Source organism: Emydura macquarii, unplaced genomic scaffold (genome assembly GCF_026122565.2).
Source record: "Emydura macquarii macquarii isolate MOO-44397 ecotype Brisbane River unplaced genomic scaffold, CSIRO-AGI_Emac_v2 contig_295, whole genome shotgun sequence".
NCBI classification, from domain to species: Eukaryota; Metazoa; Chordata; order Testudines; family Chelidae; genus Emydura; species Emydura macquarii.
In genome coordinates this window covers 3,974,030-4,118,208 of record NW_027130432.1, presented here as the reverse complement: position 1 = coordinate 4,118,208, position 144,179 = coordinate 3,974,030, and the positions used below count along the sequence as shown (strand labels likewise).

The 144,179-nt window shown below is 39.3% G+C and overlaps 2 protein-coding genes across 4 annotated transcripts; one reads left to right on the top strand and one right to left on the bottom strand.

Moving 5' to 3' along the window:
• Nucleotides 1-85,847: 85,847 nt before the first annotated feature.
• On the bottom strand, nucleotides 85,848-126,722 carry CYLD (CYLD lysine 63 deubiquitinase). 3 transcript variants are annotated; one of them, XM_067550791.1, is made up of 18 exons: nucleotides 126,500-126,722; nucleotides 125,735-125,793; nucleotides 117,760-118,419; nucleotides 116,994-117,296; nucleotides 115,624-115,729; nucleotides 113,883-113,978; nucleotides 113,079-113,195; nucleotides 110,494-110,870; nucleotides 108,767-108,932; nucleotides 107,326-107,467; nucleotides 106,727-106,849; nucleotides 105,015-105,106; nucleotides 104,414-104,480; nucleotides 101,996-102,128; nucleotides 101,128-101,236; nucleotides 94,009-94,127; nucleotides 92,990-93,206; nucleotides 85,848-86,740 (listed from the first exon to the last, which is right to left on the bottom strand). In XM_067550791.1, exons 3-18 carry the CDS (start codon nucleotides 118,264-118,266, stop codon nucleotides 86,556-86,558), a joined length of 2,859 nt encoding a protein of 952 aa, XP_067406892.1. In that variant the 5' UTR covers nucleotides 118,267-118,419; nucleotides 125,735-125,793; nucleotides 126,500-126,722; the 3' UTR covers nucleotides 85,848-86,555. The 3 variants fall into 3 exon arrangements, with proteins under 3 accessions (XP_067406892.1, XP_067406906.1, XP_067406897.1); XM_067550805.1 differs by having other exon boundaries at nucleotides 117,129-117,296; XM_067550796.1 differs by having other exon boundaries at nucleotides 126,535-126,722.
• A 7,751-nt stretch (nucleotides 126,723-134,473) lies between these two features.
• On the top strand, nucleotides 134,474-143,977 carry SNX20 (sorting nexin 20). The gene is made up of 4 exons (XM_067549757.1): nucleotides 134,474-134,580; nucleotides 137,265-137,443; nucleotides 139,533-139,684; nucleotides 142,920-143,977. Exons 2-4 carry the CDS (start codon nucleotides 137,278-137,280, stop codon nucleotides 143,586-143,588), a joined length of 987 nt encoding a protein of 328 aa, XP_067405858.1. The 5' UTR covers nucleotides 134,474-134,580; nucleotides 137,265-137,277; the 3' UTR covers nucleotides 143,589-143,977.
• The last annotated feature ends 202 nt before the right edge of the window (nucleotides 143,978-144,179 follow it).

Genomic DNA, 144,179 nt, shown 5'->3' with positions numbered 1-144,179 from the left:
CTTAGTTAAAGATTGTAATATTCTCTTGTCAAAACAGCTAACACAAAACAGATTTATTGTGGCTAACTGATTTGTTTAACCTGATGTTCAACCCACACATTCACATAGAGGAGACGCTTCTTTCTCACTGTGGCCCACCAGCTTCACGCAGAGCATAAAAAGAGGCTTCCTCTCTGGAATGACTCCTCTCTTTCAAGAGGGACTTGGTTTGAGGGCTTGAACTCTAGGTGGACCCTTTGTAATAAACCCACACAAGCACTCCCGCATGCTAGAGTGTCTCACCTTCCAGGGCCATTCTTGGGCCTCAGACCATCCTTGCTAAGCACACGGCAGTGGTTTCAGACATCTCAAGTTGGGGTGCTCCACTTTCTTACGAGAGGCTAAGCAAGCCATGGGATTTGCAAGAGGTGTCTTTGAGCATAAACTGGTTACATCTACCTCCATTTGGGGCAGCGCTAAAAGAATATAAATAACTAGGGACTACCCTTGTCTGAGTCTGTCAGACAACAGCACTGGAGTGTCTTGTCTTACCAAATGAGTGAGAGCAGAATGGATTACCAGAGCAGAAATGGGTTGCCCAATTCAGGCTCACCGACCGAAATCCCGGGCCCCAGGAAAGAACAGTCAATGGCCTCCCCAGGAAGGGATGACTGAATAGCAGATACCACCTCCTCAGTCACACAGGAATGTGCATGGCGCATAACAAATAAGCCCAGCTCAGGGGAGGGGCAGAAAGCACGAGCGGCAAGGGCCTTAGGGGAAGGGAGTGTGTGGAGGAGAGGGGGATGTGCATCTATCCTCCTGTCGACCTGGGCCCTTTTAAATTGCCAGGCCCCTGGGCAGTTGCCCACCTTGTTTCCCCCTCCATTGGTGGGCCTGGCCCAATTTGCCATAAACAGCTGGATGTTTTTCCAGAGCAGGAAGCTGTCTCAGTGCATTCCAGGCAAAAAGAATGCAGTGCCTAGACTCCAAGTGTCCCTAGACCCTTCTCAAAAGAGGTCCTCTACTCTTCTTAAAAGAAGATTCCATTGCTGAATCCATTTGCCAGCTTTCACAGTCGCAAAACTCTGAAATTCTTCTCAAGAGTCTCGTGCAAAGCTGAAGTGAGAAAAGATGCATTTTAATTCCTTAGGTAGGAGCTAGTTTATTAGGCAAATACAAATAATGTGGAAACATGCAGGCCAAAAGCATGCACTATTTTCAGCTATTGCCTCCCTTGACTGTTATGCCCTGGAAGGGCTTCATGTGTAAAAGAGCCTGGTTTTGCAGCAGCTCAGACAGAATGTGCAGCCCATTTTGGTGGAATTCCACCCTGAATGTGCTTGAATGACTCTGGCCAGCAGAAAGCAACATAAGTGGAAGCAACCAAAATATCATGTCCGCCAAGCACATATAATAATGTGCATGATTCTCAGTTAGGCACGTGAAAGGCAGTCTGTCCCTGAAGACACCAATACAATAGAAAGGATGTTCTATCAATTGTCCATTTCTAATCTTCAGAAATAATAAAAAGCTGCTTTGACCATAGAAGCTCAAGTAAGCCTTACCTAAATGAGACAAAATGGTCCAAGAGGGTAGAGAAAAAGACATTCGTCTGAAGTTTTTATTAAAACTCAAAAGTAAAAACAAATATCTTGATACCCAATAGGTTTTTGGGCTCCAGTTAATACATTAGAAGAAACTAGAAACATTGATGTAAAAACAAGTAGATGTTTTCTGTGCTGATGGTTTTTAGTATCTGTTTTTAGTTTACTAGTGATCACATCTAGTTTGTTGAGCTGTCAGATAAAATTTCAGTTGAGCCAAAGGGTTGCTCTGATGAGCTTCACAATGCTGGTGTTCCTTTGAATAACCACACGTTCTTTCCTCAGGAGGAGAATGATAAATAGTCATACATTTAAAAAAATGAACTAACTAAAAATATGTATTTTTTTCCTGCCAGTGACTTCAGTTATAGTCATATTAGGGGACTACTCATCTCTAGAGTAAGTACAACATTTTTGTTTTATTATAACTTACTTAGAGAAACTACCACCTCCTACAAGAACCAGTATTTCTAGCTAGTATTTTATTTTCTTCTTCCCACTGTGTTGACTTCCTCTACCAGCATGAGAAGCTGAAATGGACCCTTGTAACCATAAATCTAGAAAATATTGACATTCAAACTAACCTCAGTTTTAGGCTCACCAAAAATGTGGATTTTTGCTCACAACATTTCACATACAGTTGTATTTGCATGTGCTAAGCAGAGACTTAGGTACCTCCACTACTGCATATGCTTCTTCGCATTATTCAGCTTCCTACGTAGCATTTGTTTTTGGGGCCAGTGTGAAAGTCTTTAAACCCCCTGATTGCTGTGGATGTTAGAGTGAGATGGAGAAATGTCAGAATTTATTAATAGTCGTGCAGGTGTTTCAGGCCCTAATTCAGCAAGTTACTTAGGAACATATGTGTATGTGCAAATGTAGACATTTTCAGTATAGTATTTCTTCAATTATCTCTTGTCTAAAGATGTCAAAGTTTTCTTCTGTAAATAGACTGTAAACAAACTGACGTTTAACACATTGGCAAGGAGCAGGCACAAGCCCCAAACATTTGTTTCTGTTTATTCTAATATACATTTTAAAGTAGGAGGGGCAAACAAACTGACAGTGCAGATGGGGAGAAAAATGTGAACTGTCTCTCATCAACAATAATTTATAACTACCAGAAATAAAATGTAATACAGATCTAGCCAATATTTGTTATTTCATATACTTTACCATTGTGATTAAATTTTATGTATAAGAATTGATCAGGCACAGTACCTAAAACTCTTAAAGTGTGTTTGTAAATTATTATTATTGGTTTTGAAAATGTAGGTTATGTTTATATAGTGAGATATGAAATAATCCTCTCAGACCTGGGGTCATGATAAAATCCATTTATTTTCTGATTATATTTGAATATAGATATCTGCAGGAATCCAGATTAATTTGGAAATATCTTTTTGGAGGGCAGATTTGGGGGGGGGGGGAGGGGGGAATTATGTTTAAATCCATACAGAATCAGAAATTAAAGATTTGAAAGTCTTACTGCAAAATAATAATAATTGGTTCTCATAGATGGACTATTATAGTTTAAGAAATCTGATAAAACCCATCTTTAGTCTGAGCCACTCATTTTCTAGAGTTAATGCTAGTTACTATTGCATACTGCTCAATAGATAATTAATTTTATCAATCTGATTTAGATCAAGAGTAGATTACAAAGATACAGAAGCTTCTTTACATTCTTCAGCTTCATAAGTAGCATTTGGTTTTAAGGCCAGTGAGCAAGTCCTTAAACCCCTGGTTGCTGTCGATGATAGAGTGAGATGAGAGATGTCAGATTTATAAATGGTCATACAGTTATACAGGTGTTTCAGGCCCCAATTCAGCAAGTTACTCCCGGACACCAGCAGCTTTAAGAACATAAGTGATCCCATTCATAGATTCCAAGGCCAAAAGGGACCATTGAGATCACCTAGTCTGACCTCTTGTATGACACATGCCATAGAACTTCCCCAAAATAATTCCTAGAGCAGATCTTTTAGTAAGTCATCCAATCTTGATTTAAAAATTGCAACTGATTCAGAATCCACCACGACCCTTGGTAAATTGATTCAATAGTTAATTACTCTCACCCTTAAAAATGTACACCTTATTTTCACTCTGCATTTATCTAGCTTCAACTTCCAGCCATTGGATCATGTTGTACCTTTCTCTGCTAAATTGAAGAGCCCATTATTAAATATTTGTTTTCTTATAGCTATACTGAAGTCACCTCTTAAACTTCTCTTTCTGTTAAGTTTAGGCGTGTTTTCTAATCCCTTAATTATTCTCATAGCTCTTCTCTGAATCCTCTCCAGTTTACCAGCATCATTTTTTAATTGTGGGCACTAGAACTGGACATAATATTCTGGCAGTAGTTGCACCAGAGCCAAATATAGAGATAAAACAATGTCTCTACTCCTCCTTGAGATTTCCCTGTTTATGCAGCTCAGGATCACTTTAATTCTTTTGGCCATAGCGTCACACTGGGAGCTGATGTTCAGCTAGAAAAAGTACAGAGAAGGACAACAAAATGATTAGGGGTTTGGAACAACTGGGACTGTTCATCTTAGAACGAGATAAGTGAGGGGGTTATGATAGAGGTCTATACAATCGTGAATGGTGTGGAGAAACTGGATAAAGAAATGTTATTTTTTTCCTTCACATAAAACAAGAACCAGGGGTCAGCCAATGAAATCAATAGGCAGCAAGTTTAAAACAAACATAAGGAAGTACTTCTTCACACAACACACCACCAACCTGTGAACTCATTGCCATTTGCTCCAAGCAGCTTTGGTATGATACTGAGCATCACTCAGAAGGACACCATTGTCAGCAGCCATTGATCCTCTGTATTTAAATTCTTTCACACTTCTCAGCTCTTTGTCTATAATATGCTTGATGGTTGGTACTCCTTTCTCAGTTATCAAGGCCTCAGTCTTACCAACATTCACTATAAACCCAGCCTGCTCAGTTGGTTTGCAGGGATTCACAGTCTTCTGCACATATTACTACGTCATCAGTGAATAGCATATTCCAAGGTGGCTCCCTTTGTATAGTCTCACTTATCACATTCACAACAACCGCAAACAAAAAGGCCTAATACAGGTCAATGTTTCCTGGAAATTCTCTGCTGTAGCTCCATTTGTGTAGTCATTCCATCATACATATCCTGGATAAGATAGACAAATCCTTCTGGCATACCTCTTTGTCACAAGCTAATTCTCCTAAATTCTCGTTGTACGTGACTGCATGTCTTCTCCATGTCCACAAAGATCATACCCAGTGTCAATCTCTGAACATGAGGATTCATAGAGCAAATATGGCATCAATTGTACTCCTTCTTGGCATAAAGCCATATTGAACCTTCCAAATGTCAATTGTTCCATGCAGACACTTTTCAGTACTTTTTGTAACCTTCCACCAGCATCTTACCTTTACATCTTTTCTATTTAGTTTGTTTTACACATGCCACATTTACCCTTCTCCTCTTTAAGACCTCACACAGCTCCAAGCTTCTTCCAGTCAGTGCGCCTATGTTCCGACATTGTATCGCAGCTTACCTGGCTTACTCATTCACTTCTTCAACTTTAGCGGCCTTTGTCAAGAACAACTCTCAGGCAAAGCTGTTGTATGTTGCTTGCAGGGAACACCCTAGCCCTTTGAGGTACTCTCAACATGGACATCAGTTCACATGAGTATATCTATTGGATGAGCTTTACTGGTCGGTTGCGCAAGCCTGACACCTTTGGTTCCATATTACACATATATCAATTTTATCCATGTTAGCACTTCTCCCGCATAATAGAACTACAGCTGCTGTTCACACTGAATTCATTCTCTTAATCAAACATTGCACATACATCCTTGATGTGCAATTACATTATTTTAAAATTAGCGTAACTTCATAGAAGAGAACATCAATAACATGTGGAACATCAGATAACTAAATATCTAAGTGCTACTCTTAAACTCATGGATACTATTCTTTTCAGTGTTCCAGAGGGGTAGCCTGAATACAGCAAAAACAATGAGAGTTCTGTGGCACTTTAAAGACTAACAAATTTAATTTTAGTAGGCACAAGCTTTCGTGAGGCTCAGCTCACTTCATCAGATGCAGAGGTAGAAATGAGAAACATAGGATCATCATATAAATATACAATATATATAAATATAAAATAAAACATATACATATAAAATATGTATGATGATGATCCTATGTTTCTCATTTCTACCTCTGCATCTGATGAAGTGAGCTGAGCCTCACGAAAGCTTGTGCCTACTAAAATTAAATTTGTTAGTCTTTAAAGTGCCACAGAACTCTCGTTGTTCTTTTCAGGATACATATATCAGGCCTAAAACCATACTGGATCTTTACGCATGGTGATGTAATGTTGGATTTAGCAAACCAATTGTAAGCAGAGTAGCTAATGCACAGAACTTGTGCATTCCAGATTCCATTCACTTCGTTGGAGAGGAAACGCCATTTGGGAGAGTTAAACTAAAATTCAACTCAGCAAACAAACAAACAAAAACCTTCTAAAAGGAATATTTAATTCTGGTCATTGAGAGCCATATCTTGCTTGGCTCTGGGTGTGCAAAGCAAAGGGAAATCATAAGGAAACTTAACACAGAACGTGCGATGGGTGGTGGTGGTAACGGCGAGGCAGAATTGCAGCCCTACCATCTGGGAGTACAGGAAGTGCTCTCTCCCTACTCCGCAGGGATGTCTGGCATCCTAGAAAGAGCAGGGAAAAGCCAAAGCCCTATCTCCACCAAGTTATGCACTCCTCATGGAGGCAAGTTTTGAATTTAGTTAGTTTTGAATGCCTGGGGGGCTCCTGGAGGTATTCTGCTTTCTCAAAGCGGAACACCTCTCACTCTTCCCCCTGAGGTGAGGCAGCTCTGCACAGCCCCTCATTACAGGCTTGGCCTAAACAGCCCAATCTAGCCATTACTGACGAACTGTGAACAGCCTCAGCAGCTGAAACAGCCGCTTAGTGGTTATAGCAGGATTTGAATGCTGAACAAGGACGTGAAAGCCTATTTCAAACAAACAAGAATCAGTTACATTTGTTTTTTAAAAAGAAGTTTCAGCATTGTGCTGCAGCCTGTCCTGAGCGTACAAATGGTTCCACTGTGCTGACAAGCTGAGTTTTTTCAATGAAGCAACAACCTTCTCCCCGCAGCTAGAATAATCTGAGGCCAGGTTACTAAAACTGCTGAAAATATTTAGATCAATTAAATAGTGTGTGTATGTTAGCGGGAGAGAGCAAGAGAGCGAGAAAGACATTTAGGAAATGTATAGATTGGGGCCATCTCTCATATTGTGTGTGAATTATATATAAATAAACTCACACACACAGAGGTGGACCCAATCCAAACACCCCTAAAGTTTAAGAGGTCCTTCTGTATCCTTCCAGGGATCTGAATTTCCGATTGCTACAATCCAACCCACAGTTTCAAACCTTTCTGGATTTTGCTGTTCATGGTCACCCCAGATGTTTTATCAACCTAGCTTATTTATAAAAACCTAAATATGACTTTACCCCAAATTCTGCTTCTTTACTCACCTGTGTAATCCTATTGAAGTCCATTGCCTGAGTAAAACAGTTAGGATTTGGGCCCTTCTATGGGCCTGATGTTTCCACTCTTACTCACATTGAGTAGGAATTTCACTCTTAATCCCCACTGACCCACTCGATGATCCATTTACAAAGTGTGTGCTGAAGTAGTTTTGTTATTTTTGGAGTATGAATTGGTAAAGGTCCAATCCTGTTTTCCTTGCACACCCAACACTTCTACTGAAGTCAATGGAAGATTAAGGTGGGTGAGGAATGATCTGACTCTAAAGAAAATAAAAAGAGGAGGATGTGCTGACTCTCAAAGCTGAAAATATTATTGGTATCACTGAAAACTTTGTGGTGTCTGGTCTGAAATGTAACATTGGTGTTCTGTGAAAGTTACATGTCTGTGTTATTAGACTATAATATTCTTTAATGCATGGAGTTTACTAAAGTAAAATTGCTGATAAAATAGTGCACACACTACTCCATTTTACAATAGATATGATAATGCACCACTGTGCTCTTCAGGGCATAAATGTGCATAAATGTTGTTTGCATGTCAAATGTGTGCTGAAAGCATATGTTTTATGGATATAGTACAGTCATTGATAGATATGAGGTAGCAATCAAAATGTAAATAGAATTTGGCTTAATTTACTGTACTGATGTATTGCATACCATTTTAGGAAGCTGGACTCAATTTCTAAACATAACTTTAATTCATTAATTTTTAATTCCATTTGTAGTTTTAAAAATATTGTGATTAAAAAATTATGCCTTCTCTGAGTTGGAAGTGACTTCATAATTTTACATTTCCCCTCCTCTCCCCCCCCTCCTCCCCTCCCGGTGAAAGCTGTACCAAGAAGGAGACCTCTTATTTGTTCCAAAAAGCATTGCTGCTTTTTCTCTTATTGTATTATAATATTAAGTTGATTTGTTTACTTTCAATATGACAGTGGCATCTTGTAGTAGATTCTAATAAAACCCAACTTGGGTTAAAGGCCATATTTCATTTCATTATTGTTATTGGTGCCTGCCTCACATATTTAAAGGACCATATGCTGGGGCATATGTTGAAATGCACTGTTTCTAGTTATGCATTTATGGCATGTATATGATAGTTATAAAGAGGAATAAAACTTTTATTCTAAAGCTACTTAGCCTTATGCCAATGGCAGACTCAGACAGGGAAAAATCTACCCTTGGGGCTGATTCTTTTAACCCTACCCATGTGTGGAACTCCTAATGACTTCCTTGTGGGGGCCATGCATTAAGGGGTTGCAGAACAAAGCCATTTATCTGAAGTGTGGGTGCATTTGACACTCCCTATGCCATTTTTAGATCACATAATACTGCACCATTGTACACAATGACATTTCATACAAAAACACTCATCCATTCTCAAGATGTTAATTTAACTTGTCCAATATTTTGTCTCAAATTCAAATATATTGATTTGTGTGGATTTTTATAATTCTCCCCAAAAACGTATCTGAACTACATCCAAATCTATTACCATTCCCACCCTAAAAAGGTTGGCTAGTTCCCTTCAAACACATCCCAGCCTATCTCCAACCACTCCCTAATGTCTTAATGCTTGGTTTTTCCTCATTGGACTCAGCAGGTCCCGTTAGAGGTGAATAATTATGTGGTCAGCTCCAACGTTGGATAGAAAGTCCTCATAAGAATGGCCTGCTGCCCTCAGCCGATGTCTTTCCTTACATGGTGGCCCACAGACCTCCAATACAGGAGGCAATCAGATGGCCTATCCGTTCTGTGGCAGAACGATTCAACAACCTATCCATTATGTCCTACTGATCTCAGCCTTCTCAAATGTGGTGGTGCTCCACTGAACTATACATTCCAGGGTGCACCAAATACTTGTAAATCCCAGAACTTGTCAATTCTTCCTATTCTGCTGACCAGTACCATTCCTTTTCTACCTGAAATGTGTCTATATCACAGTTTTGATTTTATTGATAGGATTTGAGATTTGCAGCAGGAAACATCTGTAGTATGGCAAAGAATGACCGCCAATGGGTATGTCTGGATAAAATTCACCCTCCCTCCAGAAAGCCTGAGTACACTGGGTTTGTGTAAGAAACTCAGCAGGAATTTAAGGGGTGGAATTCACACACATCCCACTTCTAGCCCCTGACCCACTGCCACTGTTCCAGTCTTTAGTTTGGAAGGTCAGCCTCACCTCATATTGGGAAATTCCCGAACACAGAGCCTGCAAAATCATGGATCCAGTATCCTTTCATCATCTCACTGCCTTTAATGGCCCCTTCCCAACCAGCCTGTCTAGGACCAGCATGGAGCACCCCACCCCTATGGACTCTGGAGGGCTTTCTTCCACTCTCTCATCCTTACTATGAGGCTTAAGTGGTACAGGGTCTTTATTGGGCTGTCTGGATGTAGGTGACACTTTAAAAATAAATATATAAATAACAAACAAACATGCACCTCCCCACTCACTTGCAGCTTTGGATTTACATCTATGCCGTCCAAAAACTGATATATTTAATTTCAAATCAATACACTATTAAATATGCCAATGGAAATATATGACTGGATGGTTTTTGTCTCCTTTGTGGCGCCTCATAGATCCCTATCAGAATATATTAAGAATTTATAAACACTCAAATTTCATTTGAAAAATATTTACAAATAATTATGAATTTTCTCCACATTGTTGCTAACAGCATTTATTAATGGCACTATATATTGTAAATTGTACTGGTTTTTCCCATTGCCTCGCAAACTGCAATAGGGTATCTGACAGTACACTTTGACCTCTCTAAAGAAGGCATGGTGAGAAGCATTTGCAGATATTATGCTTGATTAGTCTCTCTCTCTATTTTGTCTGGGTTAGGAAGATAATTGAAAACACAATGGGCTTTGGAAGTGGAAGGTTCTGAAATATGCTTTGCAAACACATGCAGTTTTAAATCTATAACATATCACTTTTATCAGCAGTGGACATTGTCTTCATTACATAAATGCAATTCTTTTCCTAATACACTGCAAACAGGGGTTAGGCATTATCTGTAGCTATTGTAATCTTCACTTCAAAGGGCTGTCTTTGCTTCAGATTTTTCATATAGTCAGAATTTAAAAGAAACTTTGAAAACAGAAGAACGGATTGCCTGGTCAGCGTCACATTCTCTGATTTGTAGCATTCACTCAATGAAGTACAGTTTTGGCCACTAAATGTTTTTTATAGAGAAGTTACTGATCTGTTTTATACTTGGAGCTATGGGGGTGGGTGGGGGGAATCCAGTTTAGCTATTTTAATACACAGCTGCTGTAAACGGGTACCAAGACTATTATTCTGGATGTTTTCTGGTCTGTTGAGTCCTAATGTAGCTAATCTCTGACAGATAGTGCTGCCCAGGGTTCCTGTAAAATAATCATCTGCAAACATATTTATTAACCTTTGTTGTTTAGTTTTCTGCAAAGTGCAGGCCACCCTGCTGAACACTTTACAGCATTTATTTGCAATGCTGCTTCCTATTAGATATCATTAGGTACACAATAATTATAATAATTATGTGCATTGCTTAGGCTACCCTGCTAAATAACAACCACTTTATTCAGAAGTCATAATTGCTGCATCTAAACTTCACATGAAATCTAATTAGATGTCAGTTTACTACCACCACCCCGCACACACAATCTATATCCACAGTATAGCTATGAAACCTGTCCAGCTAGGACGAATTCAGTTAACCTTAAATAAATAAAGTAAATACTGTTTGTAGGGTTTGTCAGGTAAAATTTATACATTGGCTAAATTTTTCAAAAATAAACCTGATTGTGTATCTGTGTACCTTTATGATTCTGTGTGACCTTAAAAAGGAAACTATTGTGTTAGGGACATAAAACACTTTCCTCTCTCACAGGGATGTTTTGAGGGTCAGTTCATTGTTTGTGAGATGCTCTGGTAATACAGTGGTGGCAGTCTTATAAGTATATAGCTGGATAGCAACGTTTATTTTTAAATGTAAACTATTCCTTATTTCGGAGTCTTAGAGAGATGCATGACCCAATCTTGAAGATTATAATTCACTATCATACTTTTCCATATGTGCAGTTAAGGGAGACTTCAAGGTTTTGAGACAGTGATTGGACACAGGAGTGGAGGAGAAAGGGAGTTGATCATGTTTTTTAAACTACACAATGACTCATCCACCAGACTAGTATGATTCTTAGAGAGAAAAGAGAGCCTCTGAGTTTCCTGAGGCACTGTCATATAAATGTAAGCCATGTTTTCCTGACACAAGCACACACGTTCTCTCTAGACTCTGCACTTTTTTGGTAGGCATAGTAAAAGTCATTCTAGCCGTAGTGTGCTTCATACTTCTACATGTATCACTGCAGAATATGACCAGAAACAGTAACTAGCTCCTTTTATTTTTTCATCAAAGCTGATACAATGCAAATGTGCTTATTTATTTGGAAACTTCATCTTCCAGTGTTAAACTGACTCTGTTATTTAGTAGAGAGGAAAGATGATCTACTGATTAAGGCATCGGCCTGTCACCCAGGAAACCTAGGTTCAATTCCCTGTTCTACCACAGACTTCCTTTGTGACATTGGGCAAGTCACTTAGGGCTTTACACAGTGGTAGTAAAGCACACCAAAGAGGTTGATTTGTAAACTGCTCCAATGGGCTACACCCCATCTGCTCCACGTAGTCCCTGCTGGCACGCTCTCTAGAAGGTACCTGGTTCGCATTACCTGGCTACATTAATGTGACCCTGGTACCTTTTAGAGTATGTCAGCAGAGTTTACATGGGGCAGTTAGAGCGCGGGCAGTTAGAGCGTAGCCCGTTAGAGCACTTTACAAATCACATCCCTCTGGCAGGCTTAGCCAACACCATGTAGACAGCCCCTTAGTTTCTCTGAGGCTCAGCTCCCCATCTATAATAGTACACCCTAGCTCATAGGAGTGTGGTGAGGAGACTGTGAGGAGTTCAGATACTACAGTTATGGGGCCATATCGAAACCTAGATAGGTTAGATTATTTGTGCGAACGTAGGGCATACGCCTCGGATTAATGTAGATTCCCTTGTCAGAGATTGTTTCTGAAGATTTTCACCTAGGATTTGGACCCTGTCCCTTTGTAGTAGTATTGAAACAAAGAAAGCATTAGCTTTTCATGTAGGATTCCCATTTCTATATTTTATTCTGGTCAGTCAATTCCTACATCCTTTTGCGATTCAAAGCATGCACGGCTGTTTAATGCATGTGAATATCCACAGGCACTTCGTTTATCTTAGGTTGTAGTGATAGAGACATATTCATCCAGGAACTGATGGGTGACAAGTATTGACAGACACAAGATATTAGAAAGTGTGCAAAAGTAAATCAGCTGTAGGTGTTCTGGTGTGTATATAACCAATAAGCCTGAAATTCCTTAAAAGCTCCAGCTTCCCTGTAGCTTTTTTTAATCAGCAATGAAATATCGATATTCAGACTGGTGAACCTGGATTTAGTGTGCATTTGATAATACCTTAACAGTAAAAGACATGAACATTGCAGACTGAATGGACCATTGGACTGAATTCTGACACTTATACCATAAATCCAGAGGTACTCCATTGTTTGCCAAAATTTCACCATACATTTTCCTCTAAAGGAGGTGGGGCACCCAGCTCCTCAAGGCCTTTGTGAAAATCTCAGTCCAAATATTTAGTATGTGCTGTTCTGAACTTCCAGTCATGTCACTGGAATTTACTATGTTCTCTGTTGGAGATGGGTGCCTATCGCCCTTAGGCTGAATTGAAAATCTCAGCAAGAGAGGTATATGGCTAATAAAAAAGCGTTAAACAAATCTCAGTATATACAACACATTTGAACACTCAATGGTTTTTATTATGGACATATATAATGTCTCTTGGCCTTTATAAGATGGTCACTTGGGGGCCAGACTATCAGAAGAGACGTTGTCCAAGAGTGTCATAATGGGAGCTGCTGGATGCTGAGTACTTTGGAAAATCAGGCTCGAATTTTGGTGGTGAGTTCTTTTGAAAATGTAGAGGGAGATTTTCAAAGGCAGAAATGACAGCTAGGTGCCTAACTCTTATTGGCTTTCAACTTCATTTAACCGGTGCTGCTGTTGCAGATACATTTAAAAATACCTCATTGGACTACTCAGTGATCCGGTTTTGTTTTGGTTTTGGACCATGCCAAAACAACTCTGCAGGGCAACTTCGCACAGATTGGGGGAATAGTAAATAATGAAATGGCCAAGTTACTGATACAGAGAAATCTGCATTGCGTGGTGAAGGATGCTGCCCACTCTTTGACATTTTTATCTTTTATCTGTTTGTGGTAGAAGGCTTCTTTTTGTGATTCTGGGTTAATACTGGAATGGGGGGCAGTGCGTGCGTGTGTGTGTAGCAGAGTGAATTTGATGTACCTACAGGGCTAAAGTCAACTTGAGGAGACAGTGACAAGCTATGAAGAGAATCACAATATTAGGCAATGTCATCTAGAAAGCTTTAAAAAAAAAAAAAAAAAAAAAAAGGATGAAACAATCATCTTAAAATAAAGGGCCTGATTTGGTCTCAATTGATGCTGGTGTGAGTCAGGCTGCTGAAGTTAAACAATGATAACACTAGTATAAATTAGATCAGAATTGGATTCAGTATATTTTAGCAGCTCAGTTTATACACATCTGCAGTTGATTTACACTTTTTTCACAATATTTACAATTTAAGGTAAATTTTGTAATCATAGAAATGTAGGGCTGGAAGGGACCTTGCAAATCTGGTCCAGTATGTGGAGGAAGGGCCAAGTAATCCTAGATCATCCCTGACAGATGTTTGTCCAACCTGTTCTTAAAAGCTTCCAGTGATGGGGATTCCACAATCTCCATTGGAAGTCTAATTCAGCGCTTAACTATTCTTACAGTTACAAAGTTTTTCCTAATATCTAACCTAAATTTCCCTTACTGAAGATTAAACCAAACTTATTCTACCTTCAGTTGACATGAAGAACAGTTGTTGCAAAGTCCATGTATAATTCTTAAAGGAAAAACTGTCTGAGTAATCAGAGTGTTTGCAGATGATTTTCTGTATGGATGCAGAAGAAGCAGGAAGCTATGTCTTTATTTACCTTAGCCACATTCTGGTAGCCTTATTTATAGGGGTACTGAGGTGTTACTTGACCTGAGTAAAGGTTGATACTTTACTTTAAATTGGCCCTTTCTAAACAGCAGCACACATCAAGTGTCATATTCTTCTCTTGTGACAAATGTTGACACAATGTTAGAAGGAAACTATGTAACTGGATATTTAACATCTTTTTGTATAAATTGATTTTAGACCATAAGTTTATGAACAATGTCAGGATGCTTATCAAAAGAATGCAGTGTCAACAAAAAAGTAGAGGTGTCAAGCTATTTCAAGATTGCAACATTCCATTAGAAGGATATCCATAAATTAAAAGATTGAAAAGTTCTAGGGCTACAATTTCAAACATTTATTTTTTATTTTGTTTGTATAAAATGTTTACTATTAGAAAAGAGGATTTTTTTAAAAAAAGTAAAAAGATTTTAAGAATAGAAAAATAACGTTAATTTTTTTTTTTTTGTAATACTGTAGATAACAAATGAACATAAATATATGGCGGTTAATTCAACGTAAGTTCATGTAATGCACAGACTTATGCAGAGTGACACAGACTATATATATTGTTTTTAGGAAACATAGGGTCTGATCCTGCCACTGTGAATTTTGCTTTTGAGTTTAAAGTCAGTAGGCTCAACCCATAGTAAGCAGGAACACCAACAAATCTGCATACCTTGTAGGTTGATAAACTGTATTGCCCTATGGCTCCAGTAAATTTTGTATACTTGTTTCAGCATATGTTTAAAAACTATTGACTACATTTATTTCTGAATGCTCCTTCACTGACTGACACAGTCCTGTCGTAGCTGCGTATGTCTCAGTGGTGCAGAAGGAATGGCAATGCCTTGCAAAAGGGTAGAGCGTTTACAATTTATGATGGTCTGAGTTAAATTTGAAGCTTGAAGATTTGCAGAATTATTTATTTTCAAGTAGGTCTAAACTGCTTTATGCTAAGTGCTAAAAAGGCCAGGAAAATAGATGAGTCGAACATATTGGTTCAAAAAATAGAATTAGTATAATGGTCAAAGCCACAGTGCACAGCTAAATATGAAGCACCAATAGAAGTTCAAAAAGGGAGAATGGGCTTCTTTAAGCAAGTGTGCTAGGGATATAGCTGTTGTAGTGACAAAGATATCCTTGCACGTGTGTATATATACCTACCAAACTGAAGTTTCCATTTCATGCATCCGACGAAGTGGGTTTCTGCCCACGAAAGCTTATGCCGAAATAAATATGTTAGTCTAAAAGGTGCCCCAGAACTCTCGCTGTTTTGCTAAAAGCAGACTAACACGGCTACTCTCCTGGGACTCAAAGATATCAGTGAAGCACAGTTTGTTCAGACATACAAGCTCATCTTATTTTGATATTTATCTTCTAAAAGAGACTGTAAGAGCACTCTGAACAGTAATACATACATGGGGGCATCACTGATGAAACAGGAGTGATAATGATCACTTTTTAGTTCTTTTCTTCCCTTTGTCCAGTTATAAATGTATTAAAGGATCTTTTTAAGATCTCATTTTGCAACTTGGAAATGGGGTTGCATTATGATATAAAATACAAAGCTAATTGTAACCTGAGAAAGACTGGCCAAAATTTTCAAGCTCAGGTGCCTGCATTTAGATAGCTTAAATGCATATTTAGGCACCTAAAAGAGTGGCCTCATTTTCAGAGGTGCTGAGCCAACGAAGGTTAGTGGGAACTGCAGAAGTTCAGCACCTCTGGAAAATCAGGCTGCTTTCACTGAATTGCCTAAATATAAAATTAGGTGCCTGAATTTAGGTACTTAGGCTAGATGTTTCCTTAAGATATAAAGAAGAAACCAGTGTTTCTGAGATATTTGTATTTAATGCAAACTTTCAATGAGCCACAAGCCAGAACACCTACATGCTTTAGAACTGAAAAATTCCAGCAGCTGGGAATTCCAATGCCTTGTCTCTTTTTAAGGTAAGTAATTGATCCGTACAATTGCCTCTTCCAGAGCACTGACTCATACTGGTGTGAAATAGATACATGTTCTTTCCCTTCTAATACACAAAAAGTGTGTCAAGTGTGGAGATATTTTATCTCAGTATTTGCAAGTTTATGCTCTGTTAAGTGGACCATGCTGCCACATAGTGGAAGTCTGACATACTCTGTCTTCACCCATTATGTTAAGCCACACAAATGGAAAGATGAAATAATGGGGTTTGTTCATTTCTGTAATAATTAACAGCACATTTACACTCCTAGCGTACCACTGTTGATGTTTACTGTTTGATCAAGTCTGATGGATGCCTTGTGGTTGCAAATTCAGATTAGCATAATTTCATTACCAAGGGACCCATGAAAAGGTTCAATTATAGAGCAATCTCATTAATACCAGGGCTTGTTAAACTAATAGAAATAGACAACCCCAACAGCGTTGATATGTATACATGTGCTTGGAATATAATTAATGGAAAAGTAACCTGTATCTGAAACAAGCTTGAATGACATGAATACATGACGTATTGGAATGACTGAGCTAACAGATGCTGCAATATAGTCCATGTCTGTAAAATGTTTTATTACAGTTGGTCAAAAAGATTAAAAAATGTTCAACAAAAAATGGAGGGCAAATTTTCTGCAAAAATGTTCAGACAATATCCTCATTTTTTAACAGCTCTGTATTTTATCTAGTCTCACCTTTTTGTTGAAAATATGTAATTGTATAGTACTCCACTCTGGAGATACTGGGCAAATCTGAACGGGGAAAAGAAATAAACTCATTTTAGTTAGTGTTAGCCTCTGATAAACTGATTTCCATGAAGCTGTTTTTTCTTAAATTTGAATCTGAAATAAGTACTTCAGAACATGGATCGTGGCTTTGTGTGTTTTCACAACTCCTACCCCAAAGGGGCCTTGATCTTGAGAGTTACTGCTAAAGAAGAAGAGTCACAAAGCAATTACTGTGGGTGAACAAATTTTAAACTCCCTAGCCAGGAAAACAAATATCCCTTACAGTTCAGTACCTGTTTTTTATAAAATGTGTGTGAGAGGGATGCTCCAGCGTCCGATCAAAGGCATCTGAGTCAGAAGCTCCCAAATTCTAATCTTGGCTCTGACAAGCCACTCAAACCACCTGCCTCAGTTTCCCTCTCATTAATACAGAGTAATAACACAGTGCTATAGGTAATGGTTTCAATGCTGAATGGTCAGTATTGTGCACAGAGGGTTCCTTCTATATGCAGCTCTCATGTTAACTGCATGAAAAGAGTTCAGCCGCTTCCACAGCTCCATCCTCTTCATCTCATGGAATCGTCTCTGTGGGACTGGGAGAGTGGGGGATGTACCTTATCTATGTTGATCCCATGGACTTTGGGTGAAAAAGATAACACAACTTATGGCTACAATTCCTAGTGTCCCCCTTCAGCGAGGGGGTCATCTCAAAGAATTCCTCCATAATCCTGCCAGATCCTGGACAAACCTGACTGAATTAAGTTAAGTATTTTAGGAGTTCATTGTATTAAAAATGCAAATATTTATGTAGTAGTGAATGATTGTATGTATTTCCATGGGGGAGGAGGATCACAGCCTTCCAGGAATTAAGAACAGTGGAGGGTGGTTAGGCAAATTCACTCTAGTTGTAACACCTCCAGAGAAGTACCACGAGCTGGAGAGATGCTCATGGATACTGGTTCAAACTGGATTCTCCAGGGACCAACAGACAAAGAAAGGATTTTTGGTTAAATAGCCTGGGTTAAAACTGACTCAGAAACTTTTTTCGGATCCAGCAAAGGGACAAGAGCTGTGGTCCAAGGTGGGGAGGCCCAATCTTTAGGGAATGATTGGAAGGTCTTTGGTCACTGAGGTCCCCTAAGACTTGGAACTTAGTTCTGAGCAAAAGCTGTTATGAACTGGTGACCACAAAAAAAACAAACCCTTGTGGGGTTTGAGGGACTCATCACCAAACAGACCCTTGGTTGGAGTGAGCGGGGGTGATCTCTGGGAAGTTTATTAGCAGGGGTATAGGTTCTTTTATCGTTTCAATACGTTGTCTCTGTAACGCTTTTATCTTAAGAATAAATTGTGCTTGCTTGGAAAGGGCGGTGTGGTAACTTAACTGTGGCAGTTACACTGTGTACTGTCTCTGATGAAAGAAGCAAAGCAGGCCTGCTTAGACAGTTTGTCTTTTGCTGGAGAGCTTACCACAATAAACTCAGGCAATGTGTTCAATCTGAAAATACTCCGGTCGCAGGGAGAGAAACTTGTGTCTCCACCCAAGAGAGGCACCAACGGGGGAGCCTAGAGTGCATGGCCTTGTTGGATCACAGAGCAGGAAAGACTGGTGCAGTTGCCCTGAAGTGTGACCACCCCCTCACATGTTTTACCGGAGTGGGGGACTAATGGGCATGATGGTCCTTATTTTGCTTCCACCTTTAAGCATTTCAAAATAACCCCAATTAACTCTGCAGGTGCCTAATTAATAATTTTCTACGGCCTAGCCTACCTTGGGAAGTTTTTTCAGTGTAAGCTAGGGTGTGAATTTGAACTGACAATAGTTATACCAGTGTAACTCCTACATGGAAAAACCCCCTTGTTTTCCAGCTTACTTTATGTTGCTTGGGAAAGGGTTTAAGCTAAACCTTAAAAAGCCGCTTTTTATACCTGAATAAGAGAGTCCACGTGAGGTTATGATTATACCCATAGAACTGGTCAAACTTTCCCATGTAGATGAGGCCCAAGAACCATCTCCTGCGGCATAAGAACAGCAGCTGTCACCAACAGAAAAACTGCCTTCTTTCGGCTTGATCTTTCCCAATATCTCTTGGATCCAAATGGTCTAAAGGAATCCCTGTCCTAAAGCTGAAGTCTTTGGCGATGACTATACTTCATTCAGAGGTGTGATTAAAGCAGGGGGTGGCATCCTTGCTGCTATAATCTGACTAGCACAGCTAAATATAGCAGTGAAGCCATGGCAGTCCCACAGGCTTAAGTGTGGACTAGCAACACAGGTAAATCCCGTCCCCAGTATGCTTGTAGAGCTTGTGCTGAAGCCCATGTTGCTGCTGCTGCATCTTGTCTTCACTGCTATTTTTAGCTCTCCTAGCTAGATTAAAGCTAGAGTTGGATATGTTTGCCTGAGCTGCAATCACACCACTGATGGCAGGGTAGGCATACCCAGTGTCTGACAAGCAGAGCCCTTTACCAAATTGTTTTTTCCCTTAGCATGTAGGTTCCCAGGGGAATTGTATGAAAAGTAATGTAGTCAAGAGGTCTGAGCAAAAGGTTGGAAGTCAGAAACTCCTGAGCTCTGCCACTGACTTGCTATGTGGCCTTGGGCACATTCTCGATCTGCTTCAGTTTCCCTAATTTACACTGATGTTGTGAGGATTAAGGGCCTGATTCTGGGACATTTACCATCCTGAGTTAGCCCCGTTGTCATCTTCAGGCATTCCAGACAAAGAAACAATATGCATGTTCATGAAAAGAAAACTTGGTCAAGGACTCTGCAAACTGCACAAATTAACATCGGCTTTATAGCAAGCCTGCATCTGCCTTCCATAGAGCTACTCAAAATAGTAAGCACGATGCGTCTGATCAAAACTCCCATCCGAGTCAGTGAGTTCATTGACTTAAATGGGCTTTGGATCAGGCCCTGTGCATGGCATCCAGCATTTTCAGGATCAGGCCCTAAATTAGTTAATGCTGTTAAAGTGCCTTGAACGTATATAAAGTGCTATTGAAGTGATAAATTGCAATGTGCTGCAGAAATAAGTATTGTGAGCACGGACAACATCTGAAGCAAGAACTTTTTGGCAACCATAACTAGCTTCAGTAAAATGGGTCATGTTCAGAATACAATACCTCCCTAACAATTCATTGTTACATCCTGCAGTTACTTCCTAGACCTAATTTTTGTTTAGATTAATTTTTATGCTCATGTGTATATGCTCTGATTCCGTCATATGATCTTATTAAATCTACAATGCTGCATTTTTTATCACTTCTGCAATTTGATTTTCCTGCAATTTTAAGCAAAATAACACAATTCCAAAAATACTTGAAAGCTGATGAATGACTCATATGTAGATCATTGAACACTATAAAATATTCAGTGACTCAGAGAGTCCTAACATAAACCACAGCGTCCAAAAAAGGCTTCATTGTTTGCAATATAGAGTTAAAAAATCCAAAGATTTCTAATTCAGGTATTAGGAGCTAGTCCTGCTTTTGCTGTTGTCACTTGTCAAATTTCTAGTTAATCCCTATGAGGATTTTGTTAAACAGTGTAATGGAACCCAATAATTTTATAATAAGAGAAAGTCTGTTTGCTAGATTAATTTCAATTTGTAAATGTTGATTAGTTTCATGCAAGGGTGTAATGATTCGGTGTGGAGGAAAATATGACACTGGCAATGGTTTTCAAAGACGAAAGCGGCTGTGTTATATAGCTCTGCTACTTAGAATTACAAAAGCAGCACAGCTCACTTTCTGAATGATTCAGCTTTTAGGGGCCGAACACCAAAAGCTATCAGTGGCTAGGGTGAACTGATCCTGGAATATTTAAAGCCATATTCTTCCCTCAATCTTTGCATTCAATTCCCCGTTTGTACTAATTTGGTTCCCACACAAATGGGGACAGGTTTTTGTACAAAATTTTATGACACTAAACGTGAATTCCCAAAGCTCTGTATTAGTGAATTCCTGTAGGTGACCTTCCTTGGGAGAGCTCGAATACCCATCTTCCAGATGAAAAGTGAAAGTGAGGTCCTATTGCCATTCAAGACTGCATGGCACTCTTCACAGACAATCAGGCCAGATTCCAAATTGGGTGATTCCATTCTGCCTACCTAAACTGCTTCCAGAAATTTCACTTTCTCTTCTGATATTGTCATGTAGTGTTGCTATCTGCTTTTAAACAGGTAGTGTGTCTATCACCCTTGTGATGGATTTCAATGGTAAGTGTTCATCTTTGGAGGGTTGGAGGGAGGTGGGTGGTGTATATTTGTGTGTATAGATTGAGAGAGAGAATATATATCTATTAACTTAGTAGAACACTTTGTGTGCTAATGACATGATAGGCACTATTAGGACTATAGAACCATTATTGTTTTCCATTGAATTAGCTCTGTATTTCAACAAGGATGCAACAACATACACAAATATATGAAAAATAATGGTAATAGTCTCCTTCCCCTTTCTCACTTCTTTCTCCTTTTTCCAATCAGCAGCAGTATAATGTGGGGATATGACACAACCTACCATCTTTTTCTTTCCTTAATTCAGACTCTGCAGATCTGTCCCCCAGTTGATACACTGTTGTCCTTTTACTGTCTGAATCTCAGAGGTCTCATCTGATCTTTCAAAAGGTGATAGGGACTAGGGAGTATTTCATTTTTGGGTACTAAGAACATTTTGTTATCAGTTAATTTGCATTTATAACAAATTTATATTCAGAGCTACCAATGGACTTTCTAGGGGGCTTGGTCTTTGTTTCCCATTTAAAACCATGACTCCAGAAGGCTTTCATGTTCAGATATAAGGAAATTAAAATACTGGCCTGATTCTCCTTTCACTTAGTGTTTTACATCAGAGTAGCTATTAATGTGAATAGTTACTTTTGATTTACACCAGTGTAAGTGAAAGGGAATCAGGCCTGTCAACTTTGGAATGGTAAATTTAGTTTTAAACATGATGATCTTTGGAAGGGTGACCATTTGTGTATGTGACTTTGATGGATAATGTCCTGTTTTGTATAATGGGGTCACTCCACTTACTAAGTGCTGTGCCAATTAAACTGGGGTTTGGATGTTGAGTACATTCAGGTTGGGCTGAGTCTGCAACAGTGAAACAAAACTTGGGTGAGGGGAATGTCAGACAAATGTTTGCCCTTTTGTTAGAGATATCTTTAGAGAAGAACAGGTGCAATATGAGATGTGGAAGCAAAATACCTTTTGCAAAGACCAAACAGATTGGACATTAAGCAGGATTTCAGGATTTGATCTGTGGACGAGGTTTCTGTTTAAATGTAGTCTCTCGAGCAGGTAGACAATGATAAATATGAGGATAAGTAAGTATCATATAGGAAACAGTAAACCTTCAGGGCTACGTAATAACACCCGATAGAATTTGAAGTGTCAGACTAATACAGTGGATGCATTGCTTATGTGCAGATTTTTTTAAAATAAAATATCAGCAATCCTGTGCAGATGCCTTTGAAATGCATCCATCTACATTGATACATTCCCTGCCAAGGTGCAACATCATTGATCACAACCGGGGCTCATTGTTATTAAGGCTTCAACAACATTTGTATTAACAAGTCACCTTTGTATCGTAAAAAGGCAGAGGGCTGATAGGAATTAAAAACCAGCTGCATCATAGCGAGCAGCCAAGAGCACAATGGGTGTCAATAGGAGGTAAAACTACTCCAGCTGAGACAAGCGAAGAAGAAAAATGAAATAGGAGGATTCGTTCCAGCAGCCCCGTCTAATTGTGTATTCCTTTCTAATTCCAGCCTATGCATTTAAGGGCCATGACTTGCGTCATTTAAAAAAATAAAATCAAAGCTTGGGCTTTCTAGGTTTTGCCTCACTGTAAATGAATGGGATTTTTGGGCATGGGGGGCTACAAATAGAGCGATGGGATGGTACTTCTTCCTGATTAGTTACAAGACATTTACTTTAGATAAGTGCTGTTTGACTGTATGACCTCAGAAGTGGCTCCAACCAACACTAATAGTCTGCTTCAGAGAGGAGATTAGGCTCCATTAATGGTGTCACAGCATGAAACAAGATGTAACATGCTAGTTAGGAGTTTGAGGGGAGGTTGGAGAGGGTTTTAAAAAAGCCTACGAAGAAGAGAATAACTTAAAGGTCAAGGATAGCATGCTCAACAACGCAATAGGATATTTGCACATGCTCCGCTGATGCCTATAAAGTGACTGTTCAGGCTTCTTGTGGGTGAAATGATTTTTAGACAGCCTGGGTACCAGCACTGGGCAGCTCCCAAATGTAACTTAGGAATCTGTCTTTGCTGGGAGCAGTTGTACCAATGTAGCATCACAAAATCCTTCCAGTGCAGATGCACATCACTGGTGTAGAGCTGGGTTATACTGGTTTCAAGCTGAGGTAATTTGCACTGATGCAGCTCATCTGTGTTGCAGGTTTGGACCACTGTCACTGTATTGGAGTCTTTATGGTGGTACAAATATGCCCAGTATAGCCAGACTCTTATACTATAAGACGTTTTGTACCTCTAAAAACAAGACAAAGATAAACCAGTGACATGAAAATGTAAAACAACTAATCTTGTGCAGGCTGAAGCAGATCTTTGCTAACTCCCATGCAAATGGATGTAGAGAGAGGCCTTGTCTACAGTAGGAAGTTACCATGTATGTCCTTTTTCACTGCTGTGGCATCTGTCCTTCCTCAGATCAAGATTATATCATGGATTTGAACAGAGTCAGAGGGCAAGATGTAAAAATGCCTGGGTTTGTTCTGCACCAGAGCTTACAACATTGGTAGCACTGATGTAACTGTGCTGTTGCTGAAAAACAGGAAAGATATTTCCTATAACCTATGAAAGGCTCTTTTATGACTGTAAGATGTATTCAAACTCCACTGTAGATGATAACAGGCTTGCCACTAAAGTGACATTATATTTTTCTCTCTGAAATGTATTAACCACTGCTATTTACTCTATTTTTGAGTTTGCCAAACTGGACTAATTTTGTTTAATTTTCAACAACTTTGTGCTAACTTTCTTTTGATGTTAGAATGAGTAAGACTTGGCAGACAATTTTTACACTGCTTTTCTGAATATTTAAGCTGTGTTGGTTGGGACTGGTCACACAAGTCTTACGGTATTTGTCTGATTCCCTAATTGGTTGAGTTTCAATAGTTTGATTGAATATGTGTAAAATATCTGAGCCCTTGTAATTTCACAAAAACTTTATCACACAAAGTGAACTGGTAAACATTAAAAAATCATAAGAAATATAGCACCAAGACCCTGATTACACTCACACTTAAGCAAATGAACACTCCATTGAAATATGCTAGCCATGTACTTGAGTTAAGTGACTTGACGTTTGCAGAAACAGGGCCTACTTTTGCCCAACTCTACCTGACAACTTTGCTAAGTCTTGGTGGGTGAGAATGGTGACTAAAGGAACATTTTATTAATTAGAAAATGGTTTATTTAAAAAAGCAATATTGAGTTGCTTTTAGTAATGATTTTCCCCCAAAAAATGTATATGTACCTTTACAGTGCAGCAACAAGCACAGAAATATTTTAATTTACTAGCATTAGTGATAGTCTTTGAGAGCTACCTACTGATTTTATTGCAGTTTACAAGCTGAAAGAGCGCAACTGAGGAATCCCAGGCCTTGAATATCTGGAAGCTGGCCTTTTTTCTGAGGTTTGTTGCGTTGATTCTTGAAGTTTAATGAGGTATGGGTGCAGTTTCAGTGCTGATTTGGAGAAAGGACTTTCCAGAAAGAGTTGTCCACCCCTTTCCCTAATGATAGCTGAGGAGAAAAGTACTACTTTAAAATAATTCATTAGATTTCTCTGTGTGTTAAAGCACTAGATGGATTTTTTTTTTTTAAATTGTAGTACTGGATTAAAGAATATGTACTGATTCTCCCACCCCCTAGCCAAACATACACACTCTCTGTGGTGTCATGAAGTACAGTAACAGCTAACTAATGGGATAACAAATGTATTTGATTCTTAAATAATTTGAAAACCAGTTGTATTTCCTACCAGGTCAGCCTTCATTGCATCAGGAAAGGATGAAAGGAGCCAGAACTTTAACAGCTGTAGCTCACTCCAGGTGCAGGGTCCTGAGACAGAGCAGATGGTGTAAATGCAGCCCTTGCCAGCATATACCCAGTTGAAAGGATTGAGCTCATCAGAGGGGAACAGTGCTGGTGTTACTTGATTTGCTGCACACAGTAGTATAATTGCAAGATAATAAAGGGATGGCACCTAATTCGATACAAGATCAGTCAGTCTAGGTCCTTGAGATAGAGAATCTGATTTTGATCGCATAGTCTTTAAAGTTTGTTGTTGGCCAGTACGGAATTGTTTCCACAGCAAAACCTAACTGTTGCAGGTTTGTTTCTATCTTATCAACAGTTATAGACTTTGTAATCTTCTGTAGCCACTACTGTTTAAAAGTTGGATAGATGGAATTGTTTCGTAAGAACATAGCACATTTTGGAATGCTCTGTGCTTCTCCGTCTCTTTCTCTGGCTTCATATATTTGTGTATTAAAATTCGGGATTGCTTTTGGATGTGAAGGTGCCTCTTTTGAGTTCTCTGGCTACAAAGCTAAGTGCAGTGAATTTGGTGGCCTTAGACCTAGTGCACTCCTGTCCATAAACAGGGGTATTGGAACAATTCTTATAGTGATGGTGCTGAGAGCCATTAAGCCAGACTGTAAACCCTGTATATAATGGAAACCACTTCAAGTCAGGGGTGTGGCAGGACCCTATGTTCCAGTACCTATGTCCATATACATAGCTTGTCATGATGAGAAATGTTGCCCAATGGTTATAGCAAGGGCCTGGGAATCAGGTTTCCTGGGTACTACTCCTGGCTTTCATTGACTTGATGTGTGATCATGGTCAGCTTCAACACTATGATCCATTCACCCCATCTGTAAATCAGGGATAATATCTGTTACCAACTGAAATACTGTGAAGCATTATTGATGATTATAAAGCACTGGGATCTTTGCATGAAAGACACTGAACTGTAAGTGTAACCTATTCACACGACGAGATACAAAATCACGAGACAGAATTCCACGGAACTGTCACTCTTTGCTCAGAAGGTGTTGCAAGAGCTATGGGAGGACGGCTCCACTTGTTCCTATTATAACTAACCACTGCCATCTGTGCCTCACTTCCAGGAGTACTAAACACTCATTCATATTTAAATAATATTAAGAAAAAAGGAGCGAGTGAGGTGAGAAGGAAAATAAATCACTTTCTCAGGAAAGGAATTAAATATCTAAACATCTAAGAATAGATAAACCTGCAACCCTGTCTCTTTAACTTCATGGGTAGTGACAAATGCAAGAATTCTCAGTCCATTTTTGCAGACTTTATTTACTTCTGTTGTTGTCCTCAAATTCCATTAATAAAAAAGGAGATCAAAGCTTCAGTTCTGTTGGAGGCAACTCACTTCTTTTTTTTTTTTTAATTGAAACTCCATTCAGTAAATCTGCTGCAGGTTAAGAACTGATCACTGGTCCCATGACTATTTGAAACACGCTCTGGCCACTGACCTCAGTTGTTACCACTCTCATTTCCCAATATGCCACAGATTTGTAGTTACATTCTCTCTGGGAGCTCCTGAAGCTGCAGGAGGCTGGACGTGACATTGGCTGTGATCCCAGTGCCCTCACACATGACCCCAATCAGCTTCGCTACAATTCTCATGATACCCACAGGGTTTCCAGCTGGAAAAGAGAAAAATAAATGTTATCAGCACAATCCAAATGGAAAAGGGCTTCTTTTTTACCAAAGATGTGCTCCACTTTGATGCTGATGCACAGGGGTTATTTAATTCTTTTTCATCAAAATATTTCAGTGTATTAAAGCAAGGGTAATGTGGTATGTTCGCTTTTACTGTCAGATTCTTTAAAAAATTAGGAACTGCTGATCTGCAAAACATTCCTTTAAAAGCATACCTCGACCTCTAGATTAATGTTTGGTGTCATACATCACCAGGGCTTGATCCTTTATTTCTCACTCGTCCTACACACCCACTTAAACACTAGATGTTTTGGGTGTGCAAGGAATACAGGATTGGGTTTGAAGTGCACTAGCAAATGTAAGTTTCAACTAAGCTAAAATGACTATAGTAGCAAGTCCTAACTTCTTGAGTCCCATAATAAATAAGCAACAACCTTCTCTTAGAAGAGGCTGGCTGGACCATAAACATTGAGCTTTCCTTGAGCCTTAATACTGAAAGCACACAGCCCAATACATTTCATAGTGGGGGGCGGTTTTAACTGTCCATTTCAAAACTTGAAACTAAAATTTTATACAAAAATCAATTGCAGGCATGAGTCAATGTCTGTATTTACATTTACACATGACTGAAATGTGAAACATGGTCTTAAAAGGTAGAAATGTGTTGTGTGTCCTGTAGTAAGCTGAGATGGAAAGTCCCTTTTCAAACAGTAGAGGTCCTTCTCAAAGTATTCCATCAAAAATTACATCTTTGAATGCCTCTTTCGAAAATACTGCAGTCACTTATTTGTCCTTTATAATGATGGTTGTTTTGAGAAATAGTCTATTTTCTAGCATTTTATTCATGTCATGTTATCTTAGATTAGCAACAAAGAGGCAGATCAGAGCACAAAGTAAATAAAACTAACTTTATTAGTCCCTACAATTCAACTTTACTGTCTTCCTTCAGATGGAATTAATTGCCATTTCCCTTTTAATATAACATGCTTTTTAAACTGGTATTATTGAAGAGATAATATTATTAATTAAATACTTGTGTTGTCCTGAAATAATATCATCACAGGAAATGCTGTGGTAGAGTAACTAACTGCTTATTTTCTGCTTTCCTGATCTTATAGAAAAATATGATTCCATGTTTACATACAAAATGATTTTGCATAGTCATAGAATGTGTGAGGCACAAATGTTTCAACTGCCTTTTTGTCTCTTCCTGGAACATCTCACCTCTTTGATGTCCTAAGAGATGAACACCACCATATAGTGAAAAGACTGGAGACAATAGTAAACAAATGTAATTTCACAAGAACAAGTGAGACTAGCTGAACGTCACACTTTGTCTGCATAAAAGTATCTTTATTTAATGATGGGAAAGTCTGCTGGATAAGAATGGTACTGGATTGCCAGCCCAAAAATCTGAAATCTTCTGTGTACCTACAGAGGATAAAATTCACCTTTGTGCAGGAAATCAGCACAATACCAGTCAGACTCGAGGGATTCACAACCTTGTGTTAGACCTCTTCACAAGGTGAATTTCTCGCAGAATGGTCAATAGCAGGACAGGTTTCTTATCAGTAGAGATCTCATCCCTGATCAGAAGAGACCACTTCTAGGGAGCAAAAGGGCTGTTTTGTTTCCAGACCAATTCAATCTTTGACTTCTCTGCTGGGATTTCCAAGAGTGCTCTGAATTAGTGAACAATTGTAGTATATTGTTAATCCTCAATTAACTACAATTTTTATCAGTTTTGTAAACACACTAATGGCATCTTCAGAACATGTTTGTTTTATGGATAGCAATCTAAATAATAACCATGTCATCTGTCAATCCATAGAGATTAGTTACTATGCAGGATGTGGCTATATTAATTAGCTCAAAGACCAAACAGAGCTGCTTTGGTTAATATGTAATTGAAACCTTACCAACATAAGCTGGTCTGCTCCTTTCTGAGCCTTTTAGTAAACCAAAACTTTATTAACACAATTTGAGAATAGAGCCACAAGTTAATAATGGCAGAGAACTCTCTTGATTCATTCAGTGAAGGTCCATTTTAAAACCATGAATCTTTGGGGCTTTACCAGGGCAAAGCTTCTTGAAAGACACTTTCCATTTTCAGTTTGTTCTGTAAAAACACATGACAATATTCTCCCCTAGAATGAAAGAGCACACAGAAGGGTTCATAATTATAAAGGCCTGTGCATTGGATGATACTTGCAAAATGGATGCACACCCACTGCATCAGAACAGTATTTTTTACCCGTATGTGCAAATAACCATTTACTTGCACTAAGGCAATATTTATATACACACTTTTGTGTAGATCATCTATTGTGTGGGACCTTTAAATTTGGCCCTGTAGCTTTGTTTGAATGAACCTGCTTAAATAATAATCTCTTCTGAATATATGATGCTTTGTTAACATAGAATAATAGAATTCTAGGGCTGAAAGGGGACCTAAAATGGTCATCAAATCTTCTCTCCCCCACCCCCCGGCAGGAATAAGTATACCTAATTGATTTATACTATTTTTATAGTACTTTTTACTACTACTGTATCATTTACCATGTATATCATTAGACCCAGTCATGCAAACAATGAACACATAAGTAACTTTACTCATATTGAGGAGTCCCATTGGAATCATTTTACTTGGATGTGTAAAAGTTTGCAGGATCAGAGCCTTAAAGAAGTGCGCATTCCAAAAAAATGGTGACACTGAAATCAGTAGTGTGCTGAACCAGATGAACCTAGCGTCATCATCTCTCCTTTTTTAATAACAGCCAGGTATTTTTACTGCCAGATACATGCTGGGTTTTTGACAACATTTATATGACATGCAATAGCCAGTGAGATTAATCACAGATCTGTATTCTTTAAAGATACCCAGGAGGATAGACTTCTGTGCCTGCTTTCAACATAAAGATGGTTTTCCAAACTGTGACTCAACACACTGCACGTTCTTGCAAATCTTTCACTTTTAACATGTCTGCTTAATAAAATTGCTCTCCTTGACAGTGAAAAATTGGACCGATCACTGTGTTTCCAGCCCATGTTTGTATTTTTTTTCCCCCCACTGCAACCATCTAGACTTTTGAGAGCCACTACATTCAGCGAGAAGCAATGATGCTATTACAGCCTGACAAGGGCATATTGAACTACTTTACACGTAGCTTTCACAAGTTCTCTTATAATTTTATCTTCTAGAATGGGCCTTGCAATAGAAATAATTAGAAAGTGATGGCTAAAATGACACAAAGGGCTCAGCCTGAGAGAGAGCTGCAATTATGAACAGGAGACCCAGAGAGCAGTTTTTGTGTTTCAATTAGTGCTAAAAGCAGCAACAAGTAAATCCATTCAACAGAGTACATTTCAAGTGGTGCTTTTAAAAGAAAAAATTAAAATCAATCTTTTCTCATATATTTGGCTATTCTGATTAGCCCTATCCGAGACTTCTACGGTGCAAACAATAGTTAAAGTTGCTATACAATAACACCTTTCATCCTGAAGAATCCTAAATGCTTTGCAAACTATGCACTGTACATACAGCGCCCACCACAATGTAGTCACCCCAGAGCCACAGCGAGAACAGGCATGCAGCTCTCTGCATAGCAACGTGGACAAGAGAGAGTGGTGGCCGGCAACACTGGAATCTGAACTCTTGCTTAAAGTGCCATGGGCTCATGTCCATGCAGCACAGATAGTGTTTCAGCCATTAGGGTCTCATTCACGAGACCCACCCATAGGGCTAGTTTGCAATTTTAGGCACTACACACTCCCAAGTAGCCACGGGAGGCACTGTAACTCGGGGACACTGCCATCTATCGTCTCTTGCTCGAGGAAGGCAGCACAGGCCTTGATCAGCAGCGAGTTATGACACTGGCTTAGCTGTCCTGGCCGGTGTCTGCCCACTTCTCACCCTGCTCTGGGGAGGGAGGAAGAGGGTGAGTAGCCCCACTTACTCCTATGCACCTGGACCCAAATTCCAGTAGGCCCCCCATAGATGTTTAAGGGGAATTCTTACTCCCTTGCTCTGGTGCATATGGTGAGTCAGAATCATTCCCATATTAAATTGCAGTATGGCTCCATTGGGAGTATTGGATACAATGTGGCGTCTTAGAATGCTAGTCAGTAGTTAAAGAATACCAAAATACAGTTGAGCCTGCATAAAAATACCATAATCTTGAGTCTGATCACCTAAAGCCGGGCTCTGTAATGTATATTACAGTCCTGTACAACGTACGTCATGGGGTTTAGTGAGGAAACAGTGCTGAGTCAACACAGCATTATAGGGCCATGCTTCCTTTCTCATGTCTCTTTCCTTTGAAGTCAAGCTGCGGCATACTCAGCTGGGCTCAGTGGGAGGTTTGAATATTCAGATTTCATCTCTGTTTATATAGTGCGGTTTTAAGATGCAGGGACTTGTTACAATGTCCAGTTGCTGAGGGCAGGGGGCCTCAGGTGGTTGGTAAGTCTGAGGGCACTACATCCCTTTACTCCTTCATTATGCTAACCAATACAGTCCCTTTTTCCTCAGGTCAGATATTAATGGCCACTTGGAGCTAAAAGCGTGACACCAGACACCTTTAACAAGACTTCTTAATGGATCCTTTGATGCTACCTCGTGTTGCTTCAGCATCGTGGCTGCATAGTGCAGCAGGCAATTTCTAGTCTGTTTGATGTAATGAGTGTTGCTTTAACGTTGATTTTTTTTTTTTTTTACCATTATGTCCTCTCTCAATAACTGGCTTGCTCACATTTGAAGTCTGCATGGTTTGCACAAGAAAATGTGAAATGTAGCAGTATTGTGCAAATGCCATGGATTTCACTGTCACCAGACCCTTCCACGCTATGTGCAGTAGCCGCCCTCTGAGACAATCGCTTAAGGAATGCACGGGATAAGAAAGCAGATGAATCGCTCCCTTCCTCACTAAAAAGAAAGAAATCATAGTTAAAAAGAAAGCAGGAAAAAACCCCAGTATCCCTGCTGCATAAGTGTTTAGATCCAGATTTTGAGAAGAGCAGGTTTAAATTACGTGTTGCTTTCTGTGGCTGAAATTCTACTGTGATTCATAAAAATCTGCACCTAATGTAGTGCCTGGGTAGGCTGTGCCATGGTATATTGGCCTAGAGTGAGACTTTGTGTTGCTCTGGGTAAGGAGTGTAGTGTAGCTGTGCTATCCCAGAAACAGCCCAGGGAAGGAATCATGTCTTAGAGAGAGACAATTCCTCCCCCTTGCTCCAGGGGAAAGTCAAGTAATCTCTGCTATCCTTTTACCAGGTAAAGATTACCTTTTCCTGCTAGCTGACATGTTGAGAGGTTTGGCTCCATAGTTCTGCCCATGCCCCTGGTCGTCTCCTCCCTCTCCCAGCCAACCTGCACAAGGATAGAGAGGAATAGTGGTTTTCTGAGCCCCCTGTCGCCTGCCTGCATGCACAACCTGAGCCAGGCAGGAGCACTGGGTTAGGAGAGTGGCCATGTGCTTCATCACTCCTCTGCGCACATGGAGGGCATGTGACAATCTTGCCTCTAATTATTCATTCCCTAAAAGTAACAGGTCTTGTTTTGTTGGCAGTTTTTGTCTTATTCTTCATCAGGCATCCTGCGAGTAGGAGAGGAGGGAGTGATTAAACTGGTCCGGCAACATTAGCCCTGTGTAATTCCTGGGTCCCTGCTGCATGATTTAGGACTAATGTGCTCCTTACGGCACGAGGCCTGTCTCTAGGCTTAAAGGCAGACCATTGATTTCCCCTGTGGCAATCACTGGAGTACTATAATTTTAGTGAGGGAAGAATGATACTTATTGGAAATCTGAATGTGTTTGCAGGAAATCCACCCACCTATGCCCCTGCATGTACAACTCCTATAGTGGGGGCTCACTATTGTGAAATAATTACTTGATGTACAAGTCTGAGTGAGTACAATTGTGGCACCATAAAAAGCAGAGCAACTTAGTCAGGTAAGACAACATGTACTAAGCCCCAACTCCTTTTGTTAATCTATTTTATCATATGGAAAAGTAAATTAAAAGCCCTACGGTGGAAGGCAAAACACAGGTGTCGTTTACTCAGCCTTACAATACTTTAGTTTCAGTCTCAGTCAGAGGCGACTTGGTATTGATCCAGCTTTGAATCAAAGTGGCTACCATTAAAGCTGATGCATTAGAACTAGATTCTATTGATTGCTGTTTAGGTTTCTTAACATTCATAAAAATACATTTCTTACCCAGCATGGACAGCACTGAAAAGGCTACATCCGTATCTTCTCTATGCAATTAAATTTGCATCACATACTTTATTATGAAGGCTGGAGAACAAGAAAGGCACATTCAGCATCATATGTTATGGCACAATCCCTCCCTGGTGGAGCAAACAATGGGACCATTATACAAGCTGACATATTTTTTGTTTCTAATATATTCTGCCTCTTTGTTTCTGTGTATGCTTAAATAACAAGCACAGATGTACTATTTCCAAAGGTCTTTGACTTGTCATGAGAATACTATCCTTACCAGTAAAATAAATTGATTACTAGTGACAATGTTTACTATTATGCAAAGAACACAGCTCTGGTGGCCTTTGTTACATTTTAAAGGACCGGTGATTATTTCTTCCTTATGACAGTTCGAGAGGTTTGCCATGTGGATATGGAAAGATTTTTACTGATGAATATGCAACAGTGTGACAACAGGCCTGGTAGCTAGATCGTCAAATTGCCCATTGGAAAACAAGAGACAATCACAAGATGTTGAAAAATGGTATCGGAGACAGTGGTTAAAATCCCGTATTTTGAGATTACTATGAAATAACAGTCTACAGAGGGTCTTATCCGACTGGTGATTTGTTTAGGCAGAAAGCAGCTCCAGTAGGGGGACTCAGTGTATGTCATGTTCATGGTAAGGCCACCATCTTCTTTGATAATATTTATGTTCAGGATTTATTATTTGTATTCTAATTTCTCTAAGCCTTTTTAACAGTGACATCATCAGGAAAGAGACTGGTGACTCCTTGATCCAGGGTGGTTTATTTATTTATTTATTTTTGGTTTGGTTTGGGTCTTTTTCCCCTCCCTTCTTCCCCTCCTTTTTTCTGTAGTAACCAGATGTATGTTGTGATTCTCTAGGGAGCAATATACCTAGAGAAGGAACCACAAAGGCGAAAGACACAATATTACAACAGTTCAGGAATAAGGAAAAGAAGAGAGAAGATAAACAGAAAGTGGAATTAAAAATATCTAGTTACTACTGTATTAAAAGTGCCATACTATGTGGTTTTGTTTCTTTGTTTTATCCTATAGGTTATACATCCGGTGCCAGAGTGGTCCTTTACATTTACTAGATCCTTTACATTTTCATATTTCAGAGAAAATATTGTCTTTCCTGGTCTCGCCTGGGTAACTGTCAGATTTATAAAGGAGTGTCCCACTGAGCTCAACAGCTCCTTTGGTAAGTGAAAAATTTGGCTACCAGCTATTCTAATATTGCTGCCTGAAATATAACTAGAGCTTGATTCCTGTATAGGAAAACACTCTGGTTCCTGAAAGCATTCCAGAGTGCACTTCATTCTGCATTATACTGTACCTGCTTGTGCATTTAGATTATAACCTCTTTGACTTATTTGTTTGTAGTTTACCTCCTGTACAATCATGGCACTATATATGTAACACAGCAATGAAAAGTACCCACTGTAAGAGATGAGTCTTTTTCAATATCTGGAAGAATAGCTTGATCATTATCAGTGTACTGTTACATGACATACATAGGGTTTCTGGAGTCCACTCATTATTTTTTCAGCAAATTGGCTGATTTTAAAGGACCAAAAATCAGGTTTAAAAATTGCCTTGATTTATATTTTAAAAGAACCATCTCCTTCATACAATTCTTTGACACTGAGATTAACTCACCAGACCCATTCACAAACAGTTTTCAGAGTTGAAACTATTATAAATTTGGGGTAATTTTGATGTATATTTTATTTAAAAACTGTACTCAAATTATGTGTTTTTAATTGTTTTCAGCTAAAACTAGATGTTGCATTATTCTCAATAGGAACTGGTGGATTATAGTACATGAATCTGGACTTTGGAAAGCCAGGTGAGTGAGAGAGAAATAACATCAGAATCCAGTGTCCTTCTAACTTCATCAATGGAAATGATCATTTGCTCATAATCATGTTCAAAAAAGTTCTCTTCCTCCTGATTATAGACCTCATGTAAAAATAATTTGGGATCTTCTCCAACATAATATAAACTGCTACAAATATTGTGTGTAATGAGATTGGAAACTAGCCATTTGCTCCCCTTAGAAAATCCTCTGGGTTCTCCTTTGATTGCTGTTCAGTTAATGCTGCTAAACATCAATTTAGAACACAAATCAGGCTGCTTGTTGATTGCAGTTCAATTCATGCTGCTAAACACCAGTTCCCTCATCAGCAAGGTGCTGCTCTCCAGGCTATGATCTAGGCCTCACAATGACTTTGTTGAGTTATTTATTATTCAGAGGCTGAAATTACCAGTATTAAATCCACTCCAGCAGATTTAAGTTTGAACCAACACATGCAACATATTTACTTGATCGCGCACCAAACATCAACTCTTTTTATCCAAATGATTTTTATTGCTTCACCTAATATTTATGACAGCTACCCATTTTCTTGGCACATGTAATTTGCCTTCACTTTAAATCATTCCTTCTTGGCCAGAACTGTGATAGTATCATAAACATATTTGATTTCTCTCATTCAGAAAGTACTTTCTTGCAGAATGTTCTCTCAGGCTGGTAAATGTACATTGACTTCAGCTGTTTCCAAAATTGTTTTATCTTGCCAAATTTGTTACCTGGGGTGGGGGCTCTTTCCTAAAACTCACCCTATTTCAGCATCTCAGTCCTACTCAAAAACCATGCTCCTTTCTCCTATTCTTCACCATTAAATCCCTCCTCGTGTTGCACAGTCACATTTATCCTGGTTCACATCTGCACTTAAAGATCTCTGGATTTTTATCATCCCCCCCAAAACAGTTGTCTATGCCTTGTTTAACATACAGTACTTCTTTCTGCAAGGTTTTTGACACTAACTAGCATTCAGTCTTAGAGCTGTGCAAAACTACTGCACTTTGCTTCAAGAGTATTTGCATGTGAAAATGAGTTTGCCATCAGTGGAAACTGCTCCTCCCTCCCCCACAAAATCTTTTCAGATGAGAATGTGGAAGATTTTCCTTTTTCCATAAAGCCACAAAACTGTGCTGTTTTGGCTGATCTTGGAGAATTGTTTTCATACAGCTGTCGATTGATTGGCTGTTGCCTGCAGCTGCCTTATAAACAGACACCAAAGAACAAATGAGAACAGGTCATGTATATTTCACTTTTCACACCCTGTTTTATCTTCACAAATGTAAGGCCATCCAACCTCTTTCCACTGAGCCACTGCTACTTAAGATAGCCACAGCCAACCAGAGAATATTAGGTCTTCTGAGAAATTCAGGATAATTTCAGTAAAACTGCCACTTTTCTAACGTTAGCCTAAGTCCCATGCCACCATTGACCTTAACTGGGCTTGTGTTCCTCAGCATTTGAGTCCCAAAATGACAAGGCCAAATTCTCTGATCAGAAAAACTCTTATGCTTGTGTTCGCAGGTAATAGGTGAACCTCAAAAGCTTTGTATAGATGACCCTCTCTAGCCAAAAAACTAATCAGCAAATCAGGCTGAATTACAACATTGCTGAGGTATCTCAGCACCTCCCATTCCATTCCTGGGGTGATAAGTGAAAATGGGAGTGGGGGAGAGAGGGAAGGAGAGCGGACCCTGAACTTCTTTTATCATCTTCAGGAAAACGTTTGATTCCAGGTTTGTTTTTTTGTTTCTAAGAAGTTTGGGTGAATTCCTCTTATCCTTCCTGCCACTCCCAGGTTGCCTCTAAATCCTTCCCTGGCTCCTTCTGGGTCACAGAGATGTCCCTATACTTTTGAGATCTTGGGTCTTCAATGCTTCCTCCAATTTTTATCATCCTTCTGCAGTATTTCCACAGCTTCCTCTGATATCCCAACACTTCCTTTATGCTTCTTCTGTTAATGCACTTCCCTCAAGCTGCATCTCATCCAGCCTTTCAGCTCTCAGTCAACCCAACCATACTCCTCCCCGTGCTTCTGCCCTCCTGTTAATTGCCCTTCACCATCTGCATCCAACCTATCTCTGCTGAACAATGCTTTTAGTCACATGGGTAAGCTCAGCCAGTCAGGGCCAATAGAGAGCTCCTTTGTGACTTGACCCACCTGATTTAGCCCAGTAAACATGGCACAAATTCCAAATGCACCATGGCTAACAGCTTCCAAAAGTTTAATGGATAGCGAGTCAATGCAAGAAAGTTAAAAATCTAAAAAGACAGATCACGTCTGCCACATGCAGGTGATGAGCAATCCTGTTCAATCTTGGAGAAAGTCCGCCATTGGCATCTTCTCACTTGGTGCCCAGAAAAACCTGGGTATTTTTCATGAACAGAACCTCAAGAGAATGAGAAGCTGGGAGGAAGATGGGACATGATAGAAAGAAGATCGAAAGGGGTGAAGCAAAGCTCACTCGTTCTTCCCCATTGTTACCCTGCGGCGATAGGGGAATGTTGCTTACACATTCACTTTGAATACTGAAAAAGTAGCAAATATTCTTTGAATATTTGATTATTCTCTGAGATCGGGGAAGATGTGAGGCTATCACCTAATAGTATCTACCAGCTTGCATACACTGCATTCTCATAAGGATTGATACAACTAATCAGGATTTCACATCTCGAACTAGTAGGCCTAACAGCTTCTGAGATATAAGTAAATGAAAATCACGATTCAGTATTGTGCCCAAGAGCCAACTTTACTACTATTGCTTTATAATTATTTATAGCTGTAAACTATCAAAGGGAATTGCTTACCACCTCTTTACTCTGTGTGGTAATTGATGTGAAGTGAGGCATTGCATCCCCTGCTGACCCCAGCATACTGAAAGTCAGATGGATTATATCTAACTCAATTATGATTGATATTATCAGAATCCATGATGCACAACATGGTATAACAGGCTTTCTAAGTGTATCTATTGATTGTTTCTCTGTGTGTGTGCCTGCACAATTTCAAGGCAATCGCAATGGAGTTATTTCTAGGGGAAGGAGGAGTAATAGTACTGACAGCTTCCATGTGTAATATATAGCTTTGATAGCATTGCCTTTCTGATGATTCTCTATTTAGGGGTCTGCCAGTATTTCTATTAGAAACCCTGTTTCACTGGTTTATACACTTAAATAAATAGTGTATATGGTAAATATTGTCCTACTCTGAGTGGCACATTTATTGTGCCATCTTGAAATGTTGCTTGCTATTTTGAGTGGGGTTTGGAAACCAGATCTTTAATGTTCTGTACATTCTTAATTAGTGTGGAACAAGTAATATCTATGGGTTTTGGAATTTTCTGTTTCTTGAGATGTGTCAAAGTCTAGCAGATAATCTCTGGGCTGGAAGCTGGATGGGAGTGGTAGATGGGTTTGATTAGTTGCCATTTTTCTGTTTTGAAGTTGCTAATAGGTTCAATGTAAGCCATTAAATACATGATTAAAAATATATTGGGAAGGTCAGTCATACTGTCCTGTATACTGGTTTTGCTACATGGTATTACAAAGATTGAAAAGTCTATCACAACACTGTAAAAAGTTATAGACAAGTGCAATACTGAATGTCAAATAATTACTGCTGTGTATGTGGCAGTTTCTGTTACCACTGCCCCTTACGTATTACATAGATAATAAGAAGCTTTATGAGGTAGTAATTAATAGACTTAAGGAGGAAACCTGGATGAATTCCTAGCCAAATAATAATAATTCTAGTGATTGACATTCTGGGAGATCTGATCTGTTTAAATGAAAGAGTTTTTAATTCCAGAATGGGAAGCCCATGCATCCACTGTCCTTACCGCTTTTCTAAGCTTTCCTTCTCCCTCTCACCCTCTTGCTTTTTATGACCTAGATTCTGACCTCTGCCCTGAATGTTTGGCACTGCCCTGATGGCACAGAGCAGCAAGAAAGCTGACCTAACCATCTACCAGTGTAAAGAAAATCCCAGAGCAGCATAGAACTGGCATAGTAGCTCTATACTATCTCCTCTCTCAATGCACTCCTGGGAGAGAAGGAACATATTTAGAGCTACTGTGCTTTAGGTATTCCTAGCTGTCGGGACAGTCCCCCAAGTGCTGTTCTAAGACAGTTCTAAGTTAGAGCTGTGCCTGGATGACCCTAGGATACAGGGCTGTATTTAGCTGGCTTAAAACCTCTCTTGCTTCCCCCAATCACACAATGTTGGGAGGTATTGCCAATATGGAGGATAACAGGAATATCATACAAGATGATCTGGATGACATTGAAAACTGAAGTAATAATAGAAATAGAATGAAATTTAATAGTGCAAAGTCATGCACTTAGGGACTAACAAGAATTTTTGCTATAAGGGGACAAACAGTTGAAAGAACTGTGAGTACTGGTCAATCACAGGATGACTATGAGTCATCCATATGTGGCTGTGGAAAAGGCTAATGCAGTCCTTCCAAGCATCAGGTGAGTTATTTCCAGTAGGGATAGGGAACTGTTATTACCATTATAGGAAGTCTCATCTGGAATACTGTGTGATGTTCTGATCTCTCGTGTTTAAGAAAGATGAATTCAAAGTTGAAGGGGTGCAGAGAAGGACAACTTGTATAATCAGAGGAACTGGAGAACGCACCTTAGAAGAGGAGACTTAAGGAGCTTGTCTTGGTTAGCCTACTCAAATGAAGGCTGAGGGGACATATGATTGCTCTCTATGAATACATGAGAGGGTTAAACACCACTGAGTGAAAGGAGTTAAGTTGAAGACCAAAGTTGGCATAAGAACCAATGGATATAAACTGGCCATCAACAAGTTTAGGTTTGAAATTTAGATGAAGGTTTCTAACCATCAGAGGAGTGAAGTTCTGGAATGGCCTTCCAAAGGGATCAGTGGGGGCAAAAAAACCTAGCTGGTTTCATGACTGGGTTTGATAAATTGATGAAGGGGGTGGTATGATGAGATTGTCTGCACTGGCATGTGACCCATCTGCAACTACTAGCAGCAAATACATCCAACAGCCAGAGATGGGACACTAGATGGGGAGGGCTCTGAATTACTGCAGTGAATTCTTTCCCAGATGGCTGGCTGGGGCGTCCTGTCAATATGCTCAGGATCTAACAGATCGCCATAATTGGGGTTGGTAAGGAACTTCCCCCCGGTCAGATTGACAGACCCCCTGGGGGGGGTTTCGCCTTCCACTGCAGCGTGGGGCACAGGTCACTTGCTGGTTTGAACTAGAGAAATTTTGTGAATTCTTTGTAACGTAGGGTGTTTAAATCGTGATTTGAGGACTTCAGTAACTCAGCCAGAGATAAGGGGTCTATTACAGGCGGGGGGGGGTGAGGTTCTGTGGCCTGTGATGTGCAGGAGGTCAGACTAGATGATCAGGATGGTTCCCTCTGACCTTAAAGTCTAGGACTCTAATTTGCCAGCCTAGCCAAGTGCTGCTTGGCCAAACAAGAAAATCTGGCCCTATGTCTCCTCCTTTGTTTACAGTATTTATTCTAAGCCATGAGATCAGTTCAGGTTAAATGTCAAAATGTGAGCCCTTTTCTTTCCCTGATACTATTTTTTACAGGATGACATTAATCTTGGTCTTAGGATCATTTAAATATCCCCTGTGGACAACTCAAAGAGGTGGCATTATACAAAATGCCTCCAAGTCATCTCCCATCATATCCATCTCCTTGCAGTGTGTCAAGGAAACATCATTAAAGGAACTCTGGCTCCATATCAACACAAGAAATTCAACGGGCTTAAGAAATAACCTGTTTCCTGTCATTCATCCATAGCTCTAAACTCTCTTGCTAGTTGTAGTACAGACAGTTCTGTTCTATCACACCATTCCAAAATGGTGGTGATGTACTCATTCCACTTATCTACACTAGAAAAGCATACTAAGTGTTTTGCTCTTGATGTTGCTGTTCAGACTATTTCTTTTCATTTGTTCAAGTGCTTATTTCCAATAATAACCTCGGCTCCAAAATACGAAAACTGCTTTACCAACAAAGCTCTGTAGGTTCACTTGATGTTCTCCAACTGTATTTTCCTGTTACTCAACACGTTTCTTTATGTAAAAGACTAAGAGGTTGTCATATATTCGTGGAGTATATTATTTTCACTTAGCAGTTGGCCAACTTGATACCATTAAATGCTGCTATACAGGGCTGCATTGTGTGTCTCAGGATAAGTTGCCAAAAAGTAACAAGTCTTTTAACATATTTAATTTTAAACCAAACTTTCTTCAGCAGGAGAAGTCTCAGCAATTGGTTTTTAACTATATGGTCATAGTATTCTGAGATGGTTCAGCCCAGTAACTTTCATGCATCTGTGACACATGACATGGAGTGCCTGTGCTAGTGATTGACCCAGTGTCTAACAGCGATTCACCATTGGAAATAGTCTTTGAAATTCATAAATTCAAGGCAAGCCTGTTTTACTGGGACTGATAGTGCTGTATTAGTTGCTGGAAGTTAATGAGGTCCTGTGTTTGAGTACAACCAGATTAAAATGAAAAACGAACCACATTATATTCTGTTTCAACAATTATTATCAGTTGGTTGTAATATAAATATGCAAATTTTTCAGCTTGAACTTTAACATCCTCTGTAGAGACCATTCATCTCTTTAAAGTATTAATTTAAGTTGTAAAAGGATCCATACATCACTACGTGTCATTTTGAAAACAAATATTAATCAATTTTACACTCTGAATTGCCACTATGCAAGTGTAATGTCCATTATTTTGGAGCTAGTCAGTGGCAAGAAATTTACATATTCATCTTTGGCTTAAGAAATCATATGATAATACAAGTACAACACAAGAAATTCAACAGACTTAAGACCTTATCATCATCTGTTCAATGGCATAAAGACTATCTTTGCATTCTCAGTGCATTGGTATGCAGATTAGGTATATATGTCTCATTCCTATCTGTATAACCTTGAAAGCCAGTGACAGCTGAAGTGTAATCATAAGTTTTCTCTCCCACAAAATAAATAAATATATAAAAGACAGAGAAAAAGAAACAAAATAAGCTTAAGGGATGTAATCATTTCAAATTTTGTGATTAGCTTTTCTATCTGAATGTTTCTGGCTATTTAGCCATGTTATTCTGTACGACTGGTAACTTGGACGTGTGTTCTTTAGCTAGAAAAATTTCAATTTTACTTTTTCTTTTTCTTTTTCTTTTTCTTTTTACTTTTGTCATTTAACTAGGCTGGAGTCAACCTTAAATGGTGTTCCCCAACTCATTTTTGCAAGGAAAGCATTCTTATGGGTATTACAGTGGCCCCAAATGTGTCTTTTGTTAAGTTTTGTATCATGGTAACAAGGTGTTTTCTTTTTAAAAGACTATGAAACACACTGCAAACAATGCATCCTCTCAATCCAATTGGCTGACTTCCAACTGAAAGCAAACAGAAGCATGCAATCACTGTTCAGAGCATCCAGATTCAGTATGCAGCCCCTGTTACTTAACCTGGCTCCTCTTCTCTTTCTTACTGAGTGAATTAGAGTACATAAGCATGGTTATTGTCTTTCAGTCAATATTAAAGTGATTTGGCATTTGGGACAAAAATAGAAAAAGCTAACCCAGCCTATTATTACTTATCATGTATGTTGTGTCCCACACCAACAGGGAATGGTGGTACGCTGCTGCTCAGGTTCTCTGGTCTATCACTGACAAACGTGCAAAGCCCAGAGGAAGGATCTACAGTGATAACGAGTCTGAAACGCCATTTAAACTAAAAAAGGCAAACAGATTTATTCCAGTTAGAATTGGAGAGAGAGAGAACATTCAAGCACTGAGTTCCAGGAGGAAAGGTTGATGCAACCATAGCCTCACAGGGATCTCACCCATAACTACCCCCCTTTAATTTATTAAGCAAAACCAAACTCTCCAACATAATTGGCTTGCCAATACTTAAGTTCTTCCTGGTGGATCAACAAGCAGGTAATTAAAACACAGAGGCGCTAGCCAGAATTTTTCTACAACCATTAGATCCTGCTTTTCTGTCACTGAATGTAAACATGAGAAAAACATAACCATTACCTTTGCGGTCACTGTACCCAGTACTTATTAGCTAAGTCCTCCCACGTCCCACTGAAAGAATATCTGTGAAAGAATGTTGGCCATAAACTTAATGCTATAAAGTGAGACCATATCAACATTACTTGGGTAGGGTTAGATTTCTTCAGCATCACGTGGCTGGGTCACTGTGGATGCCACTGTAGAATACTGATGTTTCTTAATCGTTGTCTTTTGTTTTCGGATTAAGTGAATGGCTGTATAACTTGTCACACATTCACTCCCCAGCCAATTAAATGTTGCGAAAGAACAATTAAAAACAATACACACACTTATAGTTTCATAAATTTGCCAGTACCACATAATCCGATCATTTCAACTGTATCATACTTTCCCACAAATGTGGCTCTGTTGCTATTGCATTTCAGAATTAAGAGATTTCTTTGCAAGCTTGAGTTTTTTTGTTTTCCAAGCACTCTACCATCCCTGAGCCATTTGGAGCATCAGCTAGAAAAACGTCATGACTGCCATGTGTCAAGCATATGCTGGAGGTGAGCTTTTTCTACATGACATGAGGTTTAAGTGTTATCAGGCATCCAATCCGAAAAGATAATAAAAATCACAAAAAGGGCCATAGAAACACAGTTTAATTTTGACCAAATTGGCAGAAAGCCTTTAAATAAAATTGATAATGCAACTGTGTACTCAAAAATCACACAGTTTTGGAAAGATTGGGAAATATTTAGCCCTAAGAGATATTTTATGTATTTTCCTGTGCCTTTTTTTTACCTTTAGTTAAAGCAACAGTCTGTAATCACACAACAATATGAGCTTATTTTTACCATGTAACACATCAAAATATTTGTCATTGTTTGTAGAATGGAATGATCTGAGAAATGTTTTCTGTCTGCTGTCCTGAAAATATTTCATCATGGTATACACTGCATTAAAATCAGTTGCTGGTTCAGGAATCATTGGAAAGTAGCCAATATTCATAAACTATAAAATAGCGGACAGAAAAATTCTCTCAAATCAGTCCATTCTACAAATAATCATAAATATTTCAATGTATTACATGGTACAAACAAGCTCATATTGTCGTGTGATTACAAATTACAAAGGCAAAAAGGTACAAGAAATTATTTCTCAGACTTTCCAAAACAGCACTATTTTGAGTACATAGTTGCAGAGAGCTAAAAGCCCCGCCTGATTTGCTTTGTCACACACTGCAGCTCATAATACAATACATTTCTAAATTTATTGATGGTCAAGAATTCTGTCAGTCTTCAAGCCTCTTGTGAGGTTGCGCAGGAAGGGAACCAAAGTCGTACATCTCCCGCATGCGGTGGAGGCAGGCTATGCACCAGCTCTGCATCTAGAGCAGGCTGATGTGGAAAGGTCAGGAGCAGGGCTGGGGGTGGGGGAGCCACAAGAGCTGCCTTTACACAGATCCAGTGTTTCTTATGCGCTGTGCAAGAGGTGGAGGGGAGGGCCTTAATTTCAGTTTATAGTGGGCAAGGGGTGGACTATGCTACAGTGATCCAGGCCTTTGCCTCAAACTGGAAGTGGATTTATTTTAACCCCCTCATTTCACCTGCCTAAAAACAGATGGCACAATACAAAATTAACCCCAATTCATTTCCGGGCTTTATGCAAATGAAGTACATTTCAGATTCCCACTGTGCATTTTCTAGTCCAGGTAGATAAAGGACACAGCTCTCATCAATTCCAACAGTTCCAATTCTTTCTCAGGACTAGAATGTAAAAACTGTTGCTGTTTTCACATCCTCCAAATCTCTCTCTTTGTAATCTACAACAAAATTACTACAGTCACGTCAAAAACATGAAAAACCAAAAAAAAAAGTTGCATTTCAACATTTCCATTGTACAGCCATTTCTGCCCAAAACAGAACACATCTTCTTAACCCTCCAATAATTTGTCCTGTCAATTCTTTTCCTGGATCTGGGCTCATTTTTAAGTTCATATGGAAATGTGGAAAAAAATCAACAACCCAAAACAAACCTACAGTTTTCAGGTGGATTTGCTTTTCATTAAGAATAATTTCCCCCAGTTCCTTAGGACCCTTTCGCTTTTCATGTGCAAGAATTCTCTAGTTAGCATTTTTGTACCCCTGTGACAGTCAGCAGTATAACTTAGGCTCCAGTGTTGTGATACTTCCCACCCCACCTCACCCCCTCTCACTGGCAATATCCCTCCTTGAAGATCCTGGTCCCATCACAGGTTATTCCCTCTTTATTGTGGGTTTTCCTTAGACCCTAATATTATTTTAATGGAGAATTTTATAACATATCCGTCTGTAAAATGTTTCCTTTTAAACAGTTCTCTGAAAAGAGGGTCTTGGGTAGACCAATATAATGTTATGTTAAGGCTTTCTATTCAGAGCTGTCTCCAGTTATATATATTTCAGCTACAGCATAACGTTATAAAGAAACAAAAATGATACAAACCGAGGCTTCTTTGGTAGGGCCATTAACAACATAGCATATGGACTGCATTGTATGAAGCATGCAGCTGCTTTTGTATAGTCCTTAAAGGCTACAAATGTGACTTGGGAGGAATGTGTTAATCTTGTTTACAGTTACTGACGCTGCAGCAAATCTTAGGAATGATTTACAAGAGAGCTAATATCAACGTGCAACTGCAATTCTGACTCTTCCTTGTTCTTTAATAAGAACTTTAAGGAAGACCAAATACCCAATGGGCTGGATCCTCTCCTGGTGTTAATCAGCAGCGTTTCATTACTCTTAGTGAAAGTGTGCCAAGTTGTGTTACCGGCGGACCTGGCCCAGTAGTTTTATAACAACAAGGGTCAGGGAATTCCTAACTAATTTGAAATTAAAGATTGCTACCAAATGATCTCTCATAGATATATATATAGAGAAACACTTTTTTCAGGGAATAATCAAATTGACATTTGGTAACTGCTTAAAAAACACGCTAGGTCCAATTCTGATGCTGTTGAAGCCAAGGGCAAAGCTCCCTTGACTTGTATAAGAGCTGCAGCAGGCTGACATTTATAAAATCCGACAAATACACGATTGAGCTGGAGAGGGCCCCTGGGTCTCTCATATAAGCCCTTTGCTGAAGTTTCCAGCCCTTTCTTTCTTCCCCTCCCTCCCCCGGTGGGGTTGAGACAAAGGAGCCACTAGTTCACCTGCTCTTGTGAAGGCTGCCAAAGTTTTTACAACAGGAACCGCACACGAGTAGACCAGCTTCTTCACGCTAGTGACACCGGAGGAGTGGAAGCTGAGCTGCAGATCAGGATGCTTGATCCTTGCCAAAGCCCTGCTCCTCACCTGACCTTCCTCTTCCCCAAGGCAAATCGCTACCTCACCTGACAACACACCTAAGGACCACTGGGGACATGCTACATCTTAAGAGCAAAAGAAGACCTGCTCCATGCATGACCTTTCCCTACAGCCAAAAGCCACAAAACAACCCACCTCCCACCACTGGTGCCAGCAAAAGCTGCAGGCAGGACAACCCCTGCTGCTGCTGCTGAAAAATACAGCTGACAGTCCCAGAAGCCAAAGAAAGTTGCATCTAGCAGATGTTGGAGGGCAGGAAGCATGGTGGACTGCTGGAGAACTGGGTGACATGGTGGAGGCTTCTAGCCACAGCCAGAGGCCAAAAGTGAGTGCATATTACTCTCTGTGCAATATTTCATGGTTGTTGTCAGTTGCCGTTGGAAGCTACCCAGAATACATCACCTGTGTCACCCATTGATGTGGAACCCCTTATTTAAAACACGTTGCCAGTAGCACATAAAAAGAAAACGGAACTGAAATATTAAAAATGATGGTTGTGACTCAGCTCCCCGTGTAACGTCTCCCTCTCCTTGCTCTAGCCTTCCCAGGGTGTTGTAAGAAATTAAACCAAGAAAAACAAACCAAGTTCTTTTAAATGCAGGCCCTCAGTGAGGTACCCACATACTCTCTATGGGCCAAAGCCTCGGTTGGTGTAAAGAGCTGAGCGCCAACAAAGTCCATGGAACTGTGTTGATTTGCACAAGCTGAGATCTGGCCTTCAGGATTCTGTGCAGAGATTTTCAGATGAAAGATTAGAAACCGAGTAAATCTCCGGTCTCATTTTAAACTCGAAAGGGAAGTTTTATACTTATCTGGTTTAGCATAATTTTCCAAAGATTGATACCAACAAGCAAATTAGTGGAATGGATTTTCAGTATTTTAACTGATTTTGTTTCTTCCTTTCCATTGTGCTATTTTATATGTAACCTATTACCGATATTAAGGTAAACTAGATCTATTAGACAATTACCTAAGGGGACCGTGAAACTAGACTCTGCACTATAAAGCCAATGAAGTTATGACAGCTTTGACCCAGGAGGAATCAAGGCTGAATAAAGACTGTCTCGGTAGCAGACAAATGATGATAAAGTGATCCTTTTAGCCAACAGTCAATGGGAATTGACAAGGCCAAACCCTCAACTAATGAACAGCCCAGCCTTTGCTACCAGTGAAATGTACTGAAAAGTTTAATCTCAATAAGGATCAAAATAAATTTGCCCAAACATTTTAACAAAAGAATGGCATGTATCATTAGATGTCCACCAAGCTGGAGGGAGGGCTTTATATTGCTACTAAACAGGTGCACAAAATTGTCTTAACAGAACAATACCTTATTTTTCTTCTGAAATTGAATTTCAGATGGTACCTACGTCACACAAACCTAATGATACAGAAAGCAATTGTCTCGATGATTTCTATTAAATCAGTGCATTTCCAGATTCTTATAGAGTAATGTCAGTTACAGAACAATGTCAAGCTGACGGACTTAGCACAGCATTAAAGAAAAAAATCATGCACACAATGGGCCAGCTGCACATTAATAAATATGTAATGTTTGATTAAAAATATGGATAGTATTTTTCCCCCCCAATTGCTGACTACCCCTAAGGCAGGAGATGTGATCTGGCTTCCTCTGATGGGTTTATTTCTCACTTGCTTTGAAAATACAAACTAAAATGTTTTCCTGTCCCAGCTGTTTCCCATTGTTCATGTTTATCAGCTCAAAGGGCGAACAGAAGAATAAAAAATACGCTTGCATTTCAAATGTGCCAGTCAGTCAATCTATTGTTAAAGAAGAAAGCCTAATTGTCTATGCTGGCAAACTTCTTTTTGGTGAATGTCCAGTTTTTAAGAAAAGCTATTCAGCTGTGCCATTTGTTTAATACATGCATAGAAAAGCACATAAAATCACAAGTTTTCTGTTGGATGGAGAAAAAAAAATCACATCTATAAGTTATAGCCTTGAAACACTCTGGTCATGGCTTGAATAATTACTTTTATATCACTTATTTGATCCTTTATCAGGCTGAATAATGGCTATAGGCAAATGTGTATTGCTGACTGTGCCCCTAAGAAAACTTTAGGAAGCAAAAGGTAATGGTGATCTAAAATTGAAATTGACCTCATTTCTGCAAAGACTTACACACATGCTTGACTTTATGCCTGCAAGTACCTCGGTTGACTTTTTGGGTAAAATCCTGGCCCCACAGGCATCAATGGGAGTTTTTCCAGTGAAGTCAGTGGGACCAGAATTCCACACACACACAGAGTATAATGGCTGTGTATATGTGTCTTTTCTTTCTTTATTGTGAATTTGGCTTTTAGTGATAAAGGGCTGGATCATGAAGTCCTTTGACTTCTATGTGGGGGTCAGATGGGAGTGGGGAAAAGGTGGTGGTGCTCTTTTAAGCTCTTCCCACAAAATAAGCTCTGCCCATGGAAGGTATCAAGATGAGATACCACTCACAGATTGTGCAGATGGTCAAAACATGATCATGCTGCTCCACTAGGCTCCTTCAATGGGGCTTCAGTATATCCCTGGGCTCAGCTCATTGATTGGGGGGAAAGGTAAGTGGCGGTATCTCCCAAATACCACCAACTTGTGGCATCAAAATGTCACTCATAGCAAATAATGCAGGTCTGTGACCCTCTCTCTGCAGTAGTTAACCATCTAAATTACCTTCCCTGAACACCTGAATTAACATCTCAATGAGGCCATTCTCACTTCAGAGCTATTGCTCCATGTTCTCTGCAAATACATATAAACATGTCTGCAGCAGTTATGCTCAAGTCCCATTTTTGAGGGTTTTTTTGGAAGTGTAAGAGCTAGAGACCTTTTTTTACAAAAAAAATTTGAAATCTGAGAATCTGGGAAGTGACATAGCATAGAATGAACACAGAATGGTTTAATAAACCTACAGAAGGGATGTCATTCTATATGGACTTCTGTAGGTGTTCAAAACAATTTCTATAGATCCATATTAAACTTCTATAGAATCGCCATTAAATTCTGTCGGACCTTTCCATCAAGGTACTGGATGTTTCAGAGCCCTGTTTCCATGGGACTATTGGCATAAGTAAAGATATTTCAGATGGGGAAGTCGGGTCAGGCCCAATTTCAGAAATATTGAATACAAAGTTCAGGAATAAAGCCAGTTTAAAATATTGTACTGAGCATGAATATGCAGTTTTCATTGCTCTCTTAGACATTGATCTTGCAAGTGGACCTTGCGGGAATCCTTGTAATGCTATGGATCCACCTGCAGAATCATGGCATAAAATATTGTTTTGTGAAACAATTACATCCAAACGTGATTTTGAAAATACTTTATATGAAGAGTTTGACACAGTGTGCAAGAAGCTTGATAGTTTTTCTTTTTTTCTATTTGTATCTCATTAAGGATACTATAATAAAAATGTATTGTCAAAAAGATCCAATTGTTCCCAAAATGTCTGGCCTGTAGTTAAATGTCAGGAAAGTTAACTTTTGTGTAGAAAAGATTTTAAAATACACATTTTTAACAGCAGTCTGTTGGGTTTTTTGGGGTTCCCCCTCCCTTCTCTAAACAATTTAAGCTACTTTCACCTACTGTTGACATTCTGACAAAACACGTATTTGGCTTTACTTGTATACTTTCTTTGCCTCCGTAGAGCACTTTGGATCTAATGTTAATGCTTGCCCTATTCCAGCAGGTGGTGTTAGACTTTATTGGGTGAACAAATGTAAGATCCAAATCCTGTTCCCTCTAACCAGCTTAAAAGCTTTCCTGGCCAGTAGTTTATTAGTTTTTGGGGGGACATGTATGACAATGATGGTTCTATCAAGTCTTTGCACACACTGGTTTTTGTGGAGCTGGAGGGAGAAGGAAGGGACTTACTAATAGTTTGATTTTTTTTTTAAAACAGTATACATGGCCCTTTACAGCCAAAGGAAAGTCCCTGCCACTACCATCCCAAACACCCCAACCCCGCAAAAAATATTCAAATCAAAACCACATTACAGATAAAGTTAAAACAGTCAGAATGGAGGGGATTATATTGATGAAGTCCAGCGATTGTGAGGGCGGGGGTGATGTCTCCTCACTGCCTTGTGGCCTCTTTGTGTAAAGGGCACACAAGGCAACCAAAACCGTGTCCCAGAAATTTCTCATAAGCAGGGAGATCTTCCTGTGAGGCATGCAGTCAGCAACCAGCAGGAGCCCCCGGATGTGAGAGCTGGCTGAGGGTGGAGACGGTATGGCTGAGATGTTCCCACATCCTGGCTGTCCAGCTGCTGCAGAGCCCAAGAGGCTACAGTTTCTAAGGTGCAGTTAGGGCCACCTTAACCTTCGGTGGGGCACAGACCAGACCCACAGGGGAGACAATCTGCTTCTGCTCAATCCCTGCACTGGACTCATCAGGGCTGACTCATAAGAATGACCGTACTGGGTCAGACCAATGGTCCATCTAGCCCAGTATCCTGTCTTCCGACAATGACCAATGCCAGGTGCTTCAGAGGGAATGAACAAGTGATCCATCCATTTGCCCATTTCCACTTCTGGCAAACAGCAATCCCTGCTCATCTGGCTAATCGCCATTGATGGACCTATCCTCCATGAACTTTTCTAGTTCTTTTTTGAACTCGTTATAGTCCTGGCTTTCAAAACAGCCTCCAGCAAGGAGTTCCACAGATTGACTGTGTGTTGTGTGAAGAAATACTTCCTTTTGTTCATTTTAAGCCTTTTGCCCATTAAGCTGGGTGATTATCATCATCAAGGAGGAGGGGGTTCTTGTTTTTAATTATTCTGTAGAAACTATATCCCTGCTTTAGAATGGTTCAAAAAAACCTATAAAAGGAATATCATTTTATATTGAATACTGTAGGTCTTCAAAGCAATTTCTCTACCTTCCTATTAAACTGCTGTAGAATCCGCATTAAATTCTATAGCGCCTTTCCATCAAACATGGGGGAAAAGGAAGCCTTAAATTCAGTGATTCATAGAATCACAGAAATGTAGGACTGGAAAGGACCTCAATATATGTTATCTAGTCCTGTCCTCTGCACTGAGATAGGACTAAGTATTATGTCCTTTCCTGACAGGTATTTGTCTAACCTGTTCTTAAAAACCTCCAATGATGGAGATTCCACAACCCCCGAGGTAGGTAATTTGTTCCAGTGCTTATCTACTTTGACAGTTAGGAAGTTTTTTCCTAATGTCTACTAACCTAAATCTCCCATAACCAGTTTCAATTAGTCATCTGAGTTGCTCTAACACTACACATTAAATAAAGCATCTGTGCCACAGGATTTGGGCACATTTGCAAATGTAGCTTTCACTTTGGGGAGGAAAGAAAATGAATGTACAAAAAGACCAGTGCTATGACCTTGAATTGGCATTTAGAGCATGGTCAAATGTATTTACCCCCATAATATTTCTACCCACAAACTAGTGATGAAAAATTACCTAAAATGTACCCAGAAGAATGTAATAAGAATTTATCAGGATCTCAAAGGCCCAGCTGAATAACAGACAATTGTTATCTTTAGAAATTCTGCCCCTGCACTTCACCAATTTACACTAATTGATGATCTGGCCTCTAGTAGCTCTCCATGGATGCACATATTTTGGGGCCTTGTGCTCCATCGCCTGGTGTTTGTGTAGTCATTTACACCAGTACAGAGTGAGTGTACAATACTACCAAGTCAGAATTGTAGCATTTTTACCAACTTTGCACTCCATGGCAAGAAAGCAATGGAGAATTAGGCCATAGGTGCCGTGGTTATCAGTTGACCATATTATATATACACATATATATGTAACACACACACACACACACACACACACAACATGAGTTCATAAAAACACAGAGCCATACTTGTTGACCTAAAGGAGCAGTTCAAGAAGCTTAGCAAGTATTGGAACTGCTACTCCTATGAGCTGGTCTGCTATATTCCATCCAGAGAAGGGAAGTTGTCCATGCAAGCCAGGCCATCACAATCTATATAAGAGATTTTAAACATTTCAGAATGGAGTGAGTTTTGAAAAATACTTATGCAGTGGTCGCCATTAGAAGGTCAGCATGTGCCAACACTTACCACCCAAAAAAAGATTTTTGGTCTCAGTCTACTCTAAACAAACAAAATTCAACTCTCAGATGAAGACAGCCCCAATACAACAATTAGATCTACTTGCGTAGACTCCTGCAGATCAGATTACAGGATTAGGGTCTTTGAAAGCATCAAAGATAAGGACAGATCCACAGTATCAGCATCTTCAAAGTCTCCATCTCAGTCAGATAAAATATGTATTTACAGCAGAAGTGGAAACAAAAACAAGGGGAAATTTTAATAGATCCCTTTTCTCTGGTTTATAAGAATATTCTTTCACATTAATTTCCCCCCCTCCCTTTTAATTTTTTGTAGAAGCTAATTTTCTCAGTTTGAGGCTTTTCTCCAGTCTTTGCCCACTGGGATGCAAAGAATAAGTGGCAAGACTTGGCAGAATTAGTGATATTATTGAACCTGTAATTGTCTAGTGTCTCAGCTTACAAGATAGAAAGTCAATACAATATAATGTCCCCCAAGCCAAATTAATACAATGTAAAATGTGCTGGTTCTTTTCCAGAACTATTTGAAATCCTGCATTGTCTATACCTACTGATTCAGAAACTATTAGTTTAATGTAGTTAGGCAAGCAAAAATTGTTGCCTTTTCCCTCCTGGGATAAGGTTACCTCCTCCTGTCTAGTTTGACTTCACTCTGTTGGGTCTAAACGGCAAAAACATTTTACCACCAGGTTCTGATGGATTTACTGACGTTGGCACAAATCATCCCCTGGGGCTCTGAAGGAGGTGCACAACCATGACTTAACGCTACACAAGCAACCTTTACTTTGCATTCCCTGACATTTAAGTGCTTCATGTTGCAACTGTAACTTTATTTTAATGTAGCATTTTGCATGGAGTTCTTTACTCAACTGGTCTTCTAGTAACTTTTATTTTCACATTTTATTGTTGAATGTATCATTACTCCCATGCCTTTTGTAAATTCTCTAGGACAGTGACCATATCTACCTCTGTTTTTGTACCACTCCTAGCACAATAAGACTCCAACCCTACATGAGGTTTTTGGACACTATTGTAAGTAATTCATTAAGCATGCTGTAGTTAAATAGTGAAAGCCCATACAATGGTATCTTTTTTCAAGGATTCCTTGAAAATATGGAGTGGGATTTTCAAAAGCACTGGCCTATTCTGCTCTCTTTGAAATCAACGAGAATTTTACTATTGTTTCAATTGGAATCTGAGTTAGACCAATGTGCTAAGCAGTTCCGGAAGGCAGCGTATAGATTTATTACTAAGAATAGAATGATTACCAATTTTCTATTTTTAACCATTTTCTAAATACCATCAGAGAGAGAACGGGCTTCTTGTAAACCCATTAGTTACATGAAAAATGAACTCAGGAGTTTACTGGGTTTTTTTCTTCATGCACTGATTTCCTGGTAGCCACAATGCAATATGTTGTTTTGTGTGATGTGTTGTCATCTTGCAATAATCAGGACAATTAATTTTATAGGAAATTATGGTCAGCCAAAATGATAACTTCTGACATGGCCTAGTGGTGTTATGTATGATTGGTGTCAACAGTTGTTCTGATAAGCCAGTCATAAGCCAGACTTTTTAAAAGGCATAATTAATTGTTCTGACATGAGGAAGTCCAGTCCATCAGTCTGACATTAAAATGTCATAATCCATTGATCTCATATTATATTCATGGCTTTTGATTACTTTTGAAAAGGCTTTCAGATGAACCGGTTACATGAGCAGTCCTGAAATCATCGTTTCAATTATGTCATTAAAACACTGACTCGGTGACTAAATCCTTTTACTCTTCTCTTGATCTTTATTAATAGCTGCCATCATTTCTAAAATAATTGTTTTGAAACTTCAAACAATCTAATAAAATGTAAAAAATAAACCAAGACACCTGTGCACAAGAAGGAGCTGACTGGATTGAATTCCCTATTGGGGATCATTCTAACTCTGCTCTCATAATTTGTGATGTCAAAGAAGTTACTTCCTAATATCTTACTGCTGCCCATCTATTGTTTTCTGTATCTCCCAATGACATGTCACCATTGGTAGCAACAATTTCTTATCCAAGACTGTCAGAAAAAAAGAGCGTAGTTTAGGAGCTTAGAAACAAATTTCAAGCTATAAGTTTCCTTGAAGTTTGATCTGCCTTTTAGTGAAGCACAAAGTAGAAGAAATGGTAAACATGTTGAAAAAAGGGGGAAGAGCGGATGGAGAATTATGCATGACAGGCACACATTGGATTTACATACACATCCAGTATGTCATTTAGACACTGCCAAGTCTTATGTACATACTTAACCTTAAGCACAAGTAGTCCCATTGAATTCAATGGCAATAGCCATCTGATTTAAGCTAAGCAAACTGCATAAGGATTTGCAAGATCTGGGCCTCAGGGTTTATTGGGAAATACATTGTCCAGCTGGGTTAACTCTTATTGCATGACTTTTTGTAAAATGTGTTACTGTTTTAGTGTATATAACACCTGTCAGGAATGATCTAGTTATTACATAGTCCTGCCTTGAGTGCAGGGGAGAATGAGGGAGGCGACCTAGTGACGGAGGATGTGGAGAAAGCTGAGGTACTCAATGCCTTTTTTGCCTCCGTCTTCACAGACAAGATCAGCTCCCAGACTACTGTACTGGGTGGCACAGAATGGGAAGGAGGCGAACATCCCGCAGTGCTGAAGGAACAGGTCCAAGACTATTTAGAAGGATTAGACATACACAAGTCCATGGGGCCGGATGCGATGCACCCGAGGGTGCTGAGGGAGTTGGCTGAGGTGATTTCAGAGCCATTGGCTATTATCTTTGAAAGCTCATGGCAACAGGGGGAGGTCCCTGAGGACTGGAAAAAAGCAAATATAGTGCCCATCTTCAAAAAAGGGAGGAAAGAAGATCCAGGGAACTACAGATCGGTCAGCCTCACTTCAATCCCTGGAAAAATCATGGAGCAGGTCCTTAAGAAATCCATTTTAAGGCACTTGGAAGAGAGGAGGGTGATCAGGAACAGTCAACATGGATTCACCAAGGGAAAGTCATGCCTGACCAACCTGATTGCTTTCTATGATGAGGTGACTGGCTCTGTGGATGTGGGGAAGGTGGTGGATGTGATATACCTTGACTTTAGCAAAGCTTTTGATACTGTCTCTCACAGTATTCTTATCAGCAAGTTAAAGAAGTATGGGTTGGATGAATGGACTATAAAATGGATAGAGAACTGGCTAGAGCATAGGGCTCAACGAGTAGTGATCAATGGCTCCCTGTCTAGCTGGCAACCGGTCACAAGCGGAGTGCCCCAGGGGTCGGTCCTGGAGCCGGTTTTGTTCAACATCTTTATTAATGATCTGGAGGATGGGGTAGATTGCACTCTCAGCAAGTTTGCGGACGACACTAAGCTGGGGGGAGTGGTAGATACCCTGCAAGGTAGGGATAGGATACAGAGTGACCTAAACAAACTGGAGGATTGGCAAAAAGAAATCTAATGAGGTTCAACAAAGAAAAGTGCAGAGTCCTCCACTTAGGAAGGAAGAATCCCATGCACAGCTATAGACTGGGGACCGACGAGCTGGGCAGCAGCTCTGCAGAAAAGGACCTGGGGGTAACAGTGGATAAAAAACTAGATATGAGTCAGCAGTGTGCCCTGGTTGCCAAGAAGGCTAATGGCATATTGGGCTGCATTAGGAGGGGCATTGCCAGCAGGTCACGGGAAGTGATTATTCCCCTCTATTCAGCATTGGTGAGGCCGCATTTAGAATATTGTGTCCAGTTTTGGGCCCCCCACTACAAAAAGGATGTGGACAAGTTGGAGAGAGTGCAGCGGAGGGCAACAAAAATGTTTAGGGGGCTGGAGCACAGGACTTATGAGGAGAGGCTGAGGGAACTGGGCTTGTTTAGTCTGCAAAAGAGAAGAATGAGGGGGGATTTGATAGTGGCCTTTAACTACCTGAAAGGGGGTGCCAGGGAGGATGGGGCTAGGCTAGGCTGTTCTCGGTGGTGGCAGATGACAGAACAAGGAGCAATGGTCTCAAGTTGCAGGGCGGGAGGTCTAGGTTGGACATTAGGAAAAAGTTTTTCACTAGGAGGGTGGTGAAGCACTGGAATGGGTTACCTAGAGAGGTGGTGGAATCTCCATCTTTAGAGGTTTTTAAGCTGAGGCTTGACAAAGCCCTGGCTGGGATCATATAGCTGAAGTAGTCCTGCTTTGAGCAGGGGGTTGGACTAGATGACCTCCTGAGGTCCCTTCCAACTCTAATATTCTAAGATTCTATGACCTATTGAGGTCCCTTCCAGACCTACACTTCTATGAGTCTATGAGCTGAGAGCTGATTGATTGGAGGATTCTAAATATTCAAATTAATATTCACATTTCATAAAATCTTTGGCACAAATCCTCAGTGCTGGCCAAGCTGCATGTGGTGCAAGATCCTAGGGTGGGGGGCAGAGGTGGCTCTTACATCACATCTCTACCCTTAAGAGCCTGGGGCTGGCCAAGGGCTGATTTGGCTCTGGCATAATTTATTCTATGGGGTGCTGCACTGTCCCCAAATCACTAGAGCAGTGTGCGCACTGGCCTCACCCCTATTCATCTGAGCCTGCCCTGATACACTCATGTTCCCGTGTAGGGGGTGTAAATGGGTGGCATAGAGCTGGCTATTCCAGTTTTGTGCCATCAGGGCATCCCTTATGCAAGGGATGCTCCCTTTGCAGCTGAATGAGGAGCTAAGGCTCTGGCCCATTGAAATCATGTGATAAGTCATTTATGATTAAATATTTTACTGTCTAGTTACAAACAGGTTCTACGGAGAGAGCTGTGGTTTATTGCAAAATTGAAAATTATACACTGCATGCTGAAGATAAACAACTGATATATACAACACAGATATAACTACTGTAGTAAATTGGAGAAACAATTGCCGCATTAGCGGTCTGAAATTCAGGCTTTTACATTTTGGCTGTTGTTTCCAGGCATGTTTTACCACTGAATTAGCTCTCAAAGCTTCCAGCCCAGTTTCACACACTGTGATCTCAGTGTCATCACTTGAAAAAAAGAGCTTGAAACAAAGTCCCCTGAATCCTGTGGAAGTCATTCCTTTGACTTCAATGGGCTTTGGATTGGGTCTAAAGAGAGCTAGATAGAGGCCAACCCATCAGTGCAGTTCCCAAGTTTTCCAGATGTAGACCACCAGAAATACCTGTCCCGAGTCTATGGTCTGAGAACGCTGCATGTCCGCAAGGCTCCCACCCTGTCAACACAGTATCACGTTATTTGCCGGCTATTTCTAGAATTTTAAATTGCTCTGGACCATGAACTTTTTGGTGTCTGTGTTATATTTGTGTATAGTGTCAGCACAATGGGGCCTCAGTCCCAATACAAATAATAATTATATCACTGAGTATTGTACCATGAGTAGCTGGAGTTATTGAACAAATAGAAAACAATAGTCCTTTATTAATATTACTCTTTATATTACAATGGACCCTAGAGATCCAACTGAGACCAGGCCCCATAGCAGTAGGCACTGTACAAACACATAAGAAGAGAGAGTCCCAAAGAGCTTTCAGTCTAAAAAAGAGACATGAAGACAGAGAGAGGGAGTGTTTTATCCATGGTCACACAGAAAATCAGGGGCACAGCTGGTAATATATCCCAGGGTTCTTGACTCCCTAAGCCAGCCCAACCACTGGCCTGTGCTGCCTCTCAAATATCAGAAGATGACATGCAGGAGAGACATCACAAATATAAAGATCCAAAGCCTTAAAAAGGATTAAATACCAGTTTGGGGGGGGTTGTTTTTAATGCACAATGCCATCCATTTAATTCAGCCTCTAATTCAGTTGATCCTCCATAGAATCAGTAGATCTGTATGCAAACTGAAATTTCTGGTTGGTAAAAAAAATTCCAAGATTTTGCCTTTTCTTTTCATTCCTAATGAGAACAAAAAACTGCAAAATTTTTGTGAAACAGAATTTTCAAAAAACGTTTCAAATGGATCGTAGTGTTCCATTTTGACATAATCAAAGCACGTCGTTCTAATTAAGACTTTCAAAATATAAAATTAATGTGAAAAATAAAGTAAAGTTGAAACAAAAATTGGTTTCAAGCTGAAAGAAGTCAAACCATTCCATTCTGATAGTGCTGAAACAGAACATTTCAACAAAGTGCTTCATTCTGGTGGGGGTTTAATGAAATTGTCAAAACACCACATTTAGCATTTTCTGATGGGAAAAATGTTCTTTGGGAAATTTTTCAAACAGATTTAATAATCAGATCAAAGCTTTGGAAGGCAAAACAATTTACATGCTGTGAGTCCAATTCTGCTACCCTATCGCATGTAGAATTCTCACGGACTCCAATGGACATGCAGAATCGAGGCCTTCACTTTGTTCAGTGCTGATCAGGCAGAGTTTATTGGCTCATTCAGTCAGGCTGGCTAATTAATAAAGAAAGCCAAAATTCTTCTAGAGACAGAAGAATAAAGAGTCCAGGAATGACCTGTGATGATGATAATAAAAGATGACTGCAACGAAGAATTTCATTATTCCCCCTTGCTATTGACATAAGCACTGCCATATGCCAGGCAAGCTGTGATATGCACCCTGGTGATCATAGGTATAACGAGAGCCTACTTCTTGCTGTATTTCAGTCAAAATGTGACTTGATCAGACTAAGGGGAAGGCATTGTATATTATTTTATATTGTAAGATGTCACCCAACAAAGGCAATAGTGAAAGAGTTTTATTCATAAATTGGCAGAATGACATTTTTGGATAGGAATGTTCATTTAAAAAGCATGAGAGGTGTGCCTTTCCATTGCAATTGCACAAAGGGCTCCAGGGAAACACCATGCCACACATGCAGAACTGCCTCAGCTGCAGATAGCCAGCTGCTAGGAAATTTGTAGTGGCCTTAACAACATCAGTACGCAGCCAGGAGGCACAAGCTTCTGGGGTCCCCGAAAATTGAGGAACAGCAGGTTCCAGGGGCCTCAAAGGTCACCCTTGGACAATTTTAGCAAGGGATCATGAGTAAACAGAGATCTTTAAAGATAATCAGAGTGAAAAACCTTTTAACTCTCGTGATCACTCAGCATTCATAAGGTTCTCTTCACCAGGAGAAAAGCCTTGAGGCTTCCTTTCTTTTTCAAATGAACACTGAAATGAACCTTTACAGGATTCTAGTATCCAGGAGAGAGACGGGAGGCTCCCAGGCCCGCTCCAGCAGTATCCCAGGAAGGTATGCAAAAGGCAATCTGCTGGGTGAGGAAGTTGAAAATTTTCTGTCAAAACATTCTATGGGAAAAATGACCGTTTTGGTTGAAAATATTCAATGTTTTTGTCCAAAAAATTGAAACAAGAAACATTTGGGTTTTAACTCAAAACGTTTAAAAAAGCATTTCTACAAAAATGAAAAATCATGTTTTGTTGTTTTTTTTAAAAACAGGAGAGAAAAGGTTCCCAATCAGCTCTACATGCTGGGCCCAAATTAATTCTCTTTCTTTCTTTGTCTTGCAGCAGTGTTTAGGAACCTCAGTCATAGGCCCTGTTGTGTTAGTTGCTCCCCTTCATTGCCAAAGAATGGCCATGTAACTGGTGATTACAAATCAACTTTGACCACACCTGGCAATGGACATCAGCTTATCCTTTGCCTTTGAGGAACTGGTTTGTCCCCAGGTTCCTGTTTATGATTTATATATAAATTGAGGTACACCCACATTTATTTGTTTAGGATAAACCTGTTTAACAACTTGGGCCTAGACAAGCTTATGTAGGTTTGAATATGTTACTACATACATTTTGCCATGATATGATTGACCAGGGAGTTGTTAGTTTTCAAATGATACCTCACAAGGCGTATATTCTACAAAAATTACTACAATAGCGTGTAGGGTGTGACTAAAAAGGTGCATATAGTTACAAAGAGGTTGAGGTTTTTATGGTTCTCTCCATATTGAAAACTGACAAACAAACAACAAAAATTGAGCCACCAAATGACAACAAACCAATACCTCTTTGTGAACATCTGGCCATTTTTGTTAATGCAAAATTTGTTTTCTTTTGTACCATCTTTTCATGTAGTTATCCAAGAGGCTTTCCATCAGATCTCCATAGACCTAACAGCCCAGTCATTTAGAAGACTTGCTTATTAGAACTACTGCCTGCAGGAACTTGTACCTAGGCTGAAGTTGAGTCAAAAGGTAAACTTCAGAAAAATGCATGCTGCTTTTAGATGTGCAAGGCTAAATTTACATTGCTTGTATCATACGTATTTCTCCCCCCCAACTCTTTAAGTGCTGCTGGTCTGCGTGCACATTGGCTTATTTTATCTTCTGATCGTTAGTCACTCATTTTTATTTTCTCTGTGCAAATAGTTTGTACTGAGATGTGCAATCCTTAAGAGAGGATAAGCCTATGCGGACAAGAGTTGATGTTGGCTTGAGCAATATTCTCTCTCATAGCTATTACACAGATTTTCTTGAAACATAGAAGAAACAAATATCAGATTCTTAGCTGTTCACCTTCCAGCTCATGTAAGCATGGGACAGAATCGCCATCTCTCTAAATTGCCATTTAGGTGACTTTCTTTGTTTCATATGGAGCCTCTTGCCTTCTGCCTAAACACTCTCCAAAGTACACTAACAAAATATTCCATAGTTTGGCCTAGGATACTAGCAAAAAGCAAGCTTTTCTGTGTCACTCTGCTATGAATCCAGAAGATGCAGAGAAGGGAGTTTGGGCAGGAAGGAATAGTAAGAATATTTTGTATAGAATTTTGTGTTAATATTGAGAAAGAGAGGCTGGTTTTTGATTAAGGCACTGTACTGGGAGTCAACACATCAGGCTTAAATTCCTGTCTCTGCCACAGACTCCTTGTGTGATCTTGGGCAAGTAGTTTAATCTCTGTGCCTCTATTCCCTGTTTGTAAAATAGGGGCGATCATATTTCCTTTTTGCGATCCTTTGTCTTGTTTATTTAGATTGAAAGTTCCTGTGAGCAGGGACTGTCTTAGTCTGTACAGTCCCTCGCACATGTCCCTGATCTCATCTGGGTTCTCTAGATGTTCCAGTAATAAAATAATAATTAATTTTGTAAAATCTTCCCTGATTTGCTAAAGAGCTTCCAGAGTTATATTGATCATTAAAAGCCTGCGTCTGAGAAGCCAATGTATTTGATTTGTAATGAATGTAACCCTTCAGGAAGATCACAGCTGTAATGTTACAACATCATTCATGTAAAGAACAGTCCCTGTAAGAAAACCTGCTTCTCTTTTTTTCTCTTTAACCTCAATAGAGCGGTTCTTTTGTTAATTACAGTTACTGCACACTGTGATATTGAAGTGCTCTGTTCTCAAACATATTCTTATTTATTTTAGTCCTTTTTTTCCCAGGTAATGAAATGTCAGAACCCTACTTTTTCTGGTTTTGTAGTATGTTGATCAAAGTGACCTTTGCTTTGCTGCAGACACAAATCAATATAGCGCTCTGCAGCATTTGACAGATAAAGGTGCAACATATAATAAATGGCAATCACTGATGAGGAGAGCAAGAAAATACCTGCCAACTTCAGTTCATACCAGCAATTTTCAGACAATGCAGCATGTTATGTTCAAAGCAAAATTCATTTGTCCATCTAATAACAGAGATGGGGGATATTAAAGGACTCAGTTTTGTTAAAGAAATGTTTCATCTCACAGTAATAATTCAGAGTCCAGCCAGGGTCTACAGTGGTTGGTTGTGAGTAAAGTTATTACATTTTGAAGAGAGGTTAGAAGAGCAATTTTCCTGACCAGGGTGGGGGGAGGGGATAGGTGGGATTTATTCATGAAGTGAAACAGTAATTTTATATATATATAATATACAAAATGGAACATGGCAAATTTCCAGAGTGCTTCTTAACCCTCCAGTGTGTGTTTCACACCAACATGTGTATGCAAAAGCCCATATTTGCAGAAGCAAAATGGTAAATGTGTGCAAAGGTACCTGTTTCCCACTCTGTGCCAAATAACTACAGGGGCATTGTGGAGTATCTCTCACCTGCTCCAGAAAGAGTCAGATGGCATTCTCATCCTGCCCTGAATAAAGTCTTCCTGGACTATGGAAGGACAGACTTACCTCCTTCCTGGGGTTTGGTTTATTTAGTAACTCAAACAAACAACAACAGAATATTAAAGTTCAGCCTAAGCTCTTTAGCCAAGCCTGACTGTCCTAAGGCAGTAGTTCCCAACCTTTTCAGCCAAGCCTGACTGTTCCTAAGGCAGTAGTTCCCAACCTTTTCAGCCAAGCCTGACTGTCCTAAGGCAGTAGTTCCCAACCTTTTCGGCTCAAGGGCCACAAATATAGTTTTTACAACCCTGAAGGGCCGCCAGTTTCTGCCAGCAGCCCTCCTCCCGCTCCACTGCAGCCAGAGGGAAGGAGTTCAGCGAGGAGGCTCTCCTGTCCCCCTGACTGCAGCAGGGAACCCTGCGCTCCACCTGGGTCCCTAGGCAGTGGCTCCCTTCTGCAGCCAGGGGGACAGAAGATCAGTGTTCCCCTCTCTTTGGCTCCAGCAGTGACCCCAGAGCCTAGGGACCCAGGCGGAGCGCTTTGCTGTGCTCCCTGCTACAACGAGGGGGTGGGGAGTGCTGATCTCCCAGTCCCTTGGCTGCGGCAAGGAGCCAGCACTGGCAATGTGCTCTGCCTGGGTGCTTAGGCAGCAGCTCCCTTCTGCAGCCAGCGGGAGGGGAGCTGCGGGTCACTCTGAAAGACCCCATGGGCCACTTTTGGCCCGCAGGCCACGGGTTGGGAACCACTGTCCTAATAGAAATAGTGATAAATAACTTCCATGGAGATGAACAAATTAAATTGTTGTCATTACAACCCAATCTGTCATTTGACACTGGATGCTCTTCTCTGCCTTACATATGTTCAGCCAAAGCTGCACAGTCATCTTGAGCTGAAGGTTGTTAAACCTCATGCTTTAGACCCTCATACTATTAGAAGTCAGGGTGAGATTTAACATAGGGGTCAGATTATCCCACATCTGGCTACTACCTTCCTCTGAAATTTCTGGTAGTAGCCACTGTCACAGACAGGATACTGGACTAGATGGACCACACATCTGATCCAGTCTGGCAGTTCCTAAACCCTGGCCACCTGTCCAAAGAAGTCAATATTACAGGACAGGATCCTTTCTGAGAAAGGTTGAACCCCTTGGATACTTTCCTGTATTCTGCTCTTTCCATATTAGTTTGTGCTAATTTTACATATTATTCATAAAAGGCCCTTATTCACCTGCTGTTTTTATTGTATTTAAACTCATAACCTGTATTTATGAAGTAGGACCTGGTTCATAACTATTTTAATTTAGGAAAGTATTTAGATACTTAGGAATTATTCCAATGTATGTTTTGATGCAAATACTTTCAAATTTCAAATTCACAACAATAGAATGTACTCAGTAATTGACATCTAAAGTGGACAAGTCTGATTTTAAGGGCATCTCAAATAAGTTTTAGTCTTTAAAGCCTAGTCCAGTGTCTTTTGACTTCACTGGACTTTGGATCAGACCTTTAATCCTTTTTCTTTAAAATTGTCTTTATATGGAAGCATCTGTTGCCTCTAATCATGTTTGTTGGTCCTCACCTCTTCTATTTCTATTCTGACCTGTTTGAGATAAGGTGACCCAAACTGAACCTGGCATGGAATTCAAGATGAGAATTTATCACTAATTTCTACAATGTCATTATGTTTTCTATATTATTTTCTAACCCTCTAAATGCAAACTTACTTTGCATTTTCTTTTTTGACCAAAGCAGAACATAGAGCAGATGTTTCTATTGAACTGTTCACAATGATCTTTTCCTCACCAGTTGAAGCCAATTTAAAACTGATCTGAGTGTATGTGTAGTTTAAATTGTTCCTTCCAATGCTGTACACCTGATGTGTCTGCATAAAATTTTATCTGCCATCAGATAAAGCATCCTGCTGCCCAGTTAGTATTAACCAGTTGTCAAATCCTTCCTGAATTTCTCACAATCCTGCTTAGTTTTAATCAAAACGATCATTTTGCATCATCATAGATTTTTTGCCATTCCACAATCCACCTAATCTTCCAGGTAATGTAATAAGTATGTTTGTTGAACAATATGGATCCTAGTTCCAGCCTTCTCAGGGTCAGCTACTAGGTGTGAAAGACCGAGTGGCTGCTGACCTTGCTTGCACAGAGAAGTGCTATTGCGTAGAAGATCAGCAAATGCTATTTCTTTCAAGATAGTGTCTGGTTCCTTCAGAATGACGAGGTGTCGAAATTACTGGTAAAACAAGCCGAAGACATCAGAACTACCAGTTATGAAAATGCAATGCAACTTCCAGGACCTTCATTCTAAAATTGTATTATTAACTTTGCTATCGTCCTGTTTTGGGGGAAGAAGGTCTACATGCATCATAAATTTGCTGTGGGGATTGTCACCCCAAATCGCAAATGGTTAACTGTGAACAACAGATTTATTACCTGGCATAATTAATTGCCTAGATAGTGACATTTCCCATATTATAGACAATTGTGAATTATGAGCCCAGCTGTTAGCCTTCTCATTCACTGAAATCGGTTGATAAATATGTTTATTCGAGGTCAGCTCAGCCTCATCCATTAGAAATATTGTTTTTCTAAACATTACATTGATTTAATTTAACTCTAATCAATTTAAAATGGTTCTGACAATTAACAAAAGCTTCAAATATGACCTTAAAGTAATAGGATTCATTAGCTATGTTTAGGATTAAACTTATCCTAATAGGGCTATTTTTCTTCTGAGAGCATTCGGTAAGCCTACTGGTGGTCAGTCAAAACCAAATCAATTATTATAAATTATACAGTTTAAGTTGATTATGTAGTGCCTGCTAATTTGTATAAATTAGAACCCCAAACAATAGAAGCAATTTATTAATAACTATCTGTATCCTGAACCTGTATCACACTTTGTTACAGCTGCAGGGTCATCTGTTAACCATGAAGTATTATATTCTCTGCAGCCAGACATGTATGCTAATTAAACCCATAATTAATTGTAATAGTTATAGTTAAAGTCAAAATGCTGACAGCCTTTTTGCCCTATTATTCATGGTAATCAACTGATTCAAAAGGCAATCTAATCAGCAATTCATATGTTAGCCAAGGGATCATAATACAACAGCAGTACAAGTGACAGCTGGCACCCACAGGTCTTTGGATACAATAAGGAATATAAACCTCTAGAATTGCAATGCTTCAACATGAAGTGTCCCTATTGTCTTCCAATACAAATACAAGCATAAGTAATATTTAAGAATTGAAGCCTGACTCCAATAACTAATGGGAATTCAGTAAGAGCCATCTCTCCACAGAATCTGTCCTGAGTCTTTATTATAAATGTACAGTGGCAAACAAGAATTCACGGTAGCTATGGAATATATTCTGGGATACAGTTATAGATCCCCATGAAAATTCTTGGTTACTTCTAGCATTAAATCCTATTGGCATTAGCCAGAGAATGCTAGAGAGAGAGAGTTTTATTTGGGGTACTTTCACTGGAAGGTTTTCTGCTCAGATGAGAACAGTACCAAAATGCATGTGATCTAGCTTCTCAGCAGAATGAGCTGAGCATAAGAATGTAAGGTACAAATCAAGCACCTGCTGTATGAGAGACTTGTCTGTCAGTATATAAATAATTGGTTATGCAAGAAACAAGGCCAAACAAATGTTTAACAGATAATGTCATTCAGAATGTAAAGTACCTCAAAGCCTGAAAACAGCCCCTAATATTTTTAATGACTCTTCAAATACAATAAGTACTTCTGAGGAGATGAAGTGTGGTCCCAGTGATCTGAGCCCAGCACTGAGAACTACTGAATTCTGACACCGACGGCCTCTGTGACCCAGAACAAGTCACTTAATCTTTCTGCCTCCATTTTTCATCTGTGAAATGGTGATACAAAATATTTAGATAGTACGGTGATGGGCCTATAAATATACCTAGCTAAGCACTATCCTTCCATGCTTGAGAGGGTTGTTATGAGGATCGTTTGCTTAATGTTTATAAAGCGCTCTGAATACGCAATATGCTGTATATATATATGTGGCATGTTAGACCTAAATTAAACAGCTAGAGCTCCTGCTTTATGAAACAAAGCCATACTCAATTCTGTGGTATTCTGTAGAGCAGTGTTTCTCAACAACGGGGCCGGGGACCGGCCTGGTCCCTGACAGTTCAGGCAGGCAGCAAGCCCGTCCCGGGTAACCAAAAGGCTGAGAAACACTGCTGTAGTGTGTTAATGTAAGCAACTGGTCAGTGTGTGATACAGGTCCCCATGCAGAGGAGTTAAGTCCGTTACAGCCCTGTCTTTAGCTCAAGCTGTCAGAGACTCATGCATTCAGCTCTGGCAGCTTCTAGTTCACTCCCCAGGGTGTCAGTCAAACGGCAGCTATGCCATGTCATACGAATTGATTGCAAAGTAAGGCTTTTGATAAGTTGCATGGCAGCAGAGCAGGTGTCACACAGAGGCGCTGGTGTGGAGCAGTAGGATCAACCTTCCTTCCACTTGAGGATTTCTAAGCCATGCAGTCAGTATCCAAGAGCCACTGCTGCGTGATTTAGGAACTGTCTAAGTGGGGCGAGCTCTTTAGCCATGCCGAAGTGGAGCTTCATTGCTGCACGAGTTCCAGGATGGCGGCCATCTCTTTCGCCAAGCCTCCTCCTACTGCCAGCAAGACAGTGCTTATGCTTTCATGCTGCTGCATGTCCTCTCCTTGCTTGCCCCCCACTCAGCTACAGCGCCCTCCAGTGGACTGCTGAACAAGTGGAGGAGCAGGAGGGCAGCAGGAAAATGCCTTTAATAAAGATACATGTAGCACAGACAGATTGATGTGGCACTTTGACAAACAGTACATGAAAGAGCGGGTTCCTTGGCCACATAACTGCATGACATATGGGACCCTGTCTACTATGCTTAAAACACATATACACAGCCACAAAGATGAATGGGGGGGGAGGGGCTTGTCAAGTGCAGGTAATATCAGGAGCACTGGGGTTAAAAAAGAACTGTCTAAACAAATGATCAGTGATTAATCTGATCTGCAAGCAAGGAAATCTTTCTTTGTAATTTTTTTTTCTCTCCACTCCCTAGCTCATCCCATGTAGTTTTTGCCCAACATCCTAATTGTTTAACTCTATGGGACCATTCCTCAGCCCCACTTCTTTGCCCTGTTCCAGCAAACTTGAAGCAGCGTGGCGGCTGAGGATTCCCCTACACACGCCACCACATCTTCTAGTCCCCTGGCGGCGGGAACACATAGGGGGCATGAGTGCTGCACTGCCAAACACCAGTGGTCCAGACTCTGAGGGTGTCATTGCACCAGAGCACAGATTAGAGCAGCCTAGAGCTGTGCTGGGGCCTCCCCACTGTCTTCCTGTACAGGAGTGGAGCAGGGTGTGAAGCGTCAGTCCTTCTCCATGCGTTTTTCAGTTGGGCCCCAGGAATGGAGGTGAGCTTTCTGAAGCTATTGCATCCGGTGGGTATATATCTTTGTGCCTGCCCCTTTGTGCTTCATCATTTCAGATACAATCTCACTGTCAGCCAACCAGTGTGGCCTCAAGTCCATTTCCCAGTGTCTCTTCCTGCAGTTACGCAGGGAAAAGCCCTACTTGAGTCTACATACACAAGTGACCTCACATGTGCAGCTTCTTAATCTTGGTTAGGAAGATTTACATTGTCAGCACTAGTTCTACAACCCAAACATCTATGTGCATTACAAGGAAAAGGTTGCTATGTTAAATCTCATGTATAGTGTGTGCCTTTAGTGACCTTTTGTTGACACAAAATATAGCACTTGTTCATGCTTAAAATAAGACAAAATAATCATCAACCTTTAGCTGCAGGTTCCTCCTGGTTATTGAGCTGAAGTTAATGACTGGATAGAAAGTATTTGTCAACACAACAGCTGGAGAGCAACACTTGCTTGTAGCTTTATGTCACAGCATATGCCAGCCACTCAGAACATGTGATAATTCAACTGGAGCTGATACTACAATAGCAGATGGGTTGAAGCATTGTTATTCTCACTCTAGCTCCCAGCCCTTGAGGGATCACTAAATAAAATCAAAGCAGATGGACCATTACAAGCTCATTTGTGTTCACTACAAGCACCTCAACCTCCAGTTGTGATATACTGCACCTGTGTATAAAATGGCACGTATGGTAACATGACCTAATGAAAATAGCATCAGACTTGGCACAGGAAGAAGCAGCCTGGGAAACATCCACAGATGGATTTATCACTGTGTTCTGACCTTGCGGAGAGGGTTTGGTGTTTTTTCCCTTCATGTTATCATTTTATTTCTGTGCACTTGAGGCACTAACTGGAAATTCCAAGACCAATGGATGCTTGGCTCGGGCTCTGTGAACGCTCCTCAGCTATGAGAGAAGTTAGCATCCCCACCCCCTCAGTTCCACAAGCAGGTATTGTATTTAATGTGTATTTCTCAGTGGCCTTTCATTGCTTGCCCCTTCTCAAGCGGAGCGTGTCAGGGCCTGCATGAGACTTTGTTGTTCAACCCCAGCTCATGAAATCACGTGCTTTTCTGCATTGGGGCCTAAATTGGAATAATGCCACTGAGTTCAATGATCACTGACTGGGCAATCAATCAGACTCAGCCCATTCTATCAACCTTATCATATAAACATTGGGCCTTAGGAAGGAATTCATTTTAGCTGTTAGCATTTATTACTAATCAGTCATCCAGTGAGGGATCCTGAAAGGCTGTATGCAAGTTACAGGCATCAGCCAGAGGAAGATAAAAGTGCTGTGTGACTTCTTGATTTTCTTTTTTTTAATTACTTCGCCCCCCCCACCCACCCATGAATAAAAAGTTTCAATTTAGGTAATTTGTCAAACTAACTTCCCCTGTAATTTCAATTGGAAACAGTATGCTCCTGTAACACCTGGCCTTAACGCTCTCTAGTTTTGCTGTATGCTGTTTAAGCCACCAAGAGGTCGCTGCACTTCAATGTACCTCAGAGCTGTATCCCGTACAAATAGGACTTTTTTTACATTGATGGCGGGGCCAGGTGGATTGGGCTCAGTGGCCAGGTGTAGCGTTTTTGTTTTTGTTTTTTTTAAGGAGGTTTTAGATCTAGCTTGATGAAAGCTCCTGTATAAATATATCTAGGGCACAGTTCCAGGCATGACTGTAACAGGCCCACAGTGATTCAGCTGCTGCTGGCGTTTGTGTGCAGCAAGAAATAGCCAAGAAAACTGTTTATATGTGGATTTTCTTCATCAAATCTTTTGCTTCAGCTCAGTGTTATAAATGCATTCAAACTGCTCTGCATGGACAGTGCAAGCTGGAAAAACTCGTCTGAAACTGCTGCCTGCTGTGTGTTTGAACTGTAGAAAAGGCATGCACGAATCCACTAATATTTCTCACTTCAGCAGACAACCCCAACAAAGTAGAACAGCTGCAGAGCGAGAGAGACTTCTGCGGTAGCACCTTAGCGTCCAGGATTTTCCTTGAAGAGGGAACATCACCTAAAGCGGTAGGACCAAAGCCTCAGCTGCTGTAAATTAACATAAAACCATTGACTTCAATAAGATATGCGCTTCAGGCCTCCAAAATGCATGTTATTTACCATCAAGCGTTCCCACCTATCAAACTAATTTGCTACAATAAGTAAGTCTGTTTCTAGCCATCCATTACAATTAATTAAATAAATAGCTCTTGCTCCAATTGCGGGCTATGCCAGCTAATGATCTTATTTTTTTTTTAACTGTATAAAACTTTAAAAAAAAATCCAAACCTTTATTCATCAACTTACTTATGAACGTAAGAGGGTTTTAAACAAACCATTTGACATGCTAGGCTAGCACAGTAGATCTCATACTACTGTGCTGGTATTGCTTGAGTAAGCTGAAACTTGCAACACGTATGTCATTATAAAAATGGTCTCTTGAGGCTGTTTAGGAGGGTGTATACAGTGATGAATGCATTTACGCACGCATTAAAGATATCAATACCAGAGATGGTTTTCCTGAAAACAGAGAAGCAAAACTTTGTGACGTATTTTCCCCCAGGGCAGATTGCCAGATGCCTTGGGGTTTTTTTGCCTTCCTATGGGGCATGGTATCACGTGCTGGTGGCTTTTCTGTACCTTGAAGTCTTTAAACCATGATTTGAGGACGTCAGTAATGCAGTCATAGATTAGGGGTCTATTACAGGAGGAGGTGGGTCTCTGGCCTGCATTGTGCAGGAGATCAGATTATAGTGGTCACTTCTGACCTTAGTCTATGTGGCTGGGGATCCTTTTTGATAGCCTTTAAAACAGGAGGTTAAGGATGGTCTCAGGTGCAGGTTTTACTTCATTCTACTTGGTAATAAAGCTGGCCCATTTTTTTTCTGATGGAACAGTTTTTCATCAGAAACTGCAGTTTTGCTGACATTGAAATGTTTTGTGGGAACAAGTTAATTTTGATGGGCAAAAAGCAAATTAATTGGTTCATCGTTTGCATTTTGGTTTGGCTTTTGAAATGTTTGTTTAAACATTTCTGTTGATTTCAATATTATATTCTGATATTTAAATGTTTCATTTTTTTGACGATCAAATTTTTTAGCCATTTTGCAAGACCTCTCAAAATTTCTGTTGATTTCAATTCAGCATGAAAACAAAATTTCAAAATGTAAGGATTTAGCATTGCATGAAATTTCCATTTTCCAACTAACGCAACTTGGCAGACGAGTGAAGTAGGTGTTGTGATAAGCAATACAGATCCAATGCTGGGTCCCTGAAGCAATCATTGGGTAAATACATGTTTAAAGAAAGATAATTCCACATTCCTCATCTTTAAATATTCAAGGGAAAAGTCACAGAAGAGCTAATAATGTGATGAGGTCGCAGAGGAGTATTGTGGGGCGAATCCATATATCTCTTGGTTTAACAATTGCTTGTTTCTCCATCATATAGAGCTCAACACCTGTTCTGAAAGAAGAGTGGGACGACTGCTCACCTTTGGGCAAATATCTATCTCTGCATTCATTAATAGCTGTTGCCCATCTCATTATACATTTAAATGCTAATCTATTTATTCATTGGTTTATTGTAATAGCTGGCTTCAAATAGAATTATCTTTGCAAATTGCTTTGATAGAGTAAATAACATGCAGTGTGGTGAATCTAAGTGCAATCCATATAGCTCAAACATTGGCATCTTGTTTTATAGCCTCAGCTCCAACAGGTAAACTGAGGACACTGAGAGGGTGAAGGAGACTCATGCCAATTTTTGGACCACTTAAAAGGGAAAGTGCGGTTTGTGCTTATATAATGTATGGGTATTTTCCTTGATTTCTCATTGTGGAAATGGTGAGGCGGGGAGGAATGTCGAAAAGGTGTGATAGAAAGGCAGAAAGAGTTGAGCAGCAGAACCACAAAGGTAGAAAGTTTGCAAAGCATTTGCGTAAGTTAAGGCTGTCCTTCTGTTAGTGCATGTCCAGCCAGCTTTCACACTTACAAGGGCTGCATTTACATAGCTCCTGCCTCCATAATTTACTGGCCGTAACTACTTTGCAGATGGAACTGGGGAGGGATACTGCCTCCCTCTTCAGTGCGCTGCAACAGAGCCCAAATGATTTAACAAAGCTAGGATTGAGTAGAGATGTGTGTACAGTAGAGCCCTGATCCAAAATCCCTTGAAATTAATGGAAAGGCATCATTAACTTCAATGGAGTTTAGATGAGGCCCTAGGAGAACTAAAAGTATAGGATGTGGTAAGGTAGAAGAGCTGCCGCCTAGAGGCAGTTTCTGGTTTTTATGCTGTCTCCCTTTCTTTCGTGACGCCAACTTTGCATCTACATCCTGAAGTTAATGGCAAAATTACTTTTGATTTCAATGGAGCCAGCATTTCACCCATAACTTTCTAACATGAGGTCATCACTCTCAGGGATAATGAACTTTAGCTAAAGATTCTCCAGAAGCATCCTGAGGCCCAAAGTTTATTTTTCTGCCGAGAGACTTACCAAAAGAAACAGACCTGCCAGTGGCCAATTCAGAAACATTCACTTCAAATAAATGACATAACTTGAACCCAGGTTTCTTTTTGTTAACCGATCCTGGTGTCCGTTACAGCATCAGTTAACTATATGTAATTACTGCCTAGCTTGGATGAACAAACTTCAACTTTGTAGTTGTTCATGAACAGTTCAGTTCAGCTGTGTGCTAATCATGGAGGGTGACTAGGTACACGAGGCCGGTTATGCTTCCTAATTTTAGAACAAACTTTAAAAGGAAAATAGTGATGACAAATTTGCACTGCTGTTATCTGTGGCTGTTTAAGAACTTTTTAAAACTTTGCTGGATAATGAACATATTGGTTCAAACATATCTTTGTTGAAAAGCAATGAGAAACACAAACACTGACCAATTAATGATTTTTATATAAGCTATTTAGGCTAAGCAAATCATCGATTATTTATCAGCTAGTAACTGAATGACTGCCCACTAGAATGCTATATATTTGGATCTGAAGGTGTCTGGCTACATTCATCCAACTTCTGTCCTTTCATCAGCCTATGCCCTCCTTCCCTCTCTTCTGGATTACCAGATAAAGTCAGTGCATTTCCTTTGATCCCACTGAGTATTTCATTAGACTTTCCTTCCAGTTTCCACCACCGGAGGTGTTTTGAATATAGTTTCCTTTCTTAAGTAAGCTTACTCCTGGTCCTGTTAAAGTGTGGTCTTGGGTATCTTGAATATATGTATAGCAACAGAGGAACTGAACGCAATAAATTCACTTAAAAGGAAACAATAGCTAGAGCTGTATGGTCAATAGCTAAAGTAATTAGTGCAGCAGCAGGAAGCTCAGTGGACGCAGTTCTACCCTTCTAAACAACAGAATCAGGTATTGAAGCATTTGCTTTGCAAAATTCACAACTCACTCAAATGTTACGGGTAAGTTTCAAACACAACTCTTTATTGTAGTCATACCATAGGCTTCCATTTAATTCCAGGACTGTTATATTTAAATACATTTCTCCTGAAAAATAACAGCTTAAATGAAGGGAAAATGTTTTGTGACAGAAGCATTTACCAAAATTGTATCTCTAAAGTGCAACAGATTTTGTGAAATTTAAATAGCTGCTGGTTTCTCCCATTGCTAATGAGGATAATAGGCTCTGGTTTCTACCTCATCACCAAGATATGTTTAAATGCATTTGAAACTGGGAGGGCATATCTAATAGGGTTCCACAAGGGTCTATCCTGGGTACTAGGATACTAATCAATATTTTGATTAATGATTTGGATAATGGAAGGGAGAGTGTGCTTATAACGGGGGAGGTAATTGTCCCACTCTACATAGCTTGATGACACCTCAGTTGGTGTGCTGTGTCCAATTTTGGATAGACACATTGGAGAGAGGCCAAAGGAAAGCAATAAAATGTATAAGTTTTAGAAAATCTGACCACGGAGGAAAGGTTAAAAAACTGGGCATGTTTAGTCTTGAGAAAAGACGACTGTGGGTGGACCTGGTAACAGTCTTCAAACATGTTATAAAAAGAGGACTGCAATCAATTGTTCACCGAGTGGAATGAAACTGGGACAAGAAGCAATGGGCTGAAGCTGGAGCAAGGAAGATTTAGGTTAGATTTAGGAAAATCTTCCTAACTACAAGGCTAGTTAAGCTTTGGAATAGGCTTCCAAGGGAGGTTGTGTAAGAACAGGTTAGACAAAACACCTGTCCACGGTGGTCTAGGTTTACTTGGTCCTGCACAGGGGACTGGACTTGGTGACATCTCAAGGTCCCTTCCAGCCCTGCATTTCTAGGAGTCTATGAAACAGAAGAGAATGAAAATTCTGTACTTTAAATGATTTCTTTGGCCTTAACAGGTCAAAAGTTGGTTTGCCTCTTGATGCCTGGTCGAGAGCTATACTGGCCTTCTCCTAGCATGTGGATGCTGACACCTCTGTTTTCCTGTATACCAAGTGCCTAATGCACCTGTCCTGCCTCACAGAAGTTCTAAGGGGAAAGAAATGGTAAATTATAAACATGTAAGTACAAATAGATTGCAGTCCTAAAATGTATGCTAATTTGTGTTTAACAAATGATAAATTATAATGGAGTGTCAGTCTACATGAAGGGACTACCACGTGATTTCCCTGTGATCAATATCATTACAATGCATACCAAGTAGATTCCTAATAAATGGACCCTTCGTGTCCCTAGTGAAGCTTTGCTATGGGTTTTTGTTTGTTTCATAATCAATTATGCATAGTCAGGCTTTTCACTAACATTTCAATAAAATGATTTTCCTTTAGGTTGGACTCATATCCTGTAAATGTTAGACTGATTATTAAATGAATTTACATTATTTTGTACATTAAATGAGGATTTAATTAATTTAAGTCTAGGCACTACCAGAATACACATGATAAAATAGTAAGTCTATTGTTCTTATCTAATTTTGTGATTTACTACTATTTTCATAAAGGATACACAGTACAGTGCCAGGATTGTTCTTCAATCCATTAGCTGAGAATCAGTATGTTATAGGCTCTTCAGTACCTCCCCACTTGTCCATGATTGTTAGTTAGTAAGTAGCAGTGATACCCTAAATTCATTTACTATGATATAGCAGCCAGATCACTTGTATGTGTTGCATTTATCAGACATTCTCATCTGTTCCATTAGAAAATTTTAGTATATTCATCCTTTATTAATTGTTCAAATTTCTTTTCTATATTTTCATTTTAGAGTATCCTTAGAAAGACTTCAAAATCATGACCATTTTTGACTCATTAATTTCATCTCTCTTCTTCATTTTGCAATAGACCCATTTTCTCCATAGTATTTGCTCTTATTGTGCATTTTCTCTCCCCATCTTTTTTATTCTGCTTTTGGCTGCTTTAATCAATGTCCCTGAAAGCCTTAACAAGAGGATTCCTGTTTGGTTACCTCTTTGTTCTGTTTCAAGTCATTCCTTTTTAAGAATTGTACAGGCATTCTTCCTGAAGGCAAGTTCACCAATCCTTATTCACTACCTTTTTCTTTTCCACAGGAACTTTAATCTGTACAATAATTATATTGGTCAGATCCAGATACCTATACTGATGTTGAATAGTACTTTACTTGGCCCATAGTCTCTAAAGAACTACTCATGACAAAATCTGGCCTATTGTATTTTAGGATTTATTAGCTTTCTTCCCTTTCAGCTGACTCCATAACTTCTTATGTCCAAGATTTGCTTTCTTGGAATAGAATACATCAGCACAATGATAGTGTAAGATTCCCTAAGAGTCCATTTCTTGTCATGGTGAACTCAAGTCACTCACGGTCACTGGTTGGAAGATGCCTTTCCAGTAAATAAACAGATAGTCAAACCAGAGGAGAAGCTGTCCTCTGCCGGCTTTCTGATTTTACAAACTTCTCTTCTGTATAAGAATCTAGTGTGCATTAAGTGATAGGTTAGTCAACAAATCAACCGTCAATACAGTATCCTGTGTTTCAAAGGGCCTTGAGAGTTAGTCCAGGAATCTGTCATTCTTGTTTTCCTAATGGGCTAGAGCTAGAGGCTGGAGTTACTTTTGTTTTTAATTTTTTGGAGACATTCTCAAGGTACAAGTAAAGCTAGCTGAAAGTTTTCATTTTTTCCCCATCGTGTTCCCATTTGTCAATAAAAAAAGAAAACCTCCGAAACTGTTTGGGTTGAGTTCCATTCTAAAAGATTTGGGATGAGGTGGAGATAAGAGCCACTGTTTTATCCAAATTAAATTTTCATCTGTTTAATTATAGGTCCATTTCACTTAATTTCAGCCTACCTTTAATTTTATTTAAAAAAAAAAAAAAAAAAAACCAGACAAAGGCATTAAGTGACTATTATAAACCTCAGCAATTTCCAACAGTGAAAACTACTATACAGTGTATACTTAAAAATCTTACATCTGTAACCATTTAAAACTGAGACAGACTGTAAGTGGTGTATGTGTGTGTTTTTGTTAAAACACAAAAATTATTTGAGCACCTTGGATAACTAAACAGTACTTTTAACAGACATCAAAGCACAAGACATGCATTCCCCCATTGCTGCAGGACATTGGGACTTCAATCACAGGGGTAGGAGGCCAAAATATTTTCTGGTTCTGACCTCTTCAAATATAATTTTCTGGCTCAACTCCTGATGTTTGGTTGTATTTTCTGAGATCTAAGTCAAACTGTGCCTTCCCTCTGTGGTTATTTTCCCCACCCCCGCTCACTCTTTTTAATTCCCCAGCTGGGTGTATTGACCATTTAGAAAAAGCAGTTCCCTTTGCTTTTGAACAGTCTGATTGTTTAAATAGGCTTGTTTCAAAATGCGTTTGATGTCTTGGACGGAGTCTGAGAGTCAGCCTTGAGTCTGAGTCCAGGATCATTTTTCATTAATATCTTTAGCCAAACTATCTTTTTAAACACTTGTATTTTTCACTAAGAAGTGAAAAATGAAAATGTAACATTACTTTCCAGCTTTCAGGAAACTCTAGTGTGGGCTGTGCATTAAGCATTAGAAGTGAGAGGTCCTTAAACAATTTGTGAAGTCTATGATTAGGGTTTGGTTTTTTTCCCCCCCAATAACTGATTTTTGAGTACTTTTACTTCACATGCAACCTTTGAAAAGCCATATCTTGACCCATCTCCTGTTGCTCATTTCTTAGGTAATTTCTGTAGCAGGAAGCCATGAGGAGGATTTCGTAGTGGAGCTGGTCACTAAAAAGAACAAAAGCCCTTTTTTCTTTGTGAACAAAATTCTTTTGAAATATTTTTGGTTCTCTAGAGGAAATTTTGAAATGAAATAAAAAAATTTCAAATAGACTTGAAAGTTTGTTTTGATTGTTTTTCAATAAAGCCCCATTTTTAGATAAAATGTTTAGGTTGAAAAATGTTGCCCAGCTCTACTTCATAAAACATCGCATTTAGAATGTAAACTATTTTTTTAAAATCACCTTCCCAAGCTTCTCAAACCAATTCAGTCCACTATTTCCCCCTTCAAGAAACCACCAAAATTTCCTTTCAAGCAGAAATTTATCATTAATCTCAGGAAAGAGGAGAATATCTATTGGAAAGTGTGAAGTTTTGAATTATGGGACTTTAAACATGCTCCTCATACATGTCTAGGACTCTTTAGGCAGGCTCTATGCTGTCAACTAGGAACACCTGTCTCTACCCCTCATTTTCAGTGGGTGTTGGCATCCCTACACAGCTTAGCAAGTGCCATCCAGTTCAGACCCTCCTCTACCAGAGCAGCTAAGTATAGTTCTGCTGCTCTTTACTCATGCAGTAAGGATAACAGCATTTCATTACCCCTGCATTAAATACAAAAATGAATTGTAACCCAAAGCCAGGCAAAACTGATCACTTTTGACAATGCAGCTCTGTCTGCTGAATACATAGGCAAAGTAAGCCTGCCAGCGCAAATACGGTCTGCTCCTGAAGTCTTTTCCCACAGTTCATCACCAGATGTCAGGGGAGGGCTTGTTCAGACTCTGCTTATCTAAGTACTAAGAAATTATTATAGTCATGAACAACAGGCTCTGAGTGGTACTAGAACTTTAAATGCAGATATGTTGTACACCAGTCAGACAGGAATAGGGGTTTGGTTTTAGGTTTTTTGGTTTTTTAAACAAAATTTAATTTTTTTTTCTTTTAAAGCAGGCACAAAATATATTCTCTACCTTGACTTTTTTTGGTCTTGAAATAAGACAAAGCTAAACAGAGACTGATGCCAAATTTGAATTCAAATGAAGGTGCTGAAATCAGTGCTCAGTTAGCTGCTTGCGTTTTTGAAGAGGCACACTTGTGAAGCGATCAAAAAGTTAGAAACCAATTATAAAGCTCTAAGCAGATATTCTTTATTATTGTGCATGTTTGTTTAAAAGACCTGGTTCATCTTAATGGTGATGAGTCTTTTTGTTTTGAAACCCAAAATGTTTTCCCACTTAGCTATCTAAGAGTTTAACTTCACAGAAGCGCACACACAGCTCTGTCCAACAGCACGAATACCTCTAGAACATTAAATAAAATGTACAGACCACAGCTGCAAAGGACAGAGAAGAAAAGCTGTTAAAAAATTAAAAGGGATAGGGGAAGAGGGATTTTTGCTTTTCTGCAGCACGTCAGTTATGAGAAGCTGGTAAATATGAATTTAAAAAAAAAGTGTGGCATTTAATTTACAGAGCTGAAATTTTGATTTATCAAGCTATTCCCTCCCCTCCATCCCCAATCTCATCTTTGCAATGTTTGCACAAGGATGTAGACGTGGGACGTAAAATTTCTAAACTGCTAGCTGAAATCTTTTAGTATATTTTTTTTTGAGATTATGCACAAAGTAATTCTTCCTCCCCTCCCCTCTTTTCTTGCTCCTGTCCTCTCAATCTATTACACTGTGAAAAGTAAAACAGGAAAGGAACCTGGCCTCCACTGCTAAGAATTAACTAGTTTTAAATTCTCAGAAAAAAATTCATTTCCACAAATATTTCAAAATTAAAACAATGCAAATGCCCTGCTGCTGAGTGCGAAGTATATAACTGTTCTAATTCTACATCATCAATACATTGTGCTAAGATTCTGAACCTGAGACTATCAAAACTGACAAAGCCCTGGCTGGGATGATTTAGTTGGGGTTGGTATAGATGACCTCCTGAGGTCACTTCCAACCCTAGTCTTCTATGAAATCTATTTAAAGAGGGGAAAAACAGATGAACACGGCTCTGGTGAATGCAGCAATGCCTTTCTGCCACAAGATGGCACTTTATGCATTTAGTTACTTACAGGTAAGCTCACATCCTGATACTAATGATGAACAGTTTTATTATAGCAAGAAGAGTAATTAAAATACATGTGTGTTTAAAGTGAGACGAGTGGAAGAGAGTAGTTGGGGATTGCATCACAAGGAAATATTTTAAATCAAATTTGCAAAGATTTCCTTTCAAATTCTTTGCAAAAGACATGGGGGGAAAAAAGTCAGGGCCAGAAACTCAGCTATTCTATAAACAAACATCAGGTATAAATGAGTTTAGTTTCATTGGGGGCCATGGTGTTTCATCATTTTACACCAATGAGGATCTTGGCCATTACAATGCAACTGTTTAGACACACGTAATCAGATGGTCAAACAAGTAAGCTCTACCTAGCCTTTTCCAGCATTAGTGAAACAGACATACTGTGTCTCCTTGTGTAAACACTGGACAAGGTTGCTGTGGTGGAATAGTACATTACAAAGCAAAGTTTGTACTGGGTGAGCCACTCCACACACTGCAATCTAAGTGGGTTAGCATTGCTTGTATGAACAAGAGCCACATTAATTTGAAAATAGTTTATTTTCAGAGGGGAAGGGGGTAACCCTGGATGTTCATGCTGGGAATCCCTGCACATCTCACCTCAGGGACAGAAGTTTACAAACATAGACCCATAGAAAGAGCTAAAGCCTGAGGCTGAGAGAGGAGTATTAGGGAGTTATTCAGGGTGGTTTAACAATTTTAAGCTACAGCTGAAAGATTTCAAGAAGAAATCTGATCTCCAATCAAATCCAAACACCCCTGATTTTGGTGGGGGAGGAAGGTGGAAGAAGGGCAGAATCCAAATCTATTTCCAAATTTCACAGGTGGTCCATCTCAAATTTGGATGCATACACCTCTGAAGACTGAGGAAATTCAAAACCCATATATTAAGGAAGAGACTCAAAAGTCCACCTAGTTTTGGCTTGTAGATAGAACGGCCAGCTGCAGTTAAGGCACTAGGTTTGAAACCTGCATTCAGTTCCTGGTTATGCCAGCTGACTTCCTGTATGACCTTGAGCAAATTACCCAATTGCTTTGTACCTCACCCATCTCAATGTATGTCTTCACTAATGCAGCAGCAGCAGGGATCACTGCAGCAGGATGGATTGAGCGGGTCATAGAAACCCGCTTAAATCGATCCCGGGAGTGCTTGCCGGTCGACATCATTAATCCATCTCCCTGAAAGGAGTAAGGCTGTGTCAACCGGAAGATGTTTCCCATCAACGCAGTTCAGGGAAGACGCCGCGGAACGGCAATGTAAGTAAGTCGACGAGAGATACATCATGACGGCAGGGTACACCAGCCCTCAGTGTGGTGGGAGAGAAGCGCCTAGAGAATTGATCTTCCACCAGGCTGTTCAAGAGGGCACTGGGATGAACTGGTAAGGGCCATTTTGGCCTAGTCTATAAGTTTTACAGCTGAAACGTGAGGGATTGTTTTGAGTACATTTTCAGTGGTGTTAATTCCTAACCTATAATTGTTTTAGAAAAGTCATGTTCTTACACAAATGAGAGTGGTTCTCTCAGCTAACAGGAATTAGACTGTAAATTCACATTGTAGCAATATTATTATACTTATATGAAGAGGTTACTCACCTTGTATTAACTAAAGTTCTTTGAGATGTGTTATTCCTGTGTCCCCCAATATCAGGTTTTACATGCACTCCATGGCCCTGCTGCCAGATAATTTCTTCCCAGCAGTATCCTTGTGCTCTGCCCCAGAGATACAAGGGGCAGTTTTGGAAGGGATACTAAACCTCATGCTTAAAGGACAAGCCAATCTGTAACTAAGAGGAGTTGGGAAGAAGTTTTCCCTATGGGAAGTTAATTCCACAATCATCTACTGCAGGATTGCTTGCACTTTCCATTGTTACATCAGGTACCCGGCACTGTCCAAGACTAGATGGGACAACTGATAGGATCAGATATAGCAATTTCTCTGTTTCCTGTGCAAAATTCAGTTAGGAGCCCCCTCAAAGAGATTGCAGGAAGTTTGTAAAAAAACAAAACTAGTTTACATAGTGAATTCAACATTTCTAGATAAGTTATAAGCCCCTGAAGAAATGAGAGCCATAAGAATGTTAAGTTTAATAATATTAATACAGAAATAGTATATAGTACATTCCTTTCCATAGAAATTCATTCTTCTCTAAATTTACTGAAAAATATTAAGGCTAAATCAGGGCAGCCTGATATGACTTTTTTCTCTCTAACCACCACTTGGAGACAGTCTTTGTAAATTTAAGAAACTATGTATGCACAAAAATACCAAAAATAGAGCAGACAAATGTAAAACATGCTTCAGAACAATTAACTCAACTTAACTTAAATTTAAACAGGCAGTTTACCTTAGTAAAGGTAAAGCTTAATTCAACCTTCATGCCAGCTCAATCTTCAAACTCTGAGTCAAAACAGAAAACATTTTGTGTTTTAATACTATGAAGCAGACTATCACCAAGGACTGTGGCGACCAAACTCATCCATTCCAAAGAAGTGTAAAGTGCTAATAAGAAAAATGCATTGAACTGAAGTAACTGATTGCTTATGACCATGAATAATTCTTCTGCTACAGTTCCTTAAAAGAAAAATTCTCACCCCATATAATAAAAATCACACAATTACATTTCTAAGAGCACAATATCAGAATAAATGTCAAATAAATTAGAAATTCATTGCACAGAAAAAGACAAGTAAGACCTCAACTGAAAATAGGTCTTCTTACATTTTTCTTCCAACATCACCTCTGACCCCAAAAACCAGAAATAGCTTTGTGTAATGCACGAATCTATGCTGCTTGTGCATTGATGTATGTGCAAAGCAGTTGCTTTAGTGACCTTTCTCTGACCTTACAACCCCAACCTAAGCATATGATCACTGCTGTAATTTGCTCACATTTCCATTGACTCTGATACTTAATTTCCAAGTTTGTTCATTGAACTAAGCTGAATACTTAGGTGTGGTATGTGCTGTTACCAGGCCATCTATTCAATTTAAAAGGTTTTTAGAAGTTAAAATTCATGATGATGAACCATGTTATTTTCATATCAATTTTAGTTGTTTAACGCCTTCCTTAACCACACTTGCAGAAAGAAGGGAAAGCTTAGTTTAAAGAATAAAATCTAATCCTCTAATGAGAAGACACACCATTGTAACAAAATGCCTAAGAACTGAAAGGGGATATTTTCAAAATAATGAAAAGGGTGATAAATGTCCATTTCCCACTAAACATCAGGCAGCTGGGTAACTAATGTCCTTGGGTGCCTATTTAAAAAAAAAAAAAAAAAAAATCTCCCAAATGCTTGTTGGCGTTGTATAAACAGTGGCAACTACTTACAAATTCTGACTTTCTGTGAGCCTCCTCTCCAGGAAATAATAGAGTGCAAAAAGAGCATCTTATCCCCTGCAGAATTTTCAAATTCCTTTTCATTTTTAAATTGTCTGTTCATAAATAAGAAGATTAAATAACTGCCTAGGATTTACATCACAGTGGTAATATCGTGTATTTTGTTTACTAGTTTTTCTTCCTAGTTTAAACCTCTGATCTCATTGAAATCAGTTTTATATATTTGCATAATCCTTTCCAGTAAAGAGAACCAGAATGGTTCTTTAAAACACACAGTACTATGTCAGAGTATGTTATCGGTTTCTCAAATCTGCTGCAAAATTGTCCCATAGATTACAGTAATACCGAGGTTGTGATTAGAAGGAGAGTTTTTCTCCTCAAGAGAGTTTCCAAACTACTATAAATCTCTCCCACCTGTTTTAACTCTTCAATACTACACTATGAACTATAGTGAACCACCATACAATCCCTTTAAGTGATGAATAGTTAGCTCATAATTAACCAACAGAAATGCATACTGCACAACCTGCATATCAACATATATTAGACAATCAGTAAAAATGTGCAAAGCAACAGACTGACATTCCCTCAATTCTTTATACAAATTCTCCAAATATAACAGTGAAAAAATATTTATATTTGAACTCATTCTCTTTGGAAATAAGTCCAATGATTTGAGAGGGAGAAGCCAAGAGGACATTTATACTTGTCCTTATTATAATTCACATTAGCCAGTAGGCATGTGTTATCTCTGAAACATTAGGGTCAATGAAAATAGGCAGCTCTGATAAAAACATATTTCACAGTTTAATAGCTAGAAAATCATTCAGCTAGAATGATTACACAAGCCCACCACTTCTACCCCCCCTCCCCCCGTTTGCTCCTCTCCCCAAAATTGGGCATCAAACTAAATGTTTTTGTGACATGTAACAAAATGTTTCATGAGTTGAATTTTGTTCAGAAAAAAATTAATTTTCTAAAAAGTCAATCTGAATAGAAAAAATCAAGAAGGTTTTTTTTGAAAATGTTGAAACTTTTCCTCTGACAATTCCACACGTTCTGTACATATTTGCAAAATTTTTTGGTCAACCCTAATCTTCATTTTTCAACTGAAAAATTTTCCCCAGCTCTTCCCACGACTGTGGTGGCCATTTGAAGAGCTAAAGCTAGCCTTTTCAGAATCCTGACTGATGATATAATATGAAAAGATAAGATTTTCCTACAACTTTTCAAGGCAGCATGTGGTAATCTATCAGTATATTAAAAAGAAAATAATACTTAAATAGATATTGGGAATGAGTGGGGTGAAGTCAAGTGGAAAGGAGATGCTGAAGGATTCATTCTTCTCACAGCAAAACTTTTTGGGGAAACTTTAGAAAATAGTACTCCAGCTGGAAGGGACATGTACCACGAAAGCTCTTACAAAACCAAAAAAACCCCAACTGCCTCTTCCTTACAGAAGTCAATGACTACACTAACATCAAAACAGGAATATCACCCAAGTTCTCTCACAAGATAAACTATTTTCATAGATTCAGAAAAAGCCACCCAAAATTTCTAAGCCTATTTCTTGCTGGGAAGGGAGAACAAATGTGTGTATCACTACAATCTTAAAATTTATGAGAAACACTCAGATACTAGGCTAATGAAGGCCATAGAAATGAAGGACAATATATATAATCAAAAAAACAAAAACACCCCCGCACACACACCCACCCACCCACCCACCCACACACTTTACAGTTAATGGACTTGGCTATTTCTAAGCACAAGCTTCTTCCTTTTTTTTCTTCAAATGTTCCTGCCTTTTCCCTACATGCACTTCAATTAAGTCTGAGATTCTCAGATGTTAGCAGGCCACTTGTTGCTCATGTTTTCCATGGAGCAGGCTGAACATAAGACTTATTTACAGAACAAATGGAAGAAGTGCCCGAGTCTAGCATGTGGCTTGAAAAATCCACTCCACACTGCTAAGCAGGTGTGGGGGCCTAAACAATTTATGTTAAATTTAACCTTTTGTTTAAAATAAATTGTCACTAGCTTTTGTGCTTAAGATAACTTACTAACTGAACTGAATGCAAGACAATGAAGTGTTGACTTTCTTAGTCTGTAGAAAGACAGCTTTTGTGTGTGCACCTCTGCTTTCTTCAGTAGTTTTGCAGCCACCATAAATGAACAGTTTCAAAGCTGCTACTTAGTTTCAATGCTATTCAGAGTTCTCACCAGGAGACAGGCGCTGGAGTTGTACACGGCAATAACCATCCCACCTACCTGAGGCAGCAAAGGCTATGAAACAAAGACCTGTTTCCTCCTCCCATCTCACAGAAGCCAGGAGGCTCTCAGAGTAGCAGTCTCTTCCCCGTCTCAGCAGCCAGGCAACTCTAGAGAATGAGAAGATTAAGCTTTCTCCCTATATTCCCATTAGCTATGAGCTGGGCTTCATACCAATTTTTCCTGACCATCTCACTAATTCGAACCCTTTTGCTTACCTAACCCTTAACTTTCATATCTACCTTTTACTGGCAGTTTAAGTCCTCCAGCTACTCCAGCACAATTCTCAAATCTTGCCCTGGCACGTGTCTAACAATCAGCTGATTGTTAAAGAGAAATATTCTACATTTTCCATCACAAAAGTACAACATTAGCCAAGTTTTTACAATATCCTGAAGGCAAAGTGTTTTGGTATTGGGGTTTTTTTTATTTGTTTTAAATGATAGTGTGTTTTTTCATCTGTTCTCCATCCTTTCTACACAGGAGTTGATCCCAGATGCAGTTACTCATGTAAAACAGTTCTTAAAATCTGAAAATATGTGCTACAATCCACAATAATGCAGCTTATAACCTATAATTATTTCTACAACCTCCAGATTTTGCTGTACACACAACATTTCTAAAACATTTTTAAAAATAGTTTAGACAGAAGTAGCTAAAACGCAATAAATACAATAGAATTCCATTGCAAATAAGAATCAACTTCCAAATCACAAAATATCAATAACCATTTACAGTGATACATGTTTTGAAACTAGTGTAATTCATTGTTTGTTCTTACGAATCAGGTACCATGTAAAATGTTTAAAATGCTATTTTTAAAATTGTAATGTTATCTCTCCAGATGTTTATATTTTTAACATTAGTTGTTAATCCTAAGCAATGAAAAATTTAGACCTATTACATATTCCCCAGTCAGCAGCTCAGTATGTTGTAGGACAGTCAAAGTATCAACTTCAATTTACTGAGGACTACAGATTCTACTTTTATAATACTCCCTGAGGCAATAAGCCACATTGTTTAGTTTGCCATCCAAACATTTATAGATATTTAGTCTTATGTTCTGCAAAAAAAATAAAAATAAATAAATAAAAGAAGACACTTCCACCTGTTAGTTTATATATCTACTGTTATGCTTGGAGAATACTGCCTCAGTCCCTGAAGAAAAAAATATCAAACATACCAAAGGAAGGTACCCAAGTAAAATAGGAATAAAAACCTCAAGGAATAGAGTAATTTTTAAGATTATGATGGGTTTTGTGAAAACCTAGAAAGCTATAGAAGTAGACATGCATGATATCAATAGACAACTAAGGATTAACAAGACCACAGAAGTCAATTGTAATGACCAGTTTAAAAATCAAACAACTTCATTAAAACCAAAATTATTTCTTCCTGAAGGCAACCGTTAGCTACAAAACAAAACCACAAACCCACTCTCATCCTTGGTCCACAGAAATACACTGACCAAGAACACAGCGTATGTGTTTACATTCTCAATGGACTACGGTGGTTTTTCCTGTTTCAATTCCCATTTCAACTTCTCCCATTTCAAAATTAACATTATATCAATGCACTTAACTTAAAGCTTTAGTTTTTAGCAACTTCATTTAGACTTTGTTTATAAAACAAACACACACGCACACTTCCTAGAGTGCAAAATGCTTATTAAATACCTCAATGACAGAACTCTACATGTAGTTTTTAAAAAAAACATTCATATTTTTGCTCTAGGAGTCAGCTTTTCCCCTATCGTCGCATCCATTGCCGGCAACGGTTGCATCAAAACTGACTAAGGTGTATAGTGAATGCAACAGTAGAAATCTGCACACAGTTTCTTCTCCCTTCCAGAGTAAAATGTTCATTTGTACAAGCTCATGGTTGGACTTTGATACATGCACATGTAAGCATCACAAAGTAATCTTCGTGCACATCCTTGAATTTTTCTGGAGTCCAGTGAATGTAGTTCTTCTAGAGACATTTTTAGGTACTCTCCAACTTCTGGGCATGGGGTAACTTGTGGAATGTTAAAGCCATTCTGACCTCCTTTTGTGGGGAAAGCAAGAAGAGAAACAAGAAGTTACTCACCTTGTGCAGTTACAATGGTTCTTTGAGATGTGTCCCCCTATGGGCGCTCCACTCTAGGTGTGTCTGTATCCCTGCGCTGCTGATCAGAGAACTTTGGTAGCAGTCCATGCTGCCCACACATGCACTGGTCCCCGCCTGTCACGAGGCTAGTCAGCATGCATGGACAATCCCTCCTCAGTTCCTTCTCTACTGCGGAGTCAACTACTAGAACTCCAAGTAGAGGGGAGGAGGGTAAGTCGTGGAGCACCCATAGGGGGACACACCTCAAAGAACCATCGTTACTGCACAAGGTGAGTAACTACTACTACTTCTTCGGGTAGTGTCCCTATGGGTGCTTCATTGTAGGTGACTCCTGAGCAGTACCCACCACTGGAGGCTGGGACTTTGGAGTTGAGTCTGATACGGATGGCAGTACAGTGGCATCGAATTTGGAGTCTGCAGTCGAATCCCCCAGGATGGCCTAGTGTTCTGCGAAGGTGTGCGCAGATGCTCAGCTAGCTGCTCTGCAGATTTCTGATATAGGGATACGCTTGGAGAAGATGACTGACCAGGTAGAATGCATGCATATTGAAGATGGGGGGGTTATGTTATGCATTTGGTAACCGAGTTTAAATACAGCCCAAAGCCCACTTGGAGAGTCTGAGTTGAAATCGTTGTACCTTTTGACTTATCTGCAACAGAGAGGAAGAGTCTCAGATTTCCTGAAGGCTCTCGTCCTGTCCAAATAGAAGGCCAAGGCTCTCCTCACGTCAAGCATATGGAAGCTGAATATGCTGATTTATGTGAAATGCAGAAATCACCTGGGGAGTGAACTTTGGATGCAGTCTAAGCATGACCTTGTCAGGGAAGGACACATGACCGTGCAATCAGAACTGCTATTTCCCCAATACCCCTTGCAGAGGTGATGGTGATGAGGAACACTGTCTTCATTGAGAGGTGAGTTAATGAACAACGGCCATGGGTTTAAATGGGGGCCTAGTCAAACCTTTTAATATTAGGCTCAGGGTCCCACTGAGGAGTGGGAAGTTTGGGTTGTGGAAAGAGGTTTGCTATGCCTTTGAGAAACCTCTTTGCAGTTGGATGTGAAAAGACTGAGCATCCTTCTACTTGCTCATGGAAGGTTGCAGTTGCTACTAGATGAACTTTCAGCAAACTCATAAAAGTCCGAATTTCTTGAGAAATCAACAGGTAGTCTAGGATCACCAGTACGGTATATGTATTAGGGATGACACCAGATCTGAAATCTCTTTTATTTTTGTAGCTAGATATAGCGAGTAACTCCTTTCCTACTGTGCAAGAATACTTCTTGCACCTCTTCAGAGCAAGATGTCTCTATGCGCTGGAATCATGAAGGAACCAGACTCTGAGCCACAGAATCTATAAGATGGGATAAAGAATGTGCCTCTCGTTCTGCGACAGAAAGTAAGGGGTGATTGGAAGAATCATTGGTGGACATAGTGCCAGCTGTGACAGGTAAGAGTACCATGTCTGTCCGGACGAGGTGGGATCAATCAGTATGATGTTTGCTCTTTTTTCACAGGATTTTCAGTAACAAAGGGAATGGGATCATAATTGTTGGAATACATTGTGGAGTACCACTGAATCTCTCCCCCATTCATGGCTGCGTGGGAATTTGCAGCTGAAACTGTCCGCAGTTGTGTTGTGTATTCCCAGCAAGTAGGCCGCTGACCTTGTAGGAGATGCACAGTTCCATAGTTTTAGTGCTTCTATGCACAAGGAGCAACCTGGTGCCTCTCTGAATGTTTATGTAATACATGCAGGCCATATTGTCCATCATTACCCTTGTGTGCATGTGTGTCTTTGATCAGCAGAAGGAAGTGAGCATATTGATGTGGAGGCATGTTTCTCCTGAAGACCATTTATCCTGTATCATGTGACCATTGAGATGTGCACCCCATCCTATGAGGGATGTATTGGTGGTCAGCAGTAGAGATGGGGAAAATTAAACAAACTGGATTACCATACAGACATTTACTGGGTTCTTCCACCAGTTCAAGGATTGTTTGACCCTGGCAGCGTCAATAGTAGTTTACTCATGCTGTCTCTCTTCGGGCTGTAAACCAAACTGAACCATGCCTGGAAGCGTCTCATGCATAGTCTGGCATGAATAATAATCAATGTGCCCCATGGCCATGTGCCCCAGGAGCTGGAGGAAGTCTCTGGCTGAAATTTGGGGGCTGGATTCTACTGTCTATCAACCAGGAGAGACTGAGAAATCTGTGATATAGGAGGAGCACCTTTGCCAGAATGGAGACTAACTTTTGTACCAGTATTCAAGTCTACTTTTGTTGACTGATCTGTAGGCCCAGATTCTGAAACAGGTCCAGTGTAGTCTGAGTGACTCGTTGGGCCTCTGAATGACTGAGCCCTGAGAAGGCAGTCATCTAAGTAAAGATAAATCATGACGCCTTGAGAGCGTAAGTGGGCCACCACTACTGATAGGATCCTGGAGAATACTCTGGTAGCCAATGAGAGGCTAAAAGGGAGTACTGTGTATTGGTAGTGGTCTTGGCCTAGCGTGAACCTGAGGTAATGGCTGTGCTCGGTATGCTCGAGATGTGAAAATATGTATCTTGAAGGCCGAGAACGAGTCTCCTTTTTCTAATACTGGAATGATCGTTGATAATGTGACCATCATGAATTTCTGAGCCTTGACAAACTTGTTGAGTGCTCCAAGGTCCAGTATGGATCTTCAACCTCCTTTTTTGTTCGGTATCAGAAAGTAATGAGAGTAGAAGCCTCTGCCCCTTAGATGTGTGGGCACTGGCTCTATGGCTCCTACGCTGAGGAGGTGGTTTATCTCCTGATGCAAAAGGCTCTCGGGAGAAAAGTCCCTGAAGAAGGATGGGGAAGGATGTTTGGGAAGGGGGAGGAATGAATGGATAGAATATCCACATCAGGTGATCTCCAGCACCCATTTGTTGGAGATTATCTGTTCCCAGGTGCTGCAGAACGGGGTGAGAGAGTCTCCGAAGGGATGGGTGGAGTTTTCCAGCATGAATTGAGGAGTTCTATGGACACCTCAATCAACCCGTCAAAACTGTCTCTGAGATGGGTGGCTGAGAGGAGGTTCACTGAGTTCCCGACATCTTCCGCCTGGGGAGCCTCAGTTTCTTCCTCTGAGATTCATATGATCTCTGTGCATATTGAGATGGATATTGGGATGAGTGTTGTGAGCAAGGCTTGAAGGTGGGTGAAGGCTGTACTTTTTGATCCCTTCGGATCTATACATGTGGTTATAAAATAGAGTGGCACTTGAATCTTTTAACATGTGGAGAGTTATCAGTCTTTTCAGCAAATAATTTCATCCCCTCAAAGGGGAGGTCCTCCACCATCATTTGGAACTCCTTGAGGAAGCCAGAGAGATGAGGCCAGGAGTCTCATCTCTTCACAATGGCAAACAAGAACGTGCCACAGTGTCAGTTGCATCAAGTGCAGACTGGAGAGCCTTTTTGCCACCAGCTGGCCCTCCTTAACCAAGGCTTTAAATTGTTCCTTGTGAGAATCGTGAAGGTTGTCGGTGCAGAGAGGCTTGTACCAACAGCATCAGAGACATGGACCTGATAGGCATTGACGGATACTGCTGACATATTGTCAGCAGTACCTATATTGAAGACCGTACCGACAGACTCTTCCCCAGGGCGGATCTTCTATGCTTCTCACACCCCTGCAGTGCCGATGCTTCTTTGCCTGCACCCATCAAGTCCTTAGACATTCTGACTTGCTCTGTAGGTTCAGTACTGCGCATGCCCTGGATACCAGATTTAGACGGCGTCAGCACTGTCGGTACCAATGATACTGATCAAGCCAGGGATCATTTTCTGCTTGACTGGTGCTCGCTATGGTGACTCACCAATCTTTTCTTAAAGGCCTTACTTGAGTGGCTCACAGGCATCTCTCTAAGCTCACCTCCTTCCGAAATGGAGGGTTGCAGTGAGGGCTCCTGCTAGGATTCTACAGGATGAAGTGCTGACCCATGAGTAGGAGTTTGAGCCTCAGTTCTCTGCCTTTCCTGGGCTTCAGTTGCTGACACAAGCCACACGTCTGTGGAATGTGCTTCTCTCCCAGGCAGCAAATGCATTGTGAGTGTCCATCAATCACTGGGATAGATTCCTTGCAACTGAGGCACTTTTGGAAATCCTGAGAGCTGGGTATACCCTTATCCAGGATCCACGCACACATGGGGTCAAAGGAAGACCAAAGAAAATAACTTTTGTGGGGGGTGGGGGGAAGGGACGAGTAACAGGCAAAATAAAATGTAAATGAAGCAAAGAAGGAAAAATGAGCTTCAAAGGAAGCTAAAATCAGCAATTCTAAGAGACTTAATGATCCATGAATGGACAGCTCTAGCTCCATCTCTAGCCAGAGGCGGCTGAGAAGGAACTGAGGAGGGATTGCCCACGCATGCTGGCTGGCCTCATGGCAGGCAGGGAGCAGCACATGTGCAGGTGAGGCAGACTGCTACCAAAGTTCTCCAGTCAGTAGTGCAGGACACAGACACACCTAAAGTGGAGCACCCACAGGGACACTACTCGAAGAATATTAAGTTAGCATCTTAAACATCCATACTTCCTCTTTAATGCTGTACATCTTTGAAACATCTTGGAGATGTCTCAAATCTAAGGCTGTCACTCTGGGCTACATGATGAACTTCTGTAGTAAGTCTAAGTATAAACACCCCAATGATTACCACAGCAGGCTTTTGTAACTCTATGGGAACCTTTGTATGCTTATAGGAACCTTGTAAACAAATTTAAATTATTTTGGTCTTAATTGTTTAAATGAAACATATTACTGAATTAATTTCCCTAGCTAGCATGAGGATTTGACAATATGTCAGTCAAATAGCACCACTGTACCATACAAAGCCATTATCACTCCAATCTTAATGATTTGCCTAGCTAATGGGGTGCTATCAGAAGCTGATAGCATTCAATGGAAAAATGCAGTAACAGTCATTAAAATTAGTGGGCAAAAAAAATTACATCATCATCGGAGGTCTGCTGTGTGAATCCAGTAAGATTTGTGTATTTTACTGGACTTTTATTTTAGCCTCTTTTTATTCCTGCTAGCACTGCAAAACTAATACAGCTATAGGAGAGAGATCTGGATTCTACTGTGGCTTGCATGTCATCATCGGAGTTAACATTGTCAGTTGCAGAATGTTTATAAACCATGATGATATGCAAACCACAAAAAAGTTGTGCTTTACTTCCAAGTCCCAGACTGAGTTTGCAATGCTTCTTGTCATAGGAGGTATTTTTCCTTTTAAAATGAGCAAATTCAATTAGGAGAAACATGGAACTCCATGATGCTGTTTTCAGGGTGTCACTTTTCCACAGCGCAGCACCATATAGCAGAGAATGACGTTTTCTATTTACACACAACTATGACCAACAGAGAGTAGAGTTACTAAACAGCTAACATTTGCGCAGAATTCTTGAAGAAAGCCTTTGAAAAAAAGTGATTCACAATTTTTAAATGGACTTAAGACAAGTCACACCGAGTCCGATTTGAAGCATTTGCTAGATGTAAGAGGATGAAAGAATATTTGATTTCTGGCAGCATCTAATTCCCAGCCTGAATCAGAATTCTTCTCCCCAGCTCCTGAGATGTTCTCTACCCCACAAAAGTCAAACCAAAAAGTACAAGGGCTCCAGATGAAGATTTCTACATGCAAATACAACTGGTTCCCTGAGTCGAACACCTGTTGTGCCTATTATCTCTTTTCTAAGGTACTAGCCACAAGTACTGAATGCACTGTCCTCCTCAGTTCACCAGCGTTAATGCAACAATAATTCAGAGAATGTCAATTAAACAAACTGTTATCACAGGATAGTGGTCTCCCACTGCTATCTAACCAAAGGGTACTGATTTTACCATATGAAGATTTTATTTCTATTATGCCAAAGACAGCTAGTTTAAATTGTTTAAGCCTGAGATTTTGGAGAAGTGAGAATGACAGCTGCATACCGTATAGTTATTAAATAGCTATATTCAAGTGGACTTAATCTAAACAAAAACAGATTTCTGCATCTTAACATCTAAGAAATTTCCCTTCAAACCTCACCATATATAAAAAGGCATGTGTTCTGGTAATGGAAAACTTTTATAGTCTCAGTATTTAAGAGCTAACTTGTGTTTAAATTTGACAGTCTAAACAGAAAAAAATAATTAAAGATATACCATCCCGATCTGCCATGCTGTCGAAGAAGAGCCAGGCAGAGTCATCCTTCCCATATTTAACAAAAGCTACATAATGGCTTGTTTCTATGCAGAGAACAGCAAATAACTCCATCTTCTGGCAAGGGATACATCCATGTCTCCAATCCCAGTCTGGTAAATCTTTAGGAAGTGACACTGGATTGAATTTATGACTCTGTCTCTTGGGATGTAGGTGAACCTAAAAGAACATCATATTTCAGAAAGAAAAAAACCAAACACTCACATACTCTGGGAGGAAAGGAAAGGCCCTCTTTTTAAAGGCTGTGTGAATTTTCATACCGGTGAAAGGGCAGATTGATGGCACTAGAGAATGAAGTCTTACTTAACCAAAGAACAGGTTTGCCATGCACAAAAGCAGTGCAAGTTTCCCTACGCTGTCTCACCAAATGTAGCTCAACTTTGCCATGGAGAAACCCACTTTAGAGATAGGAGGGGAGTTCAGTCTCCAAACATATTCAGTCTTTGCCCCACCCTACTCAGTCTTACAAAAATCATCATCACTATTGACACCTTTACTGGAAATGGACACCTGCCCACTGGGAACTAGATCAAGACCATAATAATTTAATGCACATCAAACAGAAACCAGATAGTACTTTCAGTCACTACTACCCGCAGCTGAATTTGAACCACTAACACAGGAGATGAGAAGTACTGCTTTTAATACTCTCCAGTTGACCAAAGTCAACTGCAGCCTGGAATTACTTCTTTCTCCTCACTGATTCACAAAGTTGGATTGTGTAGTTGCCAAAGGCTATAGTAAATGCTGCTTAATAGATGTAGTCATCAAGGGTGTTTTAATGAATTAAATCAAGAGTCTCATCTTGTTAATGAAGTCTGCACTCTTCATCTTGTGCCCAATTGCCAATAGCCCCGCTTCCACATGTCAGTCAGTGCCTTCTGAAACTACTATACTACACCTAGCTGTGAGTATGCACTAGTTAAAGGACCACAGAATTTTTTTAAAAAAGTACACTTACTTGTGTGTTGCAGGTTTTACAAAACTGCTTGATTTTTCCAGCAGAAATGTCAGTATCTTCATAACATTCTCTGCACTCATACATTGCAAGTCCTCCACATATACGGCACTGCCTAGGAGCTACATTTTAGTAAAAAAAAAAAAATACTTTGCCTCAGATTTTTGTACGTGGGGAAAAAAAACATCACTTTAAACAGAGACAATCTATTTTGATCCAAAACTGTAACCTACATTAATCCAGTTAAGATCAACATCACAAATTAAAAGAGACACAAAACCAAAAGAACCCCCCATCATTAATTTTACTGGGCTTAACTTTTGCTCTCCTGCTATTCTCCAGCAGACGAGAGAGAGCATAAGTAGTAAACCATAATTTCAGAAATACAGCTGATGTAGAAAGTGTTTTGATACTTGTTTCCTGGATGTAACAGCGCACATGCTTTTTTTTTTTTTGTTTGCTTTATTTTAAAAGTTATTTCTGCTCTCTATTAAAAATGTATTTTCTTAGTCTAGTGAGTGTTACACTAGTTAAAATTTAAGCCTAACCTAAGTCAGGAACCATGAACAAACCTGTAACCCAACTAACTGAAAAGCCAAGCTGGGATATCTAAAGCCACATCCCAGAAAATTAGATTTAAATAAAAAATTATTTAAATATTTACCAAATGATTTTAAACTGGAGATTTTCCTACAGGTATTGAAACAGAGTAGGTATTACATGTGTTTTTGTTCAAGAGGTGACTAGCAATCCCAGAAATTAAGGTCATCCCTGCCTTTCCAATATAAACACTATATCACAAATTACAGCTAAAAATACTACAATTCCCAGTTTTTTCCTTTCCACTATTCAATAGATCATACTTTTCAATTACATAAAAATGTACAATATTTTTATATTTTTATTAGGCAAAAAGTAACTAATTTTAGGCCCAGTTTGGTGAGCAGACATCAACAAGGCAAGCTACAGAAAGAGATTAAGTGTGTAATGAACTTTAGGGTTTTAGTCACTATTCTGGTGGAGCCCAAGCACATCAAGAAAGTGACAAAACTGGAGCATGGTCTGGTGAAACTTGACTTTCATTGGCTGTTCTAAGTCTTCTACTTAACTGATCTCAGAACTACTGCTTGCCTCTAAGACAACCACTTATTCACCCACAATTCTGATACAGCACAAGTATGATAGTGACACCTGTTACATTTGCTGACATTTAAATTATTCCTTAGAACTAGAAAAACCAAAACAAAATTCTAATGCAATACTAGGCACACTTGACCTGACAATGACTTGAAAGATTTAATTCTATCCCCAAAATATAAAATAGAAGAAAGGGGTATCCATACACGAATCTACAGTCTACAAATTCTTCAATATGGAGCTTTGAATTACTTTGAAGAGAAGGAGAGTTTACTCAGCTTGTGCAGTAATGGAGTTCTTCAAGATGTATGTCCCTGTGGGTGCTCCACTTCTGGTGCACCTGCATCCTACACTTTTGAGCAGATATTTTTGGTGGTAGTGCTCCCTTTGCCATGCAAGTGACCGACACATCCTTGTGCTCCACACAAAGACTATATGGGGCTACTCAGGCAAACTGCCCTCAGTTCCTTCTCCACCAAAGTCCCACTAGGGAGACTCTAAAGCAGAGATGAAGGAAGGTGAATAGTGGAGCACGCACAGGGTCACACACCTTGAAGAAATCCAGTTACTGTACAAGATGAGTAACCTCTCCTCCTTCAAGAAGTGTCCCTGTGCGGGCTCCATTTCAGATAACTCCTTAGCATTACCCACCTAAGGAGATGGGAGGTTTTCAGCAGAGTGCAATACAGAGGAGAGAATTGGGTTGCCTAGAGCAGCATCTAATCTTGTTGCAGGCACCAATACAGAATGATTAGAAAATGTACAAACAGAGGACTAAGTTGCCACTCTACAGACGTCTGCAACTGGTACATTCTTAAGGATGTAGATCATACTCTTGTGGAATGTGCTATCACCCTTGAAAGGGGTCACACATGAGTTTGGTCATAACAGATCTTAATACATCCTGATAGACACTTTGACAATGTTTGCTAAACCTTTGTTTGCTTCCATCTCCAGTACATACAGTCTAGTAGATTACTAAATGGTTTGGTCCTCTCTAGCTAAAAAGCTAATGCCCTCCTGATATCTAAAGTTTAGAATATAATTGCTTGATAGTTCAGTGTGGCTTTGGGAAAAAATCAGATGATGAATGGTTAATATGAAATTCTGAGGACACCTTTGGTAAAAATCTTGGATGGGACTGTAGCAATACTTTCTTTCTGGTGAATACCATAAATGGGGAATCTGCAATTAAAGCCCCCCATTCTCCAACATCTTGAGCAGAAGTGATAGCTACCAGGAAGGCTGTCTTCATAGACAAATTTATGGCAATTAAGGCATAGGTTGTGAACCCATTTGTGGGGAGTGATATGAGAAACCTCTTAAGACTCCTATTGTGGTTGAGTGAGCGAAGAGCGAAAAATGGTGTGTGCGTTCGTCTCTCTCTGTTATTGCCAGTAAGTATACCCTAATGAAATTCATAGAGCAATCTGATTCCAATTTCAATACATAATCCAATATCCTGGGAAAAGCTGATCGAGTCAGCAAAAGTCTGATGACTGTTGATAAAGATGATAACTTTCCATTTCCAGAAATGTGTCTGTCTCGTAGAGTTCTTTTCTATTATTTAATAATGTGTATTGTACCTCTGATGAACAGGATACCTCTCTTCCTGAGAAGAATTGAGGAATCTTGCTTGGAGACTCAGAATCTGAAGGCTGGGGTGAAGAGTTTGACCGGCATCTTCATTCATTAGTCAAGGAATGAAAGGAAACTGCTAAGGAAAGCAAAAGGTGAGTCTGATTAGACAGGGATACCAAAACTTGCCTTGATCATGTCGGTGCAATCAATATAACTTTGGCCTGATCTTGCTGAGAAGCATTAACGTTAATGTCATCGGTGGACATGCAGAGAGAAGTCCCTTCGTCCAGGAGATGAGTAAAGCGTCTCTTAGAAATTGGGCACTGAGACCCCCTTCTAGAGGAATACCAGTACATTCTGTGTTGACTGCCATAAAAAACAGATCAACCTCCAGGAATGCCCAAGTTAAGAAGAGGATTGGAGAATCCAGTTCCCATTCATAATTTAGAAATAAATGTCTGCTGACATAGTCTGCCATAGCATACTGAATACCAGGGAAGTAAGAAGCTGAGATGACTATATGGTTGGCTATGCACCAATTCCTGAGTTTTATCACCTCAGCAGAGAGATGGGGAAAGTGCTTCTCCCTGACAATTGATATGAATACATGCATGCCATGTTGTCTGTCATTATCTTTATTGACTTGGATCTGATTAGATGTTGAAAGTGTAGACAAACATTTCAGACTGCTCAATTCTAGAAGGTTGATGTAGAGAAGCTGCTCTTATAGTGACCATTTTGCCATTGACATTTTGTGAGGTTCCAAATGTGCCCCTCAACCCAAAAGCCAAGTGTCTGATGTTATCACTACAATAGGGGGATTCTGAAAGAATGAACACCTGCACAGGTCTTGGTTGGGTCCTTCCACCAGTTGAGTGACTGCAGAATCCATTGGGGGGACAGACAGTAACTTGCCTAGGCTGTGCCTGCTTGGGTTGTAAACTATTTGAAGCTACCCCTGTAGACCTCGGAGATGTGCTCTGGCAGGTTGCAGTACAAAGATGCAAGCTGACGTGTGCCCCAGCAGTTGAAGACAGTCTCCTACTGGCTCTTGAGGATTGCCCTTAATCCTTGAGTGGTTAATGTGAGAAGTCTGCTGGAAGAAAGGTACACTTGGCCTGTCACTGCAGCTAGGCAAATTCCTATGAAGTATAGACACTATATTCATGTCCTAACACTTTTTGAGGTTGATTTGAAGTCCCATGCTGTGAAACAGAGAACACATTATATCTTTACTATCAAGACTTCCTGATATGATCTTCCCCTGAATCATCCAGATATGGGAAAATGATTATAACCAGACAATGTAGGTGGGCAGCAACTACTGCCAGAATCTTTGATAATACACTTGGAGCAGCAGATGGACTGAAAAGGAACATCCTATATCGTTAGTGCTTGTTGATTAGCAAACAAAGAAACCTCATGTGAAGGGTACATAACATGAAACTATGCATCTAGTTGGTTCATAACTTTCGACCACCTCCTAAGTCTAATGAGGAAATTATTGCTGTTTTACATATCTGTTTAGAGATTTGAGGTCTAAAATTGATTTTTATTCACCATTCTTTTGGGGGATCAGAAAGTTTAATAGAACCCCCTTCCCCTGTGCTGTACTGAAGTTGGTTCTATTGTTCCTAAAAACAGAAATAAGGTAACTTCTTGTACCAGCAATTGATCGTGATGGGGGGGGGGGGGGGGGGCCCTGAATAGAGACAGGGATGACAAGTGGGTAGGAGGGATGGATTTGAAATGGAAAGTGTAACCATATGTCATGACTTCCGAAACCCATTTGTTCAATGTTATATTCTCCCATGCAGTCTGAAAATGAGAGAAGTGACCTTTGAAGGGAGTGAGTGGTGTAGGATGTTGCAGATGAAAACCCCTGTTGGTTGAATGAATGAGACTCTTGACTACACCATCAAAATTGTCACTTCGAGGATGTAGCAGTGAAAGAGGTGTCTTCTTAGAATATCTTGGTCTCTTCGCTGGGGCTCACATGGTCTACAATAAGTAGAATACAGGGCTAAGCATGCTCTTTGTGCTGTCTGAGATTTAGTAAATCTCCTCTTATTTACAGGAGCATAAATCCCTACAGATCGCACATAGCTCTCAAGTCCTTTAAAGTGTGGAGAGATGTATTTGTCAAGTCTGCAAAGCACTTGCAACCATGAAAAGGTCTTCAACGGCACTCTGGACATCGCTCTTGGAAAGCCTAGCAGCTGCAGCCAAGATGCTCTTCTCACGTCCACTGAAGTGGATATAGACCGTGCAGCTCTATCAGCAACATCCAAAGGAGGCCTTGAGTGATGCCTTTGCCAGCAGTTGACCTTCTTGTACAATGGTCTTAAATTGTTCATGATATTTCTCTGGAAAGTGCTCAATAAACTAATTAAATCTGTTGAAATTCAAATATGACTATTTAGCCACAAGTGCCTGATGGTTTGCTATTCTGAACTGAAGTGTGGTTGAAGAAAAAGATTTATGACAAAAAAGATCTAGTTTCTTGTGGTTTTTACAGTACAGGGCAGACTTTGATCTATGCTGTCTGCCTTGTTCATTAACAGCCTCCACTACTAGGGAATGCAGAGCTGGGTAAGAAAAGAGAAACGGATTCCCTGGCAGGGACATAATATTTTTTATCTGCCCTATGCAGGTAGGTGGTGCGGTAACTAGAGTTTCCCAAACAGTCTTAGCAGTCTCCATAACAGTTTCATTGTCCAGAATGGCAATCCTCATTGACATCAAAGTATTCAAAATATCTAAGAGTTTATGGTGGGATCCTGAACCTCTTTAAGGGAATCCAAAGCGTGTCCATGATTTATTTTAGCATTTCTTGAAATTGCCTGACGCCATATGCCATAGGAGACAGTGGAGGCATCCATCAAAGCTTCATCAGGTGACGAGGAAGAAATTTTAGTAAGAGGAGTCACCTTCTTATCCACCTTTGCTTCCTGCTCCTCTAAGGTCTCTTCCAAGCATAGGAGGTTTAGGAAAATGGGCCCCTTCCTGTGGTGTCACAATTTTATTGTAAATTGCTGACAAAAGAATGCACACAAGTCCCAGTAAGGCCACTGGGGGGGGGAGCCAAACAGCATAGTGGAGGCATACATCTGTGTTCTGCCATGTGGGTGTCACTTGAGGTCTATCCTCCCATATTATGTCAGTGTCAGAGGGAGAGCAGTATGCCCCAGAATAGATAGGGGAATCCTGCACTGCTATTTGAGAATCTGAAGAATCCTCTTCCATACACTCCAACAGGGGGAATAGTTGTTCAGCTTGTTCAAATAGACAAAGGGCAGTATGGTACTGTAGATGATAAAAGGGTCAGTGACCAAAGTCTTGATGCTGACAACCCCGCTCCCCCACAACTTGTTAAACAGAGAAGACTCTGGTTCCAAAGATATTAGCAAGTCCTTAGGGTATCTACCTTCTTGCAGTATTGATGGTATCAAAGAAGGGATTGAGCAAGAACCCTTGAAGGATGGCTTCAGTACCAATGCAGCAGCAGCGGGTGGGTGAGGTTCTGTGGCCTGCATTGTTCAGGAGATCAGACTAGATGTTCATATTGGTCCCTTCTGACCTTAGACTATGAGTACTGAACATTTAGCATAGGAGTGAGTCAACGCCACTTCCATTGGTGCTATAAGTACCACGCAGTCTTTGGTACTGTTGACGTTCATGCTAACCACCCCTAGCTTTTCAGGGATAGGCTTAGAACTTTTTTCACCACTGTCTCTGCCATTCTGGGTATGCGTACCTAATCTCAATACCGAGTCTGCCTTATATGACTAACTCCACTTTGCCTTTGCAGTATCAGCATCACTCAGAACTTGCCTGGAACAACCCTTATGACTGGAGGTCGCTGTACACTTCTGCATCAGTGACTGAGATTTTCTTGGAGATTTACTCCTTTACTTCCTGCTGCTTAAAGGCAGATGTTGAGGCTACCAATGTAGAGGACTTTGATATCCTAGATGTACTCAGTACCAAGGTACCTCTACCTCTCTAGTGGTCTCTGGTGACCAAGATGTTGATGTGGACAGGGCACTAGCAGTACTAGGAGGTCTCTATACAGCAGAGTCCTCAGCCCCTTGAGCTGAAGCTGGTCAGAGCCTTGGCAGAGGGCATGACGATTCGTAGGGCATATGCATGGGCCAGATGGGCCCTGCTACCAAAAATCTCCACTCAAAGGCACAGGCACACCTTAAGTGGAGCACCCAAAGGGACACTGTTCAAAGAAGAAGGGAAAGTTTATTGGTTACTATAGTTTAATACTTATGGAAACTATCAAAAGTTCATTCCAAGCTCAGTCTATTTTGCAGACTACTATGTTTTTCATATAATTTTGTGTCTCACTACCAGGGCTACTTACTTTTACCATACCTAGTAATAGTTTATACTTACTGTCTTCAAGTAAGTCTGTTATATTTAATTCCAGAGATGGAAAAATTTTGTTGAACATTTTGAAGTCTTTTCCAAATCGAGGCATCTGAATAATCAAACATGAGGGTGCCTACCAAACATCCCAAAATACAATACAATTTAGATCTTCAAAATATATATCTATTTTATAATTTTCACCAAATGCTATATTGGTTTATAGCTGCTAAATCATATTAATGTTTTAACGCTAATAGGCCACATACATATAGATCATTATTAACCAAATAAAAATGAAACAAATTTAATGTTTACAATATCTCAAAAATTCTAAAAACATAAGGAGAAAAGGACTGTAACATAATTTCATTCATCGTCACATGTAGTAGGCACCAGCCTGTTTAAATGGTATTAAACCATATACTAACTCCCCTCCCCTGAACAGCCAGACTCCGCACAATTTTAACACATGTAGAGATCACAAGTCTTACTCCTTTGTAAAATTAAATGATTCACAAAAGAAAAACTAACTTTTTTTAAAATATCATAAACTTTGTTTTTAAATATACTAAAAACAAAAGCCTGAAGGTTCAAATTACTTTGGTCTATTTGGTCAAATGATAGATACACATTAATCCATCTCAAAGAGATTTTATAAAAGATAATCTCTAGCATCATGTTAATCTTTTGACACCAGTGACCCAAGACTCTGACCCCCAAGCATTAACACATTTGCTACCAGTATTAGTAGATCCTTCTTCTCATAACCACTGGGTGAACATTCAATACTTTAGTATACCACAAAATATACATTTCTCTTTTTTATAAGCAGACTAGTTTCCACTGTGTATAAGGTCACATCTCTTCAAACAAACCAACAATTGTCACCGACCTCTGCAAACTTCAAGCTGCTGTTGATGAAAGACCATTCCAGTAACTGTTGAATTGTTGGGACTCCGACTTTCTCATTTTTGTCCATAAAAATTTGATAGAAGTAACAGTCTTGTACCTTTTGACCTGCTGATCTAAGAATAATACAGACAAAATATATCTTCAAAATAAATGGATTTTTTTTTAAACAAGGGTTAACCCATATTTACAGTTATATATAGCCAGTGGGCTAAATGAAACAAACAACTATAAAAAAAACTACAGTAAACACAAAGTAAAAAATTATCTAACATTAAGCAGGAGAGTCAGTGAGCCCCCTTGGCAGAAAGTCAGGAGGAACTGACTGGCAGTTGAGGTCACACTGCTTTTTATGCCCTTCGGAGAGGTAGTGCGTGAGGCATGCAGGACGCACGAATGATTCCTAATAGACACTACAGGAAAAAAACCTTCTGAATTCTTGCACATATACAGTGCATGTAGACCACATGGGATCCACATGTACATATACTTGAACAGGAAAACCATTTCACAGCATTCCCTTTACTTTTAAGTGTATTTTCATTTTTATACCTTTATAATGCTAGGCATTTTTCAGGTTGCCACAAATAAAAGCTTACAGGGACATGGTCAAGTACTGCATAAACCCAGGTTGAATTGAGGAAAAGGGTTTTTAATCATTTAAAGGAATAGAAATATTTTGATTAAATGTTTTAAAAAATGCATCCGTATGCATTGTTGGAAACGGCAGCACTTTCAAATGCAAGAGAATCAGAAAACGAGACTCACCAAGGCAATTTTCACTCTGAGTGAAGGTGCAAGTCGTAAGATAGCAAAAAGACCGAAAATTACATGAGTCATATCATACCCTCCTGCAGTAAGTCTGCAAAAGGACCTTAGAGGAAACTAAATGCTCATGTTCGAGAGATTGACTAACACTCTCACCAGCAGAAAGGAATATGTGAGGGTTCATCATTGGTCTTTAACCCCATAGAACACAGGGAAAGGAAGTTATAAATAATACGTAGTCCTGCCTTGAGTGCAGGGGACTGGACTAGAAGACCTCTTGAGGTCCCTTCCAACAATTCTATGATTCTACTGCACCACACTGCTGGACAATAGGTCTTTCTACCAAGTCAGCATGGCTCCCTGAGAACACACAGTCTTTAAACTTCTTGGTCTGTGCAATAACTAACACTCTAGAGCACAGATCAATGCTGTAATAAGCAGCATTAACTTCTGTCTAGATATAAGCAGAATTCTCAGAGCAGAAAACCTGAAGTTGCTGCTATCCATCATTGCCCTACCCCTTTCACAAATTACCTCAGAGTCCCATCTTTATGAAACAGGGACAAAACGTGTCTGAGAGGTGCTGCAGAAAAAATAGGTAAGAGGCAAGCACAAAGAGGAGGCACTCCTCCTCACTTATTTAATTCTCCATTCCTCAGCTCCATTCCTCAGCTCATGTGAGTGGAATAATGAGCTCTAGATTACTAAAATGCAATACACGCTAAAGTCTATCAGTAACAATTCTGATCAAGAGTACTTCCTTTTGAAAGTCTGATTTTTGTCTCTGCTGTGTCCCTTTAAGAAATCACAGCATTGGGAATCCTTGGGTTTCAAGCATTCCTAACATTTTGTTCAACGATAAAACTATACTGCATCTATTTTAATTTGAAGATTCAAAATCCCCAAACTATTACATCTGAAACATCCACAATTTCTACAGATTAATTAGGCAAATTAACAGTTTCATAGTGCTGAAATAGTGCAGTACAGTGGGCCAGGAACAGGCAAGTTATCTTCCGAAAATATTCTCTATATAGACTCAGTTTTTCCTTTTTTTTGAGAGAGAGAGAGAGAGAGAGAGAGAGAGAGAGAGAAAAAACCCCATGAATCCGAGCCAGGCTAAAAAAAGGAGAAAAGTAGAGAGTGCCAGCTCCACAGCATGCTTCCTCTATCTTTTCCTACAACTTACAGAAGCTTCTCTGAAGAAGGTATAGAGAAGAGGACTAGGAGCTGACCACAATAGGTTTAGTAATCTCAATTGCATATCTGCAGGGAAACTCAGGAAAGTTTACCGCAGACCCTGTGGAGAACAAGGGATTTCCAGTGAAAGAAGCCATTCAGAAATTCCTGGTAACAGACTACTGCAAGAGAGTTTGGATTGTCAAGGCGTCACACAAAGGCAAGGGGTAGGCAATAGCATGGAAGTAGTGGGCTCTCCATGTAATAGACCCTACCTCCACTGCATGCTAATAGATATGCAGAGTTAGAGGGCTAAATCTGTGCCAACTCTATATGCAGGAGGGGGTGGGGGAGAATAAACTACAATGTCCTATTCACCATTACTGGGATAAATCTGGCTGTAAGAGTTCAACAACATGTACATTTTTATTGTTTAGTCAAAAGAGCATTTTACCTTATTTTTAACAGTGGCTCTACTCTTAAAATATGATGAAATAAAATATTCAAGAATTCTTCTGGATCTGGGCAAAAATAAAAAGTCATGTTAGCATGTTAAAGCATATACAACCTCCAAGACTTTTAAAAATTAGAAAAATTTATTCTAAACTGGAACAACCAACTCTGAAGATGCATTCCAATTTTAGTAGCATAGTAGATATGGCAACTTATAAACTGCCACAGTTGGGAAACACACAATCCTAAACTTTATCTTCTAAGCACCAACTATAAGCAGATGAAGGCTAAATTCTGGATAACAAGGCATACTGATGAACAATCAAAAATCTCCTACTCCAAAGGCAATTATGTGACTCTGTGAAATTTTACCCTGAGAAGAGAAAAAAAAAACTACTACTAACAGAGTAGTAACATTCACCAGTGGCTAGCAAGAGTGTGAATTCTTCAATCCCTATCCCTAGGGAAAGCTTTGATACCACAGTGATGGGTACTACAGAAAAATATTAGTGTATCTTAACGTGTATTCATTACATAATATTATTTCAGCCCCTTTCTATTGCAACTACCACCTATCTAGAAGCAAAAGACTCGACAATTACCTTTTTCCTCAGAAGTGAATCCTGATGCAGCTTCAACTTTTTCAAGTATTTTCCTCAGTTTCATTATTTTCGTGGCACAAACATATCCATAACTACATTAAGAAATTGTAGTAATAAACTATTAGCTAAACCTTTTCATCCAGTCAGGAGAGAAGAGAAACTTAATAACCAAAGGTTATTATTAAAGACTAGAATACAGTCTATTTCCTAAAAACTTTATTTCCTTAATTGGCTGTTTTACAATATCTGGCATTTCCCCCATAAGCCTAAATTCCAACCCTCTTGTATTCTGCAGCACACTGGTCCCAAGTTCTTGGTCAGAGCCCACAGTTTTATACGGCAGAGCACTGCTGAATTTTGAGGTGCATTGACATTTCTGTGACAACTTCAAGTAAACTCAGAGTTTTAGGAAACATTTAACTAATCCTCCTTGTGTTAATTATTTGAATAGCAAACGTTACACCAATTTCAGTTTTGGAATAGCTTTCAATTTAACTTGCACTATCCCCCATATTCAGTGGGCCACCAAATTTTATAATGACAATATGCAACAGCACTGCAGAAATTGTTCAAGTTAGAGATTTTCATTCCTTCCTGAATGCCAAAAACTGTTTGCATTTCTGACACCTAAAGGTGGTTGAAGTTTTGTCAATTAGGGAGGAGATGTGTCTCCTCCTCCTACCTTGTGAGAAGGTGTACAATAAAGATTTGATACATTGGGGGGGAAGAGGACGCACAATGGGGGAAAAGGAGGAAAGAGTGAGAATAAAAAAAAAAAAAGCTTTTAATTCTCTGCCCCAGCAATCTTTTGGTATTTCTTCAGCTGGAAACAGATTCTGCAATACATTCTGTGTCCACTGAATCACAAAACAACAGGTGTGTGCACATCCTCACTTTTAAGACATTCAAAAATCCAGCATTTTTCTTCAAAAGAAAGCTAAAACCTTTACAAATAAGCTATTAATTATAAAACCAAGCCAAACTACAATCATTACTAATAAACTATGTTTTCATTGACCCTTGAGATTTTTTTGAACTAAAGATGAATAATTCATAATTATACGGCTGTGTATGTCCTACTGTAACATTTCCTTTGTTCTCTGAGCCTCAAACATCTCATCTGCACTCATTACTTTTGAACTTCTCTTAATATAATTTGGTAAATGATTTCAGTGTATGATATACACTCAGACAAAGCAGACGTTACTAAAGCTTTTTTAAAAACAAGTTTTGTGACGGTTACAAATGACTAACGAGAAAGAGCAGAGTAAGGCTGAGTTACGCAATCCTATGCAGAAAAGAAACTCAGGCACACCTGCTTTTCACACTATAAGTATCAAGATGTTGAGTTGTTCTCACTACCCATGCCTGTCTTGAGTCACCACTGGTACTTACTCCCATTTATGTTTGTGTCAACACACATGGCCTATCTGTAGCTAGAGACATGTTTGTTTCCAGCTCTAGGAAATGGAAATGCTGATATGACTGTGCCTTCTATCATTTTTTGAAACATCATCTGCAGTTACACCAATTAGATTTAAAAAAATCACCAGAGCTGTTTGTCCTCACTGCTTTACAATAGCAGAGGTCAGGAAGAAACTTTTCATTTCTAAGACAAAGTATTGCACAGTTGGCTAGGTTATTATGAAATTTATACTAGACTGGAGAATCACTGGCCAGTTCTAGAACACATTTTCTATGCATCTACTTACATCCGAAGAGGGTTTACTATCTCTGTCCTTAGCAGCTCTTGAGTTTCACTATAATATTCTACATCATTCTTTTCTTTAGGTCTCAGTAAAACAGTGTCCAAAACAGAGCTAAAAGAAAAAAGGCTGAAAAAGAAAAAATTATTATTTTCATTCTGTAAAACACTGAGGAACATAATTAAGTCTCAGGACAAACCAATGAAGGCCAGATCAGAAAGTAAAGAACAAACCAAGCAAAAATAAAATTACCCCACACCAAAGTATATAAAAGTAGAAGACGAGTAATGACTGGATACCAGCCAAGGATTCAAATTACACATTTCATGTTAAGAAGTTCTTTAACCCTATCAGTGAATATTACACAATTCACACTCAGAAGCCAATCCAGTCCTGGTGGGTTCCATTCAATTGAAAAGAATGTTATGCCACACTAGGCATTACATGTACAATATGTCACTATTAATTGCACAGCAATAAAGCAAAACATTCAATACAAATTAGTGCTGAGCTACTCTACTACATTTGTAACATTTCTCCCTCTCACCCACATCTTTGGATTCAATTGCACAAATTTAAAAACAAAACAAAAACACACAACTTACCAGAATAAGGTGGAGTCTAAGTAACAAGAATTGTAATGACCCTGGATACCTTTCTTCTTTCCAATCATTGTCTCTAAACCGTCTTTTTCAGTTTTTGGAGGAGTGTTTTCTTCTACCACTTCACTTAAGTATCCTCCAAAGGCTGAAAATATTTTTTCAAAAGTCACTTAAAAGCCTCAAAATTTCACCTCCATCAAGATTTTCCTATAAGTGTTTTGTAGACAACATATTGCTTACTTTGAAACCATTCCTTCCCTATACTAGAAAGAGAGACAAGATAGGTGATATAACATTTTATTGGACCAATAGATGTTGGTGGAAGGTACAAGCTTTCGAGCTACACAGAGCTCTTCTTCAGGTCTGGGAAGGAATCAGAGTGGCATCTGCTGTACTATTTACTCTCAGGGTGAAACACATTCTGCAGCAGATAGATGGTGCACAAGTCCTTAAAGCCCCATTGATACCCCACATTACCACACTTGGGTGGGCCCACAACACTGGAATACAGTTTTACCTAGTATGCATAAATGAATTTCTCCCTAATTTTTACATTTTATTTAAACAAATCTTAAAAGTATGAACGTTTCAAAATGCAATTTCTTTGCCAAAACATATCTAGCATATGAGATCAAGATACTTTGAATCCTCTGATACTATTTGGCATCCAGAAAATATGCATCCATCTTGTAAACAGGCACTCTTTTCCATTTTAATATTTTATCAATATTTACGTGCTGATTTTTCCCCCGCCTCTTAAAATGAGCCCGTATTGAAGGAGAATGGAAGCTGGCTTACAGTATCTGAAACTGAGATCGCTGGAGTGGCAAATGTAATTGGCTTAAACTGCAGCAAGGGAGATTCAAGAAAAACAAACATTCTAGCTATAAAGACAGTTAAGCACCAAAACAGGCTTCCTAGGGAGGTTGTGGAACCCCATCACTAGAGGTTTTTAAGAACAGATTAGACAAACACTTATCAGGCTGTCCTGTCTCAGCACAGGGGACTGAACTAGCTAACCTCTTGATGTCCCTTCCCACCCTACATTTCTATAAATATCTCTCAGCAAGATTGCTGCTGCCATCAGTAAAGCGAGAAATGCCAGGCGTCATTAAAAACTTCAATTTCAAATACATTTCACAATTTACACTCTGATCTTTGTCACATGATATAAAAGTTTGCAATGCTGAGAAAAAGCATCAGCTTTCTTTAAAGAAGTGGTAGAACATTTTCTTGCTTTAAAGTCCTTGATGCAATAATCCACAGAAGAATGTTAAATTGTGTTCCGTGCATAGTACTCACATAATTGACTAATCAGATTAATTAATGTTTGTACAGCCTTTTGAATGTTAAGTATTTCTAGCGGACTACTGCATGAAGAACCAAAACCAGAAATGATGTTACTTCTACATAAGTAAATACTTGAGAAGGACATGTTCAATACCTAGAGAGTTGCAGCGTTCAATCTGGTTGGAAACAGGCTGCAGTGACGCAAACCTAGAATCTGGCCTGCAGCTCTTGAGTTTAACAAAGAGAGCCTTCTTCGGGGCACAGGTGAAGTATCTAGTTCCTTTAAATGTTCCGTCTGTACAGCCTGCGCATTCATCTTCCTGGAAATAAAAGATTTTACCACTTTTTTAATTGAAAAAAGTGCATGCAAAACTACAGCCCAACAACTCCCATTCCTAGGATTCTGGTGACTTAGGTGTTTGACAAGATATCTACGATAAAGTCACCTCTATTCGAGTTTTCCATTCTGCAATGCAAGATTGATTTAGGGCTATAAGTCGATACATATGGCTTCAGTTCAGGAGTGATTTATTTTTAGTTTAGTGATAAGAGCAGCAAAGCCACACTTCTCTGTCCATTACCCCCTCTGCAATCAGATAAGTTTATGATATTCTCTAGGGGTATTTTTCACCACCCTAAATAACTAACATTTGAATTTTTTCATGGTGGGGATGGGGAAAATACAACAGTGTGAGCATGAAGGAAGGATAAAATAGTCTGAAAATCTGAGGAATAATTATAACAGTGAACAAAATGATTAAGACTGGAAGATAGCTATTTCAAAAACACTATCAAAAGTATTATGGATATTAAACAGATGTTAGACCTAATGCAGTAGTGTACTATGTACAAGTCCAAGGGCCAAGTTTAGCCCTCAGAGTCATAAAATACACCCTGCAGATCATTTGTGATTGAAAATATAGGGTGAAGGATACGTTTTTTGGGGAAAACTCAAAACACACTTGTGTCCTCACCAGCCTCTTCGGGTAAACAGGATTATCTTATATATACTGCCAATGATTTTAATATATACTTGTGGAAAATTCAACAGAAAATTATTCTTACGAGCATTTACTTTACATGCATAGAAAATAATATAGCTGCTGCACAAATGCAACCAGGGCTTCAACTACCACAAAAAATATCAAAATCGTAACACAAATCTGCACAATTTTGCTGCAACTGTGGCTTTGAAATTTGTGTAGTTTGCCTTTTAACTAGAACTGTTTGGGAATTTTCCAACAAAAATGCTAATTCATCAAAATGGAAAGGAAAAAAAAAAAAAAAAACAAGCGCGTGCACACAAAAAAAATCCCAGCAATTTCTGTCAGGAAAGATTTCTTGGGGCACTCAACTGGGACTATTACAGACAGTATTTTATGTAGGTTGTATTGCCTTTCTTTTTAATCGGAAAATAAAGGATGCCCAGTAATTCACAAGTTCTGATTGAGAATCATGTATAAAACTAAGAAACAAGTAAAAGGAATTCAAGGCCCTTCTACACTACAGAAGCATCTAACTAGAGGAACCAAGTTGTTGTCCACTGAACAAGCTACAACAGTTTTATCTGCAGTACAGAACAGGCCCTAACCATGTCATAACTTGGCGATGAAACAAGGCTTTATTGTATATTTAGGTTATAAATATCTGATTTAGTATATTACTTATCCCCTGGTTGTATCATAAAATGAGTAAGTCCTATTCACAATTTTAACAGTTGTACACAGATCGTGTGACAACTGTATTTCAGCCAGGACCCATGAATGGTATTTTGTAGAGTACATGGGCTCTGGTCCTCTGCTACAAAACTATTACTTAAATTACAAGACTGACAGCAAATAGAACTGTAAACAATAAGATTGTGCAGGTTGTATTATTTACCAGTTCCAATCCAGCCAATACTTCATTTACCCCTGGTGGCTGACCAATCCAGCGAATTACTCCATAGAAAGGAGGATTCTCTTTAACTTCAGCCAGTGAACCTGCTTCAAGACCATGCAAGTTATTGACCGGCACTACTGTTGATGGACTCTCCTGGGTGGCAGCAGTGTTCAGATCCCCAATAACTGACTGAACAGACAGAGAGAGGGGACTATGTCCAATAGTACCATTAGTATTGGACGTTTTTGTCAGGCTAAAAGGTAGAGAGTGAAATCTATTTTCAGTAGATAAACAGTTTGTTGGTGGTGGCTGTAGTGGTGGTGAAGAATGACCGAATCCAGATGAGTCAGTAAGTGATTTTGCAGGGTCTTCAGCAACTGTTAAGAACAAAATAAGAAACAAATTAAGTAGATCTCTCTCTCTCTCGTCCCAAAGAAAACACTTTGTAGGTCAAAAAACTATGTCTTACTGTAGCTGTTGGTGGGATATTTTAGGCCCAATTGTGACTGGTCCCTGTGCAAGTGCACAAGAAATCTCTCCTACCTCATCTTAAGCAGAAACTAGTTACAACTGCAGTGATTAGAGGCATTGCTGCCTCCTCACAAAAGTGGAAGTATGAAACACTCAGGTCAGGAGGTAAGGCTAGAGCTATGCCCACTTCCACAGTAGCCAAAAGAACTGGCTGAACACAGAAGTGTGTTGCGCTTACAGCACCATATAGTACATTTCCCCAGCATGTCAAGAAGCTCCAAGAATTGTGGCCCAAATGCACGTCTTCTGCTGTTTCCCCTTCCTCCTACACAAGCCAGTATTCACATTTACATAATTTAGGCTTCAGCAAAGTTTTCATTTAAAATGGAAAGGACAGTTAATATGCTATTATGCCTGTGAAGCAATGTTTCCTGACATCATGGAACACTGTTCTTTTGCCTCTATATTTTTCCTGTACTTACAGTCAAGTTTGCAGAACTAAGTAAATAGTTTGTAACCTCACCTCTCCCTCTAATGGACAATAATCCATTTTACAAAACAATCACCCTAAATTAGGTATAATATTTGCAGTGTTTGGTGAGGAGATTACACAGCATGAAGTAGCAAAAAACACAGATTTTCTAGGTCAGGATAGGGTACATTAGCAGGTAACTATGGGAAAGCTTAGCCTGAAGATAAATACAGAATATAATTTTCGTACACTGCCAGTCTTTATAGTTATGTCCAGGTGTCACGAATTTTAAGAAACATGCTACATGGAAGGGCCAAAGACAAAAAAAGTCTGTTGTCTTAATACACACACCAAAAGGAATCATGGAATGGACTTGATAGCTGGCAGTTAGTAACTAGCATGGTAGGTTTCACATTTGCTTGTGATTAACTATACAGTTACAAATATCTGATTTAGTACATTACTCATCCCCTGGTTGTATCATAAAAGCACATTTTGGTTCTTGCAGAGACAGGACCTGTCATCTAGTGCTCATACAGGATAAAGTAATTGACTTGTTACCTGAAGAAATGTAAATAAATCATGAGTAATTCAGTGCTAGATTAATGAGGTCACAAGCAGATGTACTAGTATGATACTATTTATAAGTGTCTTACATCTTGTCTCAACTCCCTAGCTGGTCTATAACACACAATTGGTATTTACAGAGCAAGTAACAACTTAACAATAAGACGTGTGCGTGTGCGTGTGTAGAGAGTACATGCCAATATTTAAGAATTCCAAAAAACAAAGTTAACTCCGTGCTTGTTACTTTCCAGGAAATAAGTTCTTATTCATTATAAATCAGAGGAATTCTCTCTCAAACAGATTTTACACTGAAGTAACGCACTTACTATTTGCTAGGCAACCAGGAATGATCTTAATTCAGTTTCATTTTTAACAGTTTTTTACTACAATGCCTGTTACTGCATTGTGTGTGTTTTCATTATAAAGTTATGTTTTTTAGTCCCCTTCTCAATTTCAGCCACAAGAACTCCTTGCCAGATGAAAACAAATAAAGATTTACTGATTCTACATGCTACAGACATGATCTTAAAATCAAATGTGCAATTTCAAGAATAAACTTTAAAAAGATACAAATATGCAAGTGTCATTTTTGATATAGCAAATATAATTAGCTGGTTTTTGCAACTCTGAACAACGTACATTCTGAATATGACAGAATATTATAATCCCCTTAAAACTGGAGAGTTAAATTAACTTCAGAAAGATCAGTCAGATAAAACTCCTTTATGTATCTGGAGGCCAGGTGTGAAGGTACCATCCTAGCTCAGCAATGTGCCTCAACAATCGTGTTAAGTGTAACACCTGTACAACCCGTCCCCACTTACATATGGTGAGTTTGTTACAAAGCTGAAAAGCTATAGTCTTTGAGTTAAGATTAAGTGTATATCATACCTCTAAGGGAAACTCACCATGTTTGATATGATCAATATACTCATTAACAAAGAACATCTATTTCAAACATTTTGAATTTTTTTCAAGTGACACTCACTTTCTACTGTGCTAATGAACATATTTAGGCACAGACTTATGTGAAACAACGTGCATTTGTACAAAAGGGTAACTTATCCCTCTTTACCTTCATCGATATACCATGTGTTTTTTGATTTAGTCTGTGGTTGAGAATCAACTGAAGAGCCATTTAATGTGTAAAAAAATTCAGATCTGTTTCTATTTCCAGGTTCGGAGGTGGATCCTAGAAGAAACAGCATGTTTTATTAAAAATACAGTCCTGTTTGTGCTCGTTTCATTACACATCTTGTTTCTCATGAGCACTCATGAGCTGGGGCAACACAGCTCCTGAAACTATTTTCATTGTCCAAGCTGAATTGTAGATATTGAGATTCAAATTGTTAAAACTTTAACATTGTTAAAAACACAAGTCAGTATCATCTACCAAAATATACGTTGTAAATATTCTTAAACGAAACTAAAGTTCTCAAGCAGCATTTTTCTTACTTTGCCTATCTGTAAACTCCAATCATCATCATCATCAACAGAAATGTTTTTGGTTGGGTGTGAGAGTGTGAGACACTGACGCTTACCAATATTTACCGATAAAAGTCTAATCACTCCAAACCTATTTACAACCAGTTGAACCTCAAGGAAAACTGAAAACACATTCAGCTTTGTATTCTGCTTCTGTGCAATACATTTTTTGAATTTCCCTGCCAGTATTTTTTCTTACAGGCATTTTCATGGAAACAGATTTGTTGCTATTTCCCACCTGAAGTCTTGATTACGATTCTGGAAAGGACTGACTTCAAGTATCAAGAAAGAGCAGATGAACTAACAAAAAAATAAAAAGCTGCTTTTTCATATAAAAACATCCCTAAAATTAAAATAAGGACTGTTTTTAAGAAGTAAAATTATTCTTAGGTACCTGTAATCTTTTGCTTATTATTGAATAAGCTTTTGTCACCGCCACCTCTTGAGGCAAAGGCAAGTTTGGGAGGTCTCCTCTCCTGTGATACAGTCTCTAGAATAAGCAGAGGTTTTTAGTTTTTTCACATAGGTGCAAGTGTAACAGAGGTTATAAAACTATACTTTAAGGCAAGAAGTATAAAACCTTTAAACAATTAGCACAAAAAAGGACAATAATGCCCCTCTATTACCACCACCAAGAATTAGTAAAATCAAATGTTACATCAACATTTCTTTGTAAAAACCTAAGGCCAAAGATTTCAACGCCAGTTGCTCAATATCCGAAATTTAACAGGTTTCCAGTATTTTTGAAAATCAGCCCACATGTTGCTCCCATTGATTCCAATGAGATTTGTGGGTGTCCATTTTAGAGAAAGGGGATTGAAAATTCAGACTGATCACGAGTTACCTAAATTCAGGCATCCAGATTTTAAAGTTTTGGCCTATCAGTCAGTTCTCACAAAAATTGGAATGAAGGGAGTCTGATACCTTGCTCTCTTTGGGTGTTACACAGCACTCAACAAAACTGAGCAGCGCAAAACCTGATTTGGGTGACAAAGGTATACTCAGTTGTATTAACTAAATAAAGGACCCTAAATTATTGCTGTACTTTGAAGTCTACATTTATTTTAACAGCAAAAAAACTAGATTCACTGAGTTCAGGTTTTGTGATATTAAAATTCCAATTCAAAAGCATACATAGGTAGGTCACTAGTGGAAAATAAAAACAAAAACAAAGAACTTGTGATTTTGAACACTTATGATTTTTTTTAAATCAACAATGCTGCAATAAACATTCTTTGCTAATACATGGGAGTCCCTAAGAAACTGGATTTCTGGAGAAACAACAAAAGAATCCAATGCATCCTATGTATTGCAAACCAAGCAAATTATGCTTCCATGAGTGGCATTATGTACATGTATCATTTCTTAGCATCAATGTACTCTTGAAGAAAGGTTAGTAGTTAGAGTGGGGAGAAGGTGATAGTTACAGACTAGAGCTATGTGATATCACAATCATGCTAGCCTCTCCCCCCCGCAAAAAAAAATCCAGATAAAAGTTGTTTTAATACAAAATACTAAAGGTAACAGGTGGTTGCATATGCTCAGGATTTTGGTTACCACATAAAAGCACTCCTACAGAGCTAGAAAAAACACAATTTGAAAATTGAGTTTTAGTACACCACTTGTGAAGTATCCACAGAAGGGTTGCAATTATTACAGGTTAGTTCGTTACACTGTTGTGAACGAACTGCATGCTTTCACCAGTTTTGGATTTTTCAGAATATGCATTGGATATTTGCTATTTTCATTGTGTGGTACTGGTAAATTACATAGTATTATTTTCATGCTACTGGATGACCAAAGCTTCACATACATGAGAAGTTATTTCCTGTTAAAGACATTCACAGTTGCTCACACAATCGGATGGATGAATAATAAGTTTTTCAAGAATTGGTGCACTGCTACTATAAGCGCTCAAATATTTATCCACAAATCTTCATGAGACTATTTCCCTTCCATCAAAACTCCTCTCCACTTAAATGTTTCTTGCATAAACAGAAGGGGTTGCAGATACTAGCAAAGCTAATCAGTAGGCTATATTTCAAAATATTAATGCACTTATTTTGCAATTATATATTTATGCATTGGGTTACATGTTAACTAGCCTATGTGGATTTGAAATACACAAAGCATACCTGGAATAACATCATTGATATGCAAGAGAAGTGTACTTTCTACACTTGCAAAACTGCAGAGTTGTATTCCATTGTATCTTCCATCCCAGTTTCCAATAGGATTATCCTAAAATAAAAATATTAAGATCTCAAAGCATTGTCCGAGGAGAGTATTTACAGAATTCACACACACACATTTAGATATAGATTTGACCATATGTGGCACAAGTGAAAAAATTGCAAGATTTAACAAATAAATTCTTACTTAGCAACAAAATTTCAAGTTCAGAATTTTTAAAAATCCAGTTCACCATTCTCAGAATCCATAAGTGTTGGCAATAATGTTCTGCTACAATATTTTAACATGCAATAGATCAGTAATCATTAATAAACAAAACAGAAACTCCTTAAAGATAATAAAAACAAATAGTCATTCTTGACTTAATACTGGTCATTAATTCAGAAATGCCACACCTGATACAATTCTTTATGCAGTGGCACAATAGGTTTTGTACTAATGGAAGACTGTTGGGATTCTTTTATTAAGAGTTAAAATATTCCACTTACTTATAACATATGGGATTTTTTTTTTTTAAAGACAGCTTTAAATATATTCTTACAAGCAATATAAAAAAAAAAAAAGATTACCTCTTCCTGTCCACCTCACAAATATTTCCTGTTTCCATGAACGTGCCATCTACTAAACTCTCTTTCTGTGCTAATAATTAGATTAGCTAACAAGCACTGGAGTTGTTCAAACTGCTGCTGCAGTCAGGAAAGGAAACACAGGCCAAAACATTTGCAGGTCCTATCAAAAGCATGGGTGTCGTTTATTTTAAGTAAATTTTTCAGAAACTGCTAAAAGTTTAAAAAACAAGATGAACATGACAATTACATTTAGAGAAAAGATTGAAAGTTTTATAGGTAGGTAAAGTTTTGTTCTTCAAAAATCTCAGTGTCCTTGGAAATACAGAACAAAAAGACCGTTGTGCTGACAAACTGGTTATACCAAATAAAATCTAAAAGAACAAAACAGAGGAAAAAGTAATCCAATGTACTTTCCCTAAAGCAAAATAAATGTAAAATCACGCATTCAAGCCAAACCATTAGTTCAATAATACCAAGTGATATCTAACAAAGCAAAGAACTCAGTGGAGGCTACTTAAATTAAGCAGACTATTCTGCCTAAAAATTGTTTAGAGTCAAATATTACATTGTTACCTCATGCCAAAAATAGCCGTTGAATGTCATCTTTACATGTTGGTGTTGATTTCCCACTTTCACGTCATCAGCCTCCACTGAAGTAGCTTATAGATAATTGTTTATCTTCTAATTGCATGTACTGTCACTAACTCTCACATGCAAACGTTATTAAAATCAAATTTCCTTACCATGTCCACTCCAACAACGTATCCTAAACTTTCGTTTCCTGGTAAGACATCACAGAATATAACTGTCCCATACTCTATACCTTCTCCTATCTTCAGAGAAACCCTGGAGTTGATCTCCAAAGGTGGAAGTTCTACCTGCATCGTGTCAACTGGAGCTGCATAGTCACTCTCCAGTTCATTGTCATCATCTTCCACTAACTCTAGTTTGTCCAAAGCAACAAAAACTCCACAATCCTCATCACATCTGAAAAGCTGTTTGCCTTGGTACTGTCCATCAGTAAAGCCTTGGCCCCGGCCTTCTTCCTGGATTTTAGGAGGAGAAACCAAACATTAAAAAAGCTAATATTTTTGTAGGGAAATAAAGCATTATTCTGGAGTAATCTCAGTAAACAATTAGGACCTGATTCAGCAAGGCATTATAGCAGGCGGGTAACCACAAGCTCCTGAACAGTCCTGTTGGCTTAAGTTCCAGAGCTATTCATATTCTTAAAGTTAGTTATGTGCTTACATTCTTTGCTGAATTGAGGCCCCATTAATAAAAAAATAATAAAAACACTCATAAATTGCCCTTACTGCTATCAGACTAATGTAATAGAAGTAGCAAGGCTGAACAGATGATTTATTGTATAAATCTGTATGCAATTTTAAGTAATGGCAGGGCATCCAGACCTTCTAGATGGACACCTTTTAAAAAACCAACACCACAAATTGAACTATGTGACAAAAATTTGTTTGAGCTAATGTATCAAGTATGCAAGAAACTTACCAGCAGCTCTACTCCAAAAAATATCCCTGATAATAATCTGTCTTGTAACAAGGGTCCCCGGAAGCGAACTACTCCAGGAAATTTATCATCTCCCGCCCTCAGTTGTACTCTTACAGGTGAGCCAACATCTATGTGGAGGCCTTTACTTAATCTGCTTTTGCTTTTAAATAGGCTGTATCTTTCCTCACAGTTGGTAATAGCCAAAAGCAACTCAGCTAGTTTCTCATTTATTTCAGTAACATCTTTCTCATCCACAAACAGGACTGCATGCGGTTGTTCCAGAACCTTTAAACCAATCTGCATTTTCTTGCCTTTAGAAGGGATATTTCTGGCGTGTCCCACAGAAGAACGATCTTGAATAAACTGGCTTATGCTACCCTTGGGTACTTTCAAAAGTTTTTGAGTTTGTTTGTCTAAGACGCTGCATTCTTGGAGAAGCAAATAAAAGATACGTTCTTCCCAATAGGATGAGCTGGCTTTTTCTTGACTCCATAAGCCTGAATTCATTGTGATTAAAACTTTATAAATAAACAATTATACTCAAGAAAGATTTGGTGCCATAGCTGTACAGGAGTTACAAAGGAAAATTCCTAGAGGGTCCAACATTTGTTTAACGATTCTGTGTCCATGTTGTCAAGGGCTAAATCCAGAACAGAAAGCCTAGGATAAACAAAAATAAAGACAATGTAACATTAGGTTTAAGAGAATCACAGTTAAAATTAAACATGACAGGAATTAATTTTAAAATGCAAACACCGTTCTTCACATATAATAAAACTAAAATAGCTGGATGATGCTGAAGATAGCTTAAAATAAGGAAATATTTTTGCAGAACATGCTTGTGATTATATTCCAGTTACTCCTCTCCAGTGTTTTGAATAAAGGAACCATAAAATTAAAATTCAATGAAATGCAACAACCACATATAAGTTAAAAGGAAAAGGAGTCTAGTTTTAGGTGAACAGAAAGAGGCCTAACCAAATTTTAGTGACATTTTGATAAAACTCTCTCCACGGCTTTTATGCATTTTAATGACTATCCTGTTCTGATACAGCCGAAGTATTTGTGTGTGTCATGATAGGTACACTACTGAACATGTATACAACTATTTCTGAACCTGCTACGTGTTTAGAAATTGTAAAGTGTATTTATTACTATGACATTTATTTCAGACACACAATAAAGCTAAGTACTAATTTTCATGAAATAAAGAAAACTAGAACTTAAAAAGTATAGTTTGAGAATACTACTATGCCCTACAAACACTATCTTTATCAAAGTTAATGTTTATAAACCAGATAAAATTTAGTATTCAAGAGTGTACCATCTTATTTAAAAAAAAAAAAAAGAATTATATTTAAAATATAGCCTCACCACCCTTATGGGATGGGATGAAACTGACTACTGTGAAAGACTACAGGAGCACACCTTATGTTGTACAACTATGTTTTTGAGTTCGAAAGATCAACACTTGCACAGCAAATCGGAGGATCATGAGGACAAATCAACAAGTAGATCATACTTTTCAATAACAAATATCTAGAAGCCTGTTATAGTAGAGCCCCCATATAGGAAGGGGTGCACTTCCTGGAAGAACTGTTTCTCTGCCACATTAGGCAAAAAGAAAAAAAAATTACTGAGGAAACAAATTCAATCTGTCTTGAAGATACAAGTTTTAAGATTCAATTTCCTGTGATACACAAAGGAAATAGGAGTACGGGTAACGAAGAGAAGAGATCTTACGACAAAGGCATGTCCAATGAAGATGACTTACAGTGAAGGGAAGGTCACGTTTTTTTCAGGAAGCAAGAGAAACCTGAAAGTTTAGTTAAGGAATTTGAACTAGCTCCCCAATGAATGAAATGTGAGAAACATTGAGATATTTTATAATGTGATCTGCCATAAGAAGACACCACATCAGAAAGAACTCACTGCAATATTTACTTTTAAAACAATATCTAGTAATCTGTTCATTCTATAAATTTATTACATTTTTAATGATAGCTTTTAAATGGAACAAAACATTTAACTTTTTTGCTTAGATTTTAACAAGGTAGAAATGCCAAAGAGAACAAGACGGAAAGAATAAATCATCTCATTTAAATGCCTGTGGCAAACTGGAATCCGTAGAGTTATAAATTCAACTTTAAGATGTAATGTTCCAAAATACTTAAATGCAGATTGTACAAAGCTCTTTTACTTAATGTCTTGGTAGAATTTTAACAAATTGTACTATACCAGTTAGCTTATTTAAAGAAAAAAAAATCATCTGAAATACACCACCATGTATTTATATTCAGAAAGTAAAGAAGTTACCACATATATTCACCAGCTGAAATTTTTTTAGTCTATTACTTTGCTGGATTTTTGGTTACTGGATTAATATTTCACTGATGATTTACTAATCTACCTTCTTATTGTTGTTTTTTTGGTTCAAATCTTTTTCTCCTATTCCATTTAGCCAGCTCTTTCCCCGCCCCAATCCCATCCGAAAAAAAATCTGTAACTATTCCTGCACGCATTTTGATCCCAACTTTGGAATCTATCCAGAAGCCAAGGAAGTGACTTACAACTTATTCATTTCTAATGAGAACTCTCACTGATTTTTTCCTCCCTTAACATGAAGGTACACTGCAGTTTCCCCATGCTTCAGAACAAACAAAAAGTTATGCTATGCCACAGCAGTAGAGGGTTAATGGAAGAATTTAAAGCAACCAAACATTTTCTAAGCACCAGTCTCTCCCAGATTTCTGCATTTAAAAACAATACCTCCTTCTGATGCTCTTTTAGAATAATACAGCCATTGAGCTCCTGAATACACTGTTTGTTTCATCTTTATTGAAGGGACACATGAATATCAGGGTCATTAGCATTCTATACCACTGCAGCAACTGGTAGCACCAGTGCATTTAAAAGTCTGTTTGCATTTCCAGAATAAGCCACACAGGTGAGGTACAACATCTTGGCAGTTTCAAATTTCAATGAACTGAAGTCTGGTAGGGAGACAGTCAATCTGTTTTCAAATTAAAATAGCGTATTTCTATTTATTCAATTTTTGTTTTGGAGACTAGCCAATGGGAAAGTAGAACTGATAGTCTGCTATTTTTCTTGCCAACACACCAGTAACTTATTTTATTGAAGCTGATCAAGAACTGACAGGATACACTAATAGCATTTGCACACGTGACACATTAGATCAAGTACAAGTAAACCCAGATATTAAAATCTGAAATCTGATGCATTCATTGTTACTTTCATAACTTATTTCCATGCACCAGTGCCATACAAGCTTTTATTTGCAACTCAGAAAGACAGAAGCCCCATTCTTCATCATTCAGTATTATGTCCTGATACTGCAGAGACTTGCAGGATGCCGCACATTCTTAATTTTCCCCATTGTGAGTAGTCTCGATGAAATCAATGAGCTACCCACATTATGTAAAGTTAAGCACAATCAGTTGTTGCAAGACTGGGGCTTTAACCATTTCATATATCATGTCTAAAACTGAATTCACTTAAATCTGAACATACATGATTAATAAAGCAGTCGGCACTTTAAAGCAGGGAGGTTTGGATCTGCATTGAGGGGATGGAGGTGTTACGGCGTGGGGAATAAAGGGAAAGGAAGGGAGGCTGGGGCTCATGTAAGAGGGAGGAAATGGGGATTGTGGGAGGGGAGAGGATGGGAGGGATAGTTTAATAAAGCAGTCGGCACTTTAAAGTTTAGAAGGAAAGAAATAATGTCTATTAATTAGGGCTCCTTTGTAACTACTACATGAACTACAGCTTGTTAACTGGGCCAGATCTGCAATGTTATAATCTGATTTGTTCAAAAGCATTTAATTCAACTGGAAATGTGTAACAATTTTAATTAGATTATATAATGGTGCCCTTAACATGTCAAAAAAACTTCATTAGCTAAATTAAGTGTATCCCTGATAGCTTGTGCCTACCCAGAACACCGAGTTCAGCAAATCTCAATCTTCTGAAAACAAAATACAGTTAAGGTAAACACCCACTCAACCTTAACTCAGTCCCACTAGAGCTGGCAAGAGTCACTGAGATTTATCTGCATGCACTCCAGTTGCATCCAGTGTTTTAGGAATATCAATACTGCATGGTGGAGGCAGTAGGTGGGACAAGTTGGTAGACTGACATGTTTGTGACAAGAGAAAAATCAGAGCTTTGACTGTGAAACGAGGAGATTTCAGTCTGAGCCCCTCAGTGCATGTGATCAAAGGAAAGAGGAGCATGGGTACTTTGAGGTTCCAGTCTGCATCATTTCAATACAGAACTGTGTAGGTTGTATCAACAGCAGGGCACTGGAGGTTTCTTGCTATGGGTATTGTCAGAGCAGTCTGTGGATTTAATGCTAGGTAGGGGAAAGCATAGATTAGGTGGTATCCTGTGTGCAAGCCTGAAGGGTTTATAAAATTGGAAGTGGTTATTAAATTTTGTAAGTGTGGTAATCTATCAGGGGAGTAGGCTCAGTGTGCTAAGTATATAGAATGAGTGCCTGCAGTGCCTGTGCATTGCAATGAAATGCAGAGTTACACCATGTGTGTTATGGGTGTTTTGGGGCATCGCTTGAGGAGGGAAGAATTAAGCTTGCACAGAGATTTACATTTGAACAGAAATACAGAGTTAGAGCTTGAATTCTGCTGAACTCGACATTCTGAAAGGGCATGAGCCATCTCTGGGCAACCTTAACTCTGAATTAAAGTTTTTGCCATTTAATTTTAGTTTTCGGGGTGGGTTTTTTTTTTTTGGTTTTTTTTTAATTAAAAGACAGACATGTTTGTTGGTATGAGACAGTGGCCATTTAGACAGTTGTAGTTCTCACCTAGCTTTACAGCTAGTACACTACTGAAGCCAGGTAATAAACAAAAGACCTAGCTTTTATATAGAGATTTTCATCAGTAGAGCTCAAAGAACTTTATATTGCTATCCCCATTTTGCAGCTCAGATGGAAGAAAAAGAGAAGAAAAGCAGCAAAGACCACACAGCAAAGGCAGATTCACCCAGATCTCAGCACACACATGGAAGGGGAGAATTTGGGGCTAACAGACTCCCCCTCCCCCTGATGCCTCCAATTTTCTCTACTATCCCTCCCATCCTCTCCCCTCCCACAATCCCCATTTCCTCCTTCTTACCTGAGCCCCAACCTTCCTTCCTTTCCCTTTATTCCCCATGCCATAACACCTCCATCCCCTCAATGCAGATCCAAACCTCTCTCCCCCATTCTCCATCTTCTCCTCTAATCACTCTTCCCTCAAAACAAGCATTAATGTGTGTAATTTATTTTCTTTTCTAAAATAGTTTGAGCACTCTCAATTATCCTCCATACTCAGAATTACATTTCTCTCGGGGGGGGGAGGAGAGGAGGGAAGCAAACCCAAACCCTACACCTTGATAGAAGTGGCATTTCCGCAAATGTTTACACAGCTCACTCTCAGCTTTCTGACAAGGATGGGTTTCAAACTTATAAAGTGCTGTGAATCTGTGAATTTATGAAATACTGTTTTTTCCCCAGGGGGGCTGTATCTCAGGAATCCCTAACTCAAATTAACCCACATTTGCATCACAAACCATGTCTTACACTCTCATGAGACACAGCAAATTTCAAGACAATCCCTGTAAGCATGGTGATGCTCCTTTATAATTATATGAAATCAGAGGTAGGACAAAGGAAAGGGACTCTACAGATCCATCTACAGCATGGCAGGCTCAGAGAGGTATGACGTGACCCATTCATCTCAATGGGATGTTCTCAGCCAAAAGATCATATCCCATGGATACAAATACAGCTTGAAACAATCCGTTATGAGCTGCTCCATTCATGTCAATGGTATCTAATCCCCTTTCCCTAGTGCAGGAGAGCCTCTGACATGCATCAAGTATGTCCATTCTCAAATTCTGACCCCAGTCTCAGCAGTGTGTTCTTTGTGCATGTTCTAAGCATATCTGTTCTAAGCTCCCCAGCTAGAGAAACAGGACTTCCCCAGATCTTGGATCATTTCACGGGGGGGGGGGGGGGGGTGGTGGTGGTGGTGGTGGTGGTGGTGGTGGTGGTGGTGTGGAGAAGGGCAGAGGGGTGTAGGGAGATAGGATCAGGAGGGCCTTGTCTCTCTAGGGAGGGTCTGAGCCCAGGTCACATAAGGAGGGGTAGGGAGAGAGGCTCAGACCCCCTTCCTCCCAAGAGAAGTAGGCTCCCCCAGATGCCACCACACACATGGGAGGGAAATGTGGGGTTGACAGGTGCCCCGCCCCTATTCTCCTCAGCCTGTCAATCTCTCTCATGTGCTCCTTTTCACTGTCCCACTCCACCCCTCCCATTCCCCATCACCAAACCCCCACCCAACCCCTCTCCATCCCCATAATTGCTCCTCCCCTCCCCACACCCCAAGCTCCTCTCCCTTTTCCCACCTACTCTTGCATACACACACTGTGAGCATTTGCATGTGTACTTTATTACATTATGCAACAATGTGGTGATGAATATTAAGCCCTGCATATGACAATGTGTGTAACAATATTGTCAAAGACCCATAAGACAAACTTCAGAACTTTTTCTATCTATCTAGGTTCTTATACCAAATTCACGTTTGTGAAATCAGAGCCTATCTTAATACCAAAATGAGTTGAGAGAAAACTTCTTCAGAACAGTAAAGGCTTAACAGGAGACTGCAAGTGACTGAAACTTTGTAAGTGTGGCTATGCTAGAGAGTGTGAAACTTTGCACATGTTTAAGCCACAGCAGCTAGCCCATTTAGAAGCTTCCCTAAATTCCTTTCCCTCTCCACCCCTAGTTCTGAGTCACTAGCATATACTGTTACAGAGAATCATCTCACTGAGAAAAAGGCTTGTTCTGAAATTTGAGAACTTTGTTTCTGCCTTGTAATGACCTTACTTGGACTAAGCAGTGTGGTTCGCATCTCTTATCAGGTTTCAACATGAATATACACAAGTCTATTGCCTTGATTCAGACTACAGAACAAGTGGGGAAAGCTGGATCAATCTTTTTCAAATTGTTTCTTGAAGATTCCTCAGTTTAAATATCATGTTTTGAATACCCCATGTATACAGCAAACTACCATGCCAGTCAAACAGTCTGAAAATGTTTTTAAGTGGAAGAAGCTATAGTAGTTGCGTGGACAAATGTAATAGCAGGCCAAAGCTGCATATTCGCAATACTAAATGAAATAAAAATATGCATGTCAAAGAATGCTTACGAGTGCTAGGTGAAAACATGCATCTTAACACAGACCAATGAATTATTGGAATTTTTAAATGTATTTTTTACCATTTTGATACCTATTTTCATTTTAGCGATACTGTAAAATAGTAAATAAATATTTTTCAGTTTTCAAAAAGAATGTTTTGGTACAATACGTTTTGTAAAAGAAAAAGCACTACACTGTAGTTGTTTGGTACAATATTTACATACATTGAGTTGTTTTGGGAATGACTTTTGTCAGTACGTGCACCATTTGTCTCTCATTCAGAAGGGCTGTCCGTTGCGTTCATATTTTGAGATGAAAGGTGAAAACACTATTTTCAGTCAGATGTTGCTTTGAGTCAATATATGCTTCTTTATATTTGTTAAGAATGTGTTTATTTTTTGAGCAGCATAAAATATGCTTAAACATTTCCTTACTTTTAAGTGCTTGTCATTTATCATCCTTAAGGGTTTTTTTATTTAAAAAAAAAAAAACAGGTTTTTATTATCGCTTAACCTAGTCTTTTTACTGAAATTTTTGTGCATGAATGTAAGTGAAAATACAGTTTAAAATTTAAATAAATGGGATGACTGGTTTAATATAATGATCTGATCACCAATGAGCTGAACTAGTCAAAACCAGTGACCACGGGCACAGCCCTTTACTATTTCACTGTACGCCCAACAAAATGCACAGATCACAATATTACTAAATCCCTAATCTTACAATCAGAACTGATAGTGTGAATCTCTTACCCAACTGACTTCATATGATCTTCTGCACGATTTAAAAGGGCCAGTTGCAGGATCAGGGCCTAAAGGTACAAAGCAGAGTTTACCGGCAAGCTGCGCATTAGTTTATAAAAACAAAAAGCGGTGAAAAATCCTAGCAGAGGACATGTCACACACACCGAACTAGAACCCGGCTCACTATGCTGACCCAACAGGCTAATCCACGCCACTCAACCTCACTGCGCTTTACACACTCCAGGCGAAAATGACGCCGCCCAGCAGCACTTCACTTACGCAGCGCTGGTCCATTAGCCCTCCGAGCGCTGTCCCAGGGGTGGGGGGGGACTATGGGCGCTGCCGTTCCACTGCGCGTACAGCGATTTAAAGGGCTTTACAAGCAAGGCAACGCGCAGTGCACGGCTAAAATTGGGGGGGGGGGCGGGACAGCCCAGGGAAAGCGGGTTCGGGTCCTGCCACACACTGCCCGCGGAGCCTTGGGCAAGTGAACGCTGCCCCCCGCTTGCCGCACGCGCCGGGCAGCTGTGCCCCAGCGAGCTGGGCGAGCTCGCCCGGCAGAGGCTCCGCTCCGCGCGCCGCGCCTCCACAGGCCCAAGGGGCGTTCATGACCAGGCTGTCAAGCGGACCTCACGCCTCAGCCTGGATGGGGGCCGCCGGCCAGACCGGCACCGTTAGCTGTCCGCAGCCCCCGCCGGCGGCGGGGTAAGGGGCCAGCCCCGCCCCTCAGGGAGCCCCAAAGCGCGAAGCGACCGGCCCGGGCCCCTCACTCACCCCTCCATCCTCGGCCCAGCGAGCCACCTCCTTACCGCTGCCAGGCGGCCCCTCCCGACAGGCCCGGAGCCGTCGGCAAAGGGACTTTCCCAGCCCCCTCACACCTCCGCGGGGCTCATCGGAGCGACACAGCCCGCACCGTAACCCGCCCCCTGAGAGCCAGCCAGCCGCACAGGAGCCTGGCGGCCCGGCTTGTGAAACCTAACATACTAGACAAACAGCACCGCCCCTGTCATCTGCCGGAGCCAACCACAAGTCCCGGAGCCGGCCGCTCTGCCGCCTATTGGGCAGTCACACAGCAGCCCCACCCCAACGTGGGGATTTCCACTCTATCAAGCTTGGCAGAGCCGCAGATGAAGGCGGGAACAGAAGTGGGGAGGAGTCGGACGGATGGGATTGATTGGCTACATCCTTTAATCTCGGCCTGCAGACTGGCTGCAAAGAGAGTGTGGGAGGGGAAGTAGGAGGAGCTGAGGGAGTGCTTTGGTTTGATTGGTTGAACCACCTGAGCCGCTGTCTAGCCATTGGTAGAATTTAATCAGATGGGTTGTAGGACAGATTGATTGGCTGAATCTCTCAGTAGCCGGCTGAGTGGCCGAGGTGGCCATTAGGTGTGGTGGGGGGGGGGTGCTGCTGAGGACAGGAGGTGGTTGTAGGTAGCCCTAGACCCCACTGACAGTAGGGAAGGGCTCCAGGTGCGGGCACCAAGCTAAGGTTCCCACCCCATCAGTTCTCCCCCCCCCCCCTTCCGCACTGGCCTTGGGGTATGCGCTGACACCTGCCCCGCAGCACTAGCCACACCTGAGGCCTCTGAACTGCCGCACTTCGCACCTGCCCAGTTGTAGTCAGTTAGACAACATACATGGGCCCCCAGAGTCACAGGCTCTAGTATGACTGGGTCCCTCGTTGAACAGTTCTGAACAAGGTTTAGCTTCCCAAGAGCTCAGCCTGCTTAGTGTCATGGCAAACACCCCCTTACACCTCCTTTACGTTTTATATTAAAGATACAGGGGGAGCAGAGGCGTGGGACGCTTAAAGCATTTGAAATGTCAAGTATGAGTTAAGGCTTTTTCAATTTAACAGCATCCCTTGTTCCCTTTTAGCTGAAGAGAGGTTTTTTTTATTTTTTAAGAAAGACCCTCTCCCCTTTGACAGTCTCTTAGATTGTATTAAAGATGGTAAAACCCATCCTTTGAGGGAAAAGAAAAGTTAGATGAGATGGGCCGAAGCTGGGGTTGTTGCTGTTAAAGTCCAATTCCGTTTCCTAGAAGACGACAAAACAAGACACACACATGAAAGGGGTACAAAAAGTACAGCAAAGATAGAAAATGCTGGCTTTCTCTCCACAGTCTGTACTTTTAAGGACCCCAAAAGGGAGTGATGGGAAGAATTGTTATTCAGTCCGCTTGTTATTTTATCCACCAGTTAGGCCTATTTTCCATCACACCTATTTTAGTCCCTTGATTTCTGGTCCCACATTCTTCTTGTTTATTAGTCACAATATCAGTAGACATTTTTGTTTGGACTAATTCAATCTGTCTCCCTTTTGCATCCTTTACCATCAACATTTATTGTTTTGGTCATTGTGGCACTTTATGAATTTTCATTCATTTTTCACAGTTGAGCTTACAATTAGGTAAATTTGTAGGCCCAATTATCACAACAGCCCCTAGATGTGCACTGAGCCCATGTGCTCCCAGCAACTGCAACCTCTGCACCAACCCCCTGAGACATGCAGTGACCCCATGTAAACCCACAAACCACTACACAGGGCCCCTTAGCTGTACAAGGAGCCCACATGCCTGTGTACACACTGCTAATCACCTGAGATGCCCCCATCAGATATCCAATGACCAAATGTGCCCTTGCATGCATGCCTAAATGAACATGACACTTGCAAACTCACTCTCCCCTTAGATATGCATGACACAATATGCCCCCATGCATGCCAGCACCATGCAAACCAGTGTAAGATCTGAGGCCTTGTTTTTTCGGCTAAGCAGTAGCAGACATATTAGGAGACACAGCAGCCATAAGCTAAGAAGCACATAGTCACATCTTCACATTCCTGAAATTACATCAAGACAATGTAATATCAGGCTGTTAAGAAGGTGGTACAGTCCTAATAGTACCAGCTACCACCAGATAAAAAAAAACAGATCTTAAGATGTTTAAAGAAAACTTTATTTGATAGTATTCTGTCTAGCAAGCAATCACTTATTAACAGTTGTGGTTGTAAAATTACACTTCTTATTGTTTTGATTTTATGTATCCACTTCTCAATTGTTTATCTGGATTATTTCGATCTGGTTCTTTGATTGTTTCTGTCTGTTGCATAACTAAGTGCAATATTTAAATCAATTAAGGTGGTCAGGTATGATTGGTTAAAGAACTGTTTTGTATTGAGCTAGGATTGGTGTTTTGTAGTACTTTATTTTAAATTGATTGGTTAAGGTATAGATAAGCAGGACCAAAGTTTTAACTATATAAACTGAGGTCCAAAAGGAAGTTCTTTGGAACCGAACAGCCTAAGTCAGAGCTGCCAGACTTCAACACCCTGCCAATCATATTGTGCAGCTAGAGTCTTCAGTTGATTTAATCCTGAATGGCCAACAGGAGAAGTTTGTCTGTCTTATTGGAGTGGCGAGCACTGTAGGCTTAGAGTGTGTATTCTGTTTTGGTAATTGTTAATAAACAGAGAATAAGATTATTACTGTGTAAGGCTCCTTCACTGGTAAAAGACCCTGCAAGCCTACAGAAAATTATGCCTGGAGCCCTACAAATTGGGAAAGGGTGGGAAAGGTTACACCTGGAGCCCTACAGCCTGGGAATGGGTGACCCTGAGCTCTAGAGAGTGAATTGGGTAAGGGTAGGTGCCATTCCCCTGGAGCCCTATGGTTTGGGAAAGGTTGGGGGTGCCTTAACTGGTTTATACCTTGAGCCTTACAGATTGGATAAAAATTGGGTGCCCAACTGTATGGGTAACACCAGGCCTCTTAACAAGATACCACCAGTATTGCCAACACTAAGTGTTAAAAAATCACGAGTCGCCCTAAAAATGATGAGATATGCTTAACAATAGTGAGCATTGTCAGTCACTTAGAACTCATAGGATAATTATTTTAAATGGTGCTCCATGGGATATTCAGTAGTGAAAACTTTATGGCAAAGTTACTTATACACATCTTTGTATGAATATTGAACTTCCTCTAATCTTAATATTCAGTTTAAAAATGCTTCAGACTCTTAGAAAAGTGCAAAGTAGTATTATAAAATAACATTACCATGTACATGAATATATTAAAATTCAAACACAGCAGCTTTGTAACTGACCCTCTTTTAAATTAATTAAATGTAATAAATGTATTATATATATAAGCAAACATTTTTTTCTCATTCATTGTTTAGGGTTTCCGGACCATGATGTTTATTTTTAGGGAAATTTATTGTTCATCTTTTTAGGCATATAAGACTGTTTTTAACTGGTGATTTAAATAATTGTTTTCCTTTAAATCATATAAAACATTGGTCCTCTCTGAAGTCTGTGCTTCCAGCAGTGAGCTCCCAATAACCATAGAAAGCTGTGGAAAAAAAAAAAAAAGATCATGTAATTAAAGACTATCATAATGACATGTAGAAGGGGGCCAAATTAAGATTGCACAAGCAACGTTAAATCTGGTATTTCCCAATTTTTGAGTGCTTGACTTTGCATTCTTAATGTTCTTTTAATGTGGTTTTTTGGTTGTAATTTAGTAATAGTTGCAACACAGCATTAAAAACAGTCCTTAGGGCTGTTCTAGTTTACACTGAATACTGTTCTGGTCCCCAGAGATTTCCAGAATTTAGTAGTTGCAAAGTTAGTATACGAGCAACAAAAAGGTAAGATACAGCCAGAATCAGACCATATAACTGTGGTAAAAGTTACGGACTGATACATGCCCACCTTTTTGTAAAAAGGAGAGAGGGAACAAGGAAGGACGATTGGTTATTGTGATGATATGTGAGATGGAATAGATTCAGTATGAATGTCAGAATCCAAGGTGAGTTGGCTTGATTGCCAGCAAGGAAAAATAAGTTTTCCTTTCAAATTACTTAAATTTGTTGTGTAATTAGTGAGATGCAATGAAGATGTAACCTCACCACAGTATCATTTTGCAGTCATTTTTTAGAGTAAAATTGCAGTTTAAAGTCGTATTTACTTTACCAAAAATAGACCGTGCTGAAAAAATAAGAAGAATTGTGCACTACATTTCTTTTATTTTGCAATAATGGCACATGATAATACCAAGTTATACTCTGCTAATGCACAAAATGGCTATCTATACAAAGCAGCAGCATTTTCCTTCATTATTAGGGCTCTCTTTGTGTTGCTATAGAATGCATCAGTATGTCCATTATAAATCCTATTATTCAAAATTTCATGGTGTTTATAACTTGCCTATAAATACATTATACTGAGAATTTGGCATGTAAATCTTAGTCCAAGTATATCTTAATCACATTTGAAAATAAAATGGGCTTGTTTGTTAAAGTTGTAAGAATGAAACATCTAAAATAGTAGGAATGATTGCATAAACTTTATTCATATCATATTCCATATACCATATTCAGTAATTCAAAAACAACTTGAATATTCTGAAAATAAATTTGCAGTCCATCTATATTATGGATTGAGCCTTTCAGATATTTTGAGAGGAAAATGACTACATTACTTCATTTACCAAATCTACCTTTCTGTATACAGAATAGCCTCACCACTCAAGCTAAATTTAATTACTTCCATCACACGGACTTAAAGATCATGAATCGCAGGTGGCAGCTATATTTTCATGAAAAATCACAGAAGAAACGAGGAGCCTGATTGTTATACAATACATTAAGGCCCCTTTGTATCACTCTGGCTGTGTAAATGGGCCTTAAAGTGAATACACTATTAATTGATCCCATTTTAAAGACCCTGCCTTTGTTTTAACATTAGCACAAGAACACACTTTCCATCAAGGAAATTGTAGTAAATAAATTTCATTAATCACACTCTTGATAAAAGGAAACAGGTGATACTGTTTCTTTTACAATATTAATTGAAGCAAAACAAATCTTTTCATATTAAGCAAGATTATACATTTAAACGTTATACAAGTTAATATGAATTTGTTTTTTGTGATGTACCAGCATTGTAGTTTGACACACATTTGTCACAGTTTCATCAATGCACAACAGCTGAACTTTTCTGTTTAATCAGATATCCAGCTGCATTTAAAAAAAAAAAAAAGCAGATTTCTAGTGGAAACATGTAAGGTAACGACAGTACCCCACTATTTAAATATCAGTAATGTGATTTTTTTTAAAAAAAGGCTTCAGATAAATGTGCTAGGCATTTCTGCCTTCTCTTGATTTTTCTGTCACTCAATGTCTAATGAATTATGAAGTATGATAAACCAGGATTAGTTACACAGTTTGAGCCATTAAAGGGAAAAGAAGCAATGGGCATATCAGGACACTCAAAGTCATGTTTGCTAAGAGAGGAAATGGAATACTGTTTGGTAATACAAATATCACAGCCATAAATATGATGACTTAGACATGGACATGGCTCCGGTAAACAGGATAATTAGCATGTCAATATCCTCAAAATATCAGCGTGATGTTAACTTGCTTTGCTTATTACAAGAAGATAACATTTTCAGTTGTGTTCACAAAATGTACAAGCTGCTTGTCTGAGACTTTTTCAGGCTGGTACCCGCTGCACTGTTTTGGATTTGTATAACCCATCTGAATGGACAAATGCAATCAGATGGCCAAATAAGATTTTAGTTATTACTATCCCAAGTGGACAATAGCACAATATGGAACAGATTTTTTAACAGTGAGGGCAATTATCCATTGAAATAACTTAGCAAGGGTTGGGATGGATTCTCCATCACTGAAAATTTTAAAATTAAGACTAGATATTTTTCTAAAATATATGCTTTAGTTCAAACAGGATTAGTTCAAGGAAGACCTATGGCCTGTGTTACACAATAGATCAAACTAGATCAGTGGCTCTCAATCTTTCCAGACTACTGTACCCCTTTCAGGAGTCTGATTTGTCTTGCATACCCCCAAGTTTCACCTGACTTAAAAACTACTTGCTTAGAAAATCAGACATAAAAATGCATCAGTGTCATAGCGATTACTAAAAAATTGCTTACTTTCTCATTTTACCATATAATTATAAAATAAATCAATTGGAATATAAATATTGTACTTACATTTCAGTGTATAGTATATAAAGCAGTATAAACAAGTCTTTGTCTGTATGAAATTTTAATTTGAACTGACTAGTGCTTTTTTATGTAGCCTATTGTAAAATTAGGCAAATATATAGATGAGTTGATGTACCCCCTGGAAGACCTCTGCATATCCCCAGGAATACACGTACTCCTGGTTGAGAACCACTGGATGACCACGGGACTTTGGGCCTTATAAGCTATGAATATCTGACTAACATGATTCTGCTGTGCACATCCTTGAACACAGCAGCCAACATGGAAACTAATTTTCTCAAGTCTCCCACACAGGAACTATCAGGGTTTTCTCCCTACACTCCTACAAGCAAGGTGAACTGGGCAACATAATCCTGACACCTCTCAGGGACACTATGTTTATGCACTGAAGTCCTATGGACACAGCACTATAAACATACCATTTGTCCAGTAATGCAATATAACATCACAATTATTTCTACATCCCTAGGTACACATGGCATCTTTTACTACTGTGTACTAATCCATATATGCCAGATAAATGAAGTCAATGGTAGTTATTCAATACAAAACGCACGGTGAATCAGCCAGGGCATGCAAATCCTGGCCTCAATCACTACTAACTTTCCATAATTTTCGAGTATTCAGCTAAATTAATCTTTTAAAACCTTTTCTTCCATCAGAATGTGTGCCACCATTGTTAAAGTAACACTATTGTTGTGCATGTATAAAATCTGAATATTCACTTGGCCAAATCAAAACTAATTTTTCACCTCGACTGTCAAACACACTGTTCAATACAGATTGCAAGAATTTTTTTTACAATGAGATAAGTGTTGTTTTTTTTCTCAATCTCCTTGTATGCCCCAACAGCTAAACTTTTTGCTTAAGCTTTTAAAAAATTCACATCCAGGCAAAAGCTGCATAATATACTTTTGTTCTCTTCAATTGATTTCTCATGCTTAATTTGATAATATAAATGAAATTGGGGACAAAGAGACATAGATATAGAGTATTACATTTTTATTCTGTTGATATTCAGAGTTTCATTATATGCTAATTTTATTGTTGTTACTTTTCTGACATTGATAATTATTGTTTTGACAGGTTTTAGTAATCAAGTCGAAGTTTGAAAATGATTTTTATATTCAGTGAATAATGCTGGTTAAAGCAATATGCTTATATTTCTGAAGAGTGTTAATTACTTCCTTCTCTTGAAATAACTGAGCATATAGGCCTTAACACGCTGAAAGAGATATTTTTGCCACTTTCCTTTAGCATGATTCAGACCCTTGAGAAACATAAAATAATATGGTTACACATAAACCAACATATTTAAAATGTGAATTTCTCAGATAGCTGTATATTATCATTATGAGTGAAATCCTGTCTCCATTGAAGTCAAGGATTTCACTCATGGTTGTCTGTTCACAATGTAAGCAAATACATAAATCAAACTTTAAAACTTGTGATAGAAACCAAGATAATCGAAGTTAAAGTTAGCATTGTCTGTTATTTGCAGTGTTGTAAAAAAAAAAAAAAGTGTAACAATGGGAACAGGATTAGGTTTTTATCCTGCTTATGAACAATATGAAACATTACTCAAGGCAGATAACCACTTTCGTTTTGAGGTAACCACTCACTAAGGCAACAAACCAACTGAATGAGGAAGTCAGATTTAAGACAAACTTCCTCCTTCCTTTTTGTAAAAATATAGAACTCAGTCACAAGAAAACAGACATGTTTTTCGGTGTTTTGAAAACTAAAAGCAAGGCTCCCATGAAAATATATAGATTGCAACCTCATCACCTGTGAAAACTCTTCAGAAGTTCAAAGGTCAGTATTTTGTGTGTTACATTATGTAATATCAATAAGCATTCAATTAAATAACTTTGAATGGTATTTTTCTGTATAAATATTACAATGAAACAACCTGTTCAAAGCAACGGAGTGTCTTTGTGTATTGTAGTGCAGATTTCATGTTATTGTGCTTTTAGATGTTAAGGTAAGTAGTAGTTTAATACTTGGTTAAAATAGTTTACATTAATTTTTGTATGCAAAAGTGACAGAACCTGAACACAATGAGCAATGAAGTTTGGGCTTATTTCATCACCATAGCGGCACCTTATATTTATGAGTATGTCAGCATTTCCATTATACAATTGTGTTTTCAGAGGTTTATATCTAGAACATAAATATCACTCTGCTGTACCTCATCATATAAATTTGCAACTCAGAAGGAAAATCTAGTTTAAATTTGGTCAGCCATTTTTAATTTATGGGTGTTCCAGGTAAATTTCATAAGTCTATCTGTTTTTGAGATTCTTATGGTCACATTCTCCTTTTTTAAAAGTATGATTTTGAAAGTTCATAGTCTACAAAATGTACTTTTTTCTCTGGGACTTAAATGTAATAAATCAAACTGGTTAACTAACTGAACACTAAATAACTGGCTACTCTGAATATGCAATGAGCAGTGGTTGACAAAGACTGAAAGAGCAGTGAGAACTCTCACAGAGCTCAAGAACGGCCATACTAGCCAGACCAATGCTCTATCTAGCCCAGTATCCTGTCTTCCGACAGTGGCCAGTGCTAAGTGCTTCAGAGGGAACAAACAGAACAGGCAGTCATTGAGTAATCCATCCCCTGTCAGGCACTCACAATTTCTGGCAACCAAGGAGGAGGGGGAATTTTGTGGGAATGCTGCTTGCTAAGCCAGGGAGCAGAGGCAGCTCTCCTTCAGCACTTCCAGTAGAGATGGAGGAGCTTCAGTCTCCTCATTTCTGCTCTACCTTACTGCCAGGAGTTAAAGTAAGTGCTTTTACTTTGACAACCTTGCACACTTCTCCTGACACAATAGACTTCATGAGCTTCCCTGAAGGAATTCCCCCACCCATGTACAACACTATACAGTTGGCACTTCCCTCAATTGTACACAAAGATCATCTGATATAAGTGATGCAGAAATGAGAACCGAGCAATCTGCAGTAGCTCCAACTTTCTAAACATACTGCAGTAGTTCATTCTCAATAACATCTGTCACTAATATTTTATCTTACTGCAGGAATGGGAACTGTGACTTTTTAAACATTGTAACCGTCTACAGTATGTCTTTCCTTCTCTTTTAGCCGAAGAAAGTTAATCTCACATAACTGATCAAACACAAATCACTGACAAAGCCCTTACAAGTTTTTAAAACCTTTTCATTGCTAGTTTATCACAATGCTATTCTAAATAGCTATTATTTATATTATAGTGGTGCCTATAGGTCCCAATTAGGGAGCTGTATTGCAGTGCTGCCATATAGGATCTAGGAATCAGGACCCTATTATAATAAGCTCTGTACAAATGTGTAGTTTAAAGCGCACACACAGAGAAACCAGTCCCAGCCACAGAGAGCCTACAAATCTAGATTTGTGACAAAACACAGCAGGTAGATGAAACAGACTAGCAAGGGGTCAGGAGGCACGTGCTTTTACTTAATAAATAGAAGATTCAGTAATTCACCTGTCTAGTGATTGTCAGATTCAGAGGTTCATCTACAATGCAGCTGGAGGTGTAACTTCCTGCTCAGGTAGACAAACACAGACACAAACTGATTGAGCTAGCATGCTAACTAATAGCAGAGAAGCTGTAGTGGCTCAGGCAGCAGTTTGGGCTAACCGCCCAGATACCTAGGATCTCAGATGGGTTTGTGTGTACTCGGGCAGCTAGCCTGAGCCACTGCCTCTGTTGTCACAGCTACGCTGCTAAAGTGTGGGTATGTCTAGCTGAGTTGGAAATTACACCTCAGCTGTAGCGTAGATACACCCTTGTAGGCACCATAGCAGAGGTGAGTCTCCAGAAAGGACTTGAAAGAGGATTAGATGGTGGATTTATACTACTACTATAAATGTAATATATTAGCATTTCACCCAACACTCCAGTGTGGTGGTGAAGACTGGCTGGGAAGTTTGTGCCATTAAATTTCTCCAGAACCTGCAGCCTGGCTCTTTCACTTAAGGGCTTCCAGAATTTGTTCCCCTCCACAGCTGATCTGTGCCTATGTCCAGCAAGCTTTTCAGGCACAATGCAAGAGGTGAAATCCTGGCCCCCTTAAAGTCAACGGCAACAATCCCAATGATATCAATGGATTCAAGATTCTACCTTAAATACACATATTATTTGGCATAATTTCTTGCTTTTGTCTGTGTCTGGTCTTAATTCCTGACAAAATGATGGTATAGCTCCCAGCACTGTTATTGGTACAGCAGCTATCCTTTATTGCTATCTCTTGTGAAAATTTGTATATAATGTATGTTTCTTTAGCTTTGTACATAAGCATTTAGGTGTTGAGGCATGAGCAGCTATACAAGCTTCAGCCCACTGACATCAGAGGGATTCTTTTAATTTATCTCAATGGGAATCCGATCAAACCCTTACTCAATAAAATAAATAATGATCTAGAATGGGCTTTGGGAGACTTCTAAAGCTCTTAATGTGTCTGATGATGAGATGAGCATGATTTTGTAATCCTTCAGTGACAGCTTTGCAATGGACAGAGACCAGCGCCACACAGCAGGAGGAGATCAGTGGGAGCCTGTAACTGGTATAACTGCATGTTCTGCAGCCGCTCAGTCAGATGAAGAACAAAATGAAACCAAAGCTGAAATTTCATTTCAAGCGAACAATGAAAATCCAGAAACTGCTGATCTCTCAGGTTAGAAACTACAATTCATTCTACTTATTTTTCATGGCGCTATCAGTGCTTCCGGTCTCATGAGTTACAAACTGTGCACCTGATTCACTTCTGCTTTACTCCAGTTTTATATTGGCATAATTCTACTGGACTTGGAGCTACACAGAAGTAATGCAATGCAAATCAGGTGCGCTCTCTCTCTCTCTCTCCCTCTCACACACAAACACACGTTTTTCCTTTTGAACGTCTTCTCCAAAAACTGTACTCCATTCTAAGTTACAAAGGAGTGACCAAAGTTAGTTACTATCTGGTGACTCTTAAGTGACCGATATGAAATAAATTGATGCTCCCTGGCTAGTTCTCACATACACCACAAAAATCTGCCAAACTATTGCACGGAGGCTTAGGAGAGAATAGGAATGAGAGCTAAATGACCATTTCATTTCCAGTGGTGGTGTCTTCAGACCAGGGTGAAGGCACACTGTGGTATGGTGTGTGGGGAGGTTTGTGTTGAACTTCTACAATGGCTAAGAACTCCAATGCCAATCATGCAAATACATGTATTGTTAAGTTTTTTAAAGGTATGGGTTTTATTTAAAAGAAAACTGACTATTCATGTTTCTTTCGCAATGCTGTCATGAACAGCGCACTTCTCCTAAAACCATACATTTAAGGAAGACTGGGCCAAACCCTGAGGAAATGAAACTCCTTTTAATGGTATTTGAACCTAAATAGCAGGTTTAAAAAAAATCCAACTGTGTAAGGGACTTTCTAGGTACCTACAATTTTAATGTGAAAAATATAGGTGTTTAGTGATTTCCTTCTTATTCATTTGCAACCATGCATTTCCATTGTTTGCTATGCTGAATAATTTGCTAATAATGATCTAGGTTGTCTGGACAAATAAAATTATTGATGGGAAGTCAAGATATGCCCGCAAGAAACAGCAGTTGTAGTGATATCCCACTCATATATTATCCACATTGCTTTGCCATAGTTCACCTGAGCAAAATTATTAGGACTGGGTTCCAAAGACAGAAGTATCCTTCATTGCTAAATTCTAGTCCAAATTTCCCTGTAAGTTAACTTCCCAGCGTCTTACACTCCATTTTTACATGTACAACAAATTACATTCTAGCTTTGGTTATGACCTAACTTTTGTGGTCTAGATTGTAGCATGGACCATGGGCCCACAAAAAGGAGTTGGGTCAGTAAGAATTCCCTTTTTGTCCCTACACTGGCTACCTGGATCTGGTGCAAAGGGCAGGGTAGGGATGGAGTCTTCATCCCCCCTTCCCCACTCATCAACCCAGAGCACAGGTGCAGGGGGTTTCAGAATTTGCTGCAGACATGAGCCAGCCATATACTACCCCTTCTCTTTCTCTCCTGCCATCTGCCCCCCCACCCCCCTTCCAGCAAGAAGTAAACAGGAGGGAAGTGTGACTCAGAGGCATGTGTGAGTCATGGCCTCCCTGTGTCTATTCCTGGGATAGCGCAGCCCATGCACTTACTGTGAACTCACAACCTAGCTCTACAATATGCTTGTAGGATGTTTTTTTCATCATGTTTTCTTCAGACAAAGTTGTTGTGATCAGGATTTTACTAACAAGCTTTACTAACAAATTTTCATATGTTACAGTGGACAGGATAAGTTTAAAGGTAGTGATGTACACATTATTCATGCAATATGATATCAAAAATTCAATTGTCCACTTGCATGAAGAATGTACACGGATTTTTTTCCCCAGATGCACTGGCTATAACATGAGATATTAAATACAGTAGATCCTCAGTGTTACGAACACCAGAGTTACAAACTGACCAGTCAACCACACACTTCCTTTGGAACCAGAAATACACAATCAGGCAGCTGCAGAGAGAAAAGAAAAAAAGTGAATATAGTACAGTACTGTGTTAAACGTAAACTACTAAAAAAATAAAGGAAAAGCAGCATTTTTCTTCTGACAGGAGTGTTTCAAAGCTGTATTAAGTTAATAAGTCAGTTTTAAACTTCCGAAAGAACAACCGTAACGTTTACATTTCAGAGTTACGAACAACCTCCATTCCTGAGGTGTTTGTAACTCTGAGGTTCTACTACATATTGTTTTAGATACCGGTAACTCCCCAAGTCCCAACTCTTCAATGACAACTAAGCAGCTTCAGGACTACTGGAGGAATGAGAAACGCCACTGTAGACAAGTCAAACTGCTTTTTGAAATCCCATCAACCAGAATTGTAGAACAGTACTTATCTAAATATGTGGTAAGTTAACAAATTAATATGTAATGTGATTTCATTCACTCTACAGGGATCTGCACAGCATGGGTCTTTAAATGAAAGCCTCACTCAGGGCCAAATTTTGCAACCCTTGTTCCCATTGGGTAGTACCTTCTCTCAGAGTAAGGCAGTTCTTAAAGTGAGCATGGCTGGCAGAATCTTGCCGTAAAAAAGCCCTTCAACAAGCAGTTTAATCAAGGTTGCAGCAGTGAAAAAAAACATTAACATTGCTAGTAATTTGAATGTCTCCAACAAAGAGGCCCTGTCTACATTATTGTTATTATGTGTAGTATTGTAGCACGCAACAGCCCTAGTCATGGATCAGGACCCCATTGTGCTAGGCGCTGTACAAACAGAACAAAAAGACAATTCCTGCCCCCAAAGAGCTTATAATTTAAGTCTAAAACAAGAAACAACAGAGTAGGAAATTCACATTGGTGCGAGTACATCAGTGTGGTTACACCAGTACTCAACTAAGCTACACTTGGGTAAGCCCCACATTGTCAGTATAACATACCTACATTAGAGATTTGCACTGACAAAGCCTAAGACTCCAGTCCTACAACTAGACCAGCTTTGGAGTGTATCCTCTTGCATGCATAGTTCTGCAGGAGAGTCCTATCACTTTTTTAAAAAAAAGTGAGTGAGAGGGACAAGGACAATTGTAAGTGAAAAGGATAAGACATTTTCTGACACTTGTGAGATTATGATCACTCATTTCCATTGTTATGATATTTCAGATCTATTTATCAGCATTAAGAAGTCGTCTTCTATTGCTCGTAACTAAAAACCCCATATTTTTATTAATCACATTTTTCCTATTAGTGTAAAGACGATTTGTTCTTTCATCTAACATTTGAATGTCAAGAGGGGAGAGCCAACACAATAGGCCAGATTCTGATATTTTTACTCACTGCCCTGAGGACTCAGTAAACCTGGGTTCTATTCCCAGCTCTGCCACCGGCATGCTGGATGACTATGGGCAAGTTACTCTGTGTCTCAGTTTCCGCATCTGTAAAACTGGAATGATGCCATTTAGCTCTTCTGTAAAGTGACGTAAACAGATGGAAAGAGTGCTAAGAACTATGTATTAATTATTATTATTACTCACACAGGTTTATTGATCCCCGGTGGGACTCCTCTTGGAATAAGGTGCTATTCAGTGAGTAAAGGTTTCAGAGTCTGGTCTAGTGTGATCTTATATTTTCAAAGGAGGTTTACATGCTATGCATGTTCTAGTTAGATTCTGTTACCCTTGCACAGGTTGAATAGTATCTGACTCCCTGAGTAGTCCCACTGATTTCAATAACACTGCTCAAAAGAATAAAGATAACACTTAGTGTGTATAAGGGGGATAAAATTTAGCTCCAAGCTCAATAACTACTTCTTTCCCCTTAAAAAAATGGCTGAACAAATCTGAAGAATGTTTTTATTACAGGAAATTGCCTTTTTTTTTTTTCATGGACATTCCACAACTGAGGAAAGGGGGGGTGGTGAGGGAATAAGGGATAAATTCATCTAATAAATTATTTGTTGTGAATTATTCACTCTGCTGCCCTTGGTAGTCAGATTTCTTAAATCATCGTTTTACGTTCTGTGCAATTTTTTTGCTCTCTTGCAATATTGTTATGAATCTGCATAACTAGTGTGTACTTTATTCTCAGCAGGGAGCAGTGCAGTGTATAGGAAAATGTCACAGTGTTAATGAATGAAAAGAGATCAGAGCAGTGGCATCTCCGCTTTAGGACATGACAGAGAAACTTGCTAAAATGATGATTTATGAGCTTTAAAATCAAAGGACAGAGAATGCCTTTTATAATAGAATGAGAGAGATTCTTATGTTAGTATTGGTTTGTAACATCTAATACTCATTTCCGGCACAGGAGAATGAATGACTTAAGCAAACTGTGGGACTAAATCCATTTAATTCAATAGGAAGAGGATGAAATTATGTGTCAGCAACATCTTGACCTGATCCAAAACCCATTCAGGTCCACAGGCTATATTATCAACTGGTGTAAATTGGCATAGCTCAACTGACTTCAATGGAAGCATACTGATTGATACAGGTGAAGGATCTAGCCTAATGGGAGACTTCATCAACTTTAATTGCCTTTGGATTAGGCCACAGGTGGAAAGCTATTTGTAGAATATATAGCACTCAAAATTTTGCTTTGAAGCTCTGTGTGGGTTTTGTTTTTAATGTCATGTTTAGTAAATTCATTTTGCTATCAAGGTCATGCCAGTGTTAAATTGTGAATGGTTGCTATTAAAGATCCTTCAGCAACCTCTTGCAGAAACACTTCTATAACAAACAGATTTTTTTTTAGAAACAGGGCGTTCTCTTTTGCAGTATTTATATAAAGTTTTAGGCTTTGCATAATAGGACAATGATTTAGAGAAAAAAAATCTCTGAAGTAGCTCCCTCTCATTTTTGCATATATCAAATATCCCCTCCAGCTTTCTCCTTCAGAGCATTTATAATGCCCAGAAATAGCCAATACAAACAACATTTCTAACAGTTACAACTAATGAAAAATATATCACATTCAATAGGAGGCCTGGGAAATCCATTCAGTTCACTACAGATGATTGCTTGAAGTAACCATATTAAACGAGTGCAGTTACATGAATGCACCATAAGTTATTTAAAGCACTCCTTCTAAACCTTTACAAGCAATTTGCTAATTTATCAGACTCAGGACCCTAAGGTGCTGAGTGCCTTCTTACTGAATTCAAGGCCCTAAGAGGCCCTACTTGCAAGCGCTATATGCAAGCACAAAGTATTAGTCACAACAATCTGAAAGAGTAGTGGTTGGGCACTATTGACTTAATGGATACTTATCTCAAAGACCTTGCTTATATTGGGAATATGCTCTAACTCTAGTAACTGATGGCCAGTCAATGATGTAGCAGAACCATTGCTACACAAGGTCACCTAGAATGCAGGTCAGTGCAATTAGATGTAAATTGGTGCAATTTGTATTGGGACCTTTTTCAAACAGGAACAAACTCCACTGGTGCAAATTATGGCTTTCCTTGTCTACATTTGCAGCTGCCTCAGTGTCAAGCCCAACAGGAAAAACCCCAATGCATACAATGTCAAAATAAAGTTTAAACTACATTTGTCAACATTCAGCAAAACTGTAGTTTTATGTAACAAGACTGAATATTTCTTACTGCTTGTTTTTTTTTTGTTTTGTTTTGTTTTTTTTGTCAGTTGTACAAAATAATCATCATCCAGACAGGCAGTTTTGATGGCAACAAAAGTGTAATTGAGCGTCGCTACTCAGATTTTGAAAAACTGCACAAAAATCTTTTGAAGGACTTTAATGAAGAACTGGAAGATGTGATCTTTCCCAAAAAGACCCTAACTGGAAACTTCACAGAGGAAATGATCAATGAGAGAAAAATAGCCTTCAGGGACTATCTGGGACTTATGTATTCAATGAAATGCGTCCGAAGGTCCAAAACCTTTATCAACTTCTTAATAAGACCAGAGATGGAGGAAGCTTATGGCTGTCTGAGGGGAGGCCAGTACACCAAAGCTTTGGAAATACTTGTGCAAGTCATCGCTCTGCAGGAAAAATTAACCAAACACAGCCCTGTTTTAATAGTCCCTACACTCTGTGCTATACTTGTGTGTCACAAAGACCTGGACAACCCAGCAAGTGCCTATGAATATGGAGAGAAGGCTTTACTTCGCCTTCAGATGCATGGTGGGCACAGGTATTATATTCCATTGCTAGAGACAATGATCACTTTGGCATATGAACTTGGCAAGGACTTTCTATCCTTGCAAGAGAAACTGGAAGCGAATAAGGCAAAAAGATGTGAAATAAAAATGTTTACCCTAAAAGAACTTGCTGTTCGAGAGTACATAAAATGAGTGCAAGAAAAGATCACTGATTGTATTTCACTGAATAGCAAAACCCTCTGATCCTGCTCTTATTGAATTCAATGAAGAACATGGACTTCAAAGTGTGTTCTTAAAGCAGTTTTGAAGAGGAGAATGCACCTTACAAGTTAACAGACAGCAAAAGTTAAGATTCTGATATTTTTCAATTTTAAAAACTATGATAAAATACAAAAGGGATATTATCTCATTTCTGTAAGAAAAAGTTGTACTTACTATGTAGTTACAAATAACTCCCATGCTTACTAAAATGGAAAGTAATTTGTGGGGGGGGAGACACTTTTTTTCAGTTTGTTTATTTTTGACAGCCTTTGTGTATAGCCAGTTTCACGGTTTCATCTGTATAGGCAGTGAAAATGGAAACTCGCATATAAATAAAATTATGCAGGTGCTTAAGTGTTTGCTGGATCATGAACTTTCCCTTCCTGAAAAAAACCTTATAAACATAAAAAGGGAAGGGGAAAAACCTTTATGAAAAATTTTTTAGAAGATTTAAAAAGACATTTTCAGGACTTACCATTTAAAGGGCACACTGTCAGAAATTAGATTTCATTTTTTTCTGCA

What these genes read in the sequence shown, in the direction of transcription:
- SNX20 (XM_067549757.1), top strand. Translation starts at nt 137,278, where the DNA reads ATGGACAGAGACCAGCGCCACACAGCAGGAGGAGATCAGTGGGAGCCT. An exon ending in AGAAACTGCTGATCTCTCAG is followed by an intron (nt 137,444 to 139,532) that starts GTTAGAAACTAC and finishes ATATTGTTTTAG; the next exon opens with ATACCGGTAACTCCCCAAGT. An exon ending in AGTACTTATCTAAATATGTG is followed by an intron (nt 139,685 to 142,919) that starts GTAAGTTAACAA and finishes TTTTTTTGTCAG; the next exon opens with TTGTACAAAATAATCATCAT.
- CYLD (XM_067550791.1), bottom strand. Translation starts at nt 118,266, where the DNA reads ATGAATTCAGGCTTATGGAGTCAAGAAAAAGCCAGCTCATCCTATTGG. An exon ending in TATTGGCTGGATTGGAACTG is followed by an intron (nt 108,933 to 110,493) that starts GTAAATAATACA and finishes TTTTATTTCCAG; the next exon opens with GAAGATGAATGCGCAGGCTG. An exon ending in TGAACGCTGCAACTCTCTAG is followed by an intron (nt 107,468 to 108,766) that starts GTATTGAACATG and finishes AAATATTTTCAG; the next exon opens with CCTTTGGAGGATACTTAAGT.